This window comes from Meriones unguiculatus, chromosome 10 (assembly GCF_030254825.1).
Source record: "Meriones unguiculatus strain TT.TT164.6M chromosome 10, Bangor_MerUng_6.1, whole genome shotgun sequence".
Lineage (NCBI taxonomy): Eukaryota > Metazoa > Chordata > Mammalia > Rodentia > Muridae > Meriones > Meriones unguiculatus.
Genome location: NC_083358.1, coordinates 8,454,023 through 8,574,401, shown reverse-complemented (window position 1 = coordinate 8,574,401; position 120,379 = coordinate 8,454,023). Strand labels below are relative to the sequence as shown.

Sequence of the window (120,379 nt, the reverse complement as noted above, 5' to 3'; positions counted from 1 at the left end):
AAAGGCAGAGTCCAAGATGTGATAAGACACTGGGAACCCCAGTGCTTGGAAGACAAAGAGGAGCAGATTCCCACGGTTCCCTGGCCACCCAGTTATACTGGGGTGGCCCAGACCAGTGAGAGACCTTGTTTCAAAAACCAAGTAGAGATTCACTAAGGAAGACGCACAAGGTTGACCTCTGACCTCCACACATACGCACACACACATGCCTCTGCACTTTCACACACATGACCACACACACACACAGAATAGTGTCGAATCAATGATATTTTTTCCCCAGCGACTTAGCTTTCTTGAACCGTACAACGTATTGTTACTGCTGTTTTGAGACAAGGTCTCACACTGTAGCTCAGGCTGGCCTTAAACTCACAGCAATCTTCCCACCCCCAACTCTCCAGTGCTGGGATTACAGGCGTGCCACACCTGCTCCCCTGGTCGTACTATCGTGAGTGCTACCAGCCCACGAGCAGGGGAAGTGTTTGTGCAAGGAGGCGTCACTCCAGCTCACTCCCACGACGTAAAAACATGTCTGAGATACACCTGTGTGCGGCGTAGCCTTTCAGAAGAGGATGCCTTCAGTTGCCAAACCCGGGAGTGTAATTTATGACCAAATAAATTTCAGGCGCCTTGAGATTATGTCAGGCCTGCTCTTTGAGATGCATTCTCGGGAGCTAATTCACACAGAATGAAAGGACTCCACTTTCAAGGTGAGAGTGAAGGGAGTTGACCGATGTGACCTCACTTATTGCTCAAGGAGTCCAGAGCACACATTTCAAGAAAGGCTACATGCTTCTGGTCAGGCTCCGCCCTTGGCTCTCATCCCCGGCCCAGCTGTCAGGGCCATCTCCAACCTGCACACCTCAAGGCTTCCTAGCTGGTTGTTTTCTCTGAGGATAGTCCTTCAAGTGTGGGTTCTGGAATCTTCCAAGAGTCTAGAAATAAAACGTGTCTCCTCTATCTCCTGGGTCCTCTGCTACTTGCCTCCCATGATTCTAAGAAGGATGCCTTGAAAATAAAAATTTTATTACCAAGAGATAAAATCACCAAAATGTCTCAAAGACAAATTAAAGGCCATAGGAGCTACTGTGATGTGACAAGCGACAAGACTGAGAAGCTGAAAACAAAGAGAAGCCCCAGGTGTCACTGCTGGGCACAGCTGTACAAGAGCCCTGCTTACCCCAGGTCAAAGCAAAAGACGAACCACAGAGAGTACTTGCCTCAAAAAGCAGGCATGAAGCGTGAGAGAGGTGGAGGGAGGCAACCAGAAACACAAATGTGGGAAGCGTGAACTCAGGAAGAACGGGAGAATGGCTGGAAAGGAAATGTCAAAACTCTTCTCCCCGGGTCAGATCAAGTGGCTGCTGTTCACCCCCCCTAAAAAAAAAAAAAAAAAAAGCACATGACCACAGGACCAGAAAGTCCACGCTACCCCAGCTTACAAACAGCACGCTTTGCCATGGACATGGCCAGAGAACATGGCCTGCATGTTCAGGAAGTTAAACTCCAGCAGAGGTGTGTGGCGGCTACGTGCAAACCTGTCTCTGAAGACTGAGCGTGCCCACCCAGCCATTTCGTCCCGTCGCCATGCGCATCTTTTCATGATCTGCTGTCGTTCCGTGACGAAACACCCAGTGTTTCAGCTTGGGCTTCCTGCGCATTCGTATACCTGCCCACAAATTCTAGCTGCCATACATCCAGTGGGAGAGAGGCTGTGGTGAGGATCCAGGAGCTGGGCTGTTCTGGGAGGGAGAGGGAAGACCAACCAACCCAGTGCTGCTGCTGCTGCTGCTGCTGCTGCTGGGGCCTCGCCCCCTTCAGCAACACAGCCGGGAAGCTGAGAGGTTCCACGCCACCACGGCATCCTTCTTAGAATCACAGGAGACAAGTTGCAGAGGACCCAGGAGAGAGGGGAGCCACATTCCCACTTGTTCTCCACACGAACCGCAGCCTCTGCCGGGAGCTCGCAGTGCCAGGAGGTGGCAGAGGTCTCCCACTGCACAAGCCCTCACCAGCACAACAGGCCCTGGCGTTTGTTCCGGAAGTTTCTCGGCTGCTGCCACAGAATACCTTCTTCTGTTTCTCCCAGGGACTCAGGCCTGGACTGGCACCCGTGCGTGGCTTGCTGGCTTCCGCTCCCCTCAAGCTCCAACTCCCACAGAGTGGCTCTGTCCTCTCTAAGTGCCTATCCTGCAGGCCCTATCTCAGGTCCCTGCCAGCTCCCCTACCTGTTCCCACATCTCTGGGGACAGCCTCTCACTTCAGCTTTCAGCCTGAGGGTGCTATTTCGTTCTGGGACCCCCGACTCATACAGGTGGGTAGATAGTGTCACCCCTCCCCCCCACTTCATGGAGAGGTAAACCGAGGTGGAGAGAGGTGGGAGAAGTCACCTAAGCTCACACATCTGAAAGTGGCCTGGATGGGAAAGTTGAGGGAATACACCAGTTTCCCTTCTTTTTTGGAACTGGGGGGGTGAGGTGCAGTAGGGGTGGGGTGAAATCTCAGGCTGGGGGAGGGGTCTTGGTGGGAACAGGCATTGTGATGGGGGAAGGGGAACAGGATGGAGGCCCTTTGGTTCTGTTAAGAAGGATGCAGGGGAGATGTGAAGCCCACAGGCGTGACCCATCAGGTTGGCTAGGGCTACAGTGCTCACCACTTGGGGGAGCCAGTGAGGCAGGTGGCAGATATTTGGTCAAACGGGGGAGGGGGGGAGTTTAGTTACAAGAATACGCTGTCAGTTGATCAGTTGCCTGTGGTGAAAAGTAAACCCAGGATGGGGCCTGGCCCAGCCCTCTCTGCTCTGTGGAGTTGGGGGCCCTGGTGCACCCCGAAGCCTCATGGCTCTCCGCAGCACACACTGGGCAGCCCAGAGTGGGTGCCCACCCCTCTCCCTGCTGCAGTGTACCAGCGTGCTGCTGATGCAAACACGGTCTGTGCTGAGCCCTTCAGGATGCTAGCATCACATTGCCTTCAGGGCGCCCCCCCCCCCGTTTTCCTGGAAAGGGGGCGCCGTCCTGATGGCTAGTTGACAGGGCAATAACCAAAGACTCAGGAAAGATACAACACTCACCCACCATTCAGGGATCTTCCACCCGTGGCTGTGGTACCCCCAGTTTCCCTACTCCCACGGACACTCCCTGGGAGGTGCAGGTAAGGCTCCGGGAGGTAAGGTCTCAGCTTCCTGCTGTATTTCAATTACAGATGCAGCCAGGTGGCTCGGAGAGGTCAGATGATTGACTGGCCCCAGCTGCACCACCCCAATTAAGGCTTTTGGCTCAAGATCTTCCCCCTTTCAGATGATTCTCATACTCTGGCAGGTTTGGACAAAAAACCACAGCTCTAAGACCACACAGTAGCTTCCTGGTCCTTCCAGAGCCCCCGCGGTTGACCCTGGGAGTTTGGGGTCCAGGCGCCAGCGGGGCGGGCCAGGTGTGCAGAGGGCGGCGCCGCTGCAGCCCTGCCCAGGGGCGGAGCTCACCTGAGGATCAGGTAGGCAGCTCCCGGGCAACCCGGCCGCCGGGGAAGCCTGGGCGCGCAGCAGCCGCGGCCTCGCTAGGGCTCCAGGGACGCGGGCAGGGACTGCGGCCCGCCCCACGCCCGGCCGTGGAGCAGCCAGGACGCCAGCTCACCATGGGGAGACGCCTCAAGTTTCTGCAGAAACTGCCCTTCCTGGGCCAGGACCATCGGTACAAGCTGCTGGAGAGAGACGAGGTGGAGACCCTGGTGAGTCTGGGCGATCCGGTGTGAAGCATGGGATCGGATTCCACATCTGTCCCCTGGGGCGCTGCACCTGAGCCCCAGAACCCCAAGGGTCACTTTACACCGAGATCATTCTCAACACCTCCTACGACTGAAAAGAAGCTGGCTTCGGAGGAAGCAGCTCAACCGGGCTCAAGGCGGAGAACTCAGTTAACCTGGGAAGGCCAGCCCATTCTGGGAATGAGAAACTGAGGCCTGCGCGTTTTAAGGGCTTGCTGCTGGCAGACCACCCAGCCCGGGACCGTATTCCCCATCTGGTCATGACTTAGGTTTCTCCGACTCGAGGGAATTTAAATGCCTCTGCACGCACAGGCAGTTGTACGGGCTTTTCAACGCTGCTGTAATTGAAAGGGGTGGGGTGGAGATGGGGACCAAAAAGCCACACAAAATCCTGGCCAAGTTGAAGAGTGAAAACCGAAACGGCACAATAGGGCTCCCGACTTTATTTCGTCTACATCGCTGTGGTTTTTAAAAGGTGTTCTGAGCCAGGCATGGTGGCACACGCTGCCTTTCATCCCGGCCCTCGGGAGGCAGGGGCTGGTGGATCTCTGAGTTCCAGGTCAGCCAGAGTGACACGGAGAAACCCTGTCCCCCTCCAAAAAAGACCCAGTCTGAGCTGTATGACCCTGGACCTCCAGAGCTCTCTCTGGGATAACCCTTCAGAACTTCAGCGGCGGGAGTTTCTCTCCAGGACCAACAACCGTATAGTTAGTTGTTTCCGTGACTCTGATAGGGCAGGTGGGGTATTATGCCAGTGGGTTGGTGATCCAGCACAGCCCCCCACCCCCACTGCCAGCTTTGTAAGGTCTGAGGCACACCCGGAACACCAAGTCTGCCCATGGCCCATGGGGGGGGGGCAGGTTAAATTTGTTTCCTAACTGACAGAAAATGTTTTGTAACATTTCAACTTTATTTTCCCCCCAAAGAATGCCATAGTCAAAACATTTGATGGCATGGTTCTTGAATGTTATGCATTTATTCACAAGGGTTATTGTATGAGTCAGTGTCAGTGTTGGTGTCAGAGTTCTGGTGTTAGGGCAGGACCCAAAACCATCCATGCTTCTCTGCGGCCTCGCTGGTTAGCGGCGTACCGTAATCCTTTGCTGATGCCAAGTGTGTCCTTACATGTTTGTAATGTGTGGTTAACAGGGATTTGAAGTGTGTTTGTTGACACAGATGGCTTCCTTCCGCCTATTTTTTTTCTCTGTCTTTTGATGTTTTGTGCAAGGCTGGGCATCTCCAAGGCCTACTGATGTGTAGCTGGTGGTCATCAGGGAGTCTCAGAGTGTGCGGGCGTGGGTTTGGTATGACATGCATGGAGACGCTCTGAGCCAGGTGGGTTTGGGTTCTGAGCGGTTTAGAAGAGCTGTCTGCAGGTGTATTCCCCATCTGCAGGTGCGCGGAGGTGAGGGAGCCCTCGGGCACGTGGTGAGCCGAACGGTAGACCTGTGAGGAGGCTGGTGATACTGGCAGCTCCAAAGCGGGCCTTTGCAGAAGGCTTGCGGTAGGGGCTCGGGGGCGAGTGGAACTCCGCAGTGGGTCAGTGCGTGAGACCCTGGTGTCCACCCTCAGGACCACGAGAAACAAAACAACCGCACTGAAAACTGGTCCTCAGGAATGAGGTGAGGGAAGAAGGGCCAGAGGTGACACTGCTTCCTGCTGGGGGTTGGTGGCCCCCAAGAGGCCTTGGAAGGACCCCCAGTTCCCTCTGGGATCACTTCTGACTTGGTTTCATGATCAGTGGGGTGTGTGCTGTGTCCCAGGTGCTGGTCAGCGTCACAGCTGTCCAGCTTTGAGAGGAATCGGTCCTGAAAACTGGCCACGTCCCCTCGCAGGCCTCTGGATGAACTCTATGGCAATTTTGGGATAGAGAAGAGTGTCGGGGTTCCAGGCAGGCCTCAGCAGGTTCTTGCTGAGTACGGACTGGACAGTCCTAGCCAGAGCTGAGGATAGAAGTATTCACAGGTCAGTTAACTCAAGTTCAGCCTCCAAGCTGGGACGAGAGCTCCTTTTTGCTGTGTTTGGAGGGTGATGAATGGACAGGTGTTTGAAGGACTCCTTGTTTTTGCCACTGGACAAAGCTCTCCCTGACGTCCAGCTGAGTAGGAGAGGAACATGAGACTAGAAATTCCTGTTGTAGGAAGGCCAGGTGCTAGATCCGGGATCTTGACTCTGCCCCCGAGGCTGCTCCTGAGGTGGTGTGACTCCCGCTTGCCCTGCCATCCTGACTATTGAGCTTGTCACCCTTCTGGGCTCTCCGGATGGAGGTCTGGGTGCCAGAAGATGGGCACCTACAGTGGGTTCCTTGTCATTCAACTCGGCCCCCAGCCCCTGTTGCGTGTGGGGGGGGGGGGGTGCAGGGCTGAGGAAAATGCTCGCACTCTCCACCCTTAGGCATCTGTGGTGGTGGGTGGAAGCAGGTTACAGTTGACCTTGGCTGTGGAGTGTGGTGCCTGGGAGAGAGTAATGCCTGAGATTAACAGCAGTGGAAAGATGAGTGAACTAGGCAGAGCTCCAGACAGGAGGAGGGACGAACAGGGGCTGGACTGAAAAGGTCAGGCTACCCGGGTGACCCCAGGAGCCTTGTCAGGAGGAATCTGGCCTTTCTACTGACAGCAGTGGGGGCCTTTGAATGGTTTTAAGTCAGGACTTGGCAGTTGTCCACATATTCATAACTATGCCAGACTGTAGAGACGTGGTAAAGGGGAAAAAAAAAATCACAGATTTCTGTGTTTAAGACCCACCACTCAGGCTGAAGAGACAGCTTCTTGGTAAAGAGTCCCGGTTGCTTTTCAGAGGACCCAGGCTCAATTCCAAGACCCACATGGCAGCTCACAGCCATCTGCAATTCTAGTTCCAGGGAATCCACGTACTCTTCTGACCTCTGGGATCACTGCATGCATGTGGTGTGTGCACACGCGTGCGCACGCACACAAACACACACACACACACACACACACACACACAGAGAGAGAAAACACCCATATACACTAAAAAAAAAAAAAAAAAAACCTAATTAAAAAGAAAAAAAAGGCCTGACACTTGTCTAAACATGTGCAAGGCCCTGGGTTCTATCTCCCCATTATATATCACAGGACTTATACATACATAATCTTAGCCTGAGGCTGACCCACGCCCCTCAGAATTTACCAATCTGTGGGGAGCTTAGAGAAGATGGTGGCATCCTCTGCCCCTTGTCATCTTCTGAGGTGTGACTTCAATCCATATTTTCATTCAACCTGCCAATGGAAGGAGCCACAGGCTTACAGCTCAGCTGTGGGCCCAGGCTTGTCAGTATAGAGCTCAAAGCTGCTTCTGACAGACAGGGAAGCCTAAGACCCAACACACGATGTGCAGCAGCTGGTTCCGTTCTCCATCCCTGACTGAATAGCGCTTTGCCCCCGAGCTCACAACCAGTGCCTGTGTGTGTTCGGTGAGTCTTCCTGGCTCAGGGTCTCCCACGAGGGCGTGGTCACGCTGTGTGCAGGGCTGTGGCCTCAGCTGGAGCCATCCACTCCTAAGCGCTATGGCTGTGCCAGGCCTGTTTCCTGGTCATGCAGTCCTTTCCACGGGGCTCACTGCTGCAAGCTTGATGGGTTGTGCGGTATGAATGCCTAAAGGCAGACTCAGAATAGCCACAACCCCTCCCGAGAATGAGGACTTACAACCTCTGATGTACCTCTTTGCCGTTCTGTGATGGAAGTCCAGAGTCAGCCCCCTCCACAGGGAAGGGAAGACACACTGCTTATGTGGATACCGGGGAGGGGGAGGGGATTTCCCTCAGGCTGCCCTTCCACGGTAGTAGCAAGATTTCCAGCCCGATATGCAGATCTGTCACCCAGCATTCTGGAGCTGGAGAGAGGATGAGTACATTCAAAGTGTGTGTGCGCTGACCAGGAGCTTGCTAGTTTAAGGAGATTGTTCTGTGAATCTGCCGTCAAGCAGGCTGTGACCAACAGCTGCAGAACTGGCTTGGCCGCTTACAGATAAGGAACATCTGGATTGCAGAGCTGCTGTTTCTTCACTGCTGTCTGTTGTGTTTCATAGCTCACTCCAGGGCTCCTTGGTGGTGGCAGGCAGGCAGCCCAGGAACAAAGACAGGATTCATGCCAAGCACTTGCTTGCTCCTGGCTGCCCTTCTCTGCCCTGCCAACCTCTGTGGTTTGCACTTGAGCATCCCCCAACTGAGATCTCTGATGTCTCTGGTCTTCTGTCACTGAGGTGTGTTGAGATTGTTGTCACTGGTGCCACCAGGCCTGTGCCTATCAGGCCAGTCGCTGAAGCAGGTTCAACTTAGTTCTCAGGGAAGCCTGAAGGTCCTGAAGAATCAATGTAGAGATGACACCCTAGGACCTGTTTAGTCCTATTGCCATAAGCCTTGTCCTCAAGGGTAAAAAAGCCTAGAGTCAGAGCTCTGGAGCCAGGATCTATCTGTGTGCCTGTATGTGTGGTGGGGGAGGGGCTAGAGCTGGGAGTTGGGGCTCCTGAGCACTCTCAGTGGCCTCACGGGTCATCCACCAGATGGACAGGTGTCCCTCCTCAATAAGGAAGCTACTTCCACCAGGGTAGGAACTAGTCTGTCTACGCCCAAAGCAGCCTGGCTTATAGAGAGTGTTTGAGCTCTCCTCCTGCCCTGCCAATGACCCATCCAGGGACCTCCTAACTGGGACAAAATGGGCCTTGGCCAATGACCCTAGCAGAGTCAAGAGCTGGGGTTGCAGAAGCTGGATGAGGTGGCTGTGAGTGTGAGCAACACTGTCAGGCCAGACCGAAGCCTATCACACGAGGTACCAGTGGGAAGAGGATGGGAGGGGGACCCAGGCTGCCATTCCTGGGCTTTCCCACAGCAGAGACTGCAGAGGGAGGGTAGTCACAGCCCCTGGAATAGTGGGTGATGAGCAGTGGAACCCTGCAGGAGCAGAGCCACTAAGACCCATGTCCCCTTGGATTTCTTCTGTGTGGCACAAACTTAAAGCTAAAATCAAGATGGTGAGCACGGAGCAGTGAGCTCCAAGTAGCACCTCTCCTGTCCCTTAAGAGCTGAGCTCTCACTCAGCACCTGTGCTTGCATACTCAGGAAGCCACAAAGTGGCTGTCCCTTGGGCTCTCATTGGAAAGGTGGGGGAAGATTAACACTGAAGCACAGTCATGGTCCATGCTGAGAGGAGGGGAAGATTAGTACCGACGCACAGTCGTGTCTGTGCCACCTCGGTCTGTTATGGAGTATTAAAAATTATTTTGTGCGCGTGGAGGTCAGAGGACAACTTGTGGGGATCAGTTCTCTCCTCCTACCCTGTAGGTCCCAGGACTCGAACTCAGATCATCAGGCCTGACAACAAGGATCTTTCTTTGCTCACTGAGCCATCACACTCATGTCCTTGTGGGGCTTTTGACCTGTGAGACACTGGGAGCGACAGCTGGGAGCACAGCACCATTCAGTGGGGCCTGTGGTCACTATGGCCTCCGGGGTTGAAGGCCTGGGCTCTTTCTGTGGCCTCTTGCCTGCTTCCTGTCTACGGGCACAGCTGGGGGTGAGGATTCAACAGTATTATCCCTCGTGGGAGCGGATGCCCTCCCTTGGAGGAGGTGCCGTTTCTCTGCAGCTCACTATGGCTCATTCTGGAGGCCTGGGATGGAGGTGTTGGCAGCTGGCTCCGCCTAAACCAGAGAACACCATCTCCCTGGCCCTGCCCCGATTTCCTCTGCAGGCTTCTTGTGTCCTCAGCTGAGAACTCCAACCTGAAGGACCACCCTCTGTATCCTTGCTTCATGGCATCGCGGCTTTGAAAGCAGCCCCGCCTGTAAGGAAGTCACACCCCGAGGCTAGAGTGATGGTGGTCATGGGACAGGGCGCAGCATATAGCCCCAAGTGCCTTATGGCAAAATCTCCTGAAGAGTCACTGTCCTTCCAGAAGCTGCAGCCACTGTGAGAAAACCACGGGGGCTGCAGAATTCTCAAAGTTAGGCCAAGCCCCGCTCTGTGCCACTGCAAGGCCTCTTCCAGAACCTTCTGCTGACTTACTGGAGGGAAGAGAGCCCAGCGAAGCTTGATCAAGTGTAGACAGTGAAGACAACATGCCCGTGACCTGTGTTTCTGGAAGCTTCTGGAACCAGGGTCAGCATTGCTCATGATCTCTTGAACAGCCGTGACTATGAAGCCTGGTTAGTCTGTATGTCACCCGCAAGACCACTCGTGTATCTGCCACCCGGAGTTCCAGCTGCAGCACCTGGAGGGTCCACCCCTTCCTGGTGTACGGAGGAGGCTGAGGTGACTCATCCCTGTGTCCTGCTGTGTAAGGAGACTGGATCAGCGAGAGTCAGGTTCACCCCCAGGCTTCCGGTTTCTTCCTTTGGCCCCTCCATGGCTCCTCATAGCTTTTAGGCTGCATTAGCAGAATTTGCATGATCCTTGCACACCTGTAGGCCTTTGCTCAAAACTCAAGGAGACTATGGAATGACTAAGAGGCTGCCCTGACTCCTAGTGGCCCTGGGAGTGTGTGAGAAGTGTCAAGTCTTGGGCCGGCTCCACCTCAGACACTGGCGACTAGGATGACGCTGGCACTCTGGGCCTCAGCTGGCCTTGGTGGCTCTGGTGCTCCCTGGACCAAGAGACACACTCAATAAATCAGCAGCTTCTCATTGGTTGGATATCACCTCCTGTGCTCCCTCTCTGGCCATAGAGCCCACAGTCTGGCCATGGTGGTGGATTCCTGGGAAATAAGGCCAGTCTTCCTCCTCTGATCTGGGAGGTGGCTGTTCCTCCAGGAAGCCCTGTGGGCAGGTCTCTTCTCTGTGTCACTTTCCCTCTTATTTCTGAAGATTTCTCTTCACAGTGCCTCTTCCCCAACCCCTCCCCTGAGTGTGGAAGTAGTGAAATCTCAGTGTGCCCTGCCTTCTGTTTTCATTCAATTCTGCCTGTGTCCATTGTTATTTATTCTTTATTGTCCCTGAAGTACCTAGGACAGAATGTGACTTTTCCCTCTTTTTTTTTTTCTTTTTTCTACACCCATCCTCATTTTTTTTTCTTCTTGGACTGAAAGCAAATCTTATTAGGTTTATTTGTTTTATTCTATGTGTGTTTTGTCTACATGTATGTATGGTCATTATGTGAGTGCTTGCTCTCAATAGACCTTATAAGAGGGCAATGTTTCCCTGGAACTGGAGTGACAAATGGTTGTGAGTTACCATCTAGGTTCTAGGAATCGAACCCTGGTCCTGTGCAAGAGCAGCCAATGTTCCTAACCACTGAGCCATCTCTCCAGTCCTGAGAGCAAATCTCGATGGGCACAATGCCACACTGGTGGGTTTCCTCCCGGGCACTGTTTGCTCTGTGACAGTCAAGACTCTGATGGTCATGGGTGGGTGTTCTGGTCCCTTCTCTGCGCCACTCTAAAGGCCGTGGGGTATGTTGCAAGATTCTCCGGCCCAGGCTGCTTTCCTGTGGACTCCGTTGCCCCACCTGGCCCTGGGAGAACTTGTGTGATGCCTTCACATCCCTGTGCCTGAGTCGTCCCTCTGTGCAAGGGGATAGGCGTCTGTCAGAGGTGCCTCCTGGGAAGGAGTGATTAAAGACAGGATTAAATATTTGGCTCATTAAATGGTGAGTAAACATTAAACAAGGAGTGTGCCATCTGTGAGCAGTTCATGTGAATACAGCTGCGTGGAGGTCAGGCCACAGCCTTGAGCTGGGTTCATTCTTCAGATGCCCTTTTTTTCTCTCCCACTGGCCCGAAAATTGTCAGGTAGGCTAGGCTGGCTGGACAAAGAATGATCCATCCGCCTCTGCCTCCAGGCTGCCTCCTCCTAGGGCTCCTTGGGGTTTTGTTTTGTTTTGTTTTGTTTTGTTTTTAAAATAATGGTTTCTGGAAATTGAACTTAGGATTCGCATGCTTGTAAGGCCATTTCCCTAGCCCCTGTTGACACTCTTTAATCATAGGTTGGTTTTATTACATGACTCTGACTATCTTTTCCCCACCTGCAGAGAGCCATCCCAGCTACCCTCCCACCCTCACATCCCTTGAGGCCTGCTGCCTTAGTACTGGGTACATTCACTTTGGATGGGGCTCAGAACAGCCAGTTTCCCTTTCCTTCTGAACCCTTAGAGAAAATCCCCCATGGCAACCAGAGGTTCCAAGATTTCAGGAGCTTGTCTACAGTTAGACAACCCACCCGGGAATTTGGAGGCTGGTCGTCCGATGTTTTACCTCTCTGTGCCACTGGCTAATCTTCTCTTTGCTACCCAAGCTCTTTCAAAATGGTTTATGCAAATAGACCTTTGCACATGGACTGACTGTCAAGGGAGTAAGCAGGTCATCCTTCCTGTCTCCTCCTGGCCAGGAGGAAGCCAGCAGCCCAGCACTGCTCCAGCCAGGGATCCGGGGCCAAATGTGTCTAAGACCATGGGTCAGATACCCAACCTCACTGTGGTGAGGAGGGAGTGCTGCCCACAGGACTTGGCATCGCAGGAATAGACAGGAGGATTTTTCCCAGGGCTGGAGGAAAGCCGCCCTGATCCGCTGATCTCCAGAATCGAGGACCACAGAGATGGCCTCAAGAGAGGCAGGCAGAGCCTGGAGCTGAAAGCAGAGGTGTGACTCTGCTTCCAGGAACCCAGGCGTGATACTTCCTGGAGCCGCCTTCCCTAGTCGTGGGCTCAGCCCAGGCCCTGCTACTTCCTGCTTCACAGACCACAGAAGACCTTAGGGAAACCCATGGGTGACGTGGAGGCCCAGCTCTGCCTGGGTGTAAGGAGACAGAATGTGGGACCAACAGAGAGGTAGGCTCAGCCCTCACTCAGAACCCGCCTACTGTGACCTTGGGTGAAGTCTTTTGGTCCCGCGACACCACTTTCCCCTTAACAGAGCTCTGTGCTTCACAGCTAGCCAAGCCTTTTGGTCAGATTTGGGAGCTGGTACGCGCAGAATGGGCAGCTGTGTTGGGCCAGTTGTGCTTAGTAAATGCAAACTGGCTCTGCAGCTGTAAAGGTGACTGTTAGGAGACCATGGAACAGACACAGAACGTCCTTCACCCAGACCCTTCTAGTCAATACATGACGCTGACTGCCTCAGCGTCATCCTTGCCACCCCCATCTGGGCACAAATTCCGTGGTGATTTATCGTCCCTAAACACTTAAAGACAGTCATTCCTGATCACAGTTAAAGCCCGTACAGTACACTTGGTGCCTCTGCCCGGACAGGGACACATTTCTGTGATCCATGGAACCTCCTGGGGTCATGTGTTCCTTGTCGACTGCTTTATGTGATGGTTCCTGGGGTTTTCCTGGTCTCTAAGGTCCCTTGTGTGCTTAAAGAGCCCAAGCTCCTCAGGACTCTGTGGAATGTCCCCCGTTCGGGCTGGTCTGGTGTTTCCTCGGGTAGATATTGGTTCCACCCTCCGGAGGGGCCTTGCAGAGGGCGTTGTGCCGGGTCCCGCTCTGCCCACTGCGTCAAGGAGCCTGAGGTGGTATTTGGTGTGAGTGTGTGCACACATGCTCGAGCGCGCCCTGCCTGCACCTTATTAGCATTGTGACCATTTGTGGATTAATTTGGACAGTAATGTGATTTTCCTCGTGTGCAGAGCTCGGTTCTGATTACTGTCATGGCCCCCCCAAGGTGCCAGTTCCTAGTATGAGAAGTTAAGATACGTCCCTTCCTCGTCCAAATAAGACAAAAGCAAGGCTGGGGGACACAGTCGAATAGAAAATCATTAATCCAAAGGACTTCGCTATGTGAATAGAGCTATGCTGAGGGCTTGAATGTTGACGTGAAGTCTCGAAGGCCGCTCTCCCCCATCGCTGACTTTAAACAGCTCTTTGCAGAGGGTAATTTGGGCCGTAAACCCTGATGATATGATACTGGCTGTTTCAAAGTCATGTCTAATCCCAAGCAGCAGTCCTACTCTGAGGGTCCCAACATGTGGAGCCATGTCTCCACCTGCTGCCCCGACTCTCCCTTTAGTGGAGGTCACATGATACTATCTGGGGATGAGGGCATTGTGCATCGCTCAGGAGGTCATTGGAAACAAGAGCAGAGAAGGTAGCTGCTGTGTTGCACAAGTATCACGTGTGTGCCCTTGCTATGTTGTAATATGGTTCATGGACCTGCACAAATTCTTTTCAGTGGTGGAATGTGAACCTGGAGGTTTTTTACACACACACACACACACACACACACACACACTAGCCAAATAACACCTCAGATGGATGTTTTCTTCTGCACTTGTTGAAACGGCGTTTCTCACTGAACTTGGAGCATCCTGGCTCAGCCAGACTGTCTGCCTCCGCTTCCCCGGCGCAGACGTGCAGACGTGCCCTGCCATGCCTGACTTTTTACACGGCTGCTGGTGGGTAGTGAACTCAGGTCCTCATGGCTGTACGTGTACATGGCGGTACATGTACACAGAGCCACATTCCCAGCGTCCTTGTGATGCTGTCTGTGCCGCTGCTGCTGACGTCAGCGCCTGTCTCCCCGGAGTGCTGATGGGTCACTCTCTGATCTCAGCCTGCACGGTGACGCTCTCCTGACTGAAAGTGTCACTGAGTGATTTCCTAACCCACTCTTCAGTCATTAGCTCACTGCCCACGCTGGGAAAAGCGTCCTTCTTCCTCCACCCCTTGAGTCATTCAGGCCGGTGTGAATGCACACCTTCCTGTTTGGTTCTGCTAATGTCTGTGGCTGTCAGTATCCGGTGCAGCTTGCTGTAGGGTCCCAGATCCGGCTGTGGGAGAGCCTTGGTAAAGCCTCCGTGCCCTCCTGACCTTGCCCAGAAGTGACGAGCCCGTTGAGATAGAAAGACGCGCTAGGCTTAGCTGAGCAGCCTTGCCTCTTGGATCCTGGGAGTGCATTTTGCTCGAGCCACCGTGCTGAGAAGCACACAAATCTGCCTCTGTTGGTCTTCGCTAGCGGGATGAGGGATGTGTGCCCTCGGACACTCAGTCTCTATCCAGTTTTGTTTCTGTGCGTATATGCACCCTTACATTCCAATCCAACCCATCCTACCAGCCCGTGCTTGACCCCAGAACACCAGTTACCACGGTTATTGGGCTGTTTCTGAATCCTGCGCTCTCCCGTGTGTGAGCACTCTCCTCTCCGTCAGCTGCATGTCAGCTCCCAGTTACCGTGGCTGCCACTCAGCCCGGCTGTGTCCCCTCATCCCTGACTATGCTGCTCCTCCTGAACTGTACACATGCTGGGTCACAGTGTGCCTGGCTGAGAGCCAGACACTCCTTTAGGCCTCACTGCACACACAAGCAGGTGTGCATGCACACGAGCGCACGCATACACACACACACACACACACACACACACACACACACACACACACGCATGTATAAAAACACACCCACATGCACACTCTAGACACGATTGCAGCCCAGGCGGGAACTCATTACTTGTCCTGACGAAAAGCTGCAACTAAGGCTGTTCTCTCAGCAATCTTGCTGCGTGCTTTTGTCGAGTTCGGATCTCGGATCCCAGGACGGCACACCAAGATTTAAGAGAGGCATAGGCTTTGCTGAAGGAGGCCCAGTAGGCAAACAGGGAACCAGAATTTGAATTCTGAGCAAGCTGCCTCCTGTATGTGCACAGCTGCCTGGGTTGTTGGATTGAAGAATTTTTCCTCTTGATACTAAAACTGCAACGTGGGCCCTCCTGGTTCACTTACAGCCGTCCGCCTCCTCTTTTCTCTGGTGTACCTTGAATCAGTAATTCTTGCTCATAGCTCAAGACTCACAGAGGCACACACCACTTTCCATTGTCCCCAAACCCAAAGGCCCCCACGTTCCCATCATCTGGTGGATTCTGTCAGAAGTGTGTCTTCCATCATCTTTTTCTCCATGTTTTGCACTGGCCACCATATACATATCACACACCTCTATGGAGACAATTCTGTGGTAGTGTCCATGGGGCCCAACAATGCTGTGTACAATGTCACAGCCCAAACTGGGCACAGCCTACATGCCCCCCCCCTCCAGTCAGATAACAAATCACGATGCCAGGTTGCTGTATCCTGATGGAATGAAATGCACGTGGTTCCACACAGCAGGCCCTGCGATCGCTGGGAGAGAAACAGCCACTCTCACAAAGATAACGGGAGGTCACACCGGGGTCCCTGCGTGTGGCACTTCGGCAGGCTTCTGAAGCAGGCAGGGCAGATCCCTGTGTAAAGCAGTCGGTACGTTTAATCCTTCAAGAAGGTGGTGTGTGCGAGAGGGCCCAGCGCCAGGGGGATTCTGGGAGCTGTAAGTCCCATCCTGGCTCCGGGTGGTGCTCGCTCAGGTGTATGTACGCGTGAGTGTCCACACGGCTATGCATGACATGCACGCACGACTACGGCAGGTGCACGTCAGTGCAGAGTCAACATCTCCGCTCAGGGAACTCCGGAAGGTCTCTGGGTCTTCTTTCAGGGACAGCACTGTGCCACACATCGCGGTGGATGGTGCCACACGCTCTGCAGTGGGGACCGTCCTGGCTCATGCCCCACAGCTCTGAGGGTCTGTCCCCCACACCAGTGGCACTATGTACACAAAACTGTGGTGTGTAAATGTCCTTGGATTTTATCACGGGCCTCACATCCTCAGTCCACATCTTCTTCCCAGTTGTCACACACACACACACACACACACACACACACACACACACACACAGAAAAGAAGCCAACTGAGCGGTCATGTTTCTCTCGAGGCCAGACACTTGCCTTCTTCTGTAGCGGTTTTATCTTTGGATTCTGCTGACAGTGTTAGGCCGCCCAGTGTCCCCATTCTATCTGGGTCTTGAGTGTAGTACTTATCTGGGTTTTATCTTGTACTTAGAAAGGCCTTTCTCATTCTGTGATCCTAAGAAAAGGCAGGCCTTGGCTGCCCCTGGCACTCGGATGGCTTCATCTTTGTCCCCGTGTTCCTCCTTGTTGATTTAAGTGAAGGTGCTTACGTAATTTCTTGGCATAGCACAGGAACTGTGGTCTCCCAGTCTGCGGGCAGAGCGCCCTGCATTCAGGAAGAAGCCAGGGAATCAAGGAGCGAGGCTTTGTTAGGGTAGACTCCCGCCAGCTGCAGAGGCCACCGCACAGGCCTGGCTGCTGTGGGCGTGAGGGGCGGTGCCACCATAGGGGGCCCCTGCACTGTGAACAACACTCCCTTCTGACTGCCTTCCTGTGCATGGCTGTGCACGCATCTGCGTGGCCACCCGCCCCTCCCTTTCTGGTAGCAACACCGAGACTGTTCTCATCTCTTCTCCAATCTATGGAATGTTGTGGCATCTTCCGTTCCGCATGGGCTGTGCTGATGCTCCTGCTTTAGCTGGGTTCCGGCAGCCCCTCTCCCATAAGGCCAGCGGAGCCATGCGGGAGACTTGGGTGTCTAGGTACCGGGAGGTGCTGGAGCTTGGAGCTCGGCAGGCAGGTGATGGCAACACCGGAATCACCACTGTTGCTCTGACATAGCACCACAAACTTCCATGGCTCCAAGCCGCACACACGTGTTCCCTGGTGGTTGGAGAACAGAGTTCAACCTGGGTCTCACACGTAAAAGCCAGTATAAGCAGAGTGGCTCCGTGCTCAGGTTCCAGGGGAAAACATTTCCCTGCCTCTCCCAGCTCTGGGAGGCCGATGCTGGCCTTAGCTTGTGACCCCCCAGTCTCCATCACAGAACTCATTGACTCCATCAAGGCAGTAGCACGCATTTCTAAGCATCTCTCATCTTCATACCTAATGCCATTGCAAGATGAACACACACACACATACACACACACATGACCTGTGGCTTTCTTTTTTCTTTTTTAGTCATAGTATTTAAAAAAACAAAAACAAACAAACAAATAAACAAACCAGGACCTTGCCACGTATCTCACAGTGGCCTTGCATTCTCGGTAATCCTCCTGCCTCAGCCTCCCAAGTGCTGAGATTCCAGCTGTATGTCCAGTTTGAGTAATTTTTTATTTATTTTAATGTTTTAATAGTAGATCCGTGTCTCAGGCAGCCTCAGGTTCACACACACGAAGGAATTCCTGAGGGCTTGCCTGGATGTCAGAATTGACTGGGCCTCTGCACTCTTGTTAGTTAAGCCTGGTGCTCTCTTCAGGACCCTCATTTCTGTTCCTGGAAAAAACCCTGCTGTCCCCTTATCACCTGTGTTTACGGTTTCTTGGCACCAGGAAGTAGATGTGGGTCTCTCTTCCCCTCTTGTCCAACGTCGGATGCCATTCTGCGGTGCCGGGCTGTGACAATCCCTACTACTCAGAGGAGGAAGCCGAGGCAGGGGCCGGTTTTAACAGGCGTGTTGGAGGAATACGCACGATGTCAGCGCCAGAACAAGACAGAGATCCCTGAGATAGAAGGGAAATGAACAGATCCGGGCACTGGATAGACAGGGAGGCTGAAGGTCCGGATGGGACTGAGGGGGCTGCACGCTGCCGCCCACACGGTGCCTCTGCACTGAGCTCCAGACTGTTTGCTGAGCTTATGTCTTTCATAGGAGACCATGTTTGTTCTTTGTGGGTCTCTCATGGGCTCAGTTCCCTTGTGAGACGCTGTGGGGGAAGCTTCTTGGAGAAGTCTGTTTCCTGGACCGCTGCCTCAGGGCCCCACATGGGAGCAGCAGGCTGTTTGCTGCAGGCAAACAATACTCCAGGGTCACAGAGGAGGCATGGGGGCAGGGAAGGTCAGCTAGTGTGGGGATTCTGTTGGAGGAAATGCACAGAGGCTGAACCTCAGAGAAAATGAGGCTGCGGCTGCAAAGACTTGGGGTGGGTGGGGTCGGGGGATGTCAGCCACCGCAGCCAGGTTGTAAGACATGGGTATGTCTGGATAGCAGCCAGGATCTGAGTGTCACCAAGCCTGTGTGTGTGTGTGTGTGTGTGTGTGGTGTGTATTTATGTGTGCATATGTGTATATGGTATATGTCTATGTATGCCTCTGGGTGTATGTATATATATATATATGTAGATATTGTATATTTATGTATGTATGTGTGTCTATGTCTGTCTATATGTATGTGTGTATATACACATATGATGATTCGAGGTCACAGGACCTGCATTTAGAGAGTAAGTGTGGTATAGCCAGAGGGCGAGGGTCAGGTGTGCTCACACCCAGGGCTGTCTCCCATACAGAGGGCAAAAGAGTGAGGGCAGGATGGGCACAGCAGGACTAGAGCCTACAGCCCAGAGGTCATATTTCCCTGTCAAGGGGCTGTGCAGCAAGCTCATTAATGGCATGGGGACATTTGGGGACCATGGAGCCTGGCAAGAAGCTGTGCCCTCGCTGCCAGGCTCTGGTCGTTGGCACCAGGAGCAGAATCCCAGGAGACGAATGTGGTTGCTGGCTCCTGAGGACAAATGGGCCAGCGGGTGCTAACTGGAGGTCGGGGTGCCGCACTGGTGAGAAACGGAAGAGGAACTTGGACTGCACCTCAGCTAAAGGAAGCTGTCAGCACCTCCTTCCCTTCCTCCTTCCCAGTTCCCAGCGATGGCTCGAGAAGGAAAAGATGCTATCGTGTCCCAGGGTCAGAATTCTGGGAAGAGCACTGTAAGCATCTTGAGAGCCCTGTGTTGTCCAGTGTCCCTGGCCTCTGGGTGTTTGTGCCTGGGGCCCTGGGCACAGATCTCAGGCCTGTAGACTCTGTCGGCAGCCTCCACTCCTTCCCTCAAACCATTTACAAAGGCTCACGGGACCAGGGTTCCACACTGCCACGGGAGGCGTTCTCTTCAGCTTATACTTAACCTAGATTCCCGCAGCGAGAGGTCAGGGTTTTGAACACGTACGTGTAAAATATCACCCTTAATCCCATGGTTTCGTGTGGCCGGACAGATCATTCAGATGGCAAAGTGCTTCGGTACACAAACAGGGAAGCTGAACTCAGATCCCCAGTGTCCACATAGACACGAGCGTGGTGACACACATGTGTGGCACATCTGTAACCTAACCCAGGGCACAGGCGTGCAGAACCAGGTGGGGCCTCGGAGCTCACTGGTCAGCCAGTGTGGCCGGTGGGTGAGCTCTGAGTTCAGTGAGAGACCCGGTCCTGAGAAAGAAAAGAGACGAAAAGAAAGTGAACAGGATAATAGAGAACACCAAGAGCTGACCACACACGCACCTTACACACACCCTGGAACATAATAACGACAGGAAAAGGTTATTTCTAAACAGATGTGTCAGTAATAGCGAATGTCTATAGCTAAACCCCTCAAGCCCTCACAGGCTGGGTAGGCGCTGAATCCACCCCTCGGAGGAAACACGAGCAGCCATGGAAAGAGCAGCGTGGCGCGCTGCGCCCATCGCCAGCGGGCAGGGAAAGCAGTCGGAGGGTGCAGGGCGCCTGGCGATTTCTGTGGAGTTCACACTGGAAAAACCACTTTGGGAGGTCCGGGAGGGAGCGTGGGCACGGACGTCTCCCAGTGTGGGAGCAGATCCCACGGGCTGGCGCGTGTCCTCGAGGATTGCACGCTTTGCACACGTGTGCCCTGCCTTAGCCAGGGGCCTCGCAGCAAAACGACCAGTGTTCACCAGCCGCGCTGCTCTCTCCACAGATCGGCGAGCAGTGCGAGCTGAAAGCCATCGACAGAGAAAAGACAGTCGCAGCCCTGCCGCCCAGGGAGGCGTGTAAATGCAGCAAAGAGGACTTGGCCAGAGCCTTCCACGTAAGAACGTTGCGTCTGCACCCATTGCTTTTCTCTTTGCCATGACAAAAACACCGCCCAAAAGCAGCCTGAAGACGGGTCTGCTCTGACTCACAGTTCCAGGTTCTGCCCATCACAGAAGGACATGGCGACAGGGGCGTGGTGCACCCGGTCACACTGCCTCTGCAGTCAGGAAGAGGGAGAGATGAGCGCTGGGGCTCAGCTAGGCCCCTCCCCTACATCCGGGGAGGGGCAATCGCAGGCCGCTCTGGAAGTGCTTCCAGAACCTCGTTGATGGGGATTCTAAGTCCTGCTGTGGTAATAAGCCGTGCCCGGGATTGCCACTGTGAGGCGGTTTGCGGATCAGGAGACGGCACCGCAGAGCTGTCGGTGTGGAGCGTGCAACGGCAGTGCTGCTGTCCCGGGAGCCAGCCATCATGCCTTTAGCTCCTGTTACTTGGAATACCGGGCAGACATGGTAGCACATGTGTGAGTGCCTGTATATATGTATTATGTGTATGCATGCATATATGTATTACAAGAGCGTGTGTGTGTATCTGTGAGTGGGTGTTGGGATGTGTGTGTATGTACATATGTGTGGGCATGTACGCATGGGTATGTTGTGTGCATGTGCATGTACATATGTATACATATGGGTATTACAGTGTGTATGCGTGTACATGTGGAAGGGTTTGTACCCACACATGTTGTTGGTATGTGCGTGTACATATGTATACTTGTGCATGTATGTACATGTGTGTATGCATGTTTATATATGTTACATGGGCATATGTATAAGTGTCTGCCTGGGTATGGGGTATATGTCGTGTACATGTGGAAGGGTTTGTATGCACACGTGTTGTTGGTGTGTGCGTGTACATATGTATACTTGTGCATGTATGTACATGTGTGTGTGCATGCTTATATATGTTACATGGGCATATGCATAAGTGTCTGCCTGGGTGTGGGGTATATGTGTGGACATGTGTGAACACAGATATGTACATGTGTGAGTGGTACCTACATACCTTACTTCATCTCGCTTTGGGAAAACAAAAGTCCAGCAGGGAAAGGGCACGAGGTGCTACGAAAAGGCCTTAAGAATGACCTAGCTGTCCATCTCAGGTCCTGTTTCTTAGTGACAAGGGAGGAAATTTCTTTCTTGCCCATACATTTCCCCAGCTAGAAAATGAGCTCAGCCTTCCTTTCCACCCCAGCTTTCCCCTCACCCTCAGCTCTGTGCGGCTTTCTCAGTAAGTTCCTCGCTGCACAAAGCTCTCTGACATCGTGTAGCCCAGGCTGCCTCAGACTAACTCTGCAGTTGAAGCTGTCCTCGAACTTCTGATCTTCCTGCCTCGGCCTACCAAGCCCTGGGATCACAGGCTTGCCCCATCAGCCCAGGGTTTCTTGATGTTTGTAAGTGAACGTCTTATTAAGGACAGCTGCCGGTCTTTGCCAATGGCACGGTTATCTGTCTCTGGAACTGTGCCCATCTTGCCAGCCTGGGTTCTGTCTTCACTAAGCAGCAGCAGCAGCTGCCACCTCCTTCTTGCTGGCCCCACAGCCCAGTTTACATCCGGCCTATAATATAAACTGCACTGCCGGGGTGGGGGCTTGCTGAAATCTTACAGCTTTTCTCTTGGGAATGCTTTGTCCCCCTTAGCTCTGCTCTCAAGGTCCACACTTTGTTGTAGCAACAGGATGATTCTCCTTTCTGAAGCTGAGTAGCCCTGTCACAGGCCTGCGTGACACAGCTTAGCCATTCACCTCACAGATTCAGACTGCCTCCTCCTCTTGACTGCTGAGACAGATGATGCTTACTTACAGTGTGGGGGCGTAAGCACCTCCTTGTGTCCGCTTTCAATGCCTTTAGGCCTACATACCCAGAGTGGAATGGCTGGCTCACGTGGTAATTCTGTTTAATATTCTGAAATGCTGCTAGGTGGCAGCTAAACCTCTGTGTGTATGTGTGCATGTGCGTGTGTGTGTGTGTGTGTATGTGTGTGTGTGTGTGTGTGTGTGTGTGTGTGTGTGTCTGACCTTGTGCTTTGAGACAGGGTCTCTCCCAGGCCGGAGCTTCACTGGCTTCGTCTGGCTGGCCAGAGAGCCCCAGGGATCTTTCTGTCTCTCCCTGGTGCTGAGGTTGCCATCAAACACAACCACACACAGCTTTCCTGAGTCTAGGGTTTGACCTAGGTCCTCGTGCATGCAAGGCAAGCATTGACTGACTCATCTCCCTAGCTGCCAAAGCTTTTTTTTTCCCCTTCTTTTCGAAGAGGCCACGTTTTGGCCTTTCACTCTCCCCTCTCCAGCCCCATTTGCTGGTGCTGTGGCTCAAGGCTGTTGTGTTGACCTGTTGACTTACTGTGTCCCTTCTCTCCCTGTGCCTCCTGCTGCCACCTCCGAGGCAGGGACAAGCCCGTTTTCCTAGTCTCCCCCAGAAGAGGCCTGGCGCCTGTGACTCGGCTCTTAGGGCTGTTGCTGGGCCTGCTGCCGTACTCATCCCACGCTGGCGCTCTCCTTTCAGGTAGACCTGGACAGAGGCCTGTCGGAGTTCGCAGTGGCCCAGCGTAGGCTGGTCCACGGCTGGAATGAGTTTGTCACTGATAACACTGAGCCGGTGTGGAAGAAATACCTGGATCAGGTGAGGGGCAGGAAAGGCGTCTCTGCCTTCACTAGGGGCACTGGCCAGGAAGGGCGGGCCGAGCGCTCATTCTTTAAATATTGACCCTGTGTGTCCTCGGACAGGTCCCAACTGGGGTGTGGGGGTAAATGAGTTTCAAGATAAACAGTTTTGTCCTTTCGGATGCCCCGTGCCTCCAGGAAGAGCCCTGCATAGGTGACTACAGATACAGATAACCCTTACTATCAATGATAGGAACACTTGCCCCATGCCAGGCACCACGCTGAATGCTAAGTAAATAAGTAGTGTTAATTTATTGTATCAACCCCCTAAAGGCATTTGCAAAGTGGGGAGGGTGTGGGAGGGTGGGGCAGAGGAGCGGGAAGGCTTTCCCCATGGCACACAGCTGGAGGAAGCAAAGAGAGACACAGGGTGCCCTGGCAAATCAGAAGGTCAAGGTAGAAAAAAATTAAGCAGAAGTGTGCCTCAACTGTAAAAGTGAAGCTACTGTCAGGCTGGAGAGATGGCTCAGCATTTTTGCCATATGAGCACCAAGGACCTGAGTTTGGCTCCCAGAAGCTACTTTTTCAAAGCTGAGTTTGGTGCTTTGCCCACGCACGCCCATGAGCACGCACTCACACACCTGTGTTTCTGAACTTCAAGTTGACCTGCTCATCTTGGGTGCAGGAGCCCAAAGTCACCCAGAAGAAGGTTTTGGTGCTGAGGTCATGCTGCCACAGCCTGCCCCAGGGCACCCACCAATCTCGGCTGCTGAGCTCCATGCTGGCCTGGTGCTGATGGGCAGTCTACAAGTCAAATATGGCCACCATTAGGAAACAGGGAATGACCACGGCTGTCCCTTCTGGTCTAGAAGTCTGTACTTTGCCCCGGCCCAGTGCCAGTATCCAATCCCAGTGACCAGGAACAGATCTCCGATACCTGAAGCCACCAGGCCCTTTCTCACTCCAGGCCAGGCCTGGCAATCTTCCTATTTATAGACTCCTGCTGCCCCCTGATAGGGTCTATGTGTAAAGCTTTCCTGATTGGCTGCCTCAGGAACCAATCACAGTTCAGGCAGCATCTCCCCCACCCCCACACACCTTATGCCCCTCACCCTGATCACCATTCAGTTCTCAGCATCCTGCATTGACGGTTTTGGCACCAAAACTGGCCCATAGGCACCGGGTAGCTCCGGCCAAACGCAGAAGGTTCCTGAAATTCTGTTGTTCAGGCAGTGGAGGCTCCTGGAAGTTAGAGTCTAAGGATGGAGGCTCAAACCATGGAGGGCTGAGAAAGCTCTGTCCCACTGGCTTTCTGCTGGGTGCCTACCCTGTCTTCCTTTCCTCTGGGGACCTCATCCAACGTCTGCCCCGTCAAGTCCCTTGGAGCCTCTATTTGCACACTTCCTGCAGCGCTGCTCAGGACCCACGTACATAGCCCTCGAAGCCGCTCTCAGTCTCCCTGTGTGCTAAAGACCTGCTCCCACCTCTCCTCCCTCCATAAGTTCAAGGACACACCTATGGGAGAGGGGCTGGAGTGCGCATGTGCAAGCCCTGTGGGCCCACGTGTACAGAGCTTCTCTCTGTACACACTGCGCATATTCGCCCCTTCCTACGTCCACCCCCGGACTGCTCTGAGGCAGCTGCGGGGGACCCTCCTATCTGCCTCCTTCTGTGACCAGTGGGCTGGCTGCTGGGTCTGACAGTGGGGTCTAGAGAGGAGGCGTCTGGATCCTGTGATGTTGCTCTTGGGGAGAATGCAGCCTTCTAGATGAAACTGTGTACTTTGAAGTAGGTCGTGGGCTTTGTTGGGTAGCAGGCCCCGTCTCCGTGCCAGCAGACCCCACCCCATGTGTCAGACCCAACTTCCAGAGCTTGCAAGCATCCCACTGTATGATGGGGCTCCCTTCCCTTCCCATTATCCCTCTCTTCTCTGGCCCTGGCAAGGAGGATGAGAAACTGCTTGCTGGGTTGGGAGCCGTTCCTGGAGCGCACAGCCACATTTCTCCATTCCACCAATACCAAACGGCATTGTGGTCAGCCTGCCTCTGTGGGAAGCAGACACTTCTTTAGCCCTGGGCAGGGTTCTCAAGAGCCAGGAGCAACTGGCACAGAGACTCATACATGTAATCCCAACACTCAAGAGGCTGAGGCAGAAGGATTGCTCTGAGTTCTGGGTCAGCCTGTGCTACATAGTGAAATGCTGACCCAGAGAACTAGCCAGGCATGGTGTGGATGGCTTCGACCCCAGCACTTGAACGTGAACAGGACCAAGAATTCAAGCCCATCCTTGGCCATGTAGCAAGTTTGAGGAGACACTGGGCTGCAGGAAAAAGAGAGAGAGAGAGAGAGAAAGAGAGAGAGAGAGAGAGAAAGAGGGGAGAGAGGGAGGGAAGCACAGACAAATCATCACTTAAAACTAAAATGTCCCTGTGCCTCCCTGCATGGTAGAGTTGAGACGTTTGCTGGGGCCAGCTCAGGGCTGCTGCTGAGCTGCCCCAGCCCACCGGGTCCTCCCACCGAGGATATGCACCGGGTGGCCCCAGGGGTGAGGGTGGGATCCAGTCCCTTCTCAAGTCACACCAATGCACACAGAAGCACTTCTCTCGGGTTGTGGGGCCTGCACAGTGGGTCATATTTCCTTTTGCGCCTCGGCCACCGGGAAGCTCAGAGGCAGAGGCATGCTTGTGGGTCTTTCGGTCCCCTTGCCTCTGCTCCCTGACCCTGGTTCTGTGTTTATAGTTCTTTTTGAGCAGTCGTGACGTGAAGTATCGATGGACAGAGCAATAATGGGAAGTTCTCGGGAGAGAGATTCGGGACTTCAGACCCTATGTGACACGTGTGACATGTGTGGGGACTAAAACCAGAGTCCCAGGGGTTACCACAGGGGCAGGATGATTGTGGTTCACAGGTTTGGGGGGGGTCTGTTGTGGCAAGAGAGGAGCTCTTGGTGACGGCAGCCAGGGTGGGCGTCCACCATGAGATCCTTGATGGGGTGTGGCTAGGTGAGCCAGAGAACTCAAAGTCAGGGCTGGGTCTGGGTGAGGACAGTGTCAGGATTAGCCCAGAAGTCCCTCAGTGGTGGACTTCCCTGCAGAGGAGGAATGAGGGACCCCCTTCCCAAGCCCTCAGCCACTCTAGGCCCAACTGGAAGCCTGGCCTCTCGAGAAGGCCTGAGCTGCCCACCACCAGCTGCAGGCTGGAACCCCACCGGCCTTTGTGACACTAAGCTTCTGCTGTTGGTCTTCCAGTTCAGCAGCCCCCTGATCCTGCTGCTGCTGGGCTCTGCCGTGGTGAGCGTCCTCACCAAAGAGTACGAAGATGCCATCAGCATCGCACTGGTGAGTGACCGGTGGCCTCCGCTCTCGGGCTGGGTTGCTCGGGGCTGGGTTGCTCAGGGCTGGCCGTGTCTGCTGCACTTGTTTTTCAGAAAGTCGTTATGTCGGGTGTTATGCACGTGGGAACACACGTGTGCAGGGGCTAGAAGTCTGCCTCAGCTGCCGGTTCTCAGGAACCATCCTCTTGTTTTCTGAGACAGGGCCTCTCACTGGCCCAGAGCTCACTAGGCTGGCCAGTGAGTCCCAGGAATCCCCCTGTCTCTGCCTGCCCAGTGCTGGGGTTGCAGGCACACACCGCTGTGCCTGGCTTTTTCCTTGGGTTCTGGGGATGTAACTTCGCTCTTCATACCCACAAAGTAAGTTCTTTACCAATGGAGCTATCCCCCGCTGTGGCTGGCTATTTCCGAGAAGGGGGTAGGGAGTTTACTGTGAACAGAGTGAAAAAAGGACAGATTAACACAAGCAAATCCACCAGCATAGAGGGGTCTGCGTGGCAGAGGCGGCCCCAGGATGAAGGGGTCTGTTTGGGGGAGGCTGTTTTGATGTCTTCGCCCCTCTCCATGAGATCTGAGTGTCTGTTATGAGACACAGTCACTCCCTACATGTTACTTTTCCCTCTGCTGCAACCAAATACCAAAAAGAAACATCCCAGGAAAGGTTCTATTTTTGGCTCCAGCTTTGAGAGGGGGGCAGTCCACCTGGTGGTGAAGGCGCGGTTGTGGTGGCAGCATGGTGAAGGCATGGCTCTGGGAGCAGTGCTCAGCTGTGCCTGCAGAGAAGGCTGCCTGCTCACCTCAGGAAGCAGAGCCAGGAGGGAAACCTCCACCCTCCCCCAGCCACCCCTGCCCTCCAGCTCTGCTCCCACCTCCCAAAGGCTTCACGGCCTTCCCAGAATGGCACCAGTCTCCGGGACCAAGTGTTTAAGTGCATGAGCCTGTGAGAGGCAGGGCACCCTCACCCCTCACTTACCCCAGAGGTGTCCTCACCTTTAAAACGTTTCTCACTTTAGTGAGCGAGATATTGAAACTGCTGAGTTTAGTCAGGTTAGTGGTGGACACCTTTAATGTCAGCAGGGGCACGTGGGTCTCTGCGAGTTCAAGGCAAACCTGGCCTACAGAGCAAGTTCCAGGACAGCCAGGGCTACATAGAGAGACTGCTAAAACAAACAAACAAACAAACAGAACAACAAAAACCAGACTGGTGGTTTTAAAGAGAAGAATTCAGTGGAATTTTGCACATCCATTTGATCATCTCTTCTCAGTTCAAAAACACTTTTCATTGCCCTAAGAGAAACCCTGAGCCAATGACAGTCATTTATGCTGCCCCAACCCCACGTTGCCTTGATGGCCTCCACCCTCACACCCTCACACCCTCACACCTCTCTGGGTTTAATCACATCATTTGTGTCACACTTGGCATTCAGCATTCCCTGCATCTCTCTGAACACGGGGGGGGGGGGGGGGGGGGGGAGCCACACGGGGGGGGGGGGGGGAGCCACACATGCAGGGGTAGGAGAGGCCTGGAGCTAAAGGGTGAAAACAAGGCAGGCTGTCAAGGAATAGTCTGTGTCAAGCAGGATGCAGTAAGGAAGGTGTGTCTGCAGGAAAATCTGGAAAGGCTCCCCAGTGTGGGAGGCCCCGGGGAGTAGGATTTGGTGATTTTCTGCTATGAGTCGGGGGACACTTGGCGGCTTTCTAAGTTTCTGTACAGAGCAGCTGGTTTGCAAAGAGAACAGCAGTATGTTCTGTTTATTCTGTGCTGGTGGCTCCGGCGATGGAACACAGCGCCTCATCCATGCAGGGCAAGAGCTTTGTCCCCAAGCCATGGTCCTGGCACTGACTGGGGGATCTTAAGCAGGGGCTCCTCTGAGGCCCACACACACCCCTGAAGCCCTAGTTTTGCCGTATGAGACCTAGTCTCAAAAAGCTGCTTTCTGCCTCCGCCTCCTGAGTGGTTTGGATCACAAGCCTACAGCATGGGGCTTGGAGTGCAATGTGCTTTCAGAGTCCCCGTGCTCCAGCTGTGAGTAGTGTTCATGGCCTCCCTCCCGACACCCTGTCTTCTAGGCCGTGCTCATCGTGGTGACTGTCGGCTTCATCCAGGTGTGTGCACCCTGAGTCCCATTTGGGTGGGGTACCTGGGACATGACAGGAACTTGTCGGGGTTCCCACCTTTGAACGGCACATCTGATGTGCTTCTTGCCAGGAATACAGGTCGGAGAAGTCTCTGGAAGAGCTGACCAAGCTGGTGCCTCCAGAGTGCAACTGGTAAGTCAGGGCTTTGCGAGACGGTGGTTCTTGGAAGCAGCCGATGGGTTTGACAAATGATGGGCTGGGGCTCGCTCCTTCGTGGTGTGACATGGCGAGAGCTGCCTCAGTCTCACTGTGGGTAAGGAGACCCAGTGTCTGCCCTGGTGGTGTCGTGCTGTGTGACCAAAGACAGGAGGTGTTCCATCTCTCTGGGCCTCTGCTCTGGCATTAGGATCTAACTTGACTTGGGGCTACAGATAGAGGGGAAGAGCCTGGAAAATGAAGCCAAAACCCGAGTTTTACCTGGAGGGAGGGACCAAGAAGTTAAACTGGAACAGTAACAGGCCCAGCAGCAGAGAGCACAGTGTGGCTATGGCGTGGCTATATGTGGCAAAGTGGCTTGCTAACTTGTCCTAGTGCTCTGAAGACACTGTGACTGAGGCAACCTATAAAGGAAGTTTATTTGGGGTTCACAGCTTCAGAGGGTGAGTTCATAATCATTGTAGCAGGGAGTATGGCATCGGGCAAGCAGGGCAGGCATGGCACTGGGGCAGTTAACTGAGAGCTTACATGTTGGGACAACAGCCATGAGGAAGACAGACAGACAGATAGACAGAGCCAAGTGGAATGGCATGAGCTTTTAGAAACCCCCAGTGACACACTTCATCCAACCCGAACACACCTCCTAGCCTTGCCCAAACAGATCCATAAGCTGGGACCAAGCATTCACACAGGAGACTGTGGGGGCCATTCTTACCCACACTCCCACAGGCTGCTGCCTCTGGTTGGCTCAGCAGCTCTGGGCAGATGGCAGCCTCTTGCCAGGCGACATGTTACTCCTCTGCCATTTACTGTCCCCAGCTCCTATTAGTGAGGTTTGAAAAGGAAAATAGTAAAAGCAACCATGTGTCCTCGACGGCTAGATTGGGGCTTCAACCTAGCGCAACGTGCAGCAAGTTCTAGAAACTTCTAGAAGTGTGGGGTCACGAGCCACGGGTGCCTGGGAAGGACTTTAAATGCAGCTGAGTGAAAAGGTGGTGACCTTTGAACCTGATGAGCCACCTCCCAGCTCCGGGGCCAGCTTTTCAGGTACTGTATAGCAAGGTGCCTGCTGGAACCGAAGAGACTCAGAAAAGACTTATCCTCCCCCTGCCCACCGACCCGGCTGAGGCCCAGCTCCCCTCAGTACCTGTGCTTCTCAAAATGAGGACTAGAGGCCCATGGTGGCCTGAGATGCCGAGAGACTCAGACACGCAGCCCTGGGCCTGCTGAGAGGCCTCCCAAGGTGCCAGCAGTCACAGGCGTGTGAGACAGAGAGACAGGGAAGGACAAAGACAGAGAAGCACACATGCCAGACAGAGGAAGACGGGCACAGTGAGGATGGTGAGGGAGAGATGGAGCCATGGGTAGGGTGAACATCCCAGAAGCTGCAGGCAACCCTGAATACCTGGGCTTGCTGGCTGGACAGTGAGGCTGTCACAAACCCAGACAAGGGACATTATCACCCAAGCAGCCAGAAACGTGAATGATCTGTGATGACCACTTGACTTTAAGCTTAAATACCAAGCCTTGACCTTTCCATAACTGCGTGCATCACTAATATCCCCAGAGCCTACTTCAGAGACAATTTTCTTTTCAAAGCAGGACACAGTGGGGTGCACAGCGATGAGGTCATCCCTGTGGGAGCAATGGGGAGACTGGGCCCCCGAGAGCTCAGAGACAGGGTAGTGAACTAAGAGACCTGAAAACTGGGAAGCAGCAGGTGCTCACCACTTCCCAAAGCCCGCACCACATACACCAAACCAACCAAACCCACAGGAGTGTCGCAGTGATGGGGGGAGGGACAAGGACAGCTGTGAGATGACATTGAAGGAAGGAGCCATGGAGCAGCAGGGGTGTGCCTGGTGCTCTTGGCTACAGAGAATGGCAAACTTAATTGCAGAGGACACAAGGAAATGATATCGTGTCATAGCAAGGGATCAGAGTGGGGGTTGATTGACATGGAGCCAGGGGCTTGGGCTTGGACATCTTCAGGTTGTGGGCATCGTGCTCTGACTGGCTTCCCTTTCGGTGCCAAGATGGCTGCCACAGCTCCAGACACCACAGTCACAAACATACAAAGGTCCCACTGAAGAGAGTTTGTGTGTACAAGGCAAGGAAGCCTTTCTCCCATGTTCCAGCATCATTTCCTGTCTCTTACGCCAGGGCTCTGTGTCGTGTTCATGTCTAAGCCTGTCACAGGCAAGGATGAAACCACTAGCTAAATAAACACATGGCTGTAGAGAAGGGAGGAGGCCTGAGCAAAATCAAGTCCCCTGCCAGGAGGAAAGGGATTCCTCCCCTATCTTTTAAGGTCTATAAAGACCCTAAGATCACAAAAAGGGGGTGTGCTTAAGGCCTGAGTGGAACCAGGAATAACAGGAAGGCAGAGCAGGTGGCAGATTTTTGTGGTGGTTGAATCCAAGGATGTGAGGAGCTGCCGGAGAGTCTGAGGCAGGAGGGAGCTTGCCGTAGCTCTCCCTAGCTGCTGGGATAGGGGCATTAGAAGAGGGGCATTAGCAGTAGGAACATGTGCCCAGACAGCCATAGGTGGCCACGCACTGAGGAGGGCCAGGGTCCCAGGCACTGGAGCTGACCCCGATGACATCCTTCCTCCCTAGCCTCTAGGCCAGGGTAGTATGTTCTCTCAGCACCAAAGAGTGTTTTCCTGGGTGCCATTTGGAGGCCATAGAACAGTTGGCCTCCAGCTGCAGAAGCTCCCAGCTGGTAGCCAGATGCCTCCCCAAAGCCCTGTGAGAGGCAGGAGTTTAGAAAATGGAGCTGTAAAAGTCTCGAGAGTTTGCCTGCAATAAAAATACCGAGTTGATCTGTGAATCCAGTTGTCAGAGGTCATGAAACGGGGGTCACCCTGCTGCCTCCTCTCCCACGCAGCCTGAGGGAAGGCAAGCTGCAGCACCTGCTCGCACGAGACCTGGTCCCAGGAGACATCGTCTCCCTGTCCACGGGAGACCGGATCCCCGCTGACATCCGTCTCATTGAGGTGAGCAGACCCCCCCCCCAACCCACCATTCCCAAGCTAAGAACAGAGGCCCCCTGGCTGGGTGGCTTCCATTCCAGCTTGGTACCCACAGCCAACCGTGGTCCTGAAATGTTAGCAATTGTCTTCACTCTTGAGGGACAGGCAGAGACACAGAGAGACTATAATAATTTACTATAATCTGTTCTTTCGGTTGAGCATCTTCCAGGCAGTTGGTTATTTGCAGCTTTGTGCATATGTGTGCAGGCTCATGTGTGTGCATGTGAGTGTAGAGGCTTGGGTGTCATTTCTCGGGCACTGTGTACCTTGGGTTTTGAGACAGAATCTCTCACTGGCCCAGAGCTCACCAAGTAGCTACAACTGGCTCAATGGACCCACCTGTCTCTGCCTCCCTAGTTCCGTGTTCACTGCCACAGCCTAGCCACCACCCCCTCCTCTTTCTCGTCATCCTTCTCTTCCTTCTCCCCCTCCTCTTCATTGTTGTCTTCTCTCTTTTCTCCCTACATGGCTCTGGACTCCAGTCAGGTCCTTGTATTAGCAAGGCAAGCACTTTACCAACTAAGCTATCCCCCAGCCCTGGTTGTGTGGTTTACAGAGCAGATCATCATGGCAAAATCATCCAGGGCTGGGGGAAGGAGGTGGGCTATGGGCTGCTTCAACGCAATGAGGGAAACTGAGGCAGAGGACCATCAAGGGCAGCAGAGGTCTGGTTTGGCTACTCTGGTGTCTCCCCACACACATTGAAGGTTCAGATTACCGTCTAGCCGAACCATACACGATCCAATGCCACATTCTGGAGAAAGGCCTGGGTGACAGTAACACAAGTGAGGAACTCCTCGAGAACAGGAGAGTTACCACTTGGGCTCCTAGGGAGCAGGATGAATGGCAGGTAACTGAGGGATTTATTCACGGAGTTCTGGGGACGCTGCACAGCCAGCCCGTCAGGAAGCCCAGTCTGCTGCCAAGTATTCTTGGGAGGCAAAGAGGCAGGGCCACGAGAGGGGCTTCGGGTGAGCCTGGTCTTGAACTCGGCACCTGAAATGCCAACGGTGTAACCTGGAGCTCTTCGTGCTTCAGTTTCTTTATGTGTCACACGGGAGGTGATAACAGCCCGGGCAGTTAGGATTAACTAGCTTCATGGATGCAGGGCTGTGTGGACATCATCTGGCTCCTGTGTGTGAGGAGCAGGGGAACCCTGGCCTGTAAGTCCTTGCCAGGGCGTCTCATTGCATAACGTGTCTGTTCTGACTGTACCGAGCTTCTGTGAGGACCAGACAATCCACAACCTGCAATGGACCAGCCCGGGATGCTGGCGGACGATTTCCATTCATGCAGCCTTGAGCAGGCCACAGGCCTCTAGGTCCCTCTCGGCATCACCCCGTCTACCACCACTGGCTCCCGCAGCTCATATTCATTTCAGTAATGCCCTGTGCGTGTTGGTAGTACAAAGGTGACACCATCACGCCCCACACATCTCCCTGTTGGCATTTTTGCAGCTCCCTGGGACAATCAATAGCTTTGTTTATTCACGGCAGAAAACCTTTATCAGTGATTAAGCTCCGAGACTGAGTTCCGGGAACAGGAGGCTCTCAAGCCTGTGGACGGGACCCACAATAGCCTGTGCATAGCTGCACGGGGTCACAAAGCCTTACGTTCTGTTCCTCTGGCTGGGAACAAAGGCGAGGCTTCTTGGCTATCCTTCCTCCTGTGGAGTCTAGAGTGAAGACAATGGAAAGGGGTTGTCAGAACTCCAAGTAAGCTTTATCAAGAGGCCCTAGAACTAGGGACAGGAATGTAAGGGGGTGGAGGAAGAGGAGTGTACACACACATGGCCTGGGGAAGGAGGGAGCCTTCCTGGCCCTCATCCTCCAGCACAGCCACCTTGGTCATGCCGGGCGGGGGTGTGGGAGTTAGGTCCCCAGTTCTATGTCAGGCCTCCTCATGTCTCTGCCCACTCAGCTCCTGCGTCACCCCTGAGATTGTGCCCTCCTCCCCACAACTACCCGCTTCTCATTCAGACACTCCGTCTGAGGCTCCGGGGAAGAGGCCGGTGTTTATCTACAATCATGTGCACACACAGTGTTGGCCCCACCAGACCCGGACCACTAGTGATGTCACAGGCATCCTGCCTTTGTCCACACACTCTGTGGTGTCGGCTGCAACTGAAGTCGCATGAAGACACGTTTGTCAGAGCCGATTTCCCAGCGTTAGCACAGGCAGCTGTGTTTGTCCTTAAGGGGCCTGTTGACACTGTGGAGTCCTTCTTGTCATCTCCTGGTGGCCTATACAGCTGTACGGCCTCCTGAGGTGGCACTTGGGGTAGCTTTGTACCTGAGCTGTGAGGCTCCGATCTACTCTCCTTTCCCCACTCTTCTATCCTTCTATGTCACTTCTGCCTGTCATGCGCCAGCAGCAGCTGTAATAATCCCCAAGTTCCCCCTCCCCTAGAGAGCAGCAGCTTCCCAGTGATGGGAGGTGCCAGCCCCCTGCGTCTCTTACGGCTCCTTCCAGCCCTTAGCCCCTCTCTGATCACCTATCCTCCCCAAGGATCTTGGGGTGCCGTTGCCCTTACTCTCTTGGGAGTCAGTATCACCTCCCCATTTCAGAGTGCCTGTCACAGCTGCCAAGTTCCCTCTGCTGACCTGGGTAACACATCCACATGTTCTGAAGGTGAGGATATGAGTGTAGAGCCTCCCAAGTTCCGGATGACAGACTGGCACTGCCAGGCCCAGCTCTTCTGTTTCTATGCACAGGGCACTATGGTGGTGCCAAGAATACTGCACAGAACAGCCCTGGCCCTGAGCTTCTGGGTTTACAGCCCAGAGGAGCAGGCCTGAGGCTGCTCTTGGAGGTAGCTCATCAGTGGCTGTTTGGAGAGTATGCTAGAAAGTCCTGGTGACCCAAGAGCCCTGCCCTGCCTGTGGAGGGCAGGAAGGGATCCCTGGAGACAAGCACTTTGGGGAGGACCACGAAGGTTAAATGGACAGGAATTGGCTGTTATGAACAGAAAAGGCCCCCGTTACAAGCCCGGCCTAACCTCTGCCTAGAGGCACTGCTGTCTCCACGCAGGGGCCCCACCTGCTGCTGGCCCTGTTTCCCCACTATGTCCCTTCCCATCCTGAGGTCTCAGCTCAGGTCTGTCCATCCTTCCTGCCCTGCATCTTTCCCTGCTAGCCATCTCACTAGGCCTGTTCCACCTCACGGTGGGAACTGAGGGGCAGCACTCAGACCCCTGGAGATGCTCCCTCGGTATCCAGATGAAGCCTTGGGTTACCATGCCCACGTGCTCTCGCAGTGGTGGCCACTGCTGGGCAGGAGGCAGGCCCAGGCTCTTGGGGAGGCAAAGAAGTGTTCCAAGAAACAGTTGAGCCCATTTTCTGGTGATTCTGACATTGCAAATCACATTAGAGAGGGTGTGAGGCTTGCTTGTCTTGCTGGAGGGGCCCAGAGAGCCAAACTTTTCTGATTCTTTATCTGGGTTTCCAAGGCTCCTTCTCTAACTGATCTCTCTCAGGGCTTGGGGTACTGTTCCAGTCCTCAAACCCTCCGAAGGGCAAGAGGCGATGGCAGGGCCTCCCCTTTGCCCCCTCGCACCCCAGGTCACAGACCTCCTGGTGGATGAATCCAGTTTCACCGGAGAAGTGGAGCCATGCAGCAAAACTGACAGCGCATTGCCAGGCGGTGGGGGCCTCGGCACCCTGAGCAACGTGGTCTTCATGGGGACACTGGTGCAGTGTGGCAAGGGTCAGGTAAGCAGAGCGCGGGGCCCTGCCAGTGCAGCCCTGGGCTTGTGCTACCCCCCTCTCTCCTCCACACAGGGAGTTGTGATCGGAACCGGGGAGCAGTCTCAGTTCGGAGAAGTGTTCAAGATGATGCAGGCGGAAGAGGTGAGAGCAGCAGGGCTGCGGGTGGCCACAGCTTCCGTCAGGCTTGTCCTAAGCCAGAGTCAGGCCTGCTCACCTACATGCAGTTGGGGGACATGGGATTTAGCAGCACGCGCTTCACTTTTCATTTTGAAAACTTAGCACGTGTGCAGGTGAACTAGCTCAATGGGTCAAGGGAATGTGCTGCCAAGCCTGGTGACTCATGGGAAAGAGGGAACCAACTCCCAAAATCCTCAAAGCTCCCATGTGTGTCCCTGCCAAAGAAACCAATAGATAAGATTTACCGTGTTTATTAAATATATAATACATGTAGCCCACGTAGGCGTCACTCAGAACAGGCGAAAGGACCGTGGGGTCCTAACATCCCCCCTCCCACCCACAGACCCCTAAAACTCCACTACAGAAGAGTATGGACAAGCTGGGCAAGCAGCTGACAATCTTCTCTTTTTGCATCATCGGTGAGTGGAATCATTTCCTGCTGGGTTCTGCAGACCTAGCAGGGCTGGTGACACTTAGGGGTTCTGGGTTGGGCACTGCATATTACTGGGAAAACTGGGGTGCCTTCTTTGGGTTCCTGGTCTAATTAATTAAGTAATTAATTAATTAATTAATTTGAGACAGGGTTTCTCTGTGTAGCCTTGGCTGTCCTAGAACTCCTTCTGTAGACCAGGCTAGCCTCAAACTCACAGCCATCCTCCTGCCTCTGCCTCCAGCGTGCTGGGATTAAAGGTGTGGGCCACCACCACCCAGCAATAAAAGAATGTTTAAATGAGCTTGGAAGGAAGTTTGGAGACATTTTTATTAGAGTTTGAGAGAAGATAATAGGGCATCTTTTGGGGAGAAGAATGTGGGGGAAGAGGAGGACAGAAATCCATGTCTTTCTAGAATGTTATGCAATGGACATCAACATTGCATCCAAATGAATGCAATGGCAGTCATTTGGAGAAAGAGAAAGGGTCAGGCAGGAATAGCTTTAGAGAAAGAACAAGAAAGCCCAACGCACCAGAAAAAAAAAATGTTTTGGCTTTGGCTAATACCTGAAAGAAAAAAAAAATAGAAAAGAATAAAAAGGAAAAGTTACACTTTTCTGAGTTAGGATTCAGAAATGGAGCCAACTTCTCTGAGCTTCCTGGTGAGGCGCTGTGAAGGATGGCTACAAGGGCAGGTTTTAAAGTACATAAAAGTACATCGTGTTCTAAAGGGGATATTTATTCCTCCCACCCTTGAAAGACTTAGGGTGACTCAGCCTTCCTGGAGGGCCTCTAGTACCCCCAGACCCAGCTCATAAGGAAAGAGACGGCGGCCTGTGATGTTCCCAACTTTGGAACAGATCAGAATGCCCCATCTCTACCAAGGGCCAAGGTAGAGCCGTTAAGAAGGGGCCTACCCTCAGTGGCCTTCGCAGATCCCATAACTACATTGCTAGTGGAATGAGTCAGGTCAGGAAAGGCAGCTCCTGAGAGACCCAGGTTCTTGTACCCTGGAAGAAAGAACTGGACCAGAAGCTTGGGAATGGTTTGAGAAGCAGAAAGACTTTATTCAGGAAGAGAAAGGCATGGTGGAGAATGGAGAGGGTGAGAGGGTAAAATCGGGGCCCAGACTCCAGCCCAGCGTCCCTTCATAGGTCACTACCTTCCAGCGGTCATTTACACAGAGCCCCGCTCTGGGACATCTCCCACATGCTCTGTGTTGTTGCCTTCGGCCCCGAAAGGGTTTCCAGTCTTTCTAATTGCCCTAAGAGCTCTGGGATCTGCCTTTCTCTGTCCCACGGGGCTGGAATTAAAAGCACACACAGCCATGCCCAGCTCTTTACATGGATGGGGGCTGGTGGTTTGAACTTGGATCCTGATGCTTACAGAGCCTTGTCAGGAAGAGGGCAAGAGCAGGCTTGTCCAGAGAGGAAATTTGTTTGTTTGCTTTTCGAGACAGGGTTTCTCTGTGTAGCCTTGGCTGTCCTAGACTCACTTTGTAGACCAGGCTGGCCTCGAACTCACAGCTGGGATTAAAGGTGTGTGCCACAGTGCCCAGCAAGATGAAATTTCTTTAAAAAAGAATTAAAAAAAAGTGATGGAGGCCAGGCTTAGTGGCATAAATCTTTAATCCCAGCACTCTAGATGAGGCAGACAGAACTCTGTGATTTTGAGGCCAGCCTTGGCTACACAGTGAGACTCTGTCTCAATAAACACATAATGTCTGGCCTGGGAGTTAGCTCAGTCCATGAAGTGCCTGCCTTGGACCTAAACTCAGTCCCCAAACTCACATTTAAAAAGCCTGGCGTGGGCCCTTGAGTTGGTTCAGTGAGTATCAATTCTTGCCACCAATTGCAATGATGACCCAAGTTCAGTTTCTAGAACACAAGGTAAAAAGAGAGAATTGATTGCTGCAAGCTGTCCTCCGACCCCCATACGTGCATCATGGCGTGTGAACCCAAACATACACAGACATATACATGAACACACAAAAACATTTGTCATTTAAAATTTTTAGAGGAATATTCAAAATAAAATCTGGATATAGTGGCGTGTGGGTTTGGGAGGCTCACCAGCCAGCCAGCCAAACCAAATCAGCAAGCCCTAAGTCTCCCCGAGAGACCCATGTAAGAAAACAAAGACAACCTCACCAAGAACTATGGCCGCCCTCTGGCCACAACATGAACACCTGTGCTCACATAGGCACACACACACACACACACACACACACACACACACACACGCACGGGCACCTGCACACACTCGATCACACACATGCACGTACGTGTCCAAGGTGGAAGTCTCAAGGGAGACCACCTTGTAGAAACGTATTCCCTGCGTTAAAGCAAAGCTTGATCCCACGGCGCGCCCACAGCAAGGCACAGCTCACTCAGGGAGTCCCTGATGAAGAGCCTTCCCAGCAGGTTAGGGAGTTCAGCTGAGTTCCTTGGGACTCCTGGGAGCCCCCGGGGGCTGTGAGGATGGCAAAGGCGCTCCAGGGGATGAAGGCATCTGCCAGTTCCTCTTGGCATGACCAATTTCAAGCTGTCTGTGGCAGGTCACCGAGGGTAGCTCAGAGGGCAGGTAAAGAGGGGGCCGTGGCTCCCCATTCGCCCCTCTCGTTTCTAACAAAGCCCTCTATTTCATTTCACCTTGATTCATCTGGATCTCAGGAAAGTTTTCAGTCGAGAGAGCAGAGTTCTCTGGCCAGTCATATTCTAGAACTCCTACAAACACATACATACGCATGCGTGCACATGCGCACACCAGCAGAGGCCGTTCCCGGTGTTCTGTGCCCTGCGGAGCAAAGCTGGCATCCCCTAATCACAGTCAACAAGCCCGAGCCCGCGTCCTTCTCACAGTTATTTATGTCAATTGCAAGGACAGGGAGGTGCGGTCATGACCCCGTTTTACAGGTGTAGAAACTGAGGCCTAGCCTTGCTACCCTCAGTCCTTTTCTCCATTGCTGGGACGTCTTGTGAATTTGCTCACGGGTCTCAGTTGTGACTCAGGCCACTTCTTCCCCACACCGACAGGTGTTTAGTAAACATTTGAGATCTGATCTGGCAAAAGAGGAAGAGGAAATTTGATCAAGACCTAAGACATTAAAAAAAAACAGTGACCCAGGGGTGTGGCTCTGGCTCTGTGGTAGAGGGTGTGCTGGTGTGTGTGAGGCTCTGGGATCTCCAACACTGCAAAAAGAAAAACAACAACAACAACAACAAACAAGCCAAGAGAAAGCAGCAGAGGCTTACCCAGCCCTTGAAGTAGCTCAGAATATGAAGGAGAATATAAAGCGCATCCCAGTGTGAACTGGTGATTGCCGTCTTCAGTGCTCCGTGGGAATCTTCGGGAGAGGGATAAAAGAAAACGGGATTTCTCCCCCCGCCCCATAAGACGTGTCTTCTTTAACTAGGAGAGATGGGTGCTTGCAGGTTCTTTTCATTTCTTTGTTTTTGTCCATTTGAAGCAAGGCTCATACTGCATTCAAACCCACGGCTATCCTCCTGCCTCGGCCTCCAGAGTGCTGGGATTATAAACATGAGCCACCACGCCTACATATTCAGCTTAATTCCCTTCGAACTATTTCCGCCCCAGCCCCACCCCCACCCCTCAGTTCTGGAGATTAGACCTTCATGCATGCTAGGTCATTGTTAGTCTCCGGCCGTGCAGCTTCAAGCTCCTGAGGTCGCTCCTTATTTCCAGGGTTCCCAGACGGCCCCTCAGGAAGCGGCTAAAGGCACGGAGAGGCACTGGGGACACAGGAGCCCAGACTGACGCTGTCCTGTCTCTTTCAGGTCTCCTGATGCTGGTTGGCTGGGTGCAAGGGAAACCCCTTCTCAGCATGTTCACCATTGGGGTCAGGTATGTTATCGAGGCTCCTGGACCCCCTCCCTGGCAGAGAGGGTGGCACGCTGCATGAGAGGCATGGATGGGAGATACCCCTTGACCCCACCAAAGCGGGTCTCCAGTGGCCTGTGGGAGGGGGCACTGTACAGGGCACATCCTTCTCGTCCCTCTTTGCTGAGGGTTGGGGTCTATCCAGCTGAGGGCCTGGGCCACACGGCCACCTGCCTAATAAGATTGTGCCTCCAACAACAGGCAGGGTGTGACCCTGTGCCTTAATCAGTTCCTAGGAAGTAAGGGAGAAACAGCTTATCTCGGCCCAGGGTTTCAGAGGGCTCTGCCCAGGGTCACCTGGCTCCCGGGGTGAGCAGGGCGTGACGGTGGGAGGTGTCACAGCAGGAAGCGGGGAGACTCGTGGGTGCTCCTGGCTCTCTCCTCTCCCCTTTCACTCCCCCTGGGCACTGCTAACGTACATGCCCAGTCGATTCTCTCACACATGCCCAGGGGCACGCTTTAGTAATCTCCTGCTGATTCCTCCGTCCAACCAAGCAGACAGTGCAGAGACTCTAAGATGGGTGAGGGCACAGCCCAGGGATAAAGCATATGACATGTACAAGGCCCTGGGTTCCATCCCTGCACCTCAAAAGATCAGCACAGCACCTCACCTTGGCTTGATTACATCCGCAAAGACCCTGTTCTCAGATAGGTTCAGCCGTACACCCGGGCTTAGGACCTGGATGAACCCATCAGTCTGCCCCTGCCTCTCTGCACCTCTGCCTCTAAAGACAAGACCTCATGTAGCCAAGGCTGGCTTTAAACTTCTTATCTAGCCAAGGATGGCCTTGAATTTCCAGTCACTGGGCATGCACCTGGTTTATGCCCTGATGGGAATCGAGCCCAGGGCTTTGGGTGCCCAGGAGTGGGAGCCTGGATCTCCTGATACTGGGACGAGGAGCAAGGACTTACATGTGGTCCTAGCTAGCCCTTGCTCAGCTCCACGAGGCCACACATGCTCCATCTTACAAGTAGGGAAGTGTTCCACAACTGCCCATGGCTACAGAATCCGGGAGTGCAGGGGAGACTGAGGCAGCCCTCCCAGGCCACTAGGCGGGATGGGGCCCTTCTCTTGCTGAGGTTCTGTTCCCACCCTTGGCAGCTGGCAGCCGTCGGCCCACAAATATTGACTGAGCATTGATGGACTGTCTGTTACGTCATCAGAGTACCGGCTGAGGAGCAGGCCTGGCCCCATATAAGGTTTTCAGGCTGGAGGAGAAAGTGAATGTGAGCTCTTTAAGTGTGGCTTGACCGTGTAGTTACGGGGGCCAGAGATGGCTCCGTGGTTTAAGAGCACTGGCTGCTCTTCCAAAGGACCTGGGTTCAATTCCCAGAAACCACATGGCAGCTCACAATTATCTGAAGCTCCAGTTCTGGGGGGGCAGGGGGGTGTCTCACACCTTCACAGACATACATGCGGGCAAACTACCAATGCAAAATAAAAAAATCTTTAAAAACAAACAGTGCAGCTAGAGCTTGGGGGGGTGTTTTCTACGTGATACCGAAGCCCAGGGCTTGCCTGGTGAGAACAAGGTAACCCCTCCACCCACGCTGTACTTTCTCACATCTTGGGCTAAGAACCCCAAAGCCCACCTTGATCCTTTCCCCACACAGCTCATGGTACACCCAAACAAGAATTCCTTCCTTTCCCTGGAGCACTCAAGAGACAAAACCCTTCAACATGATAGATTAGCCACCCCAAACCACTGAACTGGCAGGTAGAAATGGCAGAAAAGCCAACGAGGAGACGTTCTAAAGTAAATGAAAACGAAGAATTGTTCTTCTGGAAACTTTACCTCAGGCCCCAGGTGGCCGGAGTTAAGATGCTTCAAGGAACTTGCTCTTCCTGGTCTCTCCTGATCTTTATTAGTCTGGGGTTGATTTTTCTTTTTATTGCTATGAACATATTCAGGTGTGAGCACGCTGCGCCCATCCCTTGACATACGGGGCGTCCCCCTCATAATCCAGAGTAAATGTTTGCTTAGCCGATCTATCCAGCCAGGGCCATAAAACCAAGGAAGCTGGCTTTGCCATCGCCATGGAAACGACTCCCCTCAACCCCGGCCAAATTCAGTAATCTTAGTTTATATAACTTGTCTCTGAATGGCCCATTGTCTTGGGTGAAAGGTCACTATTCAGATTCTGTTTTTTTGTTTTCTTTTATGTTTTTTAAAGACCAGAGTCTGGTGATGTAGCTCAGGCTGGCCTCATACTCGCGGAGATCCCCCTGAGCTGTGCGATTACAGGTGGGAGACACTGTGCTTGGCCAGAGGACTGCTTATACCAGGGTGACCAGAAAGCCTATAAGGCTATACTACCACACACACACATTTTACATATATTTGGGGGTGGTGGTAAGGGTGTCCATGTGATATGGTACATGTTTAAAGGTCAGGCCACAGATTTCAGGAGGTCGGTTCTCTCCTCCCATCACGTGGGTCCCTGGGGTAGAACTTGGGGCCTCAGTGCTTGGTGACAAGTAGCTTTGCCACCTGAGCCATTTCACCAGCCTCCCTTTTTTGTTTTCTCAGTGGGACACCAAATCTTGACAGCCTTCACCATTTAAGGCAGGGAGGTCCTCTGGGTATAGGGGGGCTGGGAGCCTCTGCCGATTTTGCTGACTCTTCACCGGCCTGAGCTGAGGGCTCACCCTGCACCAGGCCACTCAGTGTCGCGTCCTCACGGATACTCACCGGTTCACATCTATCCCATTAGCATGTATCAATTTGAACTCTGTGGTATTTAATTTTTTTTTTTATGTTGTCATTACTAATTCTTAAGAGTTGGTCCTCGTAAGGCTGACGTGTGGCTCGGTTGGTACAGCACTTGCCTAGCAGGCAGGAGACCGGGATTGAAGTAAGATCAAGGTTGTCTTTGGCTACACAGTGAGTTCAAGGCCAGCCTGAGCTACATGAGACCCTGTCTTGTAAAAAAACAAATATAGCCACTGTATCAAAGTGATGCCTGGTCTCCAGTTTCTTGGGAAGGAGAGTTGGTCTAGCAGTACTCTTGTCCCAGACCTCCAGGTGACAGTTTGCTTCAGGCAGGCCTGGCCTGGAGGTCATGTGCTCAGCATGGCTTGGACTGGCCCTTCTCTTAGCTAGTGTGAGGCTTCTCGGGTAACAGCTGTCCCTGTACTGCCACACCCCAAGTGGTCCCTTTCGAGAACATCACTGTGGGTGGTTCCCTGCGAGGAAAATACTTGACAGTTCACTGAGGTTAGTCTCACACTTGCCCTTCCACTCTAGGGCTCAAGGAGTGGGGCTGGATGGTGGGTGTGGCCAGCTTCTCCTGGGGTCTCAGCTTGGGGTTCACAGTGCTGGAGGGGGTGGTACTGAAGTGAGCGCCCATCAGATCTGCTCTGTTGTGAAGGTGTGCCCGGGGCAGGGTGGGGGTGCCCTCTGCTTTGGTTCCTTTGGTATGGAAAAAGTAGCCAAACCATTAGCCAGTGACAACTGCCATTCAAAGCACCCAGAGAAGAGGCTGCATGCCAAAACCTGCCACCCTCCCTCACTCCCTGACTCTGGAATCTCGGAGGCTCCCCCTAGAAGCTACCTTTAATAAATGAGAACGGTTGAAATGCTGAAAGACTGAGCAGGCACCAATTCGTGTGACTGCCTGGCTGGGGAGGTAGTTTACCAGGGAAGTGGTCAGGGCAGCAATAGTGAAGAAGACAAGTGCATTGTGGGATTAGAAATTGAACAGGATGTTCAGCAGGGGCAAAGCCGAGCTTCCCTGGATGATGGCATCATCACCAGCAGCAGGTGAGACTCATATCGCCCTTAGGGTGTTAAGTCTGGTTCCACCTTTCCACCCAGCCTGGCGGTAGCGGCCATTCCAGAGGGGCTTCCCATCGTCGTCATGGTGACGCTGGTCCTGGGGGTGCTGCGGATGGCTAAGAAGCGGGTCATCGTGAAGAAGCTGCCCATCGTGGAGACTCTTGGTGAGGGCTCCCGCTCCGATGCAGGCTGAGTTGGGTGGAGGAGTGGGGTTGGCTTGCCTGAAGCCCAGGCTTGGTGACAACCTCTCCCTCTAATCCTGTCCCCGTCCTTCCAGGCTGCTGTAATGTCATCTGCTCTGACAAGACGGGCACTCTGACGGCCAATGAAATGACAGCGACCCAGCTCTTCACATCTGACGGGTTCCGAGCTGAGGTGAGCCTAAAGCTATCTCACAGGGCAGGAGACGAAGGTGTGCCCTGCCAGTCCATCCGCCCAGGGGAATTACAGAGTCCGCTAGAACATCAAGGAAGAAATAATTACCTTGGAGGTCTGCCATTCTCATTGATTGAGTGAGTGATTTTTGAGACAGGTTTCTCTGTGTAGCACTGGCTGTCCTGGATCTCACTCTGTAGATCCAGGCCTTCAACTCAGAGACCCACCTGCCTCTGCCTGGGATTAAAGGTGTGTACCACCTCTGCCCGGCTCAGCTTTGATTTTTTTTTTTAATCAAATTGTTTTTTTGTTGTTTTTTTTTTTGTTTGTTTGTTTGTTTGTTTTTGTATTTTTGCAGCGTGGAGCCCAGGGTCTCCTCCACACTAGACAGGCACTAGCTACCAGACCACGCTGCTAGCTCCTCATTTACATCCTGCCCCGATTTTGTGGTGCTGGGGATTGACTGGCATGCTGGGTAAACATTCCACCACTGAGCTGTATTCCAGCTCGCTCTTCCCTTTCCTTTGGAACAAGGTCTTACTCTGTAGCCAGGCTGACTTTGAACTTGAGATCTGCCTCCCTCAGCTTCTTCTAGTAGCTAAGATTACAGGCTTGAGCCACTAGGCCCGGCTGCTTTGGAGCTTTTGAACCAAGAATCTCACCACCTAGGCTGGGCTGGAATTCATTATGTAGCCCAGATTTACTGTGCAATAAAGCCTCTTGTCTCAGCTTCCCACATGCTGTCACTGCCAGGCGGGAATCACCACGCCCAGCTCTTTACCAAATTTAAAAGCCACAGAAGTGCCTGCCACCACCCATGGCAAACGGACCCTGAGTCACTGTGCTTCTCTGTCCCCCGTGGGAGAGCTGTACCCTCCCTTCACCAGCAATTTAGAACTTTCCAGAGCAAAGGATCAGCAAGTGGAGACTCACAGGCCATGGCCTGCACTTGTCAATAACGTTTTCTTCTTTTTAAAGATTGCTTTGGGGCTGGAGAGATGGCTCAGCAGTTAAGTGCTCTTCCAGAGGTCCTGAGTTCAATTCCCAGCAAGCATATGGTGGCTTCTAACCATCTATAATGTGATCTGCTGCCCTCTTTTAACATTCTGGTATACGTGCAGATAGAATAGAACACTCATATACATGAAATAAATCTTTTTTTTAAAAAAGATTATGTGTATGTCTAATATACACATAAATGCAGTTCCCTTGGTGGCCAGAAGAGGGCGACTGATCCCTGAACCTGGTGTTGCAGGTAGTTTGAGGCCATCTAGTGGTGACGCTGGGAACTGAACTTGTCCCTTGTGAGACCAGTAGGCACTCTTCACCATTGGGCCGCCCCTCGGGCCCTCGATAACTTTGGCCACACCGTCGTGCCCATCTATAAACATTCCATGGCTGTTTGCCTTTCAGCCCCAGGCCTCACCATCTTGACTGACAGAGGTTTACGAGCTACGGAGGCCTTGCCATTTCCTCCTGGCTGAGTGTGCGCTCTCTCCCAAGCCCTCCCTGTTTGCACCTTAGCTTGTGCGGCCACAGCCTCCACCCAGGAGGGCTTGCAGCAGTTTGTCATAGAGCAGGCAGCCTCTACTGTCGGGGAGAGGGCCTGGGCAGCCTGCTCTGCAGGGTCATCCTCGTGGGTGGGCTCATGGCTTGAGCGTGAAGCCTAGGAGAGTGGCCATGCATGGTTTGGGGGTTGGGCTCTTGATGACAGCCTCTCTCTGCCATGTCCTACCAGGTCAGTGGAGTCGGGTACAGTGGCGAAGGGACTGTGTGCCTCCTCCCCTCCAAGGAAGTAATCAAGGGGTTCAGCAACGTGTCGGTGGGGAAGCTGGTGGAGGTGAGTATTGGTTCACCAGGGAGGGGTGTACCACGTGCCGGAAGTGAAGGAGGTGACTGATCTACCTCAGGGCTTAGCTGCAGACATCACCCCCACTGGAGGAGGAGGGAGGGGAAAGGAAGGCTGGCGCCTGGCTGGGCTCCCTGGTGGGGAGCCTTTCCCAGGCACTGTTGGCATTTTCGTGTCAGGCGTGGTCCTCCTCCACCTAAGCCATCTGCCCTCCCTGCGTGGCAGGCAGCCTCCAGGGAGTCAGAGCCTCTTCCCCCATAGTTCCTCCTTCAGGCGGGCCCTGCCTGGCTGCCTTCCCTCCCCTCATCTCCCCTAGATCTGGGAAAGCCACCGGAGGGCCGAGCTCAGCTCCAGTGTGGCAGGGAAGCGGCAATAGTTAGCCGCGCTTTGTCAGTTTCTCTAAGCCAGTTGTGTCCTGCAGAGCGCTTCCATAAGCCCTGTAGTTCAGTGACGCCTGCTCCTCCCCCCACCCCCTCGCACACAGCCACCGCCACTCTCCAGCCCCTGAGCACAGGGTCATCCCAAGCAGAGACCCACTAGTGGTCACTGCCACCCTCTCAGCCCCCTCATACCCTAGTCCACCTGCACCAGGTGTTCCCCTACAACAGCTTCTGGACCCAACCTTCCTCCTAAGCCACGTCCCAGCCTGGTGGCACAGGCCTGGTATCCCAGCTATTCAAGAAACTAAAAGCAGGAGGACTGCAAGTTCAAGGCCAGCCTGGGCAACTTAGAGAGCCTTGAGTTCAATGCCTGAAGATGGGGGGGGTGAACGGACACACCCCCGTGTGTGTCTGAGACCCTGACTTACTGGGGCCGGGTCCAGCTCCAAGGCCAGGCCCACCAGTGTCCAACTTCTCATGGTGTGAGCGAGTGCAGGGCCCGGGCGCTGGTTCCCAATACTGACCTCCAATATTGCAATCCCCGCTTCAGGCAGGCTGTGTCGCCAACAATGCTGTCATCAGAAAGAACACTGTAATGGGACAGCCCACAGAAGGAGCCCTGATGGTGCTGGCCATGAAGGTAAGAGGTCAGAAGAGCGCGTCCGTGTCCTCTGCGACTCTCCACTTGTTCCCTTGAGACAGAATCTCTCGCTGAACCTAGAGCCAGGCTAGCAATCCTCAGAAATTTCCTGTTACTGCCCCACCCCCCATCCCCACCCCAGCACTGAGGTTAGAACACACATGACCACTGGCATGCCTAGAAGTTTTGGTTTCAGAGCTGGGAGAACTCCTGCCTGGAGACACAACAAACATTCCACTGAGCTGGAAACGTTGGGCTTCTGATGTCTTTAAGCCAACAGGCTAAGAAAGGGATAATAAACAGGGTTAGGAGGGGAGATTGACCTGGACTCCTAGGGGGAAATTGGATTGCTTCTCCACAACGGAGGCAAGAAAGATCATGTCTGGGGTGCAGGAGTTTCTTTGGGGCATCACCTGATGCTGCCATGTCCCATGACTAAGGTCAATGGGAAGCTACAACATCCTAATACTGTTATGCCAGGTTCACGGGACCCTCAGAGACCACCGGGAGATGACTCGATGCAATTGCAAGAGAGCTTTATTAAGAGAGCGATCGAACTCAGGACCCAAGTCTCACTGGCGCAGCAGTAGAGAAGTGGGACCCCGAGCTCTGAGTGAACAGGATTTTTAAAGGGAAAGTCTGTGAGCAGGGGGTTTCCATGGCAGCAAGCAGGGGGGCACAAGCCTTGGCGTTACAGAATTGGGTGAAGTTTAGCAGGGCGGGGTGACCTTTTCTGAGGCACATAATTACAATGGCTAAGGCATATAATCACAATGGCTATTTTTCTAAACCATATCTGAAACATTGGGGAGAATTTTCCCACCCGATTCTCAACCGATTCCCATTGATTATTGCCAGGGAGTTTGTCTCTATTTTCTATGAAGCATTTATTCTGTTATATTTCCTGCAGGCTGTTGTTAGGAGAGTTAACTTTGTTTTCTGCCAGGTGTACATTCTGTGATATTTCCTGGTACCTGAATTCAGTTCCCAGTCAAGATCTTTATTTCAAAATGGAGTTATATGTAGGCTATCTTAAGCTCTTCATTTCCCCCTTTCCATGTAACTGAAGAGGCCAATCTTGGGCTCTTACAGTTTAAGGTCATCTCTGAGCTGACTGAATTGGGTTTTTATTACCATTAACTGTATAGTTTTTAGTCTTTTTAAATATTTTAACAACTTGTTAAGTAAGCCTGATCCAAAACTGGCCAAAAGCAAAAGACACTGAGCTGCTATAACTCTGGTTTTGTACATCCAGTATTGTATTGCAATACTAGTTTCTGCTCCAGCTAAGCAATCCCCAAGATAATAGCTAATATCAGGGAGTCACCTTTGACTTAGCATTTCAGCCTGTAGGAGGGATTTTGGACCGGTGGTCTCGTCTTCTGAAACTACTTCAGCGCTGACAGTGGACCGTTGACATCAGGGGCTAGGAAGGCTGAAATGCCAGTCAAAGGCGGGGCAATGGGGCAGTCCTCAGAAGCGTCTGGTTAGGTGGTCCATCCGAGGAGGCAGTGAGTAATCATGACAGCTTCCAGGAAGTTCAGATCTCAGCTTGCAGTTTCAACCAGATGAAAATCTGCTGAGACAAGTTTAAACTAAAACAGAAATTAAAATTTGTCTAATCTCATGACTTTTTGATTTTCTAAAACATTTTGTGAATAACAGGTAAAACTGCATCCATTGGAATGAGCAACAATTTAAGTGTATCCATGATCTGAAACTAACATTTTAACTGTGGATACAGCTATTGGTGATCAGCCACCAATAGAGCTGGGCCACTTTTTGTCAGATCTTCTTAGCATTTATTTTTAGTTCCCATCTCCATGTTACACTGGATAGTTAGGCAGAAATACATTAGTGGCTTTAGTGCTGAACTGTGGATGCTTGGACTTCCCTTAACAAAGCAACTTAAACAAAACATTTATTTATATCCTCCAATCTTTTTTGTATTTATAAACCCTGAAACATTTTCCCAAATCAAACAACATTTTTTAGATTCTCAAAATGTAAACTCTTATATCTTCACACCCTACATAAACTCCCATTATCTTTTTATCTAGACATCCATTATAAGACATAGATAATTAACATGAAGCCTGTAGGCTAGGCAAACCTGCTTGCCTTCTTTAAATAGAAAGCCTTGTATCTGGTAATTTAAACTAACTAATAAATTAACCAATACACTAACAATGGATCTAACTATCTGCTCTTTAGCTGCAAGGCTACCATTATCTTAGCTTAGCCATCAATGTAATCAGAGACCTGAGAAGGATAAGTATGTACCAATCCATGTACCAATCAAAATGACAGTGACAACTAGTCAGTCCATTACTCTAGGCAGCTGTCCTTGGCTCCTGTGGTCTCATGGCATCATGAGCAGGGCAGTCCAGCAATCAGGCACAGAAGATGAGAGACTGTTTCTGTGGAGAAAGAAACGAGAGAATGGCCTCACCTCGCCCTTAGCAATGTGAAACATTGACTCTCCAGGTGTCCACAGTTTTGTCCACAGTTTAGGCCGGGCCCAGGCAGTGGGCCAGTTGGGGCAGTCTTGCCCAGTGGCTAGCATACCATAATCCAGAGTCACATTGTGCCCAAATCTTCTTGGAGACCTTGGGGGAGCTACTGCCAGGATTTTGGGACTCTCTGTCATAATAAACTTACACATGTTAAAATGCCATATTCATCAGATCTCTGACAAGCTTGAGGGCCAGCATATCTGAATTATTTATCTTTTTTTTAATTATTTATTTTAAATTGCATCCTATGAAATAGAATGCCATAATCTCTAATTTTGGCATATTTTTTAAATGAATATTTTTAAACCCATATTTATCTTTAGTAGATCTATGTAGGCCAACTTTATAATTGCCCATCCTAGGCTTAACTTTAAAAACATAAACAAAATACCAGATAAAACCCATTCTTATAACTAACTGCATTTATTAGCAGTTATTTATTTATATTTATATAAATATATAGTTATATAGTTATTTATGTTTATTAGCATTACTTCAAATATCTTTCTGAACTAAAATCAAAGCAAAACTTTTAATCAAATACAATACATAGAAGGGCCAGAAAATCTTGTCATCCTATCATATTGCATTAAAACTGAACAGCAAAAAAAGCATAAAGGACAAAAATTTCATTTGGAGACAGCATTAAATAATTTATATAGGAACTGGCAACCACGCATATATTTTTATAATAATTAAAAATGAGTTGAATATAACCCTATATAAACCTGGGCTAAACAGCGTAAGAAAATATTTTGCATTGAAAAAAACATCAGCCTTTCAAATGAAGAGCAATATATCTTACAGTTCTTTCTCAAATCATGCTTGCAGGTGTAAAAGCCAAAGCAAATACAATTTATATCTTTTATAACAGTCTGTATATCTTTAGGTTAGGCTTTTCCCAGCTCCATTCTTTTGATTTAACCAGACACTTTTTTAAATTTTTAAACCATATAAAAGTTTTTATCAGAATCATTTTTATTATTTTATCAAAACTATAATTTTTATAATTGGCTCAAATAGTATAACTTGGTTTTATTTGGTAAAATTAACAAAACAAATATCAAAGTCTTTTGTTCGCCCCCAAAGGATTGAGAAACTGTTCCAAGTTCTCTGTTAGAATGCCTAAGGTCATTGTCTAAAATACCTGATAAACTTTAAAATGCTTTATTGCCTTAAACATAGTTTTTTTTTGTTTTTTTTTTTTTTTTTTGCAATATCAAAATAAGGTACCCTTTTTAGGAATGAAGTCACAAAATATAACCATAATTTTAAAAGGCAAAACCAAATTTTATCAATGCAAACAATTCAGTCCTTTTAAAATCAATATTAAATGTATTATTTTGATGTTGGCTGCCAGCAAAAGAAGTTCCTATATATAAACACATGAAGGTGCGCTTTTAATATTTTATATAAACATAGTTTTAAACCTTATTATTTTTATAATCCTGGTTTTTAAAACAGGACAGAAATTATGTGCAGTATTGACTTAATAATCAATAACATATATCAAGATATATAGAACATAGTTAACTTATATTCAAAACAAACAAAATTATAAAACTTATTTTTATTCCCTTTAACTGTCATTTCAAGGGAGGAACATCTTCTTGTTACCTGTTAAATCCAATTTTTATGACCATACAGGCTTGCAGCCTTTTTTTTTTTTTTTTTTTTTTTTGAGAAGCTGCTGTTGCCCCTTTAAGAGCTGCCTGCTTGCACAGAAGCCTTAAACATTTCTCAAAACTTGTTTTAATCCATTTCAGCAGTAGCATCAATCTTAAGGTTGGGTACTCTAGGGGCTGGCATCCCATATATAATCTCAAAGGGAGTTAATCCTAGATGGTAAGGGGAATTCCTAACCCTATAAAGGGAAATGGAGAGGAGCATCACCCAGTCAGTGCCAGTCTCCAAGGTCAATTTTGTTAAGGTCTCTTTTAATGTTCTGTTCATCCTTTCTACCTGTCCTGAACTTTGGGGCCTATATGCACAATGCAATCTCCAATCTGCCCCAATAAACTCAGCTACATTCTGACTTACCTTGGACACAAATGCTGGCCTATTTTTTCCTATTTCTGTACATCTTGGCCAAATTAGTGGGCCGTCTTGTGACTGCCTTGAGACCTGCCAACAGAGCCTGGTAGTAGACTAGGAGACGCTCCCTACCTGCAGCCGTGTTGTAATCCCAATTGGACCTCTTATAGGGAAAGTAATCATCAATATGGGATTTGTAGTTGGAACTCCTGTAGCATCTGGGACATTTTTTCGTGCCTCTGAAATAATACGTCCCCGCTCCTCTGTGGTAAACAAAACCTGTAAAAGCTGCTGGCAATCGTCCCAGGAGGGCTGATGGGTGAAAAGAACAGTTTCAAGGAGATCAATCAAATCTCTAGGGTTGTCAGAGAACTTGGTATTCTGAGTTCTCCAGTTATAGAGATCTGATGTGGCAAAAGGCCAGTAATGGTGAGGTTGATGGCCATTATCATCTGGTGGTCCTGTGGCCCGTAGGGGAAGGACCGTAGAATCTGCCTCTGTCACTTCAGAAGGAGAGGCTGCCCGGCGGCTCCGGGTCCTCTGCGCCGGGCCAGATGGTGGTAAAGTGTCTGGCACTGAAGGAGCTGGTTGAGGGGTGGGAGGAGGTCTATATGGAGGGGGTGGAAAAATGGCTTCCTCTGGAGTTCCATCCTGCAAAATAGGGTGAAGGGGAGCAGAGGGAGTTGAAGGGGCACCTTTGGGGTCTTTTTTCTTGGTCTCAGTCATCAGAGCAGTGACCTCTGGTTCCGGAGATTCTATGGAAGGAGAATTGTTAGTGGGAATCAGAAAGGGCTTAATCCATGGAGGTGGATGAGTCACCAGGTTCTTCCAAACTACAGTATATGGCACCTGATCTGGGTGCCCGCATGCTTTTTGAAAAACTTTATCTTCCACTGCTAAGACAGTGGGAAGGTGGAAGGTTCCTTCTGGTGGCCAGCCCACATTGAAGGTGGGCCATTCTGAGCTGCAAAAAAAGTATTTTTTTTTCTTTTCTCACATCAACTGAAAGACCATGAGCTCTAGTTTTAATTTCTCCAAATGAGTCAGAACCAAGTCAAGAGGTTTGGAGGTATTCCGTCACATATTGTCAGTCTATTCGTCAAGAGAACTCAGGAGAACTCAAAAGAAGTAAGGAAAACAATTTCAACAAATAGTAAATCACTCATGCACAAAAAGTACCGGCCGTCTCAGACAAAAATGAAACCAAAGGCAACAACTTACAGCCTATACCCAGGCTAACATCACAGGACAAAACTGAAATCATAGAAACAAAAACAGCTACAGTTTTAAACAAAAGTAAAATCAAGCACTCTCAAGTAGATGCAAAACCACAAACAATTAATCACAAAAATTACAGTAACTCCAGGCACAACACCAAGAGGGAAAAAAAAAAAAAAACAATTAATCACACATAGAAACCAAGTAACACTGAAAACCTGGACTTCTCTGCCACAGAAGTTCCAGAAAACCGATCCTCACTCCAGTTCCCCTATCCCAGGAGTTCTAAGGAGGTAAAGACAGATCCTCACTCCAGTCCCCCTATCCCAAGGGTTCCGAGGAGGCAGAAACAGACAAAACCTGGACTTCTCTGCCACAGAAGTTCCAGGAAACTGATCCTCACTCGGGAGGCAGAAACAGATCCTCACTCCAGTCCCCCTATCCCAGGGGTCCCGAGGAGGCAGAAATTCCAGGACATCAAAACGTCTTTTGAAGCCCCCACAGCCTAGGCCCCGACACGTCTGTCATACCTAATCTGGCTGCTCCCGTAAGCACCTCGAGGCTTTTCAGGAAAAGAAACAAAGAATAAAGGCAAACAAACATTTAAAGCAGACAGACAACATAGAAGACGTTACACTTACCCGCAGGACTAAGCTCTCCGGGTCAGGAGTCCTGGAGGTCCTGAGGCATCCCGGATGGACGAGCCCCCAAATGTTATGCCAGGTTCACGGGACCCTCAGAGACCACCAGGAGATGACTCGATGCAATTGCAAGAGAGCTTTATTACAAGAGCAATCGAACTCGGGACCCAAGTCTCACTGGCGCAGCAGTAGAGAAGTGGGACCCCGAGCTCTGAGTGAACAGGATTTTTAAAGGGAAAGTCTGTGAGCAGGGGGTTTCCATGGCAGCAAGCAGGGGGGCACAAGCCTTGGCGTTACAGAATTGGGTGAAGTTTAGCAGGGCGGGGTGACCTTTTCTGAGGCACATAATCACAATGGCTAAGGCATATAATCACAATGGCTATTTTTCTAAACCATATCTGAAACATTGGGGAGAATTTTCCCACCCGATTCTCAACCGATTCCCATTGATTATTGCCAGGGAGTTTGTCTCTATTTTCTATGAAGCATTTATTCTGTTATATTTCCTGCAGGCTGTTGCTAGGAGAGTTAACTTTGTTTTCTGCCAGGTGTACATTCTGTGATATTTCCTGGTACCTGAATTCAGTTCCCAGTCAAGATCTTTATTTCAAAATGGAGTTATATTTAGGCTATCTTAAGCTCTTCAATACAGGCAGGAAGGCAAAGGGCACAGACCCGTCCAGAGACCTGCCCAGAATAAAAGTATAGGTCATTCTTCCAGGGAAAGAGCCAAGACCTGCTGAGGTCTTCGCTGAGGGTGGAGGAAATGCAGGATGGGTAGTAGAGAAAGATAGTTCTGAACTCCAGCCAAGGTCATGTGACCAGTTGCAGGCACAAGGATTGTGATCGCCATGAATGTTCTGTGTCACGTTTTGTTAAGAATGTGCACGTGCATACATTTACATGTGTTAAGCAGATATTTGTGGTTTTTCTTTCTTTTCCATGTCATTATGTTGATTATATCAGTTTGTTCCTCTAGAGAACCCTGACTAGTATACATGAATGCTAGGGATTTGAACTCAGGTCCTCCTGTTTGCACAGCAAGCCCTCTTACCTGCTGGGCCATCTCCCCAGCCCCAGACATCTGCCTAACCCTCTCGTACAACACTTTCACAATTACATTACTTAGTTTTCAGTACTGAGAATGGTACCCAGGGTATCGTGTCTGGCTGAGCCACACTCCATCACTACCCCCCTTTTTTACCTTTGCTGGTGGCATGGGTCAGCCTTGAACTCACAGCCCTGCCTCAGTTTCTGAGTAGCTATGATTACAGGCATGTGCCATCACACCCTGCCCACTATGCATCTCTGTGTTTTTGTGAACTTCTCCTGGGGTGACGCCAACAAATATCTATTCACTCCAGATAGGGCGCCCACAGAAAGAACCAATTCCACCCGAGCCCACCCGAGCCCAGCTTGCTGAGTGAATGAGCTTATTGGGTTTGTTCAAAGTAGCATGGTGACCCCAAACAGCCACATCCCTGCAAAGCCCACCCCAGCATGGGTGAAACGTCCCCCACAGAGATGGAGCCCGCCCTGTTCTGGTGTGTCCCCTGCAGGGGACCTTCTGCCTCTTACATACTCTAGCTACAGCTAGGGAGGGGTTGAGGTGACTGAACTCCGGATGAGGAGGCAAGGGTCTGAGGCCTGCCCTACCCCTCCTTCTGAGGCCTCATCTCGAGGGTCTCTTGGGATGAGTCAGTTTCTCTGATGAAGATAGTGATGGTTCTCAGAGAACAGCAATCCACAGCACAGCCACTGTTCGCTGCTGTGGGGACTGCCAGCATATCTTTGTTTTGAGGGGAGTGGGAGGGCATTCTTTCCAGGCATGGTGGCACATGCCTTTAAATCCAGCATCCAGGGAAGAGGAGCCAGGCAGATCTCTGTGAGTACAAGGCCAGCCTGGTCTACATAGCAAATCCCAGGCCCATAAGGAGCAGGATCCTCGTGGCTGCCTCCTTCCTCAAGTAATTCCCACTTCTACCATTTTTACTGGAATACTGGATTCTCTTCCCTCCCATCTCCAGTGCGTGAGCTATCCAGCTAACACTGGTTTGCTTTTGGAAAACTGAGTTTGAGCTGGTAAGCAATAGGCCACCAAAGACCACAGAAGTGTTGGCTGGGCAGGCCCCAGGCTGCACCTTCCCAATATCTTTGTTCCCCAGAAGTTTCCAAGGGAGCTGAGGCGATGGCTTGGTTCTGGGACCAGAGAAAAGGAATTTTTTTTCCTGGGCGAGACCTTTGAAATCAGGCAGCCTTTCTGTAGCTGTCACTCGGGTTTCTGTAGTTCGTGCGCTGGGGTTACATTGGCACTTGGCACGCAGCCTGGCTCAGGGTGACTCCCTGAAAACATCCCCTCTCACACCCTAGATGAACTTGGGTGACGTCAAAGAGTCCTATGTACGGAAAAAGGAGATTCCCTTCAGCTCAGAGCAGAAGTGGATGGCAGTGAGGTGCAGCCTGAAGAACGAGGTGAGCTTGGCTATTGTTGAGACGGCCTCGCTATGGGGCCCAGACCGGCCTGCCTCAGGGTCTGAGAGCTGGGGTGATGGGGGTGGGCTGTGTGAGTACCATCCTTTCCCCAAACCAAGGTAAGGCACGAACACCCTGGGGAAGAGGGTGTCTGCGAGCTTCCAAACAGGAAAGTGATGGCCAGGAACCTGGCTTTATGACCCATGGTGCTCACGATGGGGACCTGCATCCCTGGGGTCTCTGGCTCCTCCTGGCCCACATTGGAAAGTCCAGGTGTGGACCCAGGGGCCTGCATGTTTTGGGGGTTCTGATACAGGCTCAAGTGTGAGGCAGCAGGAGGCACCCCAGAAACAGAGGATTTTTTTTTCCTGTTTCTTTTCCAAGGATCGGGAAGACATTTACTTCATGAAGGGGGCCTTTGAGGAAGTGATCTGTCACTGCAGCATGTATAACAATGGGGGCATCCCCCTGCCTCTGACGCCCCAACAGAAGTCCTACTGCCAGCAGGAGGAGAAGATGATGGGGTCTCTTGGCCTGAGGGGTGGGTGCCATGTCTCTTTCCCCTGCCCTGGGGCTTTGAGTTTGCCTCAGTGTTTGTTGCTGGGATTCCTGAGAGCAGGATCCTGGGGGAACCTGCCGCCAGCCAGGATGGCAGGCAGGGGTCGGCTGACAGCAATGGCCAGGGTGAGAGAGTGCCTAGTCATCCGGCCTGTGTACTGGGGGTGTTGCTTGCCAAGTTCTGTAGGGATATGAAGTCTGTGCCATGAACACTAATTTCAGGCACCATCTCACTCCCTGCCTTCTGCTATGAAAACCCTCTGAGGAAGGGAGACAGTTCATTTCCTGGCCACCTGCAGTTTTCTTGGCCACAGGGTCAGTGTCTTCCCCATCAGGCCGATGTTAAAGCCCTTGGGCCGTTTGCTGCCCTGTCCCTTGTTGGAGAAAACATCTTAAAACATGCTAAAATACTAGTATTCCTTGGGGGCAGGGGTAGGAGAGGAGCTGGGCTCATCCTATACATTACTTTGACCTCCCTTGTCCCCGATGCCTGTATGTCATCGCCCCGGGGCTGTGGCTGGACAATCTGCCTTGTGCCACCTGGGCTATGTCCTGCGCCCCCTCCCTCTCTATCCAGTGCATCCGTGCTGTCCCGAGAGCCACAGTGGGGCTTGCTAGGACAAAAGATGGTACCCCAGCCCCCGGCAACTGTCCCCGTGTCTCTCACAGTGCTGGCCCTGGCGTCTGGGCCTGAGCTGGGGAGACTGACATTCCTGGGTCTCGTGGGCATCATCGACCCCCCGAGGGCTGGCGTAAAGGAGGCTGTCCGGGTCCTCTCTGAGTCTGGTGTGTCGGTTAAGATGGTGACAGGGGACGCTCTGGAGACTGCCCTGGCCGTAGGTAACCGGGGTGAGGGGAGGGGAGGGGAGGGACCTGACATGCATCTGAAAGGGCTCTGGGCTGTGCAGAACAGTGCTCCCTGCTCCGCCTTGCATCCAAAGGGGGGAAAGTCTGTGTAAACTGTGGACCTACTACGCACGTAGAAGCTTTTCAGCTTCGATCTCCACACACAGGTGGCATTCCCACCGAGGTATTCCAGTCTGGCTCCCTCTGTTGGCTGGGTATCTTTGACAAGCCATAGAACCACTCTGATCCTTAAATCTTTTCATCAGCAGTGGGCTAGCAGCTTGCTCTGCCTCCTCCAATCATCACCTGTTAAGAGCTCCATTCAGCTTTGCCCCACTAAGCCCAGTGCTGTGAGGTCACAAGCCAGAGTCTCAGAGGCCTCATGTGAGGTGCCAGTAATACCCCCTCCCAGCCGTGTGGCCTCAGGAAAGCCAGTTTTCACCACAGCTTCCTCATCATGGGTAAATCCAGGTTCGCCACGGTCCTGTCAGACACCGTGACTGGGACAGGCTAAAAGTCAGGTGTGTTGCCTGCTGGGTGGGACAGGACCACAGTTCAGGCCTTGGAGCCACCCCTCAGCCCTGACTCTCTCACAGGAAGAACCATCGGCCTGTGCAACGAGAAGCTGAAAGCTATGTCTGGAGAGGAGGTGGAGGACATGGAGCAGGACACACTGGCGGCCCGAGTGAGGCAGGTGGGTTCTCCCATGGGCAGACGGGGCAGCGATGGAGGGGTTCTCCACCTCCCCTGTCCACTGATGGCTCTTTGGCTCCATGTCAGGTGTCCATATTCTTCAGGACCAGCCCAAAGCACAAGGTTAAGATCATAAAGGTAAGTGGGCTGAGTGACGGGCTGTCCAGGGTGGGACCATCTGGGTGAGGGCAGGCTGCCCAGCTGGCCAAGCGACAGGGACAGTCCAGGGAGGCAGGGTGCTCAGCTGGCCTTGGTCATCGCTTTCTTCTCTAGGTTCTAGGCAGCTGCATGCATCCTATGCACCCATCCTACTTTACAGGCCAGAATGCTAGCATATGCTCAGCTGCAAAGGATTCTGGGAAACGCCATCTCTGGTGGGATGGGCACTTCACAACTAAAACATGGGTGGACCCTAAAAACGTGGCTGTGGGAAAGTTGGGGACCACTGGCCATAGCCACTGGAAACAGCAGAGAGAATTACATGATGTAAAGAAAGAATATTCAGGTGCCCACTCGGCACTGCCGTGGTTTCTCTTTATCAACCAGAACATGTTAGTTCCAGACCCTTCCCCACATCCGTACCTGAAAATTTACTGAGCTCTTTGGCGGCTGTAGCTTGTTCTTTGGGGGTTGTTTTGAGTGGGTTCTGGGATATTTAGTTTTTAGTACTAGAGAATAAATGCCAACCGTATATGGTGCTCACAACTGCTATCTCAGCAATCCTCCTACTGAGACAGGACGATTACAGCTCATGAGTTCCAGGGCAGCCTGAGCTATATAGAAAGACCATTTAAAAAGAAAAAAAAAAGTGTATATATACATATATATATAAAATAAGATAAAATAAAAATGGCACAGTGCATTGTGGGAATCGGTTCTCTCCTATTGACCATGTGGATCCTGGGAATCACACTCAGACTATCAAGATTGGCAACAAGCATCTTTGAAGCGTCTTTTCCTGATGTGTGGCTTAGTTTCCTGCTCACTAACAACACCCTTTATAAGTCCCATGTGTTGTCCTAGCTGGGGTCTCCCGGCAGCCTGAGAGGCCATGACAGTGGCTGACACTTGCTTGAATAAGTCAGGGCTATGCCCGCCCTCACGGCCACAGCAGGAGAGCTACTGTGACTGGCCGGGCTGACCCCAGCATCTAGTGGCTACTGCCCCGTGGTACGGGCAGGGTGTCAGGAAGGGTCTGAGAGGGTCGCAGGGCTGCAGGCCGCCGTCACCTGCTCTTCTCGAAGGCATTGCAGGAGTCGGGGGCTGTTGTGGCCATGACGGGGGACGGTGTAAACGACTCGGTTGCCCTGAAGTCTGCGGACATCGGGATTGCCATGGGGCAGTCAGGGACGGACGTCAGCAAAGAGGCCGCCAACATGATCCTAGTGGATGATGACTTCTCCGCCATTATGTGAGCTGCCATAACCAGCATCCTCGGGATGGACTGTGGTGGATACGAGGGGGCTTTCCTGGGGTTCAGGGCACTCCCTGGGGACATCCTAGGCCCGTCACTGTGGCAGGGGTTCCCACTCCAAACGTATGGAGCTTCTCAAGGTAGGGTCCTGGGGCCATCCGGTCATCACTGTGGGATATAAAGAAAACCTAGCCTAGTGGTTCTCAACCTTCCTAATGCTGTGACCCTTTAAAATGGTTCCTCGGGTTGGGGTGACTCCCCCCCCCGAACCACACAATTATTCAGTTGCTACTTCATAAGTAATTGTGCTCCTGTTAGGAATTGTAATGTAAATATTTGGGGGACAGAGGTTTACCAAAGGGATTGCAACCCACATGTTGAGAACCGCTGGCCTAGAGCCCCTTGAGTGGCCAGTAACCAGAGGCAGATGTTAGGAATCATATTTGGGGGCTGGGGATGACTCAGCCTGCAAAAGTGCCTGGCCGGCAAGCATGGGGCTTTGGTCTGACACTCTTAACCAGCCAGGCTCACCTGATCGGTGAGCTCCAAGCAGTGAGAGATCTTGTCTCCAAGAAGGCTGGCAGCCTTCCTGGGGATGACACCAGGTTCTTTGGCCTCTACATGTGTGCACACTTGCACAAGTGAAAGTCATGGTTGGAGGCTCAACAAAGGCACATACCTGTGATCCCTGAATTCAGGAGGCCGAGACAGGAGCACTGAAGTTCCCTTCCTCTGGATTTAATTTTAACCAGCTTTAATTCAGAATTTGCTCTTGAGTAAATCACAATACTTAGCGTCCAGAACATTTGGAAGATTGTTTTTAACAGCAGACATACCACCATAGCAACATTTCTCTGCCATTAAAACTCTCCCAAGCATGATTTAGAGTGTGTGTGTTCGTGTGTTCCATAGGCACAGCCGTAGACCTGCCTGTAGTTCTGGCACTGTGAGGGGCAGGGAAGGATAGGAGATCCCTGGGGCTTGCTGGCTGCCAGCTTTGTTCAGTCTCTGTGAAACACTGCCTCAAAGGAATAGGGCAGAGAGACAGCAGGACACCCAACATGTTCCTATAGCTCCACACACATGCTCTGACATAGAAACTGCACAGGAACATACACTCAAGACAGATGGATGGTGATGGCTCTGACCCCTCAGTGTGGAGCTTGGATTCTTTGATTCTGCTGTGTCAAGCAGGCTCGGCATCCCGAGATCGGGTGGGGCCCTGAGCTCCAGTTGAGAGGGCTCACACACAGGATTTGCACAGAAGGGCCGACATCACCTCCTACCTGTGTGTCCTGGGAGCGCCCTGCTGTACCGGGCCTGACCACACTGTGTGGCTAAGCCAATCCCTGGGACCTCTCTGCCCACACACACACTCATCTCCCTTTCAGGAGTGCAGTGGAGGAAGGCAAGGGCATCTTCTACAACATCAAGAACTTTGTCCGCTTCCAGCTGAGCACGTAAGCAGGGGTGGACCCTCCTGCGTCGTCCCTGGGTGCCGCGCCTGTGCCTGGCGCATGCGTTGAGGGGCTGCCTGTCACCCGTGTCTCACAGGAGCATCGCAGCCCTGAGCCTCATCACCCTGTCCACCGTGTGCAACCTGCCCAGCCCCCTCAATGCCATGCAGATCCTGTGGGTGAATATCATCATGGATGGGCCGCCAGCGCAGAGGTGAGGCAGTGGGCTGCAGGCAGGACCACATCCGCTCCTTGGAAAGGGATACCTGGGCTGCGGAAGTGCAAGCAGCTTCCGGAAGGGCAGCCTAGAGCCCTGTGCTCCCTAGGTTACGGTGCACTCCTGGGGCACGGGGCTCAGTTCCACCATAGTCAGCCCCCCACATCCAGGAAGTCCTCCCCTGATCACTCTTAACAGGAGTGGCCTCATCCTTGGGCCTGTGCCCTGCTTTTTCCCTCAAGGGGAAAGTGTCATTGTTTTGACTGATTGGATCCATCCCCACCGTAGCTGGTTACCATGGACTCGATGTACCTTTGACCCCCACAGTGATGTTTGCATGACTTGGATGCTCAGGAACTCATTGGTGCCACATGGGAAGGGCACAGGCTGGCAGGAGGGCACGGGAGACCTGTGTGCCCAGCAGCCTTAGTGGAGGTGTCATTCTAAAGGCAGCTGATGTTACTGTTAGCATCAAGTGTAACCATCTGCTGTGGTCCAGAGAGGGAGAGGCCCGGTGGCTTCCCCCGAGCCCGGTAAGGGGCTGCAGCTTCTGGGAGGCTCCTGTTTGGGAGGCAGCAGGCCGAGTATCTCCCAAGTCTCTGCTCAGTGTGCACCTGGGTCCCCTGTCGTTTCTCCAGGCCCCAGTAGTGGGAACTGCATGGGGAGTTGTAGGAGGCTGTGACATAGGGAAGGCCCGAGCCCACTGCTGGCCCTGGCTAGCTGCTCTGGCCTCTCCACATCTGGATACTTGGAGACAGATGAGAGACACGGCTATCTGTGAGGCAGTCGCTGGGGGAAAAGACAGCCTCACTCCCAGGCGACAATCCAGAGCGCAAGGCTGAGGCGTGGGTCTGGACCAATGCTGTTTTTTAAGTTTTGGTTCTCTGAGGCAGGTTTTCGCTCAGTAGTTCCGGCTGGCTTGGGGATTCACTATGTAACCTAGGCTGGCCTTGAACTCAGAGATCCTCAGCCTCGCAAAAGCTGGGATGACAGGTGTATACCACCGGGCGCAGCTTCCAAGTGGCTTTGGCTATTTCAAAGCCTCATTTTCCTTTTTCTCCACAGCCTTGGGGTGGAGCCTGTGGATAGAGACGCCCTTCGGAGGCCTCCACGGAGCCTCGGGGACACCATCCTGAACAGAGCTCTGATCCTGAAGATCCTCATGTCGGCCGCTGTCATCATAGGAGGGACTCTCTTCATCTTCTGGAGGGAGGTAAGCGAGGCATGGCATTGGCTTACTCAGGGACAATTGGGGAGCCTTGTGCAGGACTGAGCACTGGAGACTTGGGTGTTCTCTCTAACGGGGAGAGAGAGAGACTGTCACACACACAGGGGAGCTTGGTGCTGTCAGAGGCCAGAGAGTGGGTGGGGAGAAGCATATAGGCCAAGCATGGGGCCAGAGCCATTTTATCATCATAGGACACTCTCTTAGCACAGGTCCATCTTCATGTCTCATGGGGCCATGAAATCGCTGGCATGGTTGTCCATGGCCAAGATGAGGAATTAGGCGGGGATCTGAGCCGCCTGAAGGCTGAGGACCCCTTTTGTGTTTAGACATGTCCTCCGGGATATCCAGATGAGCTTGGTTCTGAACAAGCCTGCCTGGCAGCCAAAGTGGAGAGGACTGAGCCTGGAGAGGATTTCATTAGGTGGGGGAAACTGAGGCAAATAAAAATGGTCTTAACAACGTACACCCACAAATCCAGCTCAGCAGGGCTCCGGCCAGTCCCAGTGATGAGCCAGCCCGGGCAGACAGGGCTGGACTGCAGCTGATGCTCTTATCATGCTGAATTGTCAGCTGCCCCACTCTCCTCATAGGACCTGGGTTCTGGTCTGTGGGTTTGTGTAGCGGCATGAGCTGAGAGGCAGTTATCCACTCTCAACCTTCCTCATGCTGTGGTGACCCCCAACCATACAATTATTTTCATTGCTACTCCCTAACTGTAATGTTGCTACTGTGTGAATTGTAAATATTTGTGTTTTCTCGTGGTCTTAGGCGACCCTGTGGAAGGGTCGTTAATCCCCGAAAGGGTCGAGACCCACGGCAGAAGTGCCTTTCCCTTCTCTGCTACTTTCCAGCTGTGCTGGCAGCTGGCATTCCTCCCAGGGTGCGAGTTCTCCGGGGCCAGCACAGAACATGGCACAGGGCCAGCTTCTAGTATATATATACACCCTTGGGGCTGGGCTGACCAGCGACCCTCCACCCTCAGCACACCGTACCCTTCAGCTCTGAGGCAGGGGGTCCCCTTCCTCCTCTGCCATGAGCACATCTGTCTACTGGATTCCAGATCCCAGAGAACGGCACCAGCACCCCAAGGACCACCACCATGGCCTTCACCTGCTTCGTGTTTTTCGACCTCTTCAATGCCCTGAGCTGCCGCTCTCAGGTGAGCAGGGATGACCCCGCCCCAGGCCCCGCCCCTGTGGCCAGGACACTGTACCACCGCCTCTCTACACTTTTGGCAGAGTTTTGGGGAGAGGGGTGCAGGAACAGCCTTCATGCCCCAGTGGCTCCCGGTCCAGCGCCTGCCATCCTGCCCAGGTGCCAGTGGGGGGGGACACAGACTGCACAGTGGGGCACAGCTGCCGAATCCATGCTGTGTGCCCACCCCAGCCCACTCGTGCCTCTCCCCCTCCCCCCCAGACCAAGCTGATATTTGAGATCGGCTTCTTCCGGAACCGCATGTTCCTGTACTCCGTCCTTGGGTCCCTCCTCGGGCAGCTGGCTGTAATCTACGCCCCGCCCCTGCAGAAGGTCTTCCAGACAGAAAACCTGAGAGCACTCGGTGAGTACTGGGAACGAACAGAAACCAGCGGTCACCTGAGACCGGCCAGAGAGCGGGAGGTGGCCGTCCTCAAAAGACAGGCTGGTCCACAGGCATCTGCTCTGTGGCACATAGGGTAGGAGCTGACACACAGACATGGGGAACACACAGGAAGCCCAAAAAGAGGCCCCTCTGCTGAGAGTGGGACCCTGGGCTAGGCCTGGGTGGCAGAATCCTCTGCCTCAGGTCACACACAGTCTGGGGCCTTGACAGGTGCTCATCAGAGCTGGTCCCCCGGCAGTTCTTGCTGAAAAGGACATAATTTAGCAGTCAGGGATACCCAGAGGCCACCGTGTGTGTGCCCTGCTCTGGAGCGCAGACTCTCCCACCGCCAAACAGAAGTGGGGACAGGGAGCAACAGCCCCTAGGCCTGTACGTCAAGTAGCCCAACAGCAGCAGCTGCAGGTCCCCTGCCTTTCCTTCTGGCCCCAGTTGGTCACTGGCCACCTCCATCTAGGAGGACAGAGGGTCAGCTTCCGGATCCAGCACAGAGCAGCCATTGCTCCAGCACAGCTCACTACAGGCCCAAAGCAGCCGTGTGGATGTGAACATACACAGATAGGGCACTTCAGACCTTGGAGCAGGCCAGATGGACACCCCTCCCTGTGACCTAAAAACCCATGTCCCCGTGGGGCCCCAGTCAGTGGCCTGGGAATGAAATGGAAAAAAGGAACCCAGGAGCTAGGGAGACAGGTCAGCATGAGGACCCAGGTTTGAGCCCCAGAGGCCACGCAGCAGGGATGGGGGCACTTCCGGGCCTTCGTGGCCAGCCAGCCTGGCTGAAAATGGTGAGCTCCAGGTTCCGTCAGTGAGAGACGCTGTGGCAGAAGGTGGAGGGCAGAGACCCCCCGACATCAATGCCTGCGCATTCACGAAAGCACTCACACAAAGAAAACCTTGGGCTGGGCCTGGGGCTCTGATAGAGTGCTTGCATAGCACACACAAAGCCCTGAGCAACCCTCAGCATGACGTAGGTGTGCCTGTAATCTCAACACTGGCGCTGGAGAGGTGCAGGCAGGAAGATCAGGGCTACATAACCTGAAAGACAGGGAACCCCGGGCTCACCTGAGACCCACCTCTGAGAGACGGGGAACCAATGAGCGAGTTTCTAAGCGGCCTTTTCCGAGGTGAGGAAGAAAGTCAGCTTCCAAAGCCACTCTGATTTGCATCTAGCGTCACAGAAGGACCCTGGCTTCTTCAAGGGTGGCACGCCCCTTCCCTGCCGCCGCAAGTCTGTCAGAGAGCACGGAGGGAGGCGCTGCAGGACATGGCGGGTGGCCCGCAGGTGGGCACTGCTGTCTGGGCCTCTCTCCCCACAGACCTGCTGCTGTTGACCGGCCTAGCCTCATCCGTCTTCGTTCTGTCAGAGCTGCTCAAGCTGTGTGAAAAGTTCTGCTCTGGAGCCAGGACCACCCAGATGCTCCCGGAGGCCGTGTAAAGGGACCGCTGTGTCACAGCCCTGAGCGACCTGTGTCCTTGGGGGCCTGTGGCCTCTTCCCCATTTTTTCAGCACTGTCTACTCTAAGAGTCAAGATTTGAAGGACCACACAGCCTCAGGACCCTGGCTCCACACGTCCTCCTGGCCTGCTGGGACCTGTTGAGCACAGGACAGGGTGGGGCTCACACTAAAACATGGAACTATTTATTAAAACCACCGTGTTTTTTATTTAACCTGTCTCTCTCTGTGCTTGAGCAATGTGGCCCCAGGTGACAGCATGGGGCCTCACAGCAACCGGGGGTGCAGCCACTCTGCCCACGGCTGTCCCCTTTGGGGCGTGGCTTCCTCACCGAAGATGCGGTTCCACAAGGAGCTATGCCTCATGGTTTGGAGTTCAGTCCCCAGTGCTCCAGAAAACAAAACAAAAAACTCCACGAGTACTGCTTATGTAAACTCTGATCCAAAAGCAAAAAACAGGGTGGCGGCAACCGAGCATGGTTAGGGAATTTAGTCATCTAAAAACCTGAAACGCCACAGACTTTTACAAAACTTGCTGTGACTGAAGTGCAAAGACGCCTAGCGTTTGCAAAGCTCTGGCTCTATCAACCTCCCTCCTGACAGGAATGCCTCAAACACAGACACAAGTGGAAGCCCCCCCACCCCCAAAAACCAGATACATGCCAGCATCATGCCTTATGGAGAAAGAACAGTCTCCATGTGGGTCAGAGGCTTGGGGGGCATCGAGGAGCTGGGCACTCACCTGACACGCCAGTGACTCAGGAGGCTTAGGCAAGAGGATTACAAGCTCAAGGGCAGCCTGGGCACCTCAGGCAGACTCATGATCCCCCTGCCTCTTAAAAGGGCTGGGACTTAGCACTAGAGCCTCTGCCTGGCCCGCATGAGGCCCTGGGCTCAGTCCCACCCTGGAAACAAGAGTCATGGGAATATGTGTAATGCACTAGAGGAGCCATGCACACTCAAGACAATCTATAGCTGAACAAAAAACCATCATGGTGGCTGCCAGAGGGAGCTGGGACCCGCAGCATGGCATCTCCCTGGCAGCACAGGCTCTCGGGTCCCTCCACACTTCCCTCAAGTGAGGTGAAGCCCACGCTCCTGGCGACCGTGACACACTTATGGCTGGGGGTCATGATACGAAGGGATTCAACAAGCAGCAGGGACAAATCTCACACACATGTACTCATGTGTGCCCACATGTACTCACAAGCATACATCACACACACGTGGATATGCATGACCGTACTACACACAGGCATATGTCCCCACACACATCTGCATACAGGCATGCATCACACACGTGCACCTGCACAAGCATGTTACACTCACGTGTGTACATGTGTGTGTATGACACAGGCTTGTCATACACACACATGTACATCTGCACACATGTACATAAGAACATCTCCCCCACACATCTGCACACAGGCATGTGTCACATGCGTGTGCACCTGCAAACAGGCAGACATCCACGCAGACAAAATGCCCATTTTATGTATACTACATAAACAATTTTTAAAAGTAGCTGAAGAAGAGGAAACTGTATCATGTAACAGACGGTATTGGGCGGAGGAGACAGCTCGGCAGGGAAAGCGGAGCATCAAAGCCCGACAACTCACGCTCAATCCCTGGACTCAACTACAAACCAGCTACAGGTGTCTTCTGTGGTCGCAGTGCTCCTAACTGCTGAGCCTCTCTCCCGCCCTCAAAAAGAAAAAAAAAAAAAAAACAACTCATAAATAAAAAAGACACCCTAGAAAGCCAGAACACTTTGAAAAAGGAAGCTGTCCACAGCCACGCTCCTTGGTGAGCGGGCAGGCACTCGGTATGTTACAGGGTGAGTGATGGTGAGCGCTGACACACCTCAGCCGGCACAACTGCAGCCACTGTGTCTGAGAGGCAGAAGCAGGGGGACCATGAGTCCATGGCTAGCCTAGGCTATAGGACACCCTGTCTCATAAAGCCAAGGGCTGAGGACAAAGCACAGTAGTGAGCACTTGCCTAGCATGCTCAAAGCCCTGGGTTGCATCCCACAGTATTACCAAAAAGGAGAGAAGGAAGGGGGGGAAGAGAGGGGGAGAGAGGGAGAGAGAGGGGGGGGAGGAGGAGGGAGAGAGAGGGGGGGAGGAGGAGGGAGAGAGAGAGAGAGAAGGCATCTTTTAAACCAACTAGTCACTCAGTTCATCCCAGAGACACAGTCATGGACACACCAAGGATGGTCACTATAGCAACAGTCAGTCCCCAAGAAGATGCAGCATCGAACAGCTGACAGATGGAGAGAAACCCTGAGCAACTCACTGAAAAGCCAACGCTGAGACAACGTGTGGCCACCCAGCTGTGGCCCAGTGTGCAGAGTGACCTCCAGGGGGCACACAGGAGGGGGGCACACCTTCCAGAGCTGCCCTTTCTCATCTCCATCCTTCCAGCGCTTCACTCAGGCATGTGTTATAGCCATGTTTGCAGCGCGGTCTGTGTTTCTTTACCGTTTCCTTCCAACACCTTTTGGGTCCGGTCAGCTCAGCATGGAGGGAGGTCTCTGGCACTTACAGCTGAATTCTTGTTCCTGGTTCACAGAAGGCCACACTCCTCATTTGCGAGAAATGAAAGTTCCTTGGGGCCCGGGTGACACCCCACAAACATCTGTGCCCTCAGAAACACTACAGGTGTTGGGGGGGAGGAGGGAAGCAGAGCCTGCCACCACCTGTACCCCCAAGAGGGGTGCACCGTGAGCAAACACTTTTGGGTGCCGTCTTGAGGAGCGGAATTCCATCCCAGCACAAAGGTCAGAAAGCATGGGGGCCACAGTGTCATGACTTCCCAAGGGGTCACACCAAGCCTTGGGCACCGCAGGTCTGTTACCAACAAGACACACAACTACATTTTTATTTTAAAACAAACAAAACACTTATCAGGCAGTTGTGGTGCACGCCTTTAATCCCAGCACTCGGAGGCAGAGGCAAGTAGATCTCTGAGTTCGAGGTCAGCCTCATCTACAAAGTATGTTCCAAGATATCCAGGGCTACACAGAGAAACCCTGTCTCAAAAAACAAAGCAAGGGGCTGGAGAGATGGCTCAGTGGTTAAGAGCACTGTCTGCTCTTCCAAATGGACTGGGTTCAATTCCCAGCACCCCCATGGCAGCTCATAACTGTCTATAACTTCAGAGATCTGACATCTTTACACTAATGCACATAAAATAAAAGTAAATAAATTATTTTAAAGAAAGAAAAGTCTGAGGATTCAGACTTAAAAAAAAAAAAAAAAAAACAAAAAAAAAAAACCTACTCCACAGCAGTGACCTAATTCTGTGAAGTTACAGTGGGGCTGTCTGAAGATTCTAGTATTTTCTGTCTCTATCCCACAAACCATTGACAACAGGCTTCTTACCAAGAAAACCAAAATGGCCCAGCTCTTGTCAGCACCACATGCCCTCCAGCAAGCACAGGAATGGCACCGGTATTTAAAAGGTGCTAGCCTCGGACCTTTCTGCCGTGCTCAAGATTGGTACATGGAGTATTCCAGGAGCCTCCTGGGCAAAAATGCAGAATAGGAGAAATGCATACAGCCGGCTGTACTATGGCTGTTAATTGGAACAAGTTGTATCATCAAAGGTAGAACCTTTATCAGATCTATAAAGGTTGACATTTACAGCAAAAGGCAAACAACGGAAGAGGTAGAGGTCTCACAGACAGGCTCACAGTTCTTTGGAGTGGATGAAACTGGACAGTGATGGCTCAAGGTGTGATGGGCAGCTGCCCACCTGAGTAATCATCAGTCTTTCAGGATCGCTGGAGTCCATCTTAAAGTCTACAACTGTCTTCTTTGTCTTAAGATGCCATTGACAAAAAAAAAAAAAAAAAAAAAAAAAAGTATAAGGCCAAGGTTCTAACCTACACTCAGGGTCCCTGGGGGAAGACACCCATCAATTATGGCTTCAGAGGGATTTTTCTTGGCATGGCTGTGTTCGGATTAAGTATGTCCATGATAGAGTTGGGTGTGACCACGTAGCTCTGAGTTAAAGCTAAGCCAGAGTGAGAGCGGATGGTCTGGAGAGCTCTGCTTGACCCAGCAGTGAGGAACCGGGGTGCTTTGTGCATCCCTGGGGAAGTCTCCGCTGGTGCTCCAGGAAGTCCACTGTCCAGGAGCTTCAGTCATCACCATCATCATGGATTTCCCGCAGTCCCTCACTGTGACGGGTCCGTCCACTGGCCTCCAGCATGATCTGGGCTTCAGGATTTGAGTCAAGGATGCTCTTCTTGTTCTTGGCCTTGGGAAGAAAGGGAGTGGGTATGTTCAGGATGAACAGGAAGAGATATCAGCTCCCACCAACCTAGACCTCACAGTGACTCCCTCCCAGCGGTTGGCTTATCAGACTGGAGCCACAGGAGGCCAGGTGGCACGGGTACCCTGAAGTCTCCCCGGCTGGGATGCAATTGCCAGGGTCATGCAGAAACCCGCTGTTCTTGCACGCAGGTAGGGTGGGCCGGCTAGCTGGGCTGGGTGCAGAGCTTAGGGAGGTCCCCCTCTCTGAGGGAAACCCACACTCCACTCTGCTGCATGCATCCTGGCACAGCCCACAGCTGGAGGACAAGCTGTCCCTGGGTGGAGAAGCGGGCAGAGTGAAGAGTAAGCAGCAGAAAGGCCGTGGCTCTGCATGAGGTCACGGCCATGGAAAACTCACCAGATGGGTCTCTGAGAGGTTGCCAAGTCCCCACACCTCCATCTTGTCAAACTGGAATTCCTCCTGGGCAGACAGCTGTGGACTGTTGTAGGTGGTGCATGCAGGCTTGGCCTTGCTGTGTCCTTTCCCGAAGTCGGCGGCCACCCAAAGCCCAAAGTAATGGTGCTGCCCGCCCATGCCCTGCAGAGCAAGTGGGGCAGGCAACCGTGTCGCAGCCATTGGCAGGTCCAGAACTTCAGAAACAATGAGCTTCATCGCTCCAGAGAACCGGGAGGAGCCTGAGTTCTTGACTAGCCTGAGCTACAGACAGTTCCAGGCTAGCCTGTCTAAAAGACCTTGTCTCAAAAAGAGAGGGTGGGAGTGGAACCAGCCTGTGACACGGGGAAAGCAGGAACGTGGCGAGCAGTTTTCTTTGGCTGGGTTGTGATTATAATCATTTTCCCAGTTGCTAAGTGGTTATGGACCCCAGCGAACTACACCCCACAGCTCTCTGCAAGGCTACACACAGGGACAGCAGGCTAGAAAATCTGCAGACCCCCTGGGTGTCCTAGGCAGCACTCGGGGATGAGCTAAAGCACAGGGACCCCTGTGTCCTGTCCCCACGGGAAACCGACCTCCGCCCAGGAACTCTCCCTCAGAAAAGGTGGCAGGCTGGGAGCGGCAACTCAAATGCTTTTCCCACTGCCAGGCTCAAGCCCGCTGTAACCCGGCCTCCCGGACAGCTTTGTCCCAAGGTTGCCTCTGTCACACCCTCTTGTCCCTGGTGGGCCTGGGGTACATGTGGTGACCACCTGCTTCCATCTTGAACTGTGGGGGTCTGAGCCTAATGACTAATGGTTCTGTGGATACTGAGGCTACTCCTGAAGCTGACAGCCAGGCCTACTCTTGGAGGGGTCCCGTGCCTCAACTCTGGTGTCCTGGGAACCCAACCATGTCCCTCCCACTCACTTTGGCAGCCACTTGGGAGGGAAACCCTGACCCTCTCTAGCTGGCAGCCTTGGCTCTCAGCTCAGCAAGCACAGAGCTGGGCCTTCCCAGAAGACTCATCAAGAAGCATGGGGGGCGGGGGAGGCCAGCAGGTTGGATGGCTCTCACCCATGCCAAACATCCTTATGAGCATCTGTCATTGCTCACCTGCCTCTTCTCCCCTCTACCTTCCCCATTCATTTCTTCTCTCCTCCCCTCCCCTCCTCTCCCCTCCTCTCCTCTTATTCCTGTGGCTAGCAACAGGCAAGAAAATGGCCACCACATAGAGCCCATTTTCTGTGTCATGAAGTTATCACTAACTAGACCCAGTGCCCAGAGGCCCCGGGCACTGGGGCCCAGGGAAACGGCTGGACTGTTTGCACACAGACCAGGGGGAAATCCGGCAAAGGCATGGCTATTGCGAAGGAAGATGTGATCTGGCATTGGCTCTCAGCACATGCCGCAGGGGGACAGAACGCTCTTGCACCTGGCTGGTGGGACACCCCTCCCCCTCCTGCTTACCAGTCCGTTGGGCATGGTCTGCTGTCCCTGATTCAAGTACATGAAGTGGTCATTGTAACCCGTGTGCATGTACGTGGCCATGCTGGGGAGGACGGAGAACAGGAAACACTTGCTGTCCCCTGGAAGTGACGGAGAGCCAAGGAAAACAGTCACTGCCTCAGAACCTGACACCAAGAACTGCCAACACCAACAGGCTGCGCCTCAGGATGGAGCAACTAAGATCTTGCGCATCTTCAGAGGGAGGTATGGAGTGGTGATGAGAGGGCAGGCCCCAGACCCCACACAGGACAAGCCTTATGGATGTCTAGGAACTCAGGAGGAGAGGCTGAAGGCTCAACGATCTGATGACAGTGAATAGACAGTGTGGCCATCTGCAGACCAGGCGACAAGAGTTGAACCCAAGAGCTCCACCACCACATCCCATTGTCAGTGTGGACCATCTGCGGTGCACCAGGCTCAAGCCACAGAGCACATGGGGGTCTGGAAAGCGCCCTCTGCACCAGAGCCAAGCCTGCCTGTCTCAAAAGCACCGAGTCCTGCAGCAAAGGCTCCGGAGGAAGTGGGTTTCGTCTGAGACCTCACTCAACCCTCGAGTGGAGCCTGTAGGGGTACAGTGAGGTGGCAAGCTCAGCCTGACCCGGAGTCTCTAGTGGGGTTCAGGGCAACCGCTTCCTAGGACAACAGGGCAAACAGCACACGCATGCAGCAAGCCTCAACAAACCGACCTTTTCCCTCCCAGGCCTGTGGCCATCAGCCTGACCAGGAGCTCTCTGGGGATGGCAGTACCACCTGCACACACCTGGCACGACCCCTCCCTCCCCTTGCCCCGGCCTCCAGAGCTGGATTTGCAGGAGGAAGAGAAGGAAGTACTGAGGCACCATGATGGCACCTTGAGTGAAAGCTGGCTGTGTGTGGGCACAGGAAGCGGGTCCTCTGTGGGGACAGCTCCTGGGAGGGCAGTGAAGGAAGGGTACAGCTGACCCGGTTACACATGGCGCTTCTGCCATAAAAGCAGAAGGGGGAGGGGCACGCCAGGCCGCCACGGTCGGTAGCGGGCAGTGCAGCAAGCATATGCACCCCGTGAAGAGGTGGCTCACCCCATCCTGAGCATCTGTCTGGTGACACGTGACATCTGAGTCAGGGTTGACTCCCCCCTCCCCTTTCCAGGACCAAAGAAGGAGTCTGTGATGCCAGAAGAAGCATGATAGTCCTACCACAGCGTAGGAGCCAGGCGTGTGTGTGTGTGCAAACGTGCCATCTCCCCAGCCCTCCCAAGGTGACTTCAAGCCCTCAGGTTTAGGTCACTGCCATGATTCAAGTGTGAAATGTCCCCCGTGGGCTCGCTTGTCTGAACACATGGGGCTGTCTGGGGGTCACTATGGAACCTCTAGGCAGAGGAGGAGGGTTGCTGCAGAGACTCACAGGTTACTTCTGTCCTGCCCCCCACAAAATGTGTGTACCCGTGTTGTGCCTACACGTATGTATATGCATCACATGTGTGCATAGCGACCCTGGGGCCAGAAGAGGACATCAGATCCCCTGGAACTGGAGCTAGGCAGCTGGGAGCCGCCATGTAAGTGCGGGGACTCAAACCAGGGCTCTAACTTCTGAGCATCTCTCCGGCCCCACTACAATGCTCCTTAACCCACCAAGATGTAGGCGAGCAGCTGGCACCTGCTCTCGCTGCCTCGTCCACCATGATGACCTGTAACCCTGCAAACCCTGAGCCATGACACAGCCTCTTGGCAGGTAGTTGGTCATGGCAACAAAGATCAGTATCCTAAGCTTCACGTCAGTGGCTCCGATAAGACCCGGGCAACAAGCAACACGGGGATTGGGGATTATTTGTCTCATAACTAACTCCAGGTTATGGCTCATCATTTTGGGGAAGTCAAGGCAAGGACTCAAGCAGCTGGGCGAACCACAACCACAGAGAGGGACGGCATCCACAGTGCCCACTGGCTCTCAAGCCATTACTCTCATTACTCTTATACAGCTTAGCCCCCCCCCCACAAAATGGCACCACCACCAACGGGCAGGATCTTCCCACTTCTATTAAAGGCCTGTTCTGGCCGAGCCTAATCCCTTCCCAGGGAGTTAACACTGCCCGGCATAGTACCCCCTGCCGCCTGGGAGTCTTACCTTGGAACTGAGGCTTAACCTCCCAAGAGCAGGAGGCGAAGCCACCGAAGACGCAGCCGTCCTTGTCCTGGAGGACGAGCAGGCAGGGCCCCTGGTGCGTGATGCGGCTGCACAGCTGGGAGAAGCTCTGCCCGTGGAGCTGTGTGGAGAACAGCAGGCGCCAGACACGCCGGTGCTCGGCCTCCAGGTGGGAGTTGAGGTAGATGACGGCCAGCACGTCCAGGATGCTCTCAAACGGCCTCCCTCGGTCCACGTGGCACTCGGGGACCAGTGTGGAGAGGTCAAAGGATGAGCTCAGGAGGCGAAGGCCCCTGTGGACGACCACACTCAGAAACATGCCCACATGGGGCACGTGGAACACCCAGTCCTGGATCATGGCTTGGTCGCAGACCTGGTCCAGGGACTGAGGGCCCAGAAACTTGTGGCCATCTAAGGAAAGAGGGGATTGGCATTACTGAGCCCATTGTGTCACCTTACGGCCACTGTCCAAGCCTGCAAAGACCAAGCTAAAAGCCATAAGTCACTGGGAGGTGGCTCGTCCGAGCTGAGGCATGTCATAGATCTATTGAGCACTCCTAATTTTAAACAGCCGCTATGACGACTTACTGTGAAATAACGCAATATTCATGTTATATTGGAAGCATATTTTGGATATATTAGCAAAACTCACGTCTGTTTCTTTGTATAATTTTGTTCTTGTTGGAGAAAGGGTCTCATGTAATCCAGGCTGACCTCAAGCTCACTATACTGAGGATGGCCTTGAACTCTCATCCCTCTTGGCTCCACCTACCACATGCTGAGATTACACATGCGTGCCACAGCTGATTTATGCAGTGCCCGGGCTTGAAGCCAGGGCTTTGTGCACACCAGGCACTACTGACTGAGGCACAGCCTCAGGCCAACCTTTGTACTATTTTAATGTGACCACTAGAAAATCTGACATCTTGTGGGCTGGCCTGTTTCATTGGCTGGTACAGATTTGAACAGCTTGACCTCCGGTTTTTCCTCTCCTCAAACTGCCCTCTGGAAGACTGTGATGACAGGAGGCCTTTACAAGGAAGGCCAGCCTGGGAACCCCACAGCTCCAGTGACCACACCCAACCAAGGACTTTGGCCCCAAAGGTCAGCAGAAGGCTGGAGACCTGTACTGTTCCCTGGCAGGATGGGCTATGGCTCATGGAGCACCACTGGCTTGCCTGGGAAAGGCAGGTTTTACCAACTACTAACCACATCTCTTTCCAAAAATACCCAGTGTAGCTCTCCGTTACCTAACTCCAAAGAGTGGAGGTGACAGGGTAACCTGTAGGGCACCCCTGGATCTTGAATTCGGGGTCACTGGGTTTAAAGTGGAGGTTATGCTAGACCCTACTAAGCTGCCATGGAGACAGGAGGAACATACATAGTTGAACTCGCAGAAAGAGACGGAAGGCTCAGTTCACACCTCGGAATCCCAGGGAGTAGAACCCAGCTGTGAACTCAGCAAGGTTGGATTTATTTTATTTTGTTTTGTTTTGGAGACAGGGTTTCTCTGTGTAGGTCTGGCCATCCTAGAGCTCACTCTATAAACCAGGTTGGCCTTGACCTCAAAAGATCCGACTGCCTTTGCCTCCCAACTGCTGGGACTAAAGGCATGCGCCACTGCACCCTGTGGTAAGGTTGGATCTCCAACACCAGTGTCTCAAGTGCCTGGAACTCCTGCTCCAGAGGATCTGACACCCTCTTCTTGCCTCTACATGCTACACCCACTCCAGCGTCGTCAGTGTAGCATATCAATAGATTGTGCTACTAGATGGGAGATACGTTTTCTTCGGGAATACGCTCCCTGGAGGTCCCTGGCAAGTGTACCCCACCACCACCACCTAAGCTAAAAAGACATATTCTGAGATTTCTACGCTTTCTCGGTTGCGGTTGTGGGGTTGGATTAACGAGCCTTTTGATTTTTCTCTATGATTCTTGGAACAGCACAATTAACTATTCAAGGAAACATTTTTGATAGATTACTAAAAGCTTTAACAAGAATAGAATGGAAGAAAAATAATTTTAAGAGAAGTAATGAATCAGATTTAGTATTAAAGAGCATTACAAGAATAGTGAAAAAATAATGGGCTCCTCCTTAGGAAAAGAGAGCATAGGAAAGTACAGCTGGCTCGAGCATGCCTCCCTTTGGCCTCCTGTTTCTAAGGAAGATTATAAATCTTTAGCAAGACATATGGGAGGACGGTTAACACAGGTGTATTTAGACTTTGATGCAGAGAAAGATTTTGGCAGGTATCTGACTTAACTTCCTGACTTTCCTCTTCACTGGTTAGCAATAATGAAACTGCAGTTTGAGGTTTTTTTGTCCTTTGTTTGCTTTGATCAAAAAGTTTTTGGGCCAAGATTTCTTGTGGGTACTACTTTATGTTTGGCTACACTTTTGAGTTAAAATGTAAACTTTGTATTCTTGGTAAAAATCTAAGTGTTCTGGGAAGTATGCCAACTTTAAGGTGTTTCCTTATGTAATTATTATAAAATTATTAGCCTGACTTCAGTAAAATTGCAGCAGAATCAAACACTCTTCGGTGTGGCCTCTGTCATTTGCCTACCTGTGTCTAACCTGATATCCAAAACCCCTGATTCTCCCAAGGTTGTGGGACCCGGCTGGGTCAGTCCGTGGCATCTACAGGCACCCACACATATGTGCACACACAAATAAAACTGAATCCATAAACATCTTAAAACACTAGATGGGCCTGTCATGAGGGCACACACCTTTAATCCCAGCACTTGAGAGGCAGAGGTAGGAGGATCATTGTGAGTTCCAGGTCAGCCTGGACTACAAAGCAAGCCCAGGAGAGCCAAGACTACACAGAGGAACCCTGTCTTGAAAAAGCAAAAGAAAGAAAGAAAGGAAAAGAAAAAAACCCTACTACGACGGATAAAAACCAAAGCAGCACATGGCAGCCTCTGGGATGCAGCTGAAGGATTGTTCAGGAGGAAACTTTACAGCTATCAACACCTACATTGAAGAAAGGAGACCTCAAATTAATTATCTAAACCTTGCTAAAGAAACTAGGAATTCAGGGCAGCGGGGATCTCTGGCTTGGTAAAACGCTGTCAAGCAAAGCTGAAGGCATGAGCTCAGACCCCCAGCTGTGTCCCTCTGACCTCAGCACAGGAAGCGGCCCAGATGAGAGAATAAACAAGTGTTTACGGAATTATGGATGGGATGTAGCCAGGTAGAAATTATTAGAGCTGGCCTGGGGTGGGGGGCTGGGAGGCAAAGGGAGTTTAGTGCCCCAGGAAGATAAGGCTATTCTAAAATCTATCAGGCTTCTGTGTCTTAAGCTGATTGTGATAGCGGGTTAGATATAGCAACGTAATAACTATAGCCCGTGACTTTAAATTAACACCGACAGAGGACAGTCCCGCACTTGCCTTGAAACTTCATCTCTGAGAGCAGCTGGGCAGCCATGGCCTGCATACTTTCGGGGCACACCGTGGATTTCTTCCAAGTCCAGCCTCGAAGCTCAGGCCAGTGGATCAGCACATGCACCAAGGAGGCCACCAGGTCCTCTGCGAACTGGGAGATACGTCACTGTTAGAGCCAAGCCCTCCCTGACTTACTCCCAGCACGTCACGGTGAGGACAGTGACAGTTATCTTCTTAGCGTCAATCGAAATGGACCAGTGTGGGCATCGCCCGCCTTGTGTGGCCATTCACGTGTTCATTTCGTTTTTTTAAGATTCGTGTTTATTCTATGTGCATTGGTGTTTTTCCCGCATGTATGTCTGTTAAGGTGCCTGGTCCCCTGGAATTGGAGCTACAAACAGTTGTGAGCTGCCATGTGGGTGCTGGGAATTGAACCTGGGTCTTCTGGAAGAGCAGCCAGTGTTCTTAATCTCTGAGCCATCCTATCTACGCATTCTTTTTTTTTTTTTTTTAGCACTTCACATAGCCAGGACTGGCACCAAACTTGCTATGTAGCTGAGGATGACCTTGAACTCTTGATCACCCTGCCTCTCCCTGCCAAGTGCTGGTTTTACAGATGAGGGCCACTATACCGGTTTTTAAAGCTGCTGGGGATGGGATGGTGGGCCAGGTGGATGTTAGGCCAACATCCCACCAGGTGAGGATACATTCCTGGCTCCCCTTTTTGTAGAATTTTGACACAGGGTCTTACCAAGGTGGCCAGGCTGGCCTTCAGCCCTCTGACGCCAGGCCTGGCTTTCATTTCACTGGTAACACTTAGCCTACCTAGAAGCTTGCCAAAGTCCTAGTTCAAGAGTTCTGAATCGGGCTGGACAGATGGCTCAGAGGTTAAGAGCACTGGCTGTTCTTCCAGAGGTCCTGAGCGCAGTTCCCAGCAACCACACCGTCTATAATGAGATCTGGTAACCTCTTCTGGCATGCAAGCCTACGTGCAGGTGGAAAACTGTATATGTAATAAATAAATACATCTTGCAATCCTGTGGGCTCAGCATCCTGAGGCTGGTCAGCACCATGACGCTGCATTCACCTAAGCCGCTGGCTGTCCCAGATCCCCCACCCCTGGACACCAGCATCTACCTTCTGGATGTCTCTGGCCTTCACAGTACTCTCTGTAGCTGAGAGCATTTGGATAACCATATGGCCCTTCTCCTCGAAGCTGCCTTTCAACAGATGGGACAGGAACTCTGTGAACTGCTCCCGGGAAACATTCCCCTGGCTCCCCTGGTTCCCGTGTGCCTTCTGGGTCGCCTTGACCCTCCACATGCCATTATATAGTCTGGTGACCATCGCCTGGGGGAGATCCTCCTTGACATGGCTCTGTCGGGGACAAACAGAAGAGAGGGTCAGGCAGGGTTCATTGGAAACAAGCTGAGGACAAGGCCAACCACTGTCCCACAGATGCTGCCTGTGGCTGCATGACCTGCCTGTGACCCCATGGTACCATCTCCCCCAACCAGAGAAGTGTACTGGCTCAGGCTGGGGTGGAGCTCAGTGCTAGAGGGCTCGCTGCCGCGTGGAAGATCCAGGGTTTGATCTGCAGTGTGAGGTAAAATAAGCTGGGCGATGGCATTGCACACCTTTGGTCACAGCGCTCCAGGCAGGGGCAGGCAGATCTTTGAGAGTTCAAGACCAGCCTGGTCTACAGATCAAGTTCCAGGACAGGCAGGACTACACAGAAAAACCCTGTCTTGCAAAACCAAAAGAAACTCGTAAACCAGGAAAGAACCAAAGCACTCCAGCTCACCATGGGCATCAGGGACTGCCAGTATAGTCACAGCCCACCCCTCACACTCCAGTCTCTCCAGGCCAGACATCGCCTTCCTGCCTCTGCTACTCACGCCGCTTGGGGACCATATCCACAGATTCCCGTAGCCGCAGCACCGGTCTGAGCTCATGAACACGTGGGCCATGTCTGTGGGGAGCTGGTGTGATCTCTACACTGGGCCACTATGTATTAGCTGGCTCTTATTCCTTCCATGTTTTAAACTATTTTCACTCCTTGTGTCCCTTTGCATTGATGCAGAGGGGACCCAGAGCCACACAATTGCCAAGTGATTATTCTCCCACTGAGCTGCAACACCACCCATCAGACCGACCAACTCTTAAGACCTTAATGTTCTACAAATGGCTGGAGCATCACACCTGATGTGGTGATGAAGTGGAAAGAGAGTGTTTCTCACAGTCACAGGTGTCCGGCAGAGCAGGGTCAGGACACCAGCAGCTTGTCCCTTCTGAATGCTGCATTTGCTGCCAGGCTCCTCCCTCATACATGGTTGATCTGTCTGTTGCAACTACATGCATACAGTATGCTGGGCCTAGCTGCATCTGAGTCACCCACATATATGCATGCACACATACACTTATGCACAGACACCAAATCTGGGGCTCTGGTAACTTCTGGAGCAGCTGGTTGGCTGAACGTAGTTGTAAATGTAACTTTTATTTGCCCGATGTAATTGTCCTCTTGGAGGCTTTCTGACTCCATCTGCTAACCTAGGCCTAGTCCTGGAAGCTTCTAGCCTCTCTACACTCTACTCTAGGCCTAGGATGTTTTCAGCCTCTGAGACTTAGTGCTGAATAAGCTCATCCTTTTTAGCTCTTTTTGAGCTCTGCCTGGCTGGTCCAACTCAGCTGTTGTTGACTCCTCTCCCAGTTTACTTATTCAATCTGGTTTCTTTCTCGGCCTCTACATTGCTCTGCATGGCCTCAAACTAACCCCAGCAATCTGTTCTAATCTCCTGGCTCCTTCTCATTCTCTAGTTCATTCTGTCTTCACCTGCATCTCGTTCATTTTCTCTTCAACCTGTTTCTATAAAACTCTACCGGTAAAACTGCCTCTTCTCTTCCTACTCTGCTCTAACTAGCCTCCCTTTCCTGTGCTGTTCTTGGGAGAGTTGGGCATTTCCTATTCTGTCAAATCCTTCTGTGATTCGTCACTTTTTCTGCCACTCAATTAGATATCACTTTCAAACATGGGTTCTTCTTTCCACAAACTGACCTCGCCTTCATTGTTTGGGATTAAAGGTTTGTACAAGGGCATGTCTGTATATTCCAGCCAGAGGGATTAAAGGTGTATGCTAAGGGCTGAGCCACACCACAACTAGTAACAGGTTCTTTCAGGAAATAACACAATCTCTGGATTCACAGTGTGATCAAATATCCTGCAACACGTGACTGTGGGTCCCTCAAGGCCCATCAGTTATCTTCTGCCATGCTCCAGAACAGCGGTTCTCAACCTTCCTGATGCTGCGACCCCTTTGATGCAGTTCCTCCATTGTGCTGACCCCAACCTTGAAATTATGTTGTTCCTTCATAACTGTAATTTTGTTACTGTTACAAATAATAATGTAAACATCTGTTTTCTGATGGTCTTAGGCAACCCTGTGAAAGAAGTGGTTGGCTCCAGGGGGGTCACAATCCACGGGTTGAGAATCGCTGCTCTGGAAGCTGAGCCTTTAGAATGGCTTTGCACACTGTACCCAGTCCCGGGCCTCCGGGGTAAGCTGATACTTGCTTGTGTCCATGTCTTAAGGGGCAAGGGCACACCTGCTCAAGGATGCTCACCCTGAGGGCATAGCCACTTCTCACTTCTTACAATGAGACTTTGGCACTAGGCGAGAAGTGCTGTGACATTCCCCGATGTCAGGGTCACATTCTATAGGTGACAGAAAGCTGAGGCGTCAAGCGTGGCTCTAGACCACCCAGGAGGAGGAAGCTGTTCTTCCTCTCAAGTTGTGACAAGTTAGAAATGTGCTGAACGGCCCAGTGACAGTCCATTCCAAGTCCCCTCTCTCCTCCTTTCTCCCCCTCCCTCTCCCGCTCTCCTTCCCTCCATCTTTCCCTCTGACCCTTCTTCCTGTTTTCTGAGACAAAGCCTCCCTATAGCCCAGGATCAAATTTTCAGCAGCCGTTTTTTTGGTCAGCCTCCTGAATGTGGGGCCCAGGGGCAGGTCCCCATACCTGGGTCCCAGGCCCTCGCTCTGGTTCATATAATAAGACACTGTGCTTTCACACTTTCACACTGAGCCCAGCACTCAGAGGGCTAAGAGGGGAGAATCACTATCCATCCAAGGCCACCCTGGGCTATACAATGGGTTCCAGGCTAGGCCAGTGTTGGCATACGCCAAGACTCTGTCTCAAAAAAACGGGGTAGGGGTGTTGTTTGTACATGGCCCATGGCGAGTTTTCACCCTTAAGGACAGAGCAGTGTAGTCACAGAGCCCACGATGCCAAAAAAAACAAAAACAAAACAAAAAAAACAACCAAGGACCCTTCACCAAAAATCGGCTTTTTGGTGCTTGGCACAACTGCAGACCCTAAATCCCCTCCACATGGTCGCTCTTGCCTTCAGTGCCTCCAGAGAGAATGTCCCCGATGCCGAGCCGCCTTTATTAGCTGTCAGGGCGTCAAACAGCCTGTCCACCTCAGCCTGCTCCTCAGGCAAGAACCTTGAGCGCGTCTTCGGACTCGAATGGCTCTTAGCATTCCCCATCTTGCCTGCTTGCTGGAACTCTCTGCAGACCAGAAAGAGAGAAAAACCCCAACATGAGAGTCACAGAAATATTGAAAGACCACGGTCAGTGAATGACCACTTACTGTAAGACGCAACTTAAACACTCTTGATGGACATTTTCATTTGTTGGGGTAAAAATTAGCAGCTGACACAGTGAAGTACAGGGGCCCCATTCTGATCCCTCGAGTCAACTGAAGCAGCCTGGATTCCTTCTAGAAGCACACTGCTTGGCCTGGTGTGGTAGCACTGCCCATAATCCTAACCTATGGGAGACTGAAGCAGAGGAGGTAATGGTGGCTGTGAGCTTGAGGCCAGCCCGGGCTACATGGTGATGTTTTAGCACTTAGCAATACCTTACTCCTTTTCGTGGCTGAATAACATGCCACTGTATGGACGTACCACATTTTGTTCACCAATCACTAACTGGCAAGCATCTGGGCTACTTCTACTATGGGGCTATTAGAGATGGTTGCTGCAGTCCCTTGCACTTGAGCCCCTCCCCACATGCTCAAGTCTCAGACACAGGAGAGTGGAACTTTGATGTTTTAAGGAGCTGCCATCTTGTTCTCCAATTTACATTCCCACCAGACCAGCAAAAGGCCCCACTCTCTCCACATCTTTGCTGTCTTTTGGGGAGCTGGGGCCCTGCTCTTGACAGGCTTCCATGCTACTAAGCTCCCCCAGGAGACATGTCCCTCCAAGGGCTCATGGGAACACTGATCATAAAGACAGGAGAGGGGGCTCACCCAGTCCCGCCCCCTGCCAACACAACACTCTCAGCGGCAGCTCCAGCCTACACTCAGGGCACGAAGCACTGGGCTGGCCTCCCCTTGAGAGCAGGCAGCAGCACAGCTGAAGCCCTTCCCTCCAGGGACACGGCCTGTGCTGTCACACTGAGCAGACCCCTGCGGACCACAACCCTTCGAAGCAGCTCAGCCATCTGGGACTCAGGTTATCGGTCTCCCCAGGCGAGTTTTAAACAGCCACTGACTTCCAGAGAGGAGAGATGGGGCAAAGTCAGAGTTGTTTCGGGGAAGGATGGAGCCCTGCACTCAGGAGGGGGACAGTAAAGAAGAGCATGCTCTGGGACAGCCAGAAGAATGGACCTCACAGGGCGGAACGGATGGCTTCTACAGCTCACTCAAGCCATCAGGCCACCAGGAACCCTGTGGGGACCACTTCAAAGTGTTCTGAGGCAGGGTTGGGCCATCTACAATGGAAAATGCCAACACAGCCCTAGGCCTGGGGTCAGAGCTGTAGACTAGGCTGTGGGGAGGGCTCAGGATGGACTCCAAGCTGTCCTGAGTGGTGGTAGTGGAGAGACTCCAAGGGAAGGGACAGTGTAGTGGCTTTTGGGGTTTTTTGTTTGTTTGTTTGTTTGTTTGTTTTGAGACAGGATTTCTCTGAGTAGCCCTGGCTGTCCTAGAACTCCCTCTGTAGACCAGGCTGGCCTTGAACTCAGACCTGCCTCTGCCTCCTGAGTGCTAGGATTAAAGGCGTGAGGTACCACTTCCAGACACTTAGTATTTTAACTTCTACCCAAGAAGCAAGAGGGTAGAGAAGGGCTTGGGCATATCAGGAAGAGTGGTTGGTGGCCGTGGAGACGGGCAGAGACAGACACCGGGTCATGTGTATCCAAACATGCTGCCTGCTCTCATCTGTGCAGCCTGGCCTTGCCCTGCAGAGGGAGTCTGCTGCTGCAGACTGTCTGCACGCCTCGGGAGAGCCCTGCCCTGCCCTTAGTGCAAGGTGGTTGTCAGCTGACACACAGAAAACTCACCAAGGGCTGAAGGCCGAGCACACCCCAATAGCCCTGGGCCTTTCCAGGATATCACCTGTGGCTACAAGTGTTTGGGGTTTTATTTTTCCTCTTACCAAAGGGCGCTTGAATTTACCAAGTCACTGAAAACCTTATCTGTTTCTCCCTGCACTCTCCTGCAGATGACAGATGTTTTGACAACACACAGGCACATAATAGTTCCCCCCTGCAGGCTGGCCTTCATGCCTCAAAGCATTCCTGCTTGTCCCACTCCTAGCCTGGTGGTGATATCTGTAATCCAGGCTTTTGGGGGGCTGTGGTGGGGTAGTGAGTTCAAGGCCAGCCTGGTTCCCATAGTAAGGCCCCGTCCTTCTCAGTCAGTCAGTCAGTCAGTCAGTCCAGAAGCAAGCAGGGATCAGAAGGCCTGAGGGCTTCTGACAGAGTTGTATCTCACCTAAGTGTCAGACTTCAAGAAGCCTACTGAGGACTGGAGCAATGGCTCGGCAGTTAAGAGTATTATCTCTCTCCCAGAGGTCCTGAGTTCAATTCCCAGCAACCACATGGTCATGGTAGCTCACAACCATCTATAATGGGATCTGATGCCCCCTTCTGGCATGCAGGTGAACATGCAGATAGGGGACTCATATACACAAACAAACAAATATATCGAGGAGGAAGAAGCCTACTAAAGGCATGGTATGTAGCCTCCTGTCAGGGATGGAGGCTCAAGGCTGGCTGGTGGCGGCTCCCACCAATCAGGCCCCAAAGGCATCATGAGATGTCAGAATCACCTTTGCAGGGTGGATTCCTTCCTCCTCGTCAACCCTTACTGTCCTTCTCCAGCTCTTTTTTCCAACTGTTCAGCATTTGCCACTTTTCCTGGGAAGCCCCTCCCACTCACGATGCAGCGATCCGGTGCCATCCTGACCTCCAGCCCACAAGCTTGGAGGCACCCCAAGACTCCTCCAAGTGCTGTAAACCAATTCCTTCACTCCGCTCAGAGGTCACGTCCTCTGAGGACCTCCCTGGTGGTCCTCACTCAGGGGTGAGCCCATCCCTCCTCTTGTCCTGCTTTGTCCTCCATGGCAACCTGACACCTGACCCCCACGGCCCTTCCCCAGGCCATGCGTGTGTCTCCTGGCTCCAATCTGAAGGTTACAAAAAGGGACCCAGCTCCACGACCACTGTCCTGTGCCTTAGCGAGGAGCAGAGCCATTTTTCTTTTCAGAAGTGGCAGTGGGGGTGAGGGCGGGAGGTTGCTCCACAGTCACTGTGCAGAGGCCAGGGACATTGCTGAACGCCTCACAGGGAGACCCTGACCACCACAGTGCATCTAACCATGGCTTGATGGGAACACAGGGTAGGGACCAAACAGGAGGGGCCCCTCGAAGGTCACCCACAGTCACAGCCCTGGCCATTCTCCACACAGCAGGGCCTGAGTTCCGCAGTCACACTCTGGGCACGGGTAGCCTCATCAAATACTTGTTCCAAAACAATGGACACATGACTGCTTTCCCACCAGGGTACAATCAAGGGCCAGGTCTTTGCCTGACCAGATCTCATGTCTCTTAAACCCACCTGTGCGAGTCCTTGAACAATCCAGTCTCAGCCACAGCCCATCCTCAATACACCAGCACCATCGGTAGCTAATCACGGTCCTTGCCCTCCCCCAACCAGGTGATCCATTCCCAGAGGAGCGCAACCTCTCCCCAGCTGTGAAATCCCATCACCAAGTCACGTCTCCACGGCCTAAGTGGAGTTTGCCTTGCCACGCTTTAATAAGCGTGGGTGAACCTTTAACATTAGGGCATCAGGCTGAATGAAGCCATCCAGGACACCTGCTCGTGCTTCCTGGCCGCCAAAGACAGACACAGCTGGGCCCACGATGATAGAAAGATAGAAAGGGGGTCCCCGAGTCTGTCCTGAAGAATAACAATGCCAAGTCTTTACAGCCCCAAGCTGGTGGCAGGCTGGGGTGTGCCTCGGGGCTCTTCCATTAGGGCCTCCAAGGGATCATGACCCTCTGCCTGGTTCCTGGGGCAATCTGAACAGCCTGACCAAGCCCATGCTGAGTCCTGGAGCCCACTGAGGCCTCTGCGGCTGACCGCCCTTCTTCCAGCCCAGCCCAGCCCCGCGCAGGGGTGCAGGCCAGGGCGTCTCCCCCTAAACTTGGTTTTGAGCTCCCCTCTGAAAGGAACCCCGCTGGGTTTGTCTTGGAAAACAAGGTAAGCCCACAGACCCCTTCGGAGCCCAGCTTCACCCTTCCCGGGCGCTCTCTGCTTCTCTGACAGTAGCCTTAACTGTGGGAAGGCTCCTTGGCGGCTTGCTCGGGCCACCCAGCAGGACTTCCCTCCTTGAACTGTCCCCAGCCTCGCCCGGGTCTCCTCCCCCCGGCTCACCAGCTACAGCCCACAGGGACCGAGCTTCTTCCGGTGCGTCCAGGGCAGCAAGGTTCCCTGGGTCGCCCAGCCCATTCCCTACCAACAGCGCTGATGGACGGTCACAAGCACCAATTGGGGAAGGGCCACTTAGAGGTGGAGCCCGAGGCAGAGATCAACCAATGGAGTTGCAGTTCACATGGAGTGGGCGGAGCCTGAGGGCGGAGAACCTGAGTCTGCAGGGAGGAGCAACTGAGTATTCGGGACAGCCGCTCGGGTTCTGGGAGGGCGGTGCCTGGGGCGTGAGGGGGTGCTGGGAAGCGGCCGAGGGGCTGGGAGCCTAGCAGGGATCTAAGCGCAGGGGGGTTGATAGAAGATGGCTCCCAGCTGGGAGCAGATTAGAGGAGCTGGCAGCAGAGGAACGGGGAGCACCGCAGGGATGTGGGAGGAGAAAGCCTAAGCTGGGGCTAGCCCCCCAGAACTAGGGTGGAAAAGCTGAGCGTCTTACCTCCTGCAGTCCATCCTGCTGGCTAGTGGAGCGTCTGACACAGAGAAGCAGACGCCGACCGGCCTTGTCCCCAGGAGTGGGAAAGCTTTCCTTCAGCCCTTCTGGGCCTTTTCTGAGGCTGCTCACAGACACAGCCGAGGCTGGGTGCGGCGTAGCTCCGGAATTCGAGGCTGGGTGCAGGGGAGCGCCAGAATTCTCAGCAGCGATGCCCCCTCACTGACGGGCAGCCTCTTGAGAACTCCACCGTCCCAGTCGCGCAGGAGAACTACTCCCAAGCCCACAGCAACGGAAGCTTTGCTGTTTGAAATTGTAGCCTGAAAAATGACACCAGGGGAGAAGTTAAGAACACTTGCTATTCTAGAAGAGGATGCAGGTAAAGCTCATGCCTGCTTCTTACTCCAATTCCAGGGGATCCGACGCCCTCCCCTGGCCTCCAGAGGCATAGCACACACGTCATTTTTTTTAGCGACATCAACCGAGCAGAGTGTGGTGGCTCACACCTGTAATCTCAACACTCCAAGAGGCCTAGACAGGGGGCTTGCTGCAAGTTTGCAGCCAGCCTGGGATAGAGACATTGGAAGTTTTGAAAAGGAGAGCAGAGAGGAGGAAGCAAAGGAGAAAAGAAAATGGGCAGCTAGTTCCCCCCAGTGGACTGAAGTCACATGACCATCAAAAGCCTGCAGCCTTTGGCTCAGCCAAGCTTCACTAGTGCTTTCTCTTCTCAGCATCCCACAGCCAGTCCTTGAGAACCAGGAGCCTAGTCCTGGCCTTGCTTGAGATGTCTTGTATTGACTTGAGGCCCACCCTCCTACGAGCCCCTGTGAAAACTACCTGAGTCAGTGGGAACAGCCTCAAGCTATGTTAGACTCCATGAGCCATCATGGGGGAGTCAGGCTAAGCCAGCTAAGACAGCCCTTGAGTCCTCCAGGGCAGCATGGGTCTTCAGTCTATGACATACGGCCTCATGTCAGGCCACAACCCCTGCCCTCAGCACCCTCCTTCCTCATTCAGCCCCCACCTGACGTGTATAAACTTAAGAGGTGCACATCTTTAATCCCAGCACTCGGGGGGCAAAGGCAGGCAGAGTTTGAGGCCAGCCTGGTCCATAAAGTGAATCCAGGACAGTCAGGGCTACACAGAGAAACCCTGTCTCCGTAAGCCAAAAAATTAAAGATGCCAATTGGCTGTTTAGACCTAAGAGTTCGTCCACGCATGCTAATTTCTGTGTCATGGGTCAACCATCTCTCCAAGCCTTTCATAATGAGAAGCCAGGGTCCCTCTTCTGAGCCGGGACACAGCTAGGGACACACAGCTAGGACATAGGCAGTCCTGATGCCAAGCTGGGGGCTCTTTCCGTTGTAACCTGGCTTGGTGTCTTGGCAGTCATTTCCAGGGAAGAGAGTGCCCTGTGGGTTCAGACCTCAGGAGCTCGTTGTTGTTGTAGGCCACAGCGTAATGTCAGAGGACAATGTCAGAGGGCATTGCTTCTCTCCTTGCACCGTACAGATGCTGGGGACTGAAGTCATGTCATAAGACTTGGTGGTGAGCTACCTTACCCACTAGACCATCTTGCTTGGCCCTGTGGTTTTGTGCGTGTGTGTGTGTTTGTGTTTTAGGATGCAGTCTCTCTAAACTTTCAATCCTGCCTCCGCCTCCCAAGCGCTAGGATGATAGGCACATGTCCAGCCTGGGAGCATGAGCAGGTAGCCTTGTTTCTAGAGGCCCTGTGAGGTCTGCCCATGCTGGGCAGGAGAAGCCCCTGGAAAAGGCATCTAAGACCGGCCCTGTCCAGGGATTCTGCTGCACTCTGAAGCAGTGACCCAGCATAGGCAGCCCTCTTCTGGTCAGAGTCCCCGGAACTCTGCACACGTGATGCCTGAAGGACACAGACTCAAGGCAGGCAGATATGAAAACAGTGGGAAGGGCTCTGTCTCTCTGCGCCCTCATTCCTGGCTGCTGCCATCACACATCCCACTGCTATGCCCACACTGTACCACACTGCAGCCTCCTGTCTGACCTGCTGCCATCTCGCTCCATGTCTACTCAGTGGCCAGGGCCACCCTAAAAGGAAGATGTCATCACACCACCCCTCCCTGAGAGACTCTTAAGGCTTCCTGCAGCGGTTCACAACACTCATTTTTCAAATTCACCTGCCACCAGATTTCTCATGTCAGCCGGGGTTGCCCTCCTCCTCACTCCATGACAGCCAGCCTCAGCTACAGCCAGTGCCTGGAACCCTTCAGCCTTTCCTCTCCCGGCATCCCCCTGATCGGAGCAGCACCACACGGCCGCATTCAGTCCTCCTCATCCTGTGATCCCTGAGCTATCTTCTGCATCCCCACTGTCCCTGCCACTGTTTGGCCTGGCTGTACTTCTCTCCTTCCAACCTCCTATAAAGACACCGGTCAGCCCTGCTGCTGTTCCCTCAGCAGGCGCCAGCCTAGCTTCTGGGACGTGACCAATTGCTCACAGCAGCAGGTCCAGGTGAGGACCTGGGACAGATGAGCCTGCTGCCTAGAGTCGGCACAGATGGGGCCTTTGCAAGGCAGCAGGAGCCGAGCAGTGAGAGCCCACGGGGCTTCAACAGGTGACCGGGAAACCACCAGCCCTGTGCACTGTGGGCTAGATGGCAGAAGCAGGAAGGTGCGAAAGGGGGCCATGAGGTCAAAGGCAGAGGGACACATGGGCCAGGCTCAGGCGGAGCAAAGCTGCATGCTCCCAACATGGCCATGTCCTAATCTGTAGCCCCTTTGCACATGCCCCCTCCCACAGCCAAAGGGACTCTGCGGGTGGGACCGAGCCCAGGACCTTGAGATGAAGAGAGCATCTCAGGCTCAGGTGGACCCAGCTCATAATAACGTGAGCATAGTGCTGATGCTAGCAATCACTGGGGGTGCAGGAGAAAAAGAGGGAGACCCCGCACCTGCCCCCTGTAGACCTTAATGAATTGAAATTACTCTCAATATAGCGACTCTGGGACCTGACTGCTTATGCATTGACAGAAGAAAATACATAAAAGCCTTTGGGGAGGGAGCTCGGGGCTCTCTGGGGGGAAGGCAGTCAATTCCCCATCATCTCCAAGCAGGACAGGGCAGGGGGAGCAGGAAATGAAGCCCCAAAAGATGCCTAGGGTCAAGTTCAAAGGGATGCATCAGCCCTGTGTCCAACTCAAAGTACAGGCAGAGGCTGTTGTGCTCAAGAGTCCTAACCTTATTCTGCAGGTTTTCCCCCCTGGATAAGGGCCACCAGAGGGCAGGAGACAGGCCCCGCCACTCTGCCCCACAGACCCATGGGAAAGTTCTTCCTAAGTACAGCAAGGCCATATAGCCTTGTGTCCACTAGGTGGCACTCTTGATTGCTGCAAACACTGTCAAAAAATAAATATAAAATAATATGGCTTTGCAGGGCCTGATGGCACACTGTGCCTGTAATCCCAGCGCTCAGGAGTTGACACAAGAAGATTGAGGTTCGATGCCAGCTTCAAGGACATGAACCCTGTTCTCAAATCAACGTAATTTTTTTGTTGTTGCTTTGTTTTTTAAGAATGCAAAATGTGGGAGCTGGAGCTGGACTCAGGGGTTAATGGCACTAACCGTTCTTCCACGGGACCCAGCGTCCGTATGGCAGTGTAGTGACAATTTCGGAGCTCTGATTTCTTTGGGAAACACAAAAATATTGTGGGAATATTGTTTTCGTTTTAATCCCCAGGTGTGCAATCTGGGGCTGCTTCAGCTTGTCCACAGCAGCTGACTATGATTAGCCTCGTGCAAAAACCACAGGGCATGGTTTTGCCAGCTGCAGATAGTTTCTGCCATACTGTGATGTTGGAAATCCCGAGAACTTTTTAGAGGCTGTATAAATGCTAGGGCCCCCTAGGTGGAGTGGGGCCTGGTTAGTGTTGGTGATGTTGGCAGTGGTGATGGTAGTTGCTGTTGGTCATGGTTTGTTGAGGAGTTGTGTGCAAAGAAGAAGAAGTAGTTAGATATCCTGACAACAAAAATCAAACTTGCCCCGAGGAACTTGATGCCCCTAATCAGCAGGAAGTAGTATAACGATAACATGGCTCCCCTTTTGACCCCTGACTTCATTCAGGGAGCTTTTTCCTTTCCCCTCTATCCTTTTTTCCTCTCCTATCAAGCGTGAGGGGGCTGAAAGTGTGGAAGTCAAAAGAACCCACAAAGTAGCCAAAGACAGTTACATGGCAGCTCACAACCGTCTGTGAGGACCCAACACCTTCTCCCTGCCTCCAAAGGCACTGAATGTACATGTTACACAAACATGCGCGAAGTCAAAATTAATAAAATTAAATTTAAAAACAGAATGCAGAAGGGGTTAGAGAGATGCCCCAGAGGTTAAGAGCACTGGCTGTTCCTCCAGAGGTCACAGATTTGGATCCCAGCTCTCAACCCTGTAATTCCAGCTCTAGGAGATCCCATGCCCTCTTCTGGCCCCCAGGGCACACAGGTACATAGTGTATATACATACATGCAGGCAAAACACTTGTAAAGTAAAAATCTTTTTGTTGTCGTTTTGTTCTTGAGACAAATAGTGGTTTGAAAGACAGCGGTCCTGTGTAGGTTTATACATTTGAATACTTAGTCACCAAAGAGGAACACTTAATCCCCTTTGAAAGGATTAGAAGGATTAAGAGTTGTGGCCTTGTTGGAGGAAGTTCGTCACTGGGGTGGGCTTTGAGGTGTAAAAGCCCATTCCAGGCCTAGTCTCTCTCTCCCTCTCTCTATATGCCAGCAGAGAAGGACATAGATCTCAATGACTTCTCCAGCACCATGCCTGCCACGCTGCCGCCATAATCCTTGCCATGATGATAACGGACTACACATCTGAAACTGTAAGCAAGACTTCAAATAAATGATTTCTCTTGTAAGAGTTGCCTTGGTCATGATGTCATTCCTGGTTAGGGTTACTGTTGCTATGACAGCCAAAAGCAAGTTGGGGAAGAAAGGGTTCATTTGGCTTATACTCCCACATCATCATCATCCATCACTGAAGAAAGTCAGGACAGGAATTCAAACTGGACAAAAACCCGGAGGCAGGAGCTAATGCGGAAGCCATGGAGGGAGGGGCACTGCTTACTGGCTTGCTCATGGCTTGCTCAGCTTGTTTTCTTATAGAACCCAGGACTACAGTGCATGGGTGGTCCCCCCACAATGGTCTGGGGGGACCATTGTTCTCTCATCAATCACTAATGCCTGGTGGCGTGGTGGTGCATGCCTTTCACCCCAGCACTCTGGGAGGCAGTGGCAGGCTGATCTCTGTGAGTTCAAGGCCAGCCTAGTCTGCAAAGTGAGTCCAGGACAGCCAAGGCTGTACGGAGATACTGTGCTGGCTAATTTTATGTCAACTTGATACATGCTAGAGCCATCAGAGAAGAGGGAACCTAAGGCAGTGCCTCTATTATGTACCTCTGACTGTCCTGGAACTCACTATGTAGACCAGAATGGCCTTGAACTCACAGAGAATCATTTGCCTCTGCTTCCTATGTGCTGGGATTAAAGGCATTCACCATCAAAATAGATCTTTTTAAAAGTTAAAAATAACTTGCAAGGAAGTTTTGGATGCATCAGAGGGCTGCTGTGTAAGCCACACCTCTTCACTCTCATCACCACTGGATATTTCTCTAATACATTTGTCACCATTCAAGAGCTGGCACTGATACATTGATACTAACCAAAAACTGCATTCTAGGCCAGGTGGTGGTGGCACACATCTTTAATCAAAGCACTCAGGAGGCACAGGCAGGTCCCAGCCTGGTCTATAGAGCAAGGACAGCCAGGGCCACACAGAGAACGCCTATTTGGAAAACCAGAAACAAAGCAAAACTACATTCTAGCCAGACTGGATGACTCAGGCTTGCCATCAGTTACTCCAAAGCTGAGGCAGGAGGATTTCAAGATGGAGCTCTGCCTGGGCTACAGAAGAAGACCTATCCCAAGAGGTTGGGTTGGGGAGGCAAGGAGAGAGGTAGGGAGAAGGCATGAAGGCCAGGGTTCCATCCCCAGCACCATGTAAACTGACATGGTGATTCATACGTATAATCCCAGCACTTGGAGGTAGAGGCAGAAGGATTAGAAATTCAAGCTCATCTTCAGCTACATAGTCAGTGTGAAGCCAGCCTGGGCTACAGGAGACCCTGATTCAAAGTGGCCATTGAGTGACACTTGGCTGATGATGTCCCAGCCACAGCAACTCAGTTCTACCACACCAACAGGAAGCCTGCCTCTCTCTCCCTCACACCTGGTTCAACACCTGCCTGTGACTGCCTGCCACCCTAGCAGAGCCCCAACGCCAGGCAGGTGGTCCCCCCACATTTGTCCACACCCACTCCCCCAGCACTTTCCTTTCTGTCTACAACAAACTTCCTCATCTCTCCCCTCACCCCCACTCAGAACCTTCATATATCCCCTCGAAACGTCAGTCATGGCCCTCACCCAGCCCTGAGATGAAGAAACAGGAGAGCGGACATCAGTGCCGATGACCCAAGGCATGGCCAGCCCCCACAGGGAGCAGGGGAAAGGGCCTGGAGGACACTCTGCCCTCTACCCCATTGCTGTCCCCACAGGGTCTCCAGCCCTCCTGTGTGTCTCTGTGCAGTCACCACTTGACACAGCAGAAGCTGGCTTTGTGGTGTCACCCTGAGTTCAGCCCACACATCTCAGAGGGTGAGACTCTGTGCTTCTGTTTTGCAAAGGTCTCTTGTCTTCCTCTGAGGCCATAAAAGGCGACAGAGTCATCCAGTTGCTGAAGTCCCCTGTGCACAGCTCAGCTGGAAGAGTTTGTGGCTTTGCTAAGGGAGGCCCACGGCTGCCTATTCACCTGGGTCACTGAAAGGAGGGATTGCCTTATAAGGCCAAAAGCAGCCACCCACCAGCCAACCAAGCACAGCCCAGGGAAGGTGGAGGAAGTACTCAGTTTCACAAGAGGCTTGCAAGACCTCTCTCTGTGATGGCGGCCATCTGACCCTCTACAGAAGAGCCAGGGTGCCCAGGGAGACCAAGAGGCAGGTGTTCAAGTTAAATGAGGTCGTCCAACTTCCAGTACAGTGGTTAAAATGAACAACACCCAGGCTAGAGCTGAGGAGGAAGTGTCTCATTTATCCTGAAAACAACTCTGTAGCCTTGTCATTCCCAGTCAGGAGAGAGGGCCACATCCAGAAGATGAGTAGCTGGTCCTCCAAGCAAGCAGCCAATGGGGGAGGCGGCCTAGCAACTCTGCCTCCGGGGTAGCCATGCCCTGAGGGCAGCAGAGGCTGCAGCTGTGCTGGGCACCACAGAGGCCACAGGCTTAACCTGGCCACAGGAAGGGTGAGAAGCTGAGCTATAAGTGTGAAGGTGAAACACACAGGTGAAATATGGGGCCAGTGAGCAGGCTAGGTGAGTAAAGGGGCTTGCGACCAAGCCTGGTGACCTCAAATCGATACCCTGAACCCACAAAGTAGCAGAGTACTGACTCCTACAAATTGTCTTCTGACCCTTCACATATATACACACACACACAGAAAGAGAGAAAAAAAGTGAGAGAAAAAAAAGAGAGGAGAGATGCAATTTAAAAAATTTCAAAAGAAGTTAAGGATTTTAAGGCCATGTTGTAAGTACAACTTCCTGGGAAGTTTCAAAGATAATTTTGCGTGGTCTTACATGCTCTTCATGCTGTTTCCCCCATGGGGCTTTCCACCAGACACACACTAAACCAGAACAGACAATGGCTACTACACGTAGGTCTAGTGCAGTCATTGCACCGGGAGTACAGATGGGGTGGCCTTGGCTGAAACACAGACAAAAGCAAAGAAACAAAACCTAGCCTCTTGCCACAGAGACCTGCTCGTACCAATGCCTTCAGTCTGTGGACTCCGCGCTGGTAGACCCTTACCATGCAACATGAGGACTTGGTACTGATCCCCAGACCTATGTTAAAAGAGAGAAAGACAGAGAGAGAGACAGAGAGACAGACAGAGAGAGAGAGAGAGAGCCAGGCCTGGTAGTGTGTGCTCAGAATTCAAGCAAGCACACATCTCAACAAAACAAGGTAGACAGTGCCTGAGGAATGACACCATGGATGCTCTATGGCCTCCACATACATGTATGTGTACACACGTGCACCCACACTGGCACACGTATATGGAAGTTAAGACCCCAGATGCCACTGGCTCTCCTAGGGGAGGCCTGGGGGAAACCAGGCCTGTAAAGTCGTTGCATGACTGGCCATGCATCTCCACAGCTCCTGAGTACCCACCGCATGCCAGAAAGTAGAAAACACGCCAGTAAGGGAGGCGGTCTGAGAGCAGGCACCCAGAACAGTTTGGTAAAAGTGAGCCGGGGGATCCATTGCACACAAAGAGGCAGGAGCGTTGCTCAGAAAGCTAAAGTGTCCCCTCTGCCCCACAGACAGCAACGGGGCAAGGACCGACAGGCCAAATGAAGGAGGCGGCTGCGGCAGACACATAAAGACACCATCTGTCAGCCCCGGAGAGAAGCAGAGGGAGGAACCAGCCCTGCCCACACATCGATCAGACTTCAGAACGGGAGGGGAGGAAGGGGAGACCAGACCGTGGTGTTTCAGCTCCCCACCCCCACCTCCCATCTGAGGTTCCTCCCTACAGCTGCCCTATGACATGAACACCCAGATCCATCCTCAAAGCTCAGCTATGCTGTTCTGGCACACTCCCCCGGCTGAGCCCACCACGAGAGGCTGGTGTGATGGGCCACGGTGTGCTCAGGCAGCCTGGGTACTTGAGACAATTGAGATACTCTAGGCTGCAACCAGGGAGCCCCATGGACCCACTTTCTCTGCTAATGAAGAATGTCAGGGGAATCAGTAGGTGAGTCCCCCAGTGGGGCCTCTTGCTGGGTACAAAGGCAGAGTGTTCGCAGGGGAGGGTGCCCACCAGCAGCCCTTTCAGTACAGACCCCAGCACAGCTTTCCTGATGCCTAAGAGAAAGGCCTCCGAGTCTCACCTCGTCTCCGAGGAAGGCTCCGAGTGGCAGCAGGCCATCCCTGCAGCCCCTCCAGATTGTCCTCAATGCTGAGGTGTGAAGAAAAACCCACATCTACACATGCACCTCACACCTACACATATATCCCAGATCTCTCTCTCTCTCTCTCTCTCTCTTTCTCACACACACACACACACACACAATACCAAGCATTTTCTTCCTAACATGCGAGCACAATAAATTGTCAAAGAGTCTGAGAGGAGATTAGAAGAAAACGAAAATCTCAGCCAGGCCTCAGAGCTGCTCCAGAGTGTGAGACAGGAGGATTGAAAGTTCAAGGCCAAACTGGACAGTGAGGCTATCTCCAAATAAACAGCAGAGAGGGAGGGAGAGAGAGAGAGAACAGGCTGGGGCTATAGCTCAGTGGCAGAAGGCTTGAAGGTTAGCTAAACAGAAGACCCAGCGCATGAAAGAAAAATGGTGGGAGGAGGAAGGGAAAAGAAAGGAAGAAAAAAGAAAAAATAATCTCATCTCTACCCAGGGCTCCCTGCAGCTGTCACTAGGGTCCCCGTGGGGGTTTCCCACACTTCTGTGAACACGCATTCACAACCACCTGCTCCCCCTTACACCCGGGACAGCACCCATGGAACCACACCTGCTCCTTTCCTCCACATAAGACGGCCTTCTGGGACCCACACAAATCTACAGTTTCCAGCATGCGAAAGGAGCACGATTGTGGATCAGCCAATCCTGCTGGGCACACCAGTCACCCTGCCCATCGCAAGCTGGTACCTAACATCCTTGCACAGGCGTTTTTATGCAGAGTCTAATATTTATACAAAGGGTCAAGTATCTCTGTTTATACAGAGGGTCTGGACCTGCAGGCTTCGTGGGCCCATGCAGCAACACAGGGCTAGTATGTACCTGCTTTCTTGTTTTTGCAACTAAGGACATTAAATATTTTTTTTTTAAAAAAGGTAAAATCATTTGTCATTGCCCAACTCATTAAAAAAAAAATCATCTGAGACTGGACGTGGTGTGACATATTTTTAATCCAAGCACACAGGGGCAGGCAGACTTCTATGAGTCTGACCCCAACCTGGTCTACATAACAACTGTCAGGCCAGCCAGGACTACACAGTCAGGTCCTGACTCAAAACATTTTTTTTTTAATCATCTTAAAACCTGGACCTTAGAAAGAACGAGAATTTTTAAAAGCAACCAAGTCAGGCTGGCAGAATGGTTCAGTGGGTAAAGGCATTTGCCATTCAAGCCTGGTGACCTGAGGTGATCCGTTTGACTCATGTGAAGGTGGGAGGAGAAAAACCCCTCCTCAGAGTCGTCCTCTGACCCCCCCCCCCCCCGGTGTGCACATAAAAATAATAAACTTACAAAACAAACACCCGGACACCTTAAATGTGGACTTCCAGCTTCCTGGACTGAGAGACAAGGTTTCTGTGGCACCACGGTGCCCAGTCCCAGCCAGTTCAACATGCCCCTTTGCAAATGAATCGTAGACACAGGTGGCTTCTCGGCCCACAGGTTCCCAGCAGTTGTTTCTGGGAGGGAAGAAGGGAGACAGAGCACACTCACCTTGCAGCTCCAGCTCAGGTGCCCCTGAGCATCTTGGTAAGAGGAGTCTCCAGGGTCCCTCCTGCCTGTTTCCAATTGCCAAGCCCTGCTCTTCAGGCTCTCCTAATTTAGAGCTTCCGCATCATCAGGTGGGACCACGGAAGAGGTGATCCCAACCAGCTGCCTAGTGAGACCAGCAGGGTCGTCAGACAGCTGATTCCTTTTCACAGAAACCCAATGGCAGGTGCTCACAGCACCGCGGCTGGACCAGGCCCTGGGGTCTAGCAAAGTCCTATCTCTCTGTAGCTCCCTGCTGTCTAGACTTAAATGGCTGAAAGCAGGACAAGGCTGTCCATGCTGTGGACTCCTCCTGCATCCCTGAAGGGTGCCTGGTGCTCCATCTCTCAGGCATATTTAGAGGTAGATTCTTGTCCCCAAACCTCCAGTCACCAATGCCAGGTCCAAGGGCAGCGGCCTGTCATCATTGGGCAGTCAGGGTTTGCATTTTAACCAGGCTATGCACAGGCACAGGGAGGCTGGGGGGACCCAGGCTGGGAAGAGCCCAGAGGCAGCACCAGGGGCATTTTGATATAGTGAGTCCATGTGTCTCTCTCTTAGCAGACCTATGGGTACCAGGAGACCCCACCCACCCCATCTGCCTGTCTCTTCTCTGAGGACCCATGTTGTCTTCTGGTGTCGGACATTGATTTTTCTGAAACTGAAATTTTCAGAGACTGGTGCCCTGATGCAACAGGAAGCTAGACGTCCACACTCAAGGTGTCCAGGTAAGGTGTCCACCCTCTCTGACCACAGACACTTCGTGCCAGCCTCCACTCTAGCTTCAGCATCTCCTCTAAGTTCCCAGGAAACTGCAGGTGACGCTGGGTTGGGTCGGATGTGGGGGCCTTGGCCTGTTGGATCCTTTCTCTCATCTGCTTCAGGTACACAGTGTATGGCGCCCCTGTGAGCCTCAGCTCTGGTGACCTCTAAGGCCTGAGCAGCAAGGTTCGTATGCTCATGTATGATGGAGCTCATTCATTTACTCCTAGACCTGTGGATCTCAACCTGTGTGTATCGGATACTTCCACTGTGATTCATAACAGCAGACTTACAGTTATGGAGTAGCAACAAAATAATTTATGGTTAAGGTTCACAACATCAGAGAACCCTTCAGCATCAATGGGAGACTTCTCTTTCTCTTTCTCTGTCTCTCTGGTTTTCAGGACAGAGTTTCTCCGTGTAGCCCTGGCTGTCCTGGAACTCATTCTGCAGACCAGACTGGCCTCAAAGATCCTCAGAGATCCTCCTGCCTCTGCCTCCTTTGGAGCCCTGGGACAGCACTGGAAAATCAGTGGCAACAGCTGCAACTCAGGCAGAGGCAACATGAGACAGTTTGGCTCCAAAGTCACCCTACCAACAGGCAGAACAAGGTCAATGGCCGCCAGTTTGGATTGCAGGCCCTCTTCTGAGGCCTCTGCAGCCTCTCTCCTCCCAGGCCCCTCCCCACCTTCAAACCTTGATGTTGTACCAGACTTTTGTCCCCCCTTTACAGCTCAGCCTTGAGCCTGCCGTGTATGCACACTGTGTTTCTTTCCTCTTGGAAGAAGGGAAGGACTTTAGACCCTCACCAGAGACTCCGGCCTCTCCCTCCTGTGCCCTTCTCCCAGCTGCATGTGCTCTTGGGAGAGGCTAGAGCGCACGGGGAGGTGGTAGGGAAACAGAAGGTGGGCATCATGCTGTGAGGGCTTTTCACTAAAGCAGAAGCTTTATTTTTATGTATTTTCAGATGGATGATAGGTTGGGTTTTGTTTTGTATTTGTTTTTGTTTTGCCAAGACAGGGTTTCTGTATAGCCTTGGCTATTCTGATACTCCAACTGTAGATGAGGCGCCTTGGACCCACAGAGATCCGCCTACCTCTGCCTTCCAAGTACTGGGATTAAAGGGAAATGGCTTCGCCACCAGGCTGACACAGCTGTTTTATAAGTAACGCTTTACCCTTACTCCTGAAAGTGACTGAAATAAAACTATAGTCGTTCACAGAGGTTGACTTGAGTGGAATTCTTTGGTCTGTGGTACCTACATCTCCTCAGGAACATTTACCCAATATCTTCCTAAGAGAATCTGGAGGTATCCCTCCTTGCAAGAAAGCGATGATAGCAGGATCAGGAGCTCCTGGAGCCAGCCATATGGCCCCAGGAAGGACCCTCCCCCTTGGGTCATCTTTGTCCTGGAATTAACTAATGACCCAGCTGGGACTTTTGGGGGGCTGAGTCTATCCCCATTCTGATTTTTTGTTTTGTTTGAGACACAGTTTTTGTGTATAACCCTGGCTATCCTAGAACTCCCTCTGTAGACCAGGCTAGCCTCAAACTCAGAGATCTGCCTGCCTCTGCCTCCCACGTGCCGGTAGATTAAGGACATGAACCACCACTGCTCAGCCCCTGTAACCAGACTTTTTTTTTTTTACTTTATTGGGTTCTTTCTCCTACCTCCCTACATTACCCCTATTCCTTCCAACCCCCTCACGCTAGGTAGAAGAAGAAGAAGAAGAAGAAGAAGAAGAAGAAGAAGAAGAAGAAGAAGAAGAAGAAGAAGAAAAAGAAGAAGAAGAAAAAGAAGAAGAAGAAAAAGAAGAAGAAGAAGAAGAAGAAGAAGAAGAAGAAGAAGAAGAAGAAAAAGAAGAAGAAGAAGAAGAAGAAGAAGAAGAAGAAGAAGAAGAAGAAGAAGAAGAAGAAGAAGAAGAAGAAGAAGAAGAAGAAAAAGGGTTAGAAGAAGAGGGAACATTGATATCATTAGACCAGTTCCTGCTGATTAGGGGCATCCAGTTCCTTGGGGTGAGTTTGATCTTCATTGTAGGGTATCTCCAAGCAGCAGGGGGACCAGCAGCCACCCCACTTGGGAATCTGGTATTTATATACCCTCTGAAGAGTCCCCAGAATTCCAAACATAAACAAACTATCCTCAGCTGGCAAAATCAGTCCCCTGCCAGAGCACGAGACATAGTTTGCTGATGTGGACAAGCAGCCCTATATCCCACACCTGGGATTAAAATAAAAATATATTCCCATAGCATTTCTGTGTTTTTAAAGAAACCAAAAATTAGCCTGGTGCAGTGGCATACACCTGTAATCCCAGCACTCGGGGAGGCAGAGGCAGGTGGATCAATGTGAGTTCGAGGCCAGCCTGGTCAACAAAGTGATTCCAGGACATCGAAGGCTACACAGAGAAACCCTGTCTCAAAAAAAAAAAAAAAAAAAAAAAAGAGAGAGAGAGAAGAAGAAAGAAACCAAAAAAAAAAAAAAAAGTAGAAGAAAGAAACCAAAATTCTCACTGCAAACCCCCGTTCTGGTTGCACAGGTGACACATCTGCCCTGTGGGCTAATGCCTTCAACATCTATTCTGCCTCCTTCCCCTTGACCCACCCTGGGAATTACATGCAGCATATCTGGTACATATTAACTTCAACTGAGAATTCGGATCCACATCTCAAAGATCAGGAACGGCACAGAAGGCATCATGGCCCCAGTTCAGGACTCACCACATGCTGTTTCTCTGCATATAAGAACAGGACTCAAAGATCGCCAACGTGACCGCATCTTCCACACTCAAAACAGGCCCAAGTCCTACCCCAAAAGCAGCAGCCCACCCTGCCTCCGCCGCCTCTTTCTCCCCCTTAAGATGCCCTGACTCCTAGATCTTTGGAAAGTTTGTTTATTTTTATTTTTATTTTATTTTATTTGCTTTTTTGTTGTTGAGGCAGGATCTTCCTACCAGCCCAGGCTAGCCCCTGAAGTTGTGTAACTCTCCTGCCTCAACCTCACAAATGCTGGGGTTGTGGGCATGCTCCAGAAGGCCTGGCTCTCCTGGGTCTTTTCAGAGTGCTTTCTGCTTTAAACACAGCCACCACCTGCTCAGAACCACCAGGACCCCAGGTGTCCATCCATCAGTCTGACTTAGAGGACACAGGTGGACTCACATTTGGGTTAATATCTTTGTTTCTGTCAGGGAGATGGTACTTGTTTTTATGGTACTTATCTTCATAGCTCATATTTGGTGATAGTAACTACACAGCCCTGTACTACTTGTCAAAGGAAAAGTCTAGGAAATCTCTGGCCCTGGCTCAGGAGTATTTCAGCAATGAGCTTTGGGCCTTTCTATGATCTCAGAACTGGCCTGAGGGCCTTCCCACTAAGGTCAACCCTGGACTGAGGTCAGCATTGATCTGCCTGACCCCAAGCCATCTTGAGGATCAGAGGGAGTTATCATACTTCAGCCTTCAGTCTTGAATACAGAGAAGGGCCTCAGCCTCAGCGCCCCTCCCTCCCCCCAGCTGCTCTTCTGTCTTCTGCCAAGCACACAGAATCTCTAAATCCCCACCAGGAATCACAAACCCATAGGAGGCTGGCTCAACAGTAGTGACCTGGAGGCTCTCTTTCTTTCTTTTTTCCTTTTTTTTTTTTTTTTTTTTTTGTTAAATAAGGCACCAGATCTCATTATAGATGCTTGTGAGCCACCATGTGATTGCTGGGAATCAAACTCAGGACCTCTGGAAGAGCAGCCACTGCTCTTAACCTCTGAGCCATCTCTCCAGCTCGACCTGGAGGCTCTCATTATGCCCCAGAAAGCCATGTGGTGCCTCAGAGATGTGGGCACCAGTCTGGCATGAACAAGAACCTGGCTACAGTCGCCACACATTGCCTGCTCTGTTGACATGAAGGATTCTGGGGTAGTTGACATCCCCCTGAAGAGTGGCCTGCCCAAGCCCTCATCAGCCTAAGAGATCACTCACACTCTGAGAGAGACTATGAGGTCCTTGGCTCCCGGAGCTTCCGGAAGGTGGCAGGTGGCCCGGCTCACAGAGCAGTTACTTCCTGTGTTTCCTCTGCCTGTGAAAATCTCCGATAATCGGATACAAAGGCTCTGGTCCAGCTACTGGTATTTGAACCAGGATTAAGCCCAACAACCTAGAATGACACGTCATTTCATGATAGGAAAATCAACCTCACTAGGCTCCAGTACCTTGGCCACAGCACAGAGCTGAACGGCAGAATCCCTAAGCACAGGTATGGGATGACGGGCAGAGCAAGGTGGCGTCTCCTGACCCTTGCAGGGACCAGGCTATTCAGCAGGCCATTCCATAACAGCGGTGAAAGAATTTCCCGAGAAAATGTTATCCTTCAGGAGCTATGGACTTGTTATATTAAAGACAATTGCCTGGCACGCTGGATTCAACCCATGGCACCATGGCATCACATAAACTGAGTGTCAGTGCACCCCTGGAATCCTGGAATCGGCGGCTCTCAACCTTCCTAATGCTGCCACCCTTTAACACAGCTCCTCATGATGTGGTGACCCCCAACCACACAACCATACAATTATTTTGTTGCTACTTCACAACTGCAATTTTGCTACTGTTAAGAATTGTAATGTAGGGGGCTGGAGAGATGGCTCAGTGGTTAAGAGCCCTGACCGCTCTTCCAGAGGACCCAGGTTCAATTCCCGGCACCCACATAACAACTGTCTGTAACTCCTGTTCCAGAGGATCTGACATCCTCACGTAGACATACATGCGGGCAAACGCCAATGTACATAAAATAAAAATAGATTTAAAAAACATTAAAAAAATAAGTGTAATGTAAATATGTGTTTTCCAATGATCTTCAGCCACCCCTGTGAAAGGGTTGTTTCATCCCCTCAAAGGGGCCTTGAGACCCACAGGTCGAGAACCAGTGAAATGGGTAGAGACAGGAAGTTCTGAAGTTCAAGATGAATTTGGGCAACTTTGAGAGACTTTGTCACAAAACGAAAAACTTGAGGGCCAGCAAGGAACTCAGCTGACAGAGGAATTGCTTCTCTCTTGCTCTCTCCATCTTTCTCCTAGTCCTCTATTTCTCTCCTAGTCCCCCTTCTCACTGACCCATCTCCTCTTCCTCCTCTCTCGCCCCTACCCCCACCCTTGAGCCTTCATGTCTGTACCCCTGAGTTTCTCTCCCTTAACAGGCCCCAAGAATGTCTCTCTATCCCTGATATTCCAAACCTCAGTCCTACTGCAGTATCACCCAACAAAAAACGACTGGTCCAACTTGGGTCAGTATTCAGCCTGGCCAGGTGGTTCTGGCCCGGCTATCCACTGCACAAGCCTGACCCCTGTGTGGCAGTGGGAAGCAGTCAACGTTTGGCTGGGAAGCCTATCCGCAAACCCAGGCAACTGCTCCCCACTCCAGTCTCACTCCCTGCCCGCCTGCTGCCCTTCCCCACCCCCACTCCCTCCACCCTCCCATTCTGAGCTCTCTGAGTGGGTTTGACTGACAGATTGACCTTTGGCCTCTTGCCATGGCTGGCAGGGCTGCTCTGTGCTTCTTATGGAAGCTCTGACCCCTCTGGTCACTTCCTCTCTCTTCCTGTTGGAAAACAAACTGGAGCAAAGAAGCTCAACCCTCCCCCCTCCCCGCCCCCACCCCTGCACAAGGATGCCAGGACGGGAGAACTGCCTGATCTGCACACAGCTTTGAGCTCTGCCCACATAGGCCGCCCCTCCGGGTGTTTCCAAATGCTGCAAGCAAGCAGTGTGTTTTGCCTGACCCCTTCACAGCTTGTCACAAGGAATTCTCTGGGGCTTTTCTCAAGCTCTGAGAGACAGAGGACCTCCTGAGGTCAGTTCCTCATCTCCTTTGCGTCCTTCTGCCTGAGGTGATGGCAAGGAAAAAAAAATTGTCTTCCTTGTGAGGAACAAAGGCCCTGTGTCCACAGCGCCCCACTGACCTCCTCATGCGTTATGAATGGTGACCTCGTGATCAGTTCACAAGCCCCAGCTCTGAGCTGCCTGCTCCTCAGCGGCAGGAGACAAGCCTCCTGGCTACTGTCCCCATCCTCCTGCTGTCCTCTGCCCCTGCCAGGTCACTCCAGCCCTGCACATCAGACCAAGGGGACTACCAGGCTTCCAATCATGAACACCAGCTAGGCAAGCCTCTTGCCAATGTCACTGGGGAGTACAAGGCAAATATTGGAAGGACAAGGCTCCACGCTCCATTGTCCCCATGGTTAGATTGTTAGGAATGGCATTTAGGACACAGTCGCGGGCTGGAGACAGTCCCCAAGACTGGGGACTAGAGGACAAGTCTGTGATCCAAGCATGTGAGAGGTGGGAGGAGGATCAAGAGTCTAAGGTTTTCCGTGGTTGCATCACAAGTTTGAGGCTGGCCCAGCCCCCATGACGCTCCTGCCCCAAAGAAGAAGGGAGAGGAGCATGAGGAGGAAAGGAAGAAAGGCAGGAAGGAAGGAAGACAGACAGACAGACAGAAAGAAAGAAAGAAAGCACAGAGCCCCAAATCCTGAATACGGGCTTCTCTAAGCATAGAACCAAGTGACCATCCTGCAGACCACCGCCCAGTCCCAGTGCTGACTGAAGCTGTATCAACTTATTCTCACTCTGAATCTCCAGCTAGGGAGGCCTTCAGCAAGCCTTTCCTAAAGCCGGCACTGACTCACCAGCCTAACAGACACGCATGTGTAAGGACTCCTTGTAGAGCACTCTCACCAGCTCTGGTATAATCACCACCCTCCTCCGGGAACCCTTCATACCTGTCCGCGGCAGAGTGATCCGAAGCTGTGTGTGATAGACGCCACATGGGAGGAAAGCGGCCTAGAGCCACACGCTGTAGCATCGCCGCTCACCCAGCTCCCATGAAGACGGGGAGCCCGGCAAGGCAGATGCAAGTGAGGACGCAGCGTTGCAACACGTGGGGCCTCAGGTGCTGCCGTGCAGCTGAGGCCGCAGGGGGCTGGTTTAAAGGGCGCAAGATGGCGGTGGAACACTGACGCTTCTCTCTTGGCCTCGATTGCCAGCCGGGAGCGTGAGGGTTCACCAAGTCCACATCAGAACAGTCCATCTCCGTCGTATTTTTTACATTATTGTATCTTATTTATTTACTCATCTTGTGCGTGGGAGAGCATGTGTTTGTGCAGGGAGGTCAGAGGACAACTTCCGGGAGTCAGTTCTCTCATGCAGTCAATCCTGGGGATCGAACTCAGGCTGACAGTCTTGGTGGCCAGCACCTGTACCCTCTGAGACCTCTTGCCCGTCCCCTTCTCTGTCATATCCGATCTCATAAAAATCATGGGGCCAGTGAGATGGCTCAGGGAATAAAGGTGCTGGCTACCAAACCTGAGGACCTGAGTCTGGTCACCAAAACTTGGGACCCAGATGGTAGAAGCAGAGAACAGACTGTTGGGTATGCACACACAATAGATGATAGATAAAGAGATAGATAGATAAACAGAGTGAGTGAGTGAGTGAGTGAAAATAAGGGGGCTGGAGAACTGGCTCAGTGATTAAAAGCATTGTTGCTCTTGTAGAGGACCAGGGTTCTATTCCCAGTACCCAAATGATGGTTCACAACCATCCATAACTCTAGTTTCTAGGGGTTCAGTACCCTCTTCTGACTTCTGTGGTCACCAGACACACACATGGTACATATACGTACATACATACATACATACAGGCGAAACATTCATACACATTAAATAAATAAATAAACACCAAAAAGCTCCTGGCTTTTCTGAACTTACTGTGAGAAAGGGGAGGGGAGGGCTTGCTAAAGTGCCACCCACACCGTTTCCTAAAGTCCTAGGTCTCTTGCACGTTTGGCTACCAACCCCAGCAGTCTAAGCCTGCAGTGCCACTGTGGCCACACACAGCAGCGCTTGTGTCCAGGGGTTAGATCAAGAAGCCATTGTTCAGCTTAACACTGTTCTTTGAATGACTCTTCCTTCTTAGATTTCACTTAAATGTCCTCATACCATGGGGCTTCTCTAGGTCCCTCTAGGAAGCGGGGAGCCCTGCCTCTCCCAGGCTCCTGTGCCCTCTCCACCATGAGTCTGAGGACTGACTAACTGAAAAGTCACATCTGCTCAGCTCTGGTTCTGTTTCGAGGCTCAGTCTTTGCCTGTGACTGTAACTTCGTACGTAGCCCAAGCTGACCTCAAACTCACTATGTGGCCAAAGCTGGAATGAAGTCCCGATCCTTCTACCCCAGTCTCCTGTGTGCTGGGATTACAGGTGTGTACCACCACACCCACCTTTCAAGAGCTGTCCCATTGGTGATGTGGCCTTAGACTTCTAGCTACTCGCAATATGTGATCCTGAGGAAAAATAATCCAGATGTCCCTCCATGACCAACAGGAGGTCAAGCCAACACCTGGCGCCCAGAATGCTAAGGGGCCATGAGGTCAGCCCTAGGGTGAAAACCAGAAACTCTAGCCCAGTCCCAGCTGCTTCAGCTCAGAGTGAAATCTGAGGCACCTGGCCACTGGCTTCAATCCTGAATAATGGAGTCACCATCTTGTCCTTCCTTATGGCGGTCCCGGAGCATCATGGGATGTACAGGCATGGTTCTCCCTGCAATTGTCCTTAAGAGCTGGATCCTCAGCCAGGCAGTAGTGGAGTATACCTTTCATCGCAGTATTCAGGAGACAGAGGTAAGTGGATCTCTGTGAGTTTGAGGCCAGCCTAGTCTACAAAGCGAGTTCCAGAACAGCCCGGGCTATGCAGAGAAACCCTGTCTCAAAAAACAAACAAACAAACATAAGAATACAAGTAAAAAAAGTCTCTCTCTCTCTCTCTCTGGATCCTAGCTACCGGTGCCCTTCTGCAAGTGTCCCTGGGACTTTCGGTCCCCACTGCCAAGCATTCCCACTACAGGTGCTTTGGGACACTACCCAGCACACAGAAGGGAGTGGTTTAAATCAAACAGCATTTGCAGCTGTTTTCGTCCTGAGTCCACACCCTGACCATGCCACCACCTTCCCTTTTAGGCTCCATTTTTGTCAACATCATCAAGTCACCTCTGCAGAAACCAAAAAACCCATCCCCATTTCCCTGGCTTTTTATGTCGAAAAGTCGACTTAGCAGATAACATGACTTGTTCTTTGTCTCTAAACAAACAAACAACAACAAACAAGGTCTGGGAATATAGGTATAGTGATAGCGTATAGGTTTAGTGTCTGGCACGTCTGATGCCCTGGGTTCCATTCCCAACACAGAAGAAATACAAACAGAGAGAGAGTGTGAGAGCAAGCCTGATTTCTCTCGGAGCCATCTGCTTTCGCGGTGGGAGGAAACGCCTCCCAAGTCCCTTGAGAACAATTGTCCTTCTGGCATGGCAGTGAGCTCCAGGCTTCACTGCTCCTCCCTCCCTGTCTCCTGTGACTGAGCAGGGATCCGGATGGGGGAGGCGGTTACCAACGCCCTGGGTAAGAGTTAAGACAGGGGTTCCCGCCTGTGGCTCCAGCTTTCAGCATTATAATCCAGTAAAGGGCTCTGGAAAGAAAGACTGTGCAGCAGCCCATGTCTAGGGGTGCCCAGCAGGCCATGGGGCAAGTGTTCACTTGCTCTCCCAGGAGCCACTGAGCAGAAATGGCGCTGTCACCTTCATCACATTGACAGAGACATGGAAAGGGGTAGGCACAGAGCAGCAAAGGAATTGGTCAGGCACTGAGCCAGTGAGCAGGCGGCAGATGAGGACGGAAACTCACACAGAACACTGGGTTGGTTCGGAGGGGCTTATGTCTGTTCTCAGTACAAGCCCCCAGCTCCCTTGGGTGGCCCTCCCAGCCTTGGCCCAGCACAGGAGGGAGGAGTCTATTTGTCTATGCCTCTGGTATGACCCACTTGAGGTGATCTGACAGGATCCTCCCGCTCCCTGCATCTCAGAAGGGCTGCCCTGCCCCTGTGCACCGGAGGATAGATAGCCAGCTGCAAAGTCACTCCTCGGACAGCGTGTGCTGTGACGAGAGCGTTCACCTGTAGGTGATGGCGAACTGGTGACACGTTTCCTCCGTGAGCTGTCATCGCAGAGAATGTTGGCAGAGCTGGCATCTGGCAGTTTCTGGGGGTCATTCTGAGTACTATTGATGCCCACCAGGTGCCAGGAGGGACAAAATGGTTCCAGACGTGTAATTTGTTTTGTTATTTATTATTGCATGTGTACTTGGTGTTTGTGTGGATCTCCCAGCACGTGCACAGAGGCCAGAGTCAACTTTGTTGAGTCAGTTCTCTCCCTCCACCTTTACAGAGGCTCCAGAGATCAAACTCGGGTCACCAGGCTCGAACAGCAGGCGCCTTTCCCTAATGAACCATCTCACTGGCTCTATTTTTTTTTAACAGGTTATTACTATCTAGCCCAGTCTGACATTTAAAACACCATCCTCCTGCCTCAGTTTCCCAAGTGCTGGGGTTACAGGCATGTGCCATCATGCTAGCTGAATGTCACTTTCTATGGCAAGCAGAGAGACAGTGACAAGGGGGAGCTGCAAGCACAAAGCTATATCCCACACTCCACAAGTGCTACCGAGTCCCTGCCCCATGCCAGAGTTATTCTCAGTGTCAGGGACAGTCCCTGCCTTCCTGGAAACGACATCGTGCCAGGAAAGACTGGCAACCAGCAAGCAGGGTGTCCAGTAGGAAGGAGTGCTCTGAAAATGCACAGGGCTAAGGATGTGGTTCAGCCGGTGGGTGCTCAGCTCCCATGCACACAGCCCGGGGATGAATCCCCAGCACCTGATGCACTAGTCAGGGCTCTCTAATGGAGCAGGACTGATTGTGTGCATGCATTTGTGCATGTGTGCACACATGTGTGAGTGTGCATGCATGTGTGAGTGTGTGTGTATTATTTTGAGGCTGGTTCTCATGTTCCACAGCTTGCTATGCTATCAAGGCTGATCCTTCTGTCTCTACCTCCCAAGTGCTAGGATTATAGGCATGGTCCAACCACACTTGGGTTTATATGGTATGGTGGCTAATTTGGTTATCCACTTGATTGCATCTGGAATTCACAAAAACACAAGCCACTTGGCACTCCTTTAAATAGATCTACATTTACATAGATATCGCTATATTTATTAGATTGGCTGACACGATACAGTCCTGTATTCTGACAATGGCTGTCTCACACCAGAGAAATCCAGCAGTTGCTCAGTCCACAGGGCTGGCTGTCTCCTCAGTCCCAAACTGGTGCAGGGGGATGGGGGAATTGCTGGAGAGCTGCTAGGCTTCAGTCTGTGTTGGAAGCCAGAAGGAGCTGGTTCTAATATCAGTGAAGGGATGCAGCGGAGACAACAAAATAGATGAATTTGCCTGCAAGAGTGAAGGCAAGCAGGCAAAACAAACAAACAAACAAAAACCCTTCATCCATCTCCCTATAATCTAGGCTGCTGTGGGAAGGTGCCACCACACATTCAGGCCAGGTCTCCTCACTTCAACTAATTTGACCAAGAAAATCTCTCACAGGAGTGCCCAGGGGCTTGCATTTTTGTTGATTCCAGATTCAGTCAAGGTGATAACCACCATGATGAGCCACCGTGCCACACACACCAAGTGTGGTTGGGCAGGCCTATAATCCTAGCACTTGGGAGGTAGAGCCAGCAGGATCAGCCTTGATAGCGTAGCAAGTTGTGCCACACAAGGCCCACCCTCAAAATAACAGTAAACAACTGGGCCCCAGGTCTGCAGCAGGACACAAGGTAGAAAAGGGTCTGGAAAACCCTCACCGAGGAGGTGATACGGCAGAGGTCTGTGCGGATAAAGGCATGAAAGCACCAACTCCGTCCAGGCAGGGGAGGGAGATGTGACGAAGCCCAGAGCGGGGCTGCCATGTGCAAGTAGAAAGAGGCCCTGTCTGCAACAAGGTGACCGGAGTCAGGGTGGAGCGGGACGCCCCTGGCCATGAGAGCAGGGATCACCATTGGCCCTGAGCAGTGTTGACTTTTTTCTGTTCTGTAGACCTGGGAGTCAGATAGGATCCTGGGCCGAGAAAGCCGGGATGGGGTAGGGTGGACATGGGCAGTGATCACCTCACTCTGGAGATGGCAGTCACTTGACCATCTCCACCTGTCACATCTAAAACAGTTGGTGAAGGAGCCTCCTGGAATGAACTGAAGCCTTGATGGATGGTTGCAGCAGTCACGGGAGGAAAAAAAAGCAGGGAAGTGAAGAGGAGACATGGACCAGAAGCCTTGCTGAACCAGAAGACTGGGGTTCAAACCCCAGTCCCACTCCCTTAAACTGGCAAGCCCACCTTTCTATGCCTCAGGCTCCTCTTCTAAGAGTGTTCCCTTCCACCCTGTCTCTCTGCCACTAAATCCCTGAGACAACGGGGTCACTTGACACCCCAAATCAAGTGGAAGTCCCTCCTCTTCACATTGCCAGATAGCTCTGACAGGAAGCCTCTTGCCACCCTCATCAAACCGTGATCTTATTTCTCAGCTCAGAGACACAGAGGCACAGGGAAGGACCCTCAGGCAGCCCAGGGAACCTTCAGGTTATCAGTGAGGGTACAGGCTGGAGTTCACACAGCCACCAACCTGTGGGCCTGGTGGAGTTGTCAAGTTGACACTGGACACAGCATCCACAGGCCAGATTTGAAACCCCCAAGGCTAGTTAGGGTGAGCTCTTCCCTCTACCTGAGGCCCCTGGAACCCTAGCTGCCCTGACATCTGGCTCACCAACCTGCTCCTGACAGAACTTTAGGCTTGGTGTTTTAGTTCCCTCCCTTCCTCTCAGCTCAGCAGCGACCCAGCCCCCCACGCTATCTCAGACCAGATCCCAGGCAGGAGCTGTCGGCAGAGGTCAGGACCCCTCCTACAGCATCTGCCCAGGACCTCATAAATGCACAGGAACAATACCAGGCCCAGGCGCCTCCATGTCACACACAGAATGGGATGCTGGGCTGAAGGGGGAGGGCTCCAGACACTCCTTGGAAAACAACACACAGGCTTGCTCAGCCTCACACAGTGCCATGGAAACAGGCGTAGGGAATCAGGCAGCTGAAGAGAATGTTCTAGAATCTGGCGGGACCAGAGACAAAGCTGGGTATATCTGTGTCAAGCTTTACAGGCCTCCCACAAACTGTCCCCACACCGCTGATGCTTAGTTTAATGGGACAGTGTTTGAGCACTGGCTGCCTGCTCCCCACATCCTCCCCATTGGCCAAAACAATTCAGGTGTATTTGGGAGAAATGCCAGTCACGTAAATATCCCAGCTTGGGGGTTATTTTGAAAGTTAGGAGAGTCTGGGTGGTGGTGACGCATGCCTTTAATTCCAGCACTGAGGAAGCTGAGGCAGGTGGATCTCTGAGTTTGAGGCCAGTCTGTGAGGCCAGTCTACAGAGCAAGGTCCAGGACAGCCAGGACTATAGAGAAACCTTGTTAAAAAAAAAAAAAAAGAAAAGAAAAAAAGAGGAAGGAAGGAAAGACAGAAGAAAGTCAGTCAGGAGACCTAGGTGCACACAGCCACATGAGCATGCAATTGGGGGTAGAGGGAGTTGGATGGCCATCCCAACGAAACACAAAGTCATTTCTCTCATCTGTGTCTTCTCAGACTAGCTGCTGTTCATTAGTGTAAGCACTCACTCCCACCCCAAGCCCCCTCTATGGCGCCCATGTGTCTGCCGAGGAATCTTGAAGGAGAAGAGAAAGAAGAAAACACGCTGTTCCCCACAGAAGTAGCTCAAACACGGGACAGTTGGATTCAGGTGTTGGTGGGTGACAGAAGTGAAGGACTAGTGTGGGAGCCAGCTCCAGGCTCAGCTGTGGAGTGATCCCGTGACACCCTCGCCCCGGACCCCAGAGAGCGCAGGGGGGGTGCAGAAGGGGGACTGATTGAGCAACCTCAGGCACTGACAGGAGTCCAGGGCTTGGTGCCGCACCTTGCCACCGCACCTAGGGATTGGCAAAGCTGGGCAAGACACAGCATCCCCCCAGGCAGCAGCAATGACTTGGCTTCCAGGCCCATGCGAAGTCACATACCTGGCACAACCAAATCTGCACCCAGATCCGGGTACCAAGAGCAGTGGTGAATCCATTTTGCTGCTGGTGGTGGTTTTGTGGTACCTGGGGGTGAGCCCAGAGCTTTGCAGACACTGGGCAAACATTTTTCCACTTAGCTACAGGCCATTGCGCAGCACCCACGGGGATTCAAGGAGTTAAGGGAAGAAACCAGAGACCAAGGTCAGGAATTGCAAAGACCACTGGAGGACATGGACACTTGGGGGATGGGCAGGAGCCACCAGGGCCCAGGACACCTTCTCAGTCCCAGTAGCCTTGCCACCACCATGCAGGTTCCTTAGGTGACCTCTGCCATAGTGGTCCTTCTGACTTTGACCTCATCATAGCCACATAGGTAACAGCAGCTACTTTGTACCAAAGGCTGTCCTTGAACTCCTGATCCTTCTGCCTGAGTGCTAAGAATGCAGATGCGATACACTGAACTCACTTTGCAAATCACAGCCTTAACAGCTGTCCTGTGCTGAGTAGCCACAGTTTGCCACGCACTGTGCTGACTCCTTCATTCCAGGCTCACCACCCGTGGGCCGGGTAGTCTACAGCAATCTTTAAGGTGAAGACTGACACCACATTCTTATTTAAAAGTCCCAAGTGTGACGTCACACACCTTTAATCCCAGCACCAGGGAGGCAGAGGCAATGTATCTCTGTAAGCCAGGCCAGCCTGGTTTACATAAAGAGTTCCAGGCTAGCCTGGGCTATACAGTGAAACCTGTGTCAAAAAAAGAAGGGGGGGAGTGGGGGAGATGTGCAGCTGAAGCCCAAAGATGTTTGTGGTTTAAGGTGGTCGCACAATCTGGGGTTTATAGTGAGGAAATAAAAGGAAACCTAAGGTGATTATGGCCCCAGTACCAGCTGGATCTGGGCTGTGGCAGGGAGGGGTGCCACTTCCTGGATGCTCTGCCATGGTCCCTGAAGCTGTCTACCAGATAGTCCCAGGGTTGCCATGGCAACCCTCATCTGGGCTGCTTACATCAAGTGTGGCCAGCCGGCTTCTGACTCTAGACTATTGTGTCTTGAGACAGTGATTCCACCAACTCATCCAACAAACATTTAAAAGTGACAGCCAGAGCAGACGCCTTCCGTGCAGAAGCTAAGGTAAAGCAGCTCAAGAAAGGATGAGAGAGAGATGGGGGCTGGTGGCAGAGAGCACCGCCTACCCCTCACAGGCAGCCTGTCTATCGCTGTGCTAAACACCAGAAGCAAAAGCAACTCGGAGAGGAAAGGGTTTATTTCAGCTTACAGCCTGCAGTCCACCATCCAGAGAACTCACAGGAGCCTGGAGGCAGCAGCTGGAGCAGAGGCCCTGGAGCGGTGCTGCTTACTGGCTTGCTCTCTGTGGATTGCTCAGCCTGCTGTTTCCTGTTGCTCAGAACCACCTGCCCAGACACGGCACCGTCCACAGTGAGCTGGGCCCTCCGGCATCAACAAAGCACCAGTTCCGAAAATGCCTCCTCAGACTTACCTACAGGACCACCCTACGGAGGCATCATCTTAATTAAGATTCCTTCTTCCCAGATGGTCCTAGCTGTGTCAAAGTGACGTAAAACCTAGCCAGGACACAGCTTTGACTGGGTTGTAGCCCCAGTTACAGGGGTGTGAGGCCAGGCTGATTGCATCTTCGGGTGCGCTAAGAAAAGCTCAGAGCTGGGCTTTCGTGGGAAATCTCTCCAATTCAGGATTTGAGGAGGGGCCTCTGGGTGCTGCTGGACAAGCTGCTCACTGCAGTGTGGGGGCACGGTGGTGTTAGTGTCAGGATACAGTACTCCACGTACTCTGCCGTCCATGAGAGCTGAGTCGTCACACCAGGGACTGAGTCTGGCTTGGGGGTCAGCAGCTTGCCCCTCCCAGCTCTAGACAGAGAACCAGAGTAAGTTATCATAGAGCTGTAAGGGATGAGCCGAGCATGTGACAGGTGACACGTGCCTGTCATCCCAGCACCTGAGAGGGTGAGGCAGGAGAGTTGCAAGCTCAAAGCCAGCCTGGGCTAGGTAGTGACACCCTGTCTTGGAAGAAATAAAATGATGGATAGTATTTTCGGGTGTGAGAAAGTGCTCCCGATGTGGCACAAGTTATTGATAAAATTCCTCCCCTGGGGGAGATGAAAACAACACCCAACCTTCCTCCTAAGTTCCAGTGACAAACCCAAGAATCATTCCATCACAGCGCACTCTGGGGAAACAGTGAGTTTATTGCACTTAGAGAGCGTCAGGTGAGGGGTTCCTTAAAGCAGCCACTGGAAGCTCTACACCCAGCATGGGTGACCCCCACGTGACCACACAGAATGAGCCACCTCCCCCCAGCCCTTTCCCACCTGTTTCCTCTAAAGGGCCACCTGCAATTAGGGCAGAATTGCATACCACTTGTTTGCAGGACTGGATACTTAGGTGAATGTCCCATAATCCTCCCTGCCCCTCCCCCTTTATGAGGAAAGTCAGGGCTCAGCAAGGCCAGCTGTGGCGATTTTGCAAGCACGCACAGAGGAACTCAGTGAGAGGACAGTCTGCAGAACACAGGTGAAAAGAGCCGTCACAGAGAGTGACAGAGCAGGGGGAATGGCCCCACCGGTGAAGCGCCTGCTGCTCAAGCAGGAGGACACGAGGTCAGACTCTCAGCACACACATTAAAAACACAAATAGCCCCAGGCTCAGTGGCTCACACCTGTAATCCCAGCACTTGAGGAGGCAGAGGCAGGCAGATCTCCATGAGTTTGAGGCCAGCCTGGTCTACAGTGTGAGTCCAGGACAGCCAAGGCTACACAATAAACAATGTCTCAAAAAAAAAAAAAAAAAAAGCAACAACAAACATCACTGGGGCCCTTGCCTGTAACCTAAATATTCTAAATATTGTGAAGGGTAGGGTGGCAGAAACAAGGGGGTCCCTGAAGCTCATTGGCTAGACACCCTAGCCAACTCCAGGAGTTTCAGAGAGACCCTGATTAAAAAAATAAAAGATGAGCGGCCCGTGGGATGGCTCGGTGGGTAAAGGCTGCCACTGCCAAGCCCAGGGCGGATTGCAATCCCCGGGTCCACATGGTGGAAGAGAGACCCAACTACAGTGAGTTGTCCTCTGACCGTGTGCACCGTTCCCACATGTAATTTTGCTAATTACAGTTAAAGAAAATATATGAGGCTGAAGAGCTACCGGGCTCAGCAGGTAAGGGCACTGGCTCCTTCTTCCAGAACCCAGGTTCCGTTCCTGGCACAGCGTGGCGCACAACTGTCTGTAACTCCAGTTCCAGGGGGATATGACGCCCTCTTCTGCCCCCCCCCCCATGAGCACTGCACCCATGTGGTGCACGGACATAGATGCAGGCGAATGCACACATAAGATAAAAATAAATGAGTAAAAACAAATTTTTCTCTTTTTTCGGGGAGTGAGGAGGAGGGTGGGAGTATGCATGCGCAGAGGTCAGACAACCTACAGGAGGTCTGGTGCTTTCCTTCTAGCCTGTGGGTCCTGGGGACTGAACTCTGGTTGCCAGGCTAGGAAGCAAGTGCCTTTATCTACTGAGCCATCTCACCAGGCCTCAAAACAATTAAAAATAAGATAAAAAAAAAAAAAAAAAAAAGACGTAGAGAGCTATCAAGAAAAGACATTCCAATACTGACTTCCAGAGCCCACACCCTTATGCTAACAAGTGTGTGCACGCTCACAATCTGAAGACGAAAGTGTGTACACACTATATTAATAGAGTCTGGAGGGCTGTACCCCTGGACATGATGGTGGTGACCCCTGGGAGGCAGCATTTGTATGTTTTATCTTCCTCACTTCGTGGGATTTTTATGGTAACCATAGTTTTCCCTTTTTTGTTGTTTTGGTTTGTTGAACAGTCCTGGATGTCCTGGAACCCGTTATGTAGTTTGTAGGCTGGCTGCAAACTCCACAGAGAGCCACCTGTTTCTGCCTCCTCCATGCTGGGGCTAAAGGAGTGTCCCACCAAGCCAGGCCAAGTCCATGGTTAATGGCATGCCAAAACTTTAAAGAAAAATTAAGTCTATTCAAAACTGTCTCTAAAGATGGAATCCATGTTTCTTCTCCAGCCTGAAGTGGGATAGGCTGGCTACGGGCCAAGGGTGGACTTTACAGTGGGTCAGCGGTGCCTGGGGGCTGTGCTGGGAATTGTAGACTGCCCCTCTCCTGACCCCAGCCGGCAGACTCAGCAGGGAGGATGAGCCACAGACTCTACCTTACCAGTCTCCAGGTGTGGCAGGTGATGCCGGCACCAAGCAAATGGCCGGTAAAGGACCTGAGACTCACCGGGCAGTGGGGGGAGAGCTACAGGGCTGCCGTCTGTCCAAGACGCTCTTCGAGAGATCCATCCTGCAAGTAAACAGAGTGGCAGGCTGCTAGCCCCTGTGTGCTCACTCATCTAGGTAGCCCCCTTTCCGACCTGTGAACAGAAGTTCTGGAAAGACATTGCACGTTCAGTGGAACCGTCCACGAGGCTGGTTAACTGATGAGAACTTCAACGTCTGCAGAGAGGTCGGGATGCTGAAAGTCCAGAGCCTAATTTCAATTTATCCTGGACTCTCTTTAGCACCGGAACCGTCATTCCTTCCCTCTCCGTGAACCTACCATCCGGGGACTAACAGATAAAATCTTTTGGAGTGTATTAACGAAACCATCTTCCCACCAACTAAAATGCTAAGTGGCTCAGCTAGCATCTGAGACCTCTCTCTCTCTGCTGTAACCTCCTTGACTTACAGCTTTTCTTTGCTGTGTTTTTGTAAAATCTTTGTGAAGCTGATTACAGGTTGGAATATGGAATTTGGAGGAAGCTAACTCTGGGCTCCCGGGCCACGGTCCCGCCGGATAAACATCTCTTATCTCCTTTGAGGTAGGAGTTGCATCTTTTGGTTTGACAGAACTAAGTGGTTATTCTTGGCACGCTCCATTCACCAGGCTCTGGGCTGCCGGAGGCCGGAGGCATCGGGGAATAGGGAAGCGTGCTCCTTCCAAGCAAGCACCCAGGCCAAAGAAGGCTGCTGGGGGGCTGGGGAAGGCAGGCCGTGCAGGCCTGGGCCTGAAAGCCATCTGGACCATCCTGCAAGCTCCCGAAGACAGGCTTTCCATCGAGAGTAGCGGTTCTCAACCTTCCTAACGCTGCGACCCTTCAACACACTTCCTCACATTGCGGTGACCCCCCTATGTCCATAAAATTGTCTCGCTGCAACTTTATAACTGTAATTTTGCTACAGTTTAAATTTAAATTTTGTTATGAATTGTAATGTAAATACCTGATAGGCAGGACATCTGACTTGTGACACCCCCCCCCTTCCTAAGGGATCTCAACCCCAAGGGCTGAGAACTGCTTTTCTAGATCTCTCAGACCAACAGTTTGTCTCAATAGAGCCGGCCTCACTCTGGGATAGCAGGATACTTCGGACTCAATTCGGAATGATTTTTTTTTTAGGTTTGTTTTTGTTTTTGAACATTCTGGGTTTCAAACTCTGTGCACATCAGGCAACAGCTCTGTCACTGAACTCCACCTTCAGCCCAGCAGTCCTCCCGTCCCTCCCCACTGCACCCCTTTGGGCTGCCCTATTCCCCCACTCCCTGCTGGCTTTCCCGCCAGGTGGGCTTTGAACCAAGTCACCTGTTACAGGCAACATGGCTGCTCAGTGTCCCACGGGACGGTTTGCCTGGTAAAGTACAATGAGGGGCTGGGGAGACGGCTTGGCTCATCAAGTGCTGGCTGCGCAGGCTGCCCAAGCTGAGCTGAGCTCAGATCCCTAGCACATGAGCGAGCCCGTCGTGTAAGAATCCCAGCATGTGGTACATCCTGGTGTTCAGGAGGCAGAGGCAGGTGTCAGGACTCTTCAGACTGCACAAGGGTCAGTGAGAGCCTGTGACAGTCAGGTGAGGAGCCAGAGAGATGGCTGGGGGGTGGGGGTGGGGTAAAGGTGCTTGCTGTACACACCAGACCACCTGAGTTAGATTCTTGGAATTCATAGCCAAAGAAGAGAACAGACCCCTCAGAGCTGTCCTCTGACCTTCACACAAGTGCCATGGCGTATATGTGTGCACCCCCATCACACCCACCACCCACACGGACACAGGAAAGCCAAATTAAATTTAATTTAAAATAAAAAGAAACTGGGCACGGTGGCACACGGGGATCCCAGCACTCTGGGCAAGCCACCAGGAGTGACATCAGCCATGGGCACTGCTGGGGATGAGCCAAGGAGCAAAGAAACACATTAGCATCTGCTTGAGTGGGCTGGCCAGAAACTCTGGGGTGAACTGTTGCTCCTCTTTCCCAGGGGCCTCCTTCCTCTCTTGACCCCCAACCCCGGGGAGGCAGAGGCAGGTGGATCTCTGCAAGTTTGAGGCCAGCCTGGTCTACAAAGCTAGTCTAGGACAGCCAAGGCTACACAAAGAAACCCTGTCTCCAAATAAAATAAAATAAGGTGCTGATCAACTGAGGAAGATGGTGAACATTGTCCTCCAGCCTCTACACACATGCGAACACTGCACACTCATCCCTTATACATGCTCATGAATGTGCACACACACCCATGCACACGAAAGCTCCATAAGGCCCTGCACAGAGTGTCCCTCTGATTCCAGTACTGGGGGAGCCTACGGCAGGAATGTGAGTTTGAGGCCACCCTGGGCTGTAGGGTTCAAAGAAACAAAAATATTTAATGTTTTTTCCAAAAGTTAAAAGCAGATATAGAGCCCGGTGGGGTGGCGCATGCCTGTAATCCCAGCACTCTGAAAGCTCAAGCGGGAGAAGGGTGAGTTGGAAGCCAGCCCGGGCTACACTGAAAGACCCTGCCACACACGGCATCTCTAATCTCCACTCCAAACAGGCAAAAGACTCACCTCAAAGATTCCAACCCACCTGTTAGGTGGACACTGTTGGTTTCCGGCCGCCATTTGTCTACCAGCACAGGTAGAACGAACACACACACACACACACACACACACACACACACACACTCCTAGATCCTGCTACTACCATGCCTGACTGGTGCTCCTGTGGTGCCCACCTTTATGGTTGAGGATTTATGGGAAGATTCACTGTGTGCCTTCCCTGTGCGTGCCACCATGGCTGGGCAAGCCACCAAGAGTGACATCAGCCATGGGCACTGCTGGGCATGAGCCAAGCAACAAAGAAACACATTAGCATCTGCTTGAGCGGGCTGGCCAGAAACTCTGGGGTGAACTGTTGCCCCTCTTTCCCAGGGGCCTCCTTCCTCTCTTGACCCCCCAACCCCTGCCTGCAGGCAGCACCCCCCAACCAGCCCTGATACAGGGTAGGAAGGGCTCCCCAGGCTCTGAAGGCCCAGCACTTCACCTCAGACCCTCCATGAGCCTCAGGGCAACATCTATGTCTCCTGTCTCACTTCAGAGCACAAAAATCTTCTACCTGGGAGACCGTGGGGAGCCCAGCCTGGGAGCTCAGCATGGGGGTGCTCCCTCTTATCCTCAGCTCCCTCAGACCATTACGGAGCAGAGCCTTGGTTGGGCTTAGGCCCCTGGTGGGGAGAGGCTGGCTCTGTGGTCAGATAGGTGAACAAAGCAGCCGCCTTCCTGAGGTGGAGCTCAGGGCAGAGCCATTGCCCAGAAGACAACCAGGAAAGCCCCTGTTTGTACCTGGCACAGTGCCTGACTCGGTAGCCCAGCAGAACTCCAGTTTTAGCCAGGGCCATGTCAGGTAAGCCAAACTGCCAGCCATTTCCCAGACTCCTGCCTTGTGCAAGGACCACAGCAGGCACGGGGATACAGTCCCACCCTGGAGAGGTTGGGATGGGAAGTGGAAGAAAGGCTTAAACTGAAGTTTAAGCAGCAACAGGATGTGTGCTGTGCCCTGAGGCCCTGGGATCAGCCCTTGCCTCCCCTGGAGGCCTTCCTCCTGCCTCTTCCAGCTTTGCAGGGCCCCAGGAGTTCCCTAGCTGTGGCTGCCCCTCTTCACACTCTCTTCTTTCTCCTCTCTCTCCTCTGGGCTTCAGATCTCCCTGACACTGCCATGTTCCTTCCCTAGGCTCGCTTTAACTGCATTCCCTAACGATGCCTTCCAATGGATTACCACAGTTTGGGCATGGACAGAGCTTATGGGAACCACTGTTCAGACCTCTTCATAGCCCACTTCACAGGGTCCGAGGAACATTCTAGAAGAATCCTGGCACAACCATGGGCCTAGTGGGAGAAGCTTGGTTGGTAGCGTGGTTTCCAAAACTACACAAAGCTGGGTGTGGTGACCAGTTCCAGCACACTAGAAGTAGAGGCAGGATAAGGAATCCACGGTCACTGTCAGCCACATGTTGAATTCAAGGCCAGCCTGGGCTAAGTGAGACTACCCGAGTCCTGAGCTGCTACTCGGCACCTCCTCTTACTCACCTGGGCTAACCCCACTCAGCCTCATTTTAATCTCTTCTGTGGTTCTCTAGGAATGGGGAACAGGAGATTAAATCAGACTAAACCCAGGGCATACAACCTCAGAAAAGAGACCTTTTCCCCAGTCTGGACGGCGCCCTGGGACCTGAGGTGGGACTCCTCCTTCTAGCTCCAGATAACCCCTGGAGTATAAGCAGAGCGCCAGGGTCCCAAGGGAGGGCTGAAGTTGTGGAACAGACAAGTCCCCCAGAGACCAATCAGCAATAGAGCAAATACATATTCCACAGCCACCCGCTAGCTTTCTCCTTCAGCTCTCCTGCCTTCCCCACCCACCCGACTCCAACCCACCCTACATAAGCCCTCAAGTAAGGGCAGGATAGAGTAGAGGGCAGGGAAGGCTTACAGAGACAGCCGTTCTTTCTGGGGTGGTGGCACAGAGGGTCTCATGTAGCCCAGGCTGGCCTTGTGCACTCAGATTGTAGCAGAAAATAACTTT

At 52.2% G+C, this 120,379-nt stretch overlaps 2 protein-coding genes across 5 annotated transcripts; one reads left to right on the top strand and one right to left on the bottom strand.

Moving 5' to 3' along the window:
* The first annotated feature begins 3,471 nt into the window (after positions 1–3,471).
* Atp2c2 (ATPase secretory pathway Ca2+ transporting 2) lies at positions 3,472–65,451 on the top strand. The gene is made up of 27 exons (XM_060391886.1): positions 3,472–3,720; positions 20,277–20,387; positions 22,894–23,010; positions 26,240–26,329; positions 28,393–28,428; positions 28,532–28,593; positions 31,507–31,615; positions 35,212–35,361; positions 35,431–35,499; positions 35,879–35,954; positions 39,764–39,830; positions 43,685–43,809; positions 43,923–44,020; positions 45,759–45,860; positions 46,800–46,889; positions 55,669–55,770; positions 56,155–56,311; positions 56,998–57,168; positions 57,771–57,868; positions 57,955–58,005; positions 59,112–59,278; positions 60,673–60,741; positions 60,836–60,952; positions 62,021–62,168; positions 63,244–63,342; positions 63,600–63,741; positions 65,100–65,451. Exons 1-27 carry the CDS (start codon positions 3,628–3,630, stop codon positions 65,216–65,218), a joined length of 2,835 nt encoding a protein of 944 aa, XP_060247869.1. The 5' UTR covers positions 3,472–3,627; the 3' UTR covers positions 65,219–65,451.
* A 3,786-nt stretch (positions 65,452–69,237) lies between these two features.
* Meak7 (MTOR associated protein, eak-7 homolog) lies at positions 69,238–86,525 on the bottom strand. 4 transcript variants are annotated; one of them, XM_060391884.1, is made up of 8 exons: positions 86,176–86,525; positions 81,363–81,531; positions 78,095–78,334; positions 76,964–77,108; positions 73,547–73,975; positions 71,405–71,523; positions 69,917–70,096; positions 69,238–69,502 (listed from the first exon to the last, which is right to left on the bottom strand). In XM_060391884.1, the coding sequence occupies exons 1-8, from the start codon at positions 86,187–86,189 to the stop codon at positions 69,383–69,385; spliced, it is 1,416 nt and encodes a 471-aa protein (XP_060247867.1). In that variant the 5' UTR covers positions 86,190–86,525; the 3' UTR covers positions 69,238–69,382. The 4 variants fall into 4 exon arrangements, with proteins under 4 accessions (XP_060247867.1, XP_021510135.1, XP_060247868.1 ...); XM_021654460.2 differs by lacking the exon at positions 86,176–86,525 and adding an exon at positions 85,689–85,792; XM_060391885.1 differs by lacking the exon at positions 86,176–86,525 and adding an exon at positions 85,529–85,669.
* Positions 86,526–120,379: the final 33,854 nt, after the last annotated feature.

What these genes read in the sequence shown, in the direction of transcription:
- Atp2c2 (XM_060391886.1), top strand. Translation starts at nt 3,628, where the DNA reads ATGGGGAGACGCCTCAAGTTTCTGCAGAAACTGCCCTTCCTGGGCCAG. An exon ending in TGACTGTCGGCTTCATCCAG is followed by an intron (nt 28,429 to 28,531) that starts GTGTGTGCACCC and finishes GCTTCTTGCCAG; the next exon opens with GAATACAGGTCGGAGAAGTC. An exon ending in GTCCGCTTCCAGCTGAGCAC is followed by an intron (nt 60,742 to 60,835) that starts GTAAGCAGGGGT and finishes CGTGTCTCACAG; the next exon opens with GAGCATCGCAGCCCTGAGCC.
- Meak7 (XM_060391884.1), bottom strand. An exon ending in TCTCTCTGGAGGCACTGAAG is followed by an intron (nt 78,335 to 81,362) that starts GCAAGAGCGACC and finishes TGTCCCCGACAG; the next exon opens with AGCCATGTCAAGGAGGATCT. An exon ending in AGGCCAGAGACATCCAGAAG is followed by an intron (nt 77,109 to 78,094) that starts GTAGATGCTGGT and finishes CGTATCTCCCAG; the next exon opens with TTCGCAGAGGACCTGGTGGC.